General features: G+C 45.9%; 1 protein-coding gene and 3 long non-coding RNA genes across 5 annotated transcripts; 2 read left to right on the top strand and 2 right to left on the bottom strand.

The window, feature by feature from the left end:
* The first annotated feature begins 92,640 nt into the window (after positions 1 to 92,640).
* On the top strand, positions 92,641 to 97,857 carry LOC311581990. The gene is made up of 3 exons (XR_014773975.1): positions 92,641 to 93,039; positions 93,219 to 93,298; positions 96,966 to 97,857. It is a non-coding gene; the product is annotated as an uncharacterized lncRNA (long non-coding RNA).
* A 4,205-nt stretch (positions 97,858 to 102,062) lies between these two features.
* Positions 102,063 to 107,515, bottom strand: LOC311581992. The gene is made up of 3 exons (XR_014773977.1): positions 107,393 to 107,515; positions 103,431 to 103,519; positions 102,063 to 102,311 (listed from the first exon to the last, which is right to left on the bottom strand). It is a non-coding gene; the product is annotated as an uncharacterized lncRNA (long non-coding RNA).
* ONECUT1 (one cut homeobox 1) lies at positions 106,339 to 139,508 on the top strand. Of its 2 annotated transcripts, none has more exons than XM_084754574.1 (2): positions 106,339 to 107,732; positions 136,279 to 139,508. In XM_084754574.1, exons 1-2 carry the CDS (start codon positions 106,628 to 106,630, stop codon positions 136,569 to 136,571), a joined length of 1,398 nt encoding a protein of 465 aa, XP_084610700.1. In that variant the 5' UTR covers positions 106,339 to 106,627; the 3' UTR covers positions 136,572 to 139,508. The 2 variants fall into 2 exon arrangements, with proteins under 2 accessions (XP_084610700.1, XP_084610701.1); XM_084754575.1 differs by lacking the exon at positions 136,279 to 139,508 and adding an exon at positions 110,248 to 110,317.
* LOC311581993 lies at positions 131,340 to 136,547 on the bottom strand. The gene is made up of 3 exons (XR_014773978.1): positions 136,424 to 136,547; positions 134,429 to 134,527; positions 131,340 to 131,709 (listed from the first exon to the last, which is right to left on the bottom strand). It is a non-coding gene; the product is annotated as an uncharacterized lncRNA (long non-coding RNA).
* Positions 139,509 to 144,179: the final 4,671 nt, after the last annotated feature.

Raw genomic sequence — 144,179 nt, 5'->3', positions numbered from 1 at the left:
CTCTCAGTAGGGACAATAGATGTGGCTAACTCTCCCCCATCCCTGGGTTGTCCTTCATCCCTGACACGGAACAAAATCCAAGCCAGTGTGTCAGCTTTTTGGTCGGGGGAAGGGGGTAGACCACTCTAAACCACTCTTTAGATACCATCAATTTCTGTGTCCTGACTGCGGAAAACCGTTGTGTGAATCTGCACACTTCACCAGTTTAGCGTAGAGCATCAACCAACCTCCCTGGCAGTATCTCTCTATGCTTACTGAAGTGAGTCTGCGGTCCTCGGAGTGGCACGCTGGGGACCACCTGAGGTGCAGCTCCCCTTGCTCCTTATCAAAGGGCACATAGTTCTCATCCAAGGACTGTCATTAGAAGCCACTTGCAGACCCTGTGGATGCCAACAACACTGACAGGCAACAGCAAGGCAGGGGGAGGGTTTCACCACAGACACACAGTTTGTCTCTGAAATAAATGGAGAAAATGGTGTCGGGCTTGGGAATCTGCCTCCTTAATGCACTGAACGCTGACGTGCCTGTCTTTCAGCATTTCCTGAAAGGCCTGTGGAGCATCACTTGATAGACAAGCCTCCGTGTTGAGGTCCTTTTAGCTGTTTAAGCTTTCCTCTTCTAACAGGGGTCAAAGGGCATGAAAGATCCCCTCAGAAGGTTGGAGAAGGAATCATTAAAAGGAGGAGGAGGGGGTGAAAGGTCAGCTTCTTTCCCTAATGGGTACCTCCCTAAGGCCCAGGCACTGGCTTCCTCCAACCTGAGGTGACTTGATTAACACTTTCCTGAGAAGGATATAGGGGAAGCTGGCAAAGCCGTCATCCAGGATGTGTGTACAAAAACACACACAATAGATGCCTGGTTGTGCTAAGGGAATCCCATCGATGCCATAAACTCCAAATACCACTGAGTTTCAACAAGCCAGACAGAATAAATGGTTGGGCTCTGTATGTATTTTAAATCTGTTTCCAAGCTTACGTCCTTCAAAGATGTACTTACGCGGTTTAAGGACAGGTTTGGGAGCAAAATCCACCTTCGCATGCAGCGCAGACACAGGGGTAGTGGAGGCTCTCACAGATTTTTTTTAGTCAACAAGCAATAAACTGCATTTGCACCCACACACCTATCCCTCACACCCCATCTGGTAATGTTCCCACGTTTCCAAGAAAGAAATCAATAGCAATAATCTTTGAGGGGCTCATCGGTGTGTGGTTTATCACACTGCCATTTGAAGAGGGGGGAAAATGTCCCCTCCATACTTAAAGCAAAGATTGTTCTATATATATATTTACAAAGAAATTTCAAAATTATTATTGGGGGGAAAGAGGTTTGCAGGGAGGATTGGGCCAATTACAATATATATGAGAAAACAGATTCTAGCGGAGCCTAAATAGTAACAGTGCACAAGTGAAACGCTTCCAGTCCACCAGTTGCCACCATTTTCAGACTTTTTTTTTTAAAGATAGCTACAGATGCATGTTGAGGCAGCAGCTTCTCAGAGAGAGAAGATGTCCTGTGTCTGACACGCAGGGCAGGGAGAACACACCCATGGCCAGACTCTGAAATTTAGACCTGGTATTGTGCACACAAAGGAAGGAAGCATGACTCTTCGCTGCCGAGCTTATTTATTGCAGACCTTGTCTGGAATCCGCTATCGAAGGCACCTTCAACTTTCCAGTGATCAATGCCGGCGCCTCTGCAGCATAAAAGAGTGCCTATCGCACAAGCCACTGTCAGCACGGGAGAGCCAGCTGCCCACAAGCTTTGTAAAAAATGGACCACAGCCACGGATGCTCCCACCTAGAAATGTGCCTCCACCACCTCCATCCCTCCCTCTGAAGCGGTAGAGAGTGACATAGCATCTGCAAATTTGAATGTTACAGAGGTGGGGGGGTGTCAAAAGCATAGAACCTGATTTCTGTGAAAAAAGCAAACACTGACGGGTGGAGACACACCAGGAGGAAGGCTAATATAAAACAAAGGGGGGGGCAATCACATTTCTTCCCAGCAATGTCACAGATAAAAAGTTGCCTTTGTTTTTCTGTGCAAATAAACTTTGCTTCAGAAATGGTAGGGGTGGGATGGTATCCCATAAAAATAAGCTTTATCTGTGGTGGTGACAACTTGAGACAGGGTGTAGGGTAGACTCAGGGTAATAGGCATCTTTTCCATTATTTTTGTCAATATTTTTGTTATTTTGTGGAGAGATGGCTTGGGAAAGTCTAGACAAATGCTATTAAGAATGAGGGCTGGGAGAAAGGATAGAATCAGATTCTTTAGCAGCTCACATTGGGGAGCCTGTGCCACTGCACAGGGTAGGACAGAATTTCAAAGACACGGAGGTCTCTGTGCAAACACTGCAAACTGCCCTCAAGCTCTGGCCTGATGAGGGGAGTGAGCCACTAAATGGGGAGCTTGGGGAGCTTAGTCATGTGTGTGTGTGTGTGTGTGTGTGTGTGTGTGTGTGTGTGTGTGTGCCTCTGTGCATGTCTGTGTGTGTGTGTGTGTGTGTGTGTATGTGTGTGTGTTTGCTTGCAGTACATTCGTGTGGATAGGTTCACCTGTGGCATGTGTGTACATGTGTGTGTAGAGATTCAAGGATAACTTTAGGAGTCTGTCTTCATGAGCTTTCCACCATTGCTGTTTGCTTGTTTTGAGGCAGTGTCCTATTGGCCTGGAACTTTGCCCTGTGTACTAATGCCTGAGAGTGTCTAGGGTTTGCCTGTCTTTGCCTCCCGTCTCCCATCTGGGATTACAGGAATGTACCATTACAGCCAGCTTCCTACATAGGTTCTAGAGACCCAAACTCAGGCAAGCTAGTGCCTACTAACCGAGCCCAGCCCATGCTCAGCCTCTAAGAAATAGCAACAAGCCCTCGGGAGCTGCCAGTGCCTCCTGGACCATCACAGCCAACCACCAAAACCCATGAGGAGTGGGCCCATGAACCATAATCCTCAGTCCACATGAATGAGCTCCAAACTCTATTAGCTTAGCCTAACTGCCCTTGCCTGTAGACCTGGCTCTGTGCTTCGATATAGTAGACATCCAAATGTCTATTGGATAACTGAATGTATGAATAAAGATAAAAGGCTTTGTCCTGAAGTAGTGCCTAAAAAGTCACGGTAGAAATCTCCAGCCTCTGCGCTAGTTGCAGTCCGCCTGGCCCATCTCTTCTTTCCTAGACAGCCTCTCCTATCACCTCAGCCACGTTCAAGCTCATCACATCCAGCAAGGAGGCACTTTGGGATGGAATCACGAGAGGCTCTCCGTTGCTCCACTTTGCTTGGTTCCTCTGCAAAGCCTGGCCTTCCTGTCTCAGAGTTTAGAACAGCACTGCCACAGCTGTCCCTGCCGTAGACCCAAGACAGAGTGGGTCGTCTGATCTCACAGCTCACAGCTGTCCTTGAGTACAGTTCCACCCTCACCTTCAACCTCCCTTCGCACATAGCTGTTACCACTTCCCAAGATGCCATTCGAGTGGCAGCCCCTCCTCCCTTCAGCTGTTCCTCAGACATGATCCTCCCCAACCATGGACCATCTACAACCGGAACTCCAATTTAGACCTCCGAGATCAGTCCCTGTGAACAATACCACTTCCTGGCCACAGTGCATACTGGACCATGCACAGACACTGTCAATGAGAACTGAAACATGTCTGTATTTCAGAGGTTTGCACAAACACTACCTTATATGTTTCAGGAGCAAAGGTGGATGCTGTGGACGCTACAGGGACACCATGGTCCTGTTTCCCTTGCAAGGACACTGAGCTTCTTTCCAGTTGCTAATATCATAGTACCACTAACTGAGTAGTTACACTGAAGGGGGGGGTATTTGGGCTCACAATCTGGCCCAAGGTCAGGCAGCTACATCTGCTGGTGGCCTTCCTGCTGTGACAGTCCCAAGGCAAATACAGGAAGTACATGTAAACGGTGGCCTGCTTCCATTTTTTTTTTTTAGCAGACCTCTAGATTTTATTGTTAAGTCATTTCAGATTGACCCTGTTTGGGCACTTCCTGAAGGTAATCAGTGTATTTCTTAGGTGAACACACCCTTGAGGTAAAATCATTCACTTGCTTTCAAAGAGCAGCTGGGCTGCAGTACATGTGTGATAGGGGTCTCCTGGAGAGTTCGCAGCTTCAGGGCCTTATTGCTAGGGTTTGTGGCTCTTCTCACAAGCTCCACAAGGGGCCCTGTGCCCTGTGTCTATAACAACCATAAGGGGATCTGGTTTCTCCTGGCCTTCAGGCCACCACTTGGAGATCACTGAACCAGCTTCGGCTGCTCTTGACAGCCTGAGGTGGCCGCACACGCTCTTCCTGATCACCACAGGAGCTGTATTCCAGCCATCTTCAGTGGCTAATTCTCTTGACAACTTCCAGGCCAGCCAATGATCAGCTTTATGGTCCATACTGGAAAATGTCTGTGTAAATTCCTTTTCAAGCCAGACATCTCTCGGAGAGCAGACCTTTGCCAGACTCCAGGTTCCTGGTTTGAATGTCTCCTCCCTGCCTGGCAGCCCTGCTGGGGCAGAAGGCATCTGGGGCTCCCTGAGCACAGCCTGCCCTTGGTGTCCTTCAGAAGAAACTGCTTCCTTTCCTCCCTCCCTTCTTATAAAGCCACCAGGGTTCAATTCCAGAATTCTACTCCGTGACTTCATATACATTTAGTCACCACCTCCCAAACGCCCCACTTGTACACATCCTTGTCAAATTAAGTTCACACCCACTTAATACATTGAATGGAGATTAAATATCAGTATGAATTTCCTGAGGGCACAAATCATACTCAAACCACAGCAGAGACCATAATCAGCAGTCAGAGTTGGCAACAGCCCTGTCTGGACAGGTACATTTTCACACTCAACACAAAAGGTATCATCAGACACCTGAAATTGCAATACCTGAAAATGTGTGAAACTTACAGGAAAGCATGATGCAATACACACACACAAACACACACACACACACACACACGTGTGTATGCACAACAAAAAAAAATATAAATAAGTTCTGTCACTCGGGTAAACCTTCAAAGTCAGAACAACATAAACCACTCATTTTTGGATAAGCCATATAAGCCCCATCCTACTTCCTGAAGGACAGCTGTTACCCCAAGTTTCATCAGTAGAAGTAGTCCTGTTCCCTCAGAGAATATCCAACAATGTCTAGAGACATCTTTTTAGTTACACACTTTAATGGTGCTGCCATCCTCAACTGTGCAGCCACCTTTGTTGAGCCTCACACCTCCCCACAAATGCACAAAGAAAGACAGTGCATCTTCGGGAAAGCTACAGTTCAAGAAGGCTGTCTCTTTCCCTCTGAGCTGTGTTCTTCTTGTCCTCACCTCCATCTCCAGAGACAAAAAGGTGCTGACAAGTGTCCCTGAGTCCCTCTCATGTGCATACATGTGTGTGTGCAAGTGCATGTGCATGTGCTTGTGTGTGCATGCGTGCATGTGCGTGCGTGTGTGTGTGTGTGTGTGTGTGTGTGTGTGTGTGTGTGTGTTGCCCACCTTGTTTTCTTGACAAGTAATCTCTCACTGACCTGAGGTTCACCCATAAGGCTAAGCTGGCTGGCCAACAAGCCTCCAAATCCACCTGTCTCCATCTCTCTGGTGCTGAGGTTAGAGGTATGTACCACCACTCCCGGCGTCATATTTAGCATATGTTCCAGGGGTCAATTTAGGGGTTTATGCTTATAAGTCAAGGACTTTACCAACCATGAAATCTTCCCAGTCCACTACAGTCCCTTTCATTTTCACCAAAGTACCCAAAGCACTCTGCCAAGGGTCTTTGGTGCCTAGATAAGGAGAGGAGAGCCTCCGAAAAGGACCTGGGAAGGAAGAACAAAGCCCGGACTTTCTTTCTCGTGGCTGCAGGCCTCTGGTTCTGTGACAAGGCACTGGTAGTCACCTAGGAAAAGCCTATTTCCCTATTTGGACCTCTTTTGATACCCATAACCTTGCCTTCCTCCATTTCTCCTCACCGAGTCTTCTGGAAACAAGAAGCCATCGCCTTCAGGAAATGCCTTTCCCCTTTCTTCCTACCTATGTTCTTGTGATCTCCTTCAGTTCCTTCCTTCCTTCCTTCTAAACTTGAGAAGACACTACCACAAGATTCCTTCTCAAGTCTCTGGTGGGGTTGAAGACCAGATAGTTTACTTTTACAATTAAGCTTAGCTGTTTAGGAGTTAAGGTGTTTTTAGATCTAGATAGATGTTTTCAGTTGATAGAGATGAGATGTGATAGACATTGGTTTACATTCAGAATATTAGATGCACCAAGATAGGAAAGATGCTTTCTTCAAGGGTGCCAAATACATATAGCCAAAACACTATGAATGTAACAGTTATATAATATCTGATTGCTCCATGGTTCTTCTTGCTGTGTGTTGTTTATTTTATATGTGTGCAATAATATAAATGTATATATAAAAATATTTTTAAAAAGAAGACTCTCTCTGGAGGCCTGGCCTTCATCAATGCAAAAGTGTAAGGCATTAGAGAGCAGAGAGCAAGGGGTTTCTGCTCTGCCTAGTATGAGGCAGGGCGGGGGACACAGTGACCCACTCTGGAGAGCAATGACTCAAGCAGTTAGACAGCTTCCTACCTTCCTGTGCCTACTTCTATGAGCAGATGCTTATAGGAGAAGAAGGCCTACAAACTCAACCCAGGCAAAGCAAAACCAGATGGACAAATGGTGTTTAAGAAGAGAACGGACAGAAATTAGTCAAAGCTGGAAAACCCCCAACTAAATGCTCACTTAGTGCCTAACAATTCAAACAGTTCCATGCCAGCCACTCACAGCTTACTGTAAACAAATGGTGAGGATCCAAGATGGTGGCGAGCAGTGTGGACCATGTTTGGAAGCTCCAGTGAACAATTCAGGGAATTGCACAGATTTCTGAGCCAGGAACACCAAGGTTCCCACACCACGGCAGCAGGAGTGCTCCACAGTTCGGAGGGACCAGGGTGTGGAGGACCTGCATGCCCCTGCACATGGGAGGAGCGCAGATTTTCTCAGATCAGAGAAGCAGTGGCAGAGGCAGCAGCAGCACCAGTGGCACCAGTGGCACCAGCAGCACCAGCATCAGCAGCGGGAGTGGCTGAGGTTTGCAGCTCAGAGCCTTCTGGTGGAGGCGATTGGTGTGGTGGCTGGTGGGAGTTGCTGCGGGAGAGGGGACTCTGGACAGGATTTGGGTAGCATGGTGCCTTGAGACCCAAACTGGACTCAGCGGACAGTTCAGCCCCAGAGTCCTGGGTTCAGCTCAGTGCTCAGTGCCATGGAGATGCTGGCTCAGCTCAGCAAGCAATTCTGCCCAAGGCACTAGCTCAGCTCAGCCACAGCTCCCCTGCTGTGACACAGGCTGGGCGGGGCGCTCAGTTCCACCAGAAGCCACTGCTCAGCTCAGCGAGCAGTTCTGCCCGATACACTAGCTCAGCTCAGCGGGCAGTTCTGGGGCGCTGACGCAAGCTGAGGTAAGCACGCAGGTTCAGGCCAGAGGCCCTAGCTGGACTTGCCAGGCAGTTTGGACCCAGAGACTCTAACTGAGCTGTGCACACAGGCTCGGCGGCCCTAAGACTCTGGCTGGACTATCCACATGGTTTAGGCCCAGAGTACCAGGCTGAACTCAGCATGCAGTGTGGGTCCAGAGTCCCTGGCTGAGCTCAGTGCACAATTTTGCCCCGGAGACTCGGGTGGAGCTCGGCATGCAGTTTGGGACCAGAGTCCCTAATTGTGCTTGGCAGACAGATTGGGCGCAGAGACTCTAGCTGAACTTTTGGCGCAGTCCCGGCTCTAAGACTCTGGTTGGAAACAGTGTGCAGTTTGAATCCAGAATTCGTGGCTGAGCTTGGCGGACGGTTCTGGCCCTGAGTCAATAACTGACCACAGCACGCGTTTTGGGCCAAAAGCCCCTAGCTGAGCTTGGTGAGCAGTCCCAGCCCAAAAATTCTGGCTGGACCTTGTGTGCATTTTGGGCCCAGAATCCCTAGCTGAGCTTGGCAGATGGTTCAGGCCCTGAGAATCTAGCTGAGCTCGGCACGTGGTTCAGGCCCAGTGTCCCTGGCTGGAGTTGGCAGGGGATCCAGAAGGCTGAGGATACCTTGGCCTGACCCAACGCTCATTCAGAGACCCAGAACGATTGCAGAACCCACAGCACAGGGGAGCTGAGAATCACTGGCGGTGAGAGCCCAAAACAACAGGGCTAACCTCCTGCCATCCACACCAGTGAAGCATCAGAGCTTCCAGCCTACGGTAATCATGAGAAAACAAATGTATCTATAATCAGACTCCATCCATCCAACTCTGGAAGATACCCAACAAAAACAAAGACTGCAAGATGTCTAAAGGACAGCGTAAAAGCATACGCAAAAAAAAAAAAAAAAAAAAAACATGGTGTCTCCAGTTTCCAGCTATCCCAAAGAAAACAACCCAGAGAACTCAAACACAATGGAAATACAAGAAAATGACCTCAAATCCTTGGTAATGAGGATGATAATGAAGGAAACAAATAAAATTCATAATCAAATGCAGGAAAACGCAGAGAAACAGGTGAGAGACATAAAAGAAGCACATAGAGTGGAACTGGAAATTTTTCAGGAAAATGCAAACAACCAGATGAAATAAATAAATAAAACAGTTCAAACTCTGACGACCTATAAAAAGGCAATGGAAGAAACTGAGGAATATACAAACAATCAGATGAAAGAAATCAAAAAATCAGTTCAAGATCTGAAGATGAAAATGGATTCAAGGATAAACACACAGACAGAAGAAAAATGAGAACGTGAGACCTCAGAGAAGAAGGCAAGCAACACAAAGGTGAGCTTTTCTAACAGAATCCAAGAAATGAAAGAACGAATTTCAGGTCTAGAAGATACAATCACAGGTCTTGAAGCAACCATTAAAGAAAATGCCAAATCTGGAAAACTCCTGACACAAAACATCCAAGAAATTAAAGACACCATGAAAAGAAGAAAGCTGAGGATGATAGGCATTGAAGAAAGAGAAGATATCAGACTCCAAGGCCCAGAAAATATTCTCAACAAAATCATAGAAGAAAACTTCCCCAATCTAAAGAAAGAGATGCCTATAAACATACAAGAGGCCTACAGAACACCAAATAGAATTGACCAGAAAAGAAAAACTGTCCGTCACATAATAATCAAAACACAAAACATACAGAACAAAGAAAAATATCAAAAGCTGCAAGGGAAAAGGGCCAAATAACATTTAATGGCAAACCTATCAGAATTACACCGGACTTCTCAGCAGAGACCATCAAAGCCAGAAGGGCCTGGACAGAGATCCTGCAAACCCTAAGAGACCACAGATGCCAGGCCAGACTACTTTACCCAGCAAAACTATCAATAACCATTGATGGACAAAACAAAATATTCCATGACAAAAACAAATTCCAACAGTACCTATCCACAAATCCAGCTTTACAGAAGGTACTAGAAGGAAAACTCCATCCCAAAGGGTCAAAGTACAACCAAAACTACTCAGGAAATAGATAACTATACCATGGCAAAAACACAACTACACAAACACTGGACTGGAAACAACATCAAAATTAAGACTCTTAACAGTCACTGGTCATTAATATCTATCAACATCAATGGTCTCAATTCTCCAATAAAAAGACACGGACTAACTGAATGGGTGCATAAACAAGATCCAACATTCTTCTGCATTCAAGAAACACATATCTCACCCATAACGATAGGCATTACTTCAGGGTAAAAGGTTGGGAAAAAATATTCCAAGCAAATAATCACAAGAAGCAAGCAGGTGTAGCCATTTTAATATCGAACAAAATAGACTTTCAACCAAAATTAATCAAAAGGGATGAGGAAGAACACTTCATACTCATCAAAGGTAAAGTCAACCAAGATGACATCACAATTCTGAACATCTATGCTCCCAATACAAGGGCACCCACATTTGTAAAAGATCTACTAAAAAAGCTTAAACCACACATCAATCCCCACACAATAATAGTGGGCGACTTCAACACCTCACTCTCACTGAAGAATAAGTCATTGAAACAGAAACTAAGCCAAGAAATAACATCATTAACCAATGCCATGGGTCTAACAGATATCTATAGAATCTTTCACTCAAACAAGAACCTGCACCCCATGGAACCTTCTCCAAAATTGATCACATCGTAGGTCACAAAGCAAGCCTCAACAGATACAAGAGGATTGAAATAATACCTTGTATCCTATCAGATCACCATGCTCTTAGGCTGCAATTCAACATCAACAGAAATAACAAAAAGCCTACACATACGTGGAAACTAAACAACTCTCTGCTAAGTGACTCCTGGGTCAGGGAGGAAATAAAGAAAGAAATCAAGGACTTTCTGAAATTCAATGAAAATAAAGGAACAACATACCCAAATTTGTTGGATACATTGAAAGCAGTGCTAAGAGGAAAATTCATAGCACTAAGTGCCTTTAAAAAGAAATTGGAAACATCACACATAAGCATCTTCACGACACAACTGGAAGCCCTAGGAAAAAAAGAAGCAGAAACACCCAAAAGGAGTAGACTTCTGGAAATAATCAAACTCAGGGCTGAAATTAACAAATTAGAAACTAAGAAAACAGTCCAAAGAATCAACAAAACCAAGAGCTGGTTCCTTGAGAAAATCAGCAAGATAGACAGACCGTTAGCCAAACTAACTAAAAGGCAGAGAGACACTATGCAAATCAACAAAATCAGAAATGAAAAGGGAGACACAACAACATACATGGAAGAAATACAAAGAACCATAAGATCCTACTTTAAAGGCATATATGCCACAAAATTTGAAAACCTAAGGGAAATGAACTGTTTTCTTGATTGATGCCAGTTGCCAAAATTGAATCAAGATCAGATAAACAATTTAAATGGTTCTATTAATCCTATAGAAATAGAAGCAATCAATGATAGTCTCCCAACCAAAAAAAAAAAGCCCCGGGCCAGATGGTTTCAGTGCAGAATTCTACCAGACCTTCAAGGGCGAGCTAATACCGATACTCTTCAAGCTACTCCAAAAGATAGAAATGGATAGAACATTACCAAATTCATTCTATGAGGCCATAGTCACATTGATACCTTAACCTCACAAAGACTCAACAAAGAGAATTTCAGACCAATTTCTCTGATGAACATGCAAAAATACTAAATAAAATACTTGCAAAACGAATACAAGAACACATCAAAGATACCATTCATCATGACCAAGTAGGCTTCATTCCAGGCAAGCAGGGATGGTTTAATATATGGAAATCCATCAATGTAATCCACCATATAAACAAACTGAAAATAAAAAACCCACATCATCTCTTTAGATGCAGAGAAAGCATTTGATAAAATCCAACACCCATTCATGTTTAAAGTTTTAGAGAGATTGGAGATACAAGGCACTTTCCTCAACATAATAAAGGCTATATACAGCAATCCAATAGCCAAAATCAAAGTAAATGGTGAGATACATGAGGAAATTCCTCTAAAATCAGGAACAAGGCAAGGCTGCCCACTCTCTCCATATCTCTTCAATATAGTACTCAAAGTTCTAGCCAGAGCAATAAGACAACAAAAGGAGATCAAGGGTATCCAAATGGGAAAGGAGGAAGTCAAATTATCCCTATTTGCAGATGATATGATAATGTACATAAGTGACCCTCAAAATTCCACCAGAGAACTCCTACAGCTGATAAACACCTTCAGCAAATTGGCTGAATACAAAATTAACTCAAAAAAGTCTGTAGCCTTCCTATACATAAATGACAAGCTTGCAGAGGAAGAAATTAGGAAAACCAGACCCTTCACATTAGCCACAAGCAATATAAAATATTTAGGAGTTACTCTAACTAAGCAAGTGAAGGACTGGTTTGAAAAATATTTCAAAACTCTGAAGAAAGAGATTGAAAATGACATGAGAAGATGGAATGGTCTTCCTTGCTCACGGATTGGGAGAATTAACATAGTAAAAATGGCCATCCTACCAAAAGCAATCTACAGATTCAATGCAATCCCTATCAAAATACCTACACAATTTTTTAAAGACATTGAAAGTTCAATTCTGAACTTTATATGGAAAAACAAAAAACCCAGAATAGCTAAAACAATCTTGTACAATAAAAGGTGCTCTAGAGGAGTCTCCATACCTGATCTCAAACTGTACTAAAAAGCAATAGTAATTAAAACAGCATGGTACTGGCACAGCAACAGGCTGGTTGATCAGTGGAATAGAATTGAAGACCCAGATATGAATCCACACACATATGGTCATTTGATTTTTGACAAAGAAGCCAAATCCATTCAATGGAAAAAGGATAGCATCTTCAACAAATGGTTCTGGTCTAACTGGAGGTCTATGTGTAAAAAAATGCAACTGGACCCATATTTGTCACCTGGCACAAAACTCAAATCCAAGTGGATTAAAGACCTCAACATAAAACCAGAGACACTAAGTCACTTAGAATAAAAAGTGGAGAAGAGCCTGGAACATATTGGCACAGGAGACAACTTCCTGAACAGAACACCATCAGCCGAGGCTTTAATGTCAACAATTAATAAATGGGACCTCATGAGGCTGAGAAGCTTCTGTAAGGCAGGAGACACTGTCAAGAGAACAAAGCGACAGCCTACAGACTGGGAAAAGATCTTCACCAACCCTACATCTGACAAAGGTCTAATATCCAAAATATATAAAGAACTCAAGAAATTAAACACCACCAAACCAAATAACCCAATTGAGAAATGGGGCTTGGAACTAAACAGAGAATTCTCAACAGAGGAAGATCAAATGGCTGAGAAACACTTTTAAAAAGGCTCGTCATCAGAGAAATGCAAATCAAAATGACACTGAGATTCCATCTTACTCCCATCAGAATGGCTAAGATCAAAAATTCAAGTGACACCACATGCTGGCAAGGATGTGGAGAGAGAGGAACACTCCTTCATTGCTGGTGGGAATGCAAACTAGTATAGCCACTTTGGAAATCTATCTGGTGCTATCTCAGAAAACTGGGAATAGGGCTTCCTCAAGACCCAGCTATTCCACTCCTTGGAATATACCCAGAAGATGCTCCAGCACACAACAAGAAAATTTGCTCAACCATGTTCATAGCAGCCTATTCATAATAGCCAGAACATGGAAACAGCCTAAGTGTCCCTCAGTATAAGAATGGATAAAGAAACTGTGGTACATATACACTATGGAATACTACTCAGCTATTAAAAACAAGGAATTCCTGAAACTTGTGGACAAATGGATTGAGCTAGAAATGATCATAATGAGTGAGTTAACCCAGAAGCAGAAAGACTCAAATGGTATATACTCACTTATATCTGCATATTAGCCCAGGGGGTATGTCCCATGAAAGCCTTCACTTACCAGGAAACTGGGACAGAGGAGAGGACATCCTAATGGGACTCTAGATGAGAGAAGCATGGGAGAATAGCAAAGTAAAAAGATCCAGAGGGTCCTAGAAACCTACAAGTAGAACATTATGATAGGCAGATTTGGGCCCAGGGGTCCCGTTCAAACTAAGGCATCAGCCAAGGACAATACAGGCAGTAAACTTTAAACCCCTACCCAGACCTAGCCAATGGTCAGAACATTCTCCACAGTAGAGTGGAGAGTGGGATATGACTTTCTCACATACTCTGGTGCCTCATATTTGACCATGTCTCCTAAAGGGGGAGACCTGGTGGCACTCAGAGGAAGGACAGCAGGTTACCAAGAAGAGACTTGATACCCTATGAGCATATACAGGGGGAGGTAATCCCCCTCAGGAACAGTCATAGGGGAGGGGAATAAGGGGAAAATGGGAGGGAGGGAAGAATGGGAAGATACAAGGGATGGGATAACCATTGAGATATCACAAGAATAAATTAATAAAAGAAAAAAACAAATGGCACATCCAAGCAGAACAGCTAGTGGTTAACCCCAGAAGCTGTCATCCTCAACTTGCGTGGCTTGAAACTTTAATAGCAGCTGTCAGATTTGGGCATACACATTGTAAATGTTTCTTGGTTCCATCTCTCAGTTGCCCTCAGAGGTGAAATTACTACTGTCTTTAGCCTTGTTATTATATAAGTCTGGGAACCGACACCCAAAAGAGTTCAAACAGCTTCTCTAGCTTGTGGGTGGCTAAGACAAGATGTCAGCTCAGCCTGTGTTGAGTGAGGCTTTGACTCTTCTATGTGGCTGTAAGTTGGCCCTTATCCGGAAGCAATGAATGGAGCGTGTTCTGGTCAGAAACTGGTGTAGCAGGAGGATCAGGGCAGGCTTGAAGTCCTTTTTTCTTCATGTATACAACAGGCATGACAAAAGGACCCACTTCATAGTCACAGTGAGAAGTAAACTAAACAGTATGTCGAACACTGACCTCGCTGCCTGGCCCACAATAGGCTTCCTAAAAATGTTATTCTTCTCGCAAAGCCAGTGAGCCATGAAATCACGAATCACACCATTTTCTCCAGTTTCAACGTCTAGACAAGAGATCTGTCAAAAGGAAAAAGCAAGGAGCCAGAGTGAGGGCTCCGTGGCTAAGACCTCTTGCTGCTCAGAGGACCTAGGTTCAGTTCCCAGCATCCTCATCGGGTGGCTTACAACCACCTCTAACTCTAGCTCTATGGAATCTAACGCCCTCTTCTGGTCATTGCAGGCATTGCACATACAAGCACAGACACATAGGTACCTATAATTAAACTCTAAAATCTTTTTAAAGAAAGAACTACTATTTTAAAAATTAACTTAGATATTTAGAAAAGAGCACTCGAAATTCAAGACATCTACCCAGCATATAAACTAACATGTCGTGATAACTCTAACTCGATGATTCACTTATTTGCTTGGTTGGATATGAGGAGCTCTTGCCCTGTAGCCTAAGCTGACCCAGAACTCACAATCCCCCTGCCTCAGCATCTCTAGTGCTGGGATTACAGATGAAAACCAAGATGACTAGAAGAGCCTGTTTCATGGTCTTATGGCTTACCTCTCAAGTAGAATGTTGTCTGTGCTTTAGGAATTAAAAGGAGGGCTGATAATGACTCCACAAGTCTGAGCTAAATTTAAAAGTAGCATTGGAGACTTATGGTTTGAACATTATGTGAGTTTGGTCCTCAGCCAAACAGCCATTAAACCACAGAGTTTAACCAGGAGGATTTGTAGAGGTCATACAAGCCCTCTGCATCCAGAGGAACAAAAGCCCTCTCACTCCACTCAGCAGCTTGGCATCTACTGAGAAAAGAAACACGCTGTGGCTACATATTCTTTGCAAAGCATGCTAAAAAAAAAATAAAATAAACAGAAATTGTGCTCCGAAAAAAAAAACAGTCATTACAGATACCAATGAGCTTTACATATTCATTGTGAGGGGAAGGCATGTATGTGTGCACATAAAGCTAGAAGTTGTGTCAGGTGTCTTCCTTCATCACTCGCCCCCTTGTTTTTAGACACGGGGCCTCTCGCTGATCCTAGAGCTCACCATTTCATCTGGATTGGCCAGCCAAGGAGCCACGCACACACCCCAGGCCTGTGTTACAGAGGGGTATCACTCTACCCAGTTTTTATGTGCAGAGGGATCCAAACTGCGGTCCCTGTGCTCACCCATCAAGCACTTTATCCATGGAGCCACATCCCTAGGCCCTTGATACTCAATTTTTATATTTAACATAATCATATCCACATACATATTATATTGTCAAGGTTGGAAGAAAGAGGCAGGGGTGGCAAGAAGAGAGCCAAAGATACTAACAACTTTATTTCAGCAAGATTTTTGTGGTTTACAAAACACATTGGCATCATCTATTTATAACCTAAAGGAAGTTCTGCCATCACTCTGGCCTTCCAATATGGCCAAGCTATAAGGCCAATGCAGACGCCGTCTTCCAAAAATACCAATTTCCTCGATGCCCTACAGTTGACAAGGTCTCCAGTTCCCTAAAGAGCACACTGAGCCATTCTTTCTGCAGAAACTCGCAGTCTTACATTGTTAACAGCGACTGTTCTTTTACAACTTTCCAAGCTCTGGCGGCAATGACTACCTTTATCCCCTCAGTGAGAAATCGAAGCATGCCTAACATGGTTTTAGGCCTGTATTACATGATCAGTAAATAAGTGTTGAAGCTGTAACACAAATGAAGTAGTCTGCTCGTAGTCTGCTCAGCGTCAGCCTTGAAGATGATTCCCACCTTCCTCACCTGACCAATGAGCCTTCAGAGCCCCTGCACTTGATGGCTAAGCTCATAAGCAGCTATTATGGGATGTATCCCGTCCTGTTATCTTGTTCATTAGCCCACCCTAAGGAGCCTACCACCATCCCCCCCCAGTCTGAGGCTCCACTGTTCAGCTTTTTGCAAAGCCACTACTTGCATATCCCAGGGACAGTACAGTTGTCATGTGCTGTGCAAGTTAGACTGGGCCTTCCGGTGTACTCTGCCCTCAAACCAAAATAATCCCTTCCTGCTTTAAGTCGCTCCACTCAGGCATGTTGTCACAGCAACGAGACAATCACTCCTAATGCCCACAGGTGTGGATCCATGCTCCCTTCAGTACTAATATGTCACAATAAGCCTATTTGTACAATTAATAGACACTAATAGTAACAAGACAAGGGTCTTCCCATAACTCCAGTACTCTGCCTGCACAGCCCTGTCTGTAGACCGAGTCTTGCCAGTAGCATTTCTGATCCTGAGAAACATCAATAGGTGCTTCTTTGAGGCCCAAAAAGCATCCTTTTTTTTTTAACTTGGAAAGCACTTGCAGCAAGAAGCTTTCATGTCTGTGCTCAGCCTCACTCTGTCACTTAGGCAGATGCAAATTCTATTTATTTCCTTGTATATCCTCCTGCTGTCCACACTAATTCACTTATAAGAGCTGCAGTTTCTCAGGTTCTTAGTTTAATGGCGTAATTGTAAACGTCTTAACCCAACAGCACTCTGTTAAGCCACCTCGCGTCCTGAGTCTAATGATTTCCAAGTGCGCTCGTGTCCATCTGCTCTGAACACGGAATTCAGGTGCAGTGCTCCAGCTGTGACGTTAGACCAGCAGGGAGCCCCCAGGTTTTATAAATTTCATATTTTAACATGCATCATGGTCATTTGTTGCTACCTAAGTTGTAAATCTGATGATAAAAAAAATCATTTCATATCCAGATATCTCATTTAACAAAATAGAGACATGGGAATCAGTTAAGTGTGAAAATCAAACATCTCTGAGGCATTATTTGGTCTGGCATGCTAGTTATTATGCCCATTGCTATGACAAAATGCCTGAGACTCAAGGGAGGAAAGGGGTTACTTTGGTGCACAGTTCAAAAGGAACACACCATCATGGCAGGGGAGGCATGGGGGCAACACCCCATGACAGCAAGGAGGCTGTGACTGCTAGTCTGTCACAGCTCTGGATAGGAGGGTTAGACTAGAACAGGGACAAGACTATCCTTCAAAGCTTGCCTCTGAGAGGTCTGTGTCCTCCATGGAGGCTCCATATCCCACAGTTTCCACAACAACAGCAGCAGCTGGGGTTCTCTCCTCTCTCTCTGTCTCTCTCTGTCTCTCTGTCTCTCTCTGTCTCTCTCTCTCTGTCTCTCTCTGTCTCTGTCTCTTTCTGTCTCTGTGTCTCTGTCTCTGTCTCTCTCCCTCCGTCCGTCCCTCCCTTCCCCCCCCTCTCTCTCTCTCTCTTTCTCTCTCTCTCTTTCTTGAGGTTTCTCTATGTATCCCTGAAACTTGGTCTGTAGCCCAGGCTATCCTGGAACTGTTAGATGTTCATTTTGTTCAGGTTTTGTACAGGTCCTCCTTGGTAATCTAGCCTGGTCTTAAGCTCCCGGCACTCCTGCCTCTGCTCCTCCGGTGCTAGGACCACAGGTGTGTACACAGCACTTCTTATCTCTGCCTTGTTGAAAAATGAAGACTTTGGCTTAGCATTCACGAGGCCCAAGTACAGTATGCTGCAATCCCCTACCCCTAAAATGAAGGCTTTAAATGTAAGGCATGTCTTTTAAAACCCTGACAAGGAAAGGGAAAATGAGGTGGGAAAAGAAGGCTTTTTGTTGTACAGCTTGGAGCGTTAGAGGTGTGGCTCAATTGGTGGGGCTTTTGTCTGACATACACAATGCTCTGGATCCACAGCACCACATAAACAGGTGTGGCAACGTACACCTGGAATCCCAACATTGAAGGTGCTGAGACAGGAGGATCAAAATCTCAAGGTCATCCTTCACTATCCTGAGAGTTTGAGACCATCCTAATTTGGGATGCAAAATGGGAAGAAATTTGAGTATGAGTTTGAAGAGAAAGGGTCAACATTATAGAAAGATTGCCAGCACAAAGGGGAAAGAGTAAGACTGAGTTTTTAAGGAGAGAGAGGGCGAGCATACAGGAAACCCAGGGCTCATCTTCTGTAAGAAGAAAAGGGCTCCTCCCACAGCAGGAGAGGGGCAACAGAGATTTACATTTTGTTCTCTCTTTCTCACTACGATAGGGATTATCTGAGATCAACCCGCTGTAAAGTAGAGAAAAATCTGGCTTAACTAACTTTAGAAAATGTTTTTAATCCTGTGTCCCATTCCTCCCTCAATTCTGACAAATTCTGACAAGCAGAACTTGCAGCCTCCTTCAGCACCGTCCTCAGAGGGTCTTTACTGCATTGCTCATAATGAAATGATCCTGTTTTTAACACTTATTAAAGAGAAATTTGAAATCTGTGAATGTGCTTAATTGCTCCACTTTCAGGCCAGTTGTAAATAACTTTTACTTTAGTGGGAAGATTGCAGAGAGATGATTCAAACCAGTAGCCACCTCTTGATGGCTTCTAAAATCCATAAGCTTAATACCAGCATGACACAAGCTTCTCTGTCCCTGTCCTGAAAATGGCTCCCTTTGAAAGTGTATTTGCTTCCTTCCCATCAAACGCAAACTATTATTACTTGACCCCTTACAGTTCAACTCTACTGTCCTGACCTTCACCTAACGGTATGCAAAACTCTAGGGAACTCAATGGGGACCAGCAGTGAGAGAGGCAAGCCAAGGCCTCAGATTGTTTGCACAGTGACAGGTCAACACACGCACATGCCTTCAACTGTGGCATAATACAGTAAGGGGAGCACAAAGTGCTGAGGAGCCAAGGAGAGCAGCAAAGGCTGCCCCCCAAAAGAAGAGGAGGAAAGCCACAGCACCAGGCATGTCCCAGGCTTGAAGTATGAGGAATTACTTGTGACACCTGCTACTATACAGCCAGAACCCCTTCTCTGTTTTCCACGGGCATCTGTTGCACTCTGTTGACCTCGCCTCACTTTCCATCCATACTTCTGACCACACTGCTTCCATCTCTGCATACTGCTCTTTTTGGTAGCAGCATTAGGGGTCAAACCCAGAGCCTTAGATTTGTTGAGAAAGCACACTACCACTGAGCCATCCTGCATGTCCTTTGTTTTGAAACTGGGACACCCTAAGTTTCCCACGTTGGCCGTGAACTGGTATGCAGACCAGGCAGGCTACAAGATTGTACTCTTTCCCCTTCTGCCTCCCAAATAGCTAGGATTACAAGCCTGACGCTCTCATGACTCTCAATTAGCAAGTCTGACAATTATGGGAGCCCAGCCCTCTTCTTGTGTCCTTCTCTTGCACAGAACATTGCTGCTGATGGTTGCACCATCACCCACAACTCAACATTCTCAGAATCAGCCTCACTTTTCTGGGAGTAGAAGGGATCCCGGCTTCCCTAGGCAAATATGCCTTCTAAAGCCACTGAAGCCCACAAGACTTTCCTTTCCCAAATATGTCACCAGCATCTGTCCCTTGAGCCTGTAGGGTCTACTACCCCACCACTTTCACTGATTCACATTGTTCCAGTTAGATTAAAAGGGTTTGAGGTGGCGAGAATTGTCTGTTGCTTCTCTACAGAAGTTTCTCACTTCTCCTTGACTGACCATATTCCCTGATACTTGCCATAAGAGCTCCCCCTTTGACCATGCCTTGCTCATGACAGAAATCACCAGTCAAATGCCAAATTCACATTTGATTCTTAATCTTTTTCAACACAGCTTTTCAGCCAACAACATCCAATCAGATGAAAATGGCTTTGAGTTTAAAATCCGTCTACCTAATACCTGAATAAAGGCATGCTTGTGCTTTAATCCATTTCTGTCAATTGATTGAATTTTGGCTTTCTTAGCAAGATAACCACAAAAATTCTTAAAACAATTTTATAGTAAGTATGAGCAATTAGCACTAAGTAAGGGCTATATAGAAGAGAGTTTGAAGTTTCGTCAATAAAATATTCTAAATTTGAGCATATGCTGAAGATGTAGTAAGCTAAAAAGAACATTCTCACCACTCTTAAAATGAAAATAAAAAGATAATATTTAATCATTTGAATCATAATTTTTTCTATTATAAAAATCAAATTATATTATTGTACGTAATTAGAATCATAATTGTTCTGGAATCCCTGAGTCTGCTGAAGGATACAAAGCAAATGAGCAATCTGAAATCTCTGGAAAAACAGGTGCTGCCAAGAAGGAGAGCATGACACTGGTTCACCTGACAGACATGGAGCACCCACAAACTGTGAAAAAAAATCTGCCTAAAATCTTAACCAATTGCTAAACGGTGAGTGGAGGCACATGTGCAATGCAAGGACCGTGCAAGCCTACAAGAAGGCAAATCCAGACCCTTTGAGGACTCTAAAGATGTCCCTGATGGTTTCTAATTTGGAGGGCTTATGAGGGATGATTGGATCATAGGGCCTTTAGCTTCATCAATGGTTTCATCCATTGATAAATTCATAGCTGAATTGATCCTAACAAGGTGGAGCCTCAGGCTGGTACGAGGGCTCAGTGGGTAAAGGTACTTGCTGGCAAGACTGAGGATCCAAGTTTGATCCCTGAGACTCAGGATACAGGAGAGAACGGGCTCCCGCAAGTCACCATCTGCCCTCACACAAAAGAATTTAAATTTTAAAAAAGAAGATGGAGCCTGTTGGAGGAAGTAGGACACAGAGGACCAGCCTCTGAAAGGTAGAATTGTCCTAAGGCCATTCTTCATTTGCTGTCTGCTTCCTGATCATCAGGAGGCCAGCAGCTCTGCTCCCATAATGCTCCTCTTCACCACGTCACTCTGCCTTATCACAGACCCAGAAACACAGAAGCAAGTAACCTATGAAACAGTGAACTCAGTGAAATTCATTCCCTTAGAGGACCATCTCAGGCACTGTGTTACAGCAATGAAAAGCTAATTAAGATTCATTCGCATGTGTTCCAGGGTTTCCACTGAGTGTTCTACAGGGGGTAGATGAGAGACAAGAAAAAACACATTCTCTATGGTGTAGACCTGAAAACAAGAAAATGCTCCACCTATAAGAGCATGAGACTCAACTCTGAGCCTTCTTTTGTGCCAGTAAAACAGAAACATAAGACTATAGGAGGAGGACATGCTGTAAAGTGAATACATTAAATTTTTTCATTTAAAAAAACTGTTAGAGGAAAATTGACTGTATACAGGTAAAGACCCACTGCAGCTAGAAAAAAAAGAAAGAAAGAATAAGTGATATATATATATGTAAGTATATACATACATATATACATATATATGATATATATGCATATACACCATATATTTTATATATATATACATATATATATATATATATATATATATATATATATATATATATATGAGATAGTGGTAAGAAACACCCTATAACCAGCCCTTAGATGTGTCTACATTGAAAGGGATTTAGGCATCTCAGAAATTGATCAGTGTTCAGGCACGATCAAGGCCCTGGTTCAGTTCCCCAGTATTCCAAGAAGGAATAAAGACAGGAGAGAGGAAGGAATGGAGGGAAAGAGAGAAAGTTGGTCCAGCAAGAGGGCTCACCAGGTAAAGATGCTTGTCAGGGAGGCTAGCATCCTGAATTTGACCCTTAGAACACCCTTGAAGGAGAAGACAACCACACAGTCATGCTGAGGTACATGCACCCACACAGTTATAGACACACGGCATACACATGCATGCACTCAAATGTGCACACACACACACATATACATACATATATAAATGCAGTAACATATTTTTAGAAAAGAGTCAAACATGACAACAGAGGGCATTCTCCATTCCACATCCCAAATGCCAGGCTAACAAAGATTAAGTTGAAAGAAAGAGCAGAGAGCAAAAGCATCTAGAGAGAAGGCCTCAGAAGTCTTGGCTCCCCTAAAATCATAAAGCCAAGGATAGGACAAAAACATGGGAAACCGCTATGGTGAGTGTAATCATAGCAACAACGAAACTCCCCTAATGTGTAGCAATTATAACTACACACAAACACACACACAAACATGAAGTCTAGGAAAAATTAATGAATCCATTTTAGCCATTCATATATTTACCTTAGACCTCTGTAAAGATGTCTGGCTTTTAATCACAAATTATGAGACATGAGGCTGAAGAGAGAACAGTTAAAAGCATTGGCTGCTCTTGTAGAGGCCCCAGGTTCAATTCCCAGCATCCACATGGCAACTCACAGCTGGCTGTAATCCCAGCTCGGGAAAGTCTGATATCCTCTTCTGGCCTCTGCCCGTATTTGCATTCCACATGCACATTCCCACACACAGAAACACAAATAAACACAATTTAAAAATAAAATATTTAATTATGAAATATATAAATAAAAAAATAAGCCAGGTGTGGTGGTGAACACCTTGAATTCCAGCCCTCAGGGAGCAGAGGGAAGAAAAGACTGGTCTACAGAGCAATCTCCAGGACAACCAGGACTACACGGAGAAACCACGTCTTGGAAAAAGGAAGAAAGAAAATATGAAAACACACACACACACACTTAATTAATTAATTAATTAATTAGTCAACCTGATTCAGATGTGACCCAGATGTTGGAAATTTTTTAATAACTATGTTCAATATGCTAAAGGTTCAAATGTGAAAGGTGGAAAGTGTGCTTGAACACAACAGGAAGAGTTCTACCAGGCAACTTGCAGCTCCACGAGGCTGAGACAGAATTGCAAGTTGGAGGCCAACCCGGTGTACACAAGTTCTAAGCCAGCTGAAATGTAGAGAGGAACTCCATCTACATCAGGAAATACGAAACTAATGAGAGAGACAGAGGGGGGAGAGTGAGATTATGATACAGGACATCTACAAAAGCTCCCCAGCACGTCACAATCGAGGACAGCGATTCTGTGCTAGCCTTGCAAAGTGAGAACCAAGCAAGGGTACCAGATCTCACCACTCAGAGTCAGCATCATTCCGGAGACTTTGTAAGGGGAAAAAAAGGATATATATACATTTCAATAGGAAGAAATAAAGATTCCAGTATACAACATAACTGTCATTGTAAAAAATAAAAAATAATTTTAAAAAGTCCCTAAGAACCTACTAGACAACTGGGTTCCTTCCAGGTTTGGGCAATTACAGATCTCCTGAACACAGGTAAGCAAGGAGTCTAACTTTGTCCGTATGCTGGCTGCTTGTAACAACATTCCCAGCAAAAGCACCCTAAGGAAGGACGGCTTCGCTTTGGCTCATAGTTTAAGGATTACAGCTTATCCTTGGATGAAGACATGGCAGCGGAAGCACGGGGCAGCTGCTCACATTGCAGCATTGCAACACTGCAACCAGAACCAGGAAGCACAAAAATGGACAGGAGGAGAGGGAACGATGACGTCAAACCTAAAATCCCGCCCCCAGAGACCCACTTCCTCCAGTAACGCTCCACCTCTTAAAGGATCCTCAACCTTCCAAAACTGTGCTTCCTGATGGGATCCACGTGTTCAAAGCGTGTCGGGGAGTATCTCATACTCAAACGACAATACTTGGACCAGATGTTAAGAGAACACTTGGTTTCCTTGCATTCCCCAAAACGAATCCTATTTCGTCGCCATCTATCTGGATATATGCACACGTACATGCATATACTTTGTTTGGGATTTTATTTGTTCTGTGTTTGGGTTTGTTTTTTTCAACACAGTCTTACCAACGTCTCCTCTGCAGCACCTGTGCCAAATTTTCATTGCTGAGGAGCCTGAAAACCATAGTCAAACGCACCAAAGGGTTCAACATTACTTCATTTATCGATAAGATCAAAGTACGTGTTCATGAAAAGCAAAGCAGTACGCCCAAACTCTCCCCCTTTTCCTAAGGGGAAAGAGAATAAAGAGGGTAAGAAGTAGAGAGAAAGGACTTTGATGTATGCGGCTGCTTTAACATGTCCCTATAGACTGACCATTTAGCCACTAGGGAATCTAAAAACTGCATACTAGCCAAAAAGCTTGTTCTGTGTGGCACCTGATAGACACCCACATTTCTAAGATTCCTAGATGTGGGGTCTGTTCTGGGGGCCAATAGGCCATGTGCTATGATCACTACGTGTGAAAACAATGTGTTCTTTCTACTCTATAACTTAAGCACAACTACCGAATGCCTAGAAAAATTTTAAAGTAGCCCAAGTCTCATCACCTGCTTCATTGATTGGAGGAACAGCCAAATCTCTCACAGGCAATGGAACATTGTGTTTATCTTATCTGAACTCTGAGCCATGATTTTCTGATTCTTGGGATTCACTGGGAGGTCTAAGACTTTAAGGAGCTACAAAATTCATGCGCAATATGAATTCTCATTACTTGAACGGTTTATTGAGGCCCCACAAGCAAATAGCCCTCAGAACATGACTGATGCTATCCCAACACTGAGGAGATTGCAATCTAAGTAGGCTGCATTCATACAGACAAAAGGGCACACAATGGTGTAATGGCTAACTGTGAACAACAATTTAATTAAATTACTAATTCAATATCTTCTGAATGTACGAGCATTGTGTGGCAAATATCCGAATATAGTTTAGTAGACTCACTAGATACAAGGGGCTCAGTTTATGTCATACAAAAATCCACCTGTTAAACAGAATGCCTTGTGAGTGTTCAATAAAAGACAAAGCAGAACTTCCAACAGAGCAGGAAAGGGAGGCATGGTGTAGACCGTGAGACTAGTAGAGGCCCCCTTTTAAACAACATTTTGAAGATGAAAATTGTTGATAGCTTTTAGATGTGTGCATACACATGAGCGGAACTGCTCCGGAAGAGCGTGCTCAGCAGATAATAAGAAGCAGGAAGGTCCTTCTGCAGACTGGAGAGCAGGTGGAGACGGACACAGCACAGATGGCCACAAAGGGAGGGCGATTCTGAGTGTTTTGTCCCTGAGATGGGACCACTTCTGTCACACAGACCAGCTGAGGGTGCCAAACTGTTAGAGGTCATGAAAATGGACAGACGTAGCCCTTCCCACAGAGCTTTACCCACAGCAACCACATGGAGTCCATCACAGCAGAGAGAAAAAGATGGAGACTACCCACACCAGCTAGGGGTTGCTAAGTCAGTGTTTTCAAATTCTTTTTTCAGCCTCAGAGTACAAATATGCAAACAAACCCAGTACTTACCGTGGTTTGATTTATGGTTTTCCCAGCTTTTACAACGGTGTAGACAGGGCATGCAGCAGTATCTTTATAGAACATTGGCAGACTTTCTTTGCACTTATAAGGAAACAATAATGTCTATTGTGTTTACACTTTATTATCAACCACCTGCTGCTGACTTGAGGAACAGAATGCAGGAGAGTGTGAGTGGGTTACATGCCACCACTGTGTCACTTTAGATAAAGGATAAAGGACTATGGTTGGTCCTGGAGCCTGTCCCCTGCAGATTCAGAGGAGTGCCTGCATCCTGTTGCTAAGCTGTGATGTTCTGTAGGTCTGATGTATTAAACACATTTTCAGATTATGATGTTTTCACCTCATAATGGATTGGTCACAACAAAACCTCATTGTGAGTCAAGGAGTTTCCAGGTAGGAATATTTGACACATTGAGTCCCCTCCTCCAACCTCAGCAGGGGCTCATGACAAGGTTCTGTTGGTCTTAGAGGGACCCTAAAGCAAATGTAAAACCACAGATGTTACTCAAAAGAGATGACCCTTCTCTCCAATTTTAAAAATTAAAAAGGAACAGTTCTGAGCGGATGGTCAGAAGAAGAAAATGACATGAAGTTCATTAGCTTGGAGTTATCTCAGGAGGAGATGGGGACGGGGCATGTGGGGGGGTATATGATAAAAATGCATATGGTCATACATAAAATAAAGACTAAAGGATGCTCGAAAGCAAGAAGAATCCAAGGGTGCTTGGAGAAAAGAAAAGAAATCTTGCATAAGATCAGAGAGAATGCAAAAATCCATCGAAGCCACTCAGCTTGATCTACAATGGCAAATACCCTAAAAACAAACACACATAACCCAGGTTTATCCACCCAGTGAGCCCCTGTTCATTCTTCTTATTAAATTCTTCAACTTCAAATTAATAAAAAAAAATCTCAAAAAAAATCTTCAAACTCAAACTTAGAAGAGTGAAAGGGGCTGTGTGTTTGAAGTACATCAATGCCCCCACCACTCATGTACGCTAGATTTAAATAGTTTACCTCGCATGATTACATGATTTTAAAGAAGTAAAATTCTGCAGGTACAGTTGAAAAGCCCGTATTCCTTCCGAATTCAACTCATCTTCCTGTTTTTTGCAGTGGAGGATATTGTTCTATAGTCTTCTTTATGTAACTTTATCATTCAGGGGTTTTTTTTTCTGTATTTGTCTCTGTGTGTCGTGTATATACAACACAGCCTTTTTTCCCTGCATTTGTGTCTGTGTGTGGCATGTGCACTGTATGTGGGCATGTTCACATATGTACAATCACATGAGGCTGTGCTGGTGCACGGACATGAGTACATGTAGAAGCCATGTCTCTGAGCTCTCTGTCCAGCCATCATATCTAAATCAGCGAGGCCTGGGAGCAGTGAGAGACCCTGCCTCAAAACATAAGGTGGGATGTGATCGAGGAAGATGACCAGTATAAACGCTGGCCTCATGCAGAAGCGCGTGCACACACACACACACACACACACACACACACACACACACACACACACACACACACACACACACCATGCCCTGCCCGTGTATTCCTTCTGACAATTCCCTCAAGTTCAAGCCTGCCCTGGCAGTGGATGTTGTATCCCTCTGGGATTTGGCACAATATTTTCTTCTTCTGATGGAAATGTGTGCTGTCTGGTCCCTATAGTTTAATTTAGAACAATTAAGGTTCAGAGTACATGAGCTGGCAAGGCACATTACAAACAATGGCTGCAGAACAAACTGCAAATCAATCCACAGTAAATCACCCTGAAAATCCCCGCCTGCTCCACGGAGCCGCAGAGCCAGCCTGAGCCAGGCCTTTCTCCTCAGCCTTCTGTCCTCACCCCAGTGGGCAGGCCTCCGATGCTCAGGTTTGTAATGATTTTGTACTGCGTTTATTCTTCAGGGCATAAAACTTTACAGCCTTTGTCTGGGGGTCCATGTGAGGAGGAAAAGATGCTGAGGCAATGAGATCCAGCTCAGAATCCATTTCCCAACCCTAACTCATATCAACACACTATGGAAACTAGTCAACACACGTGGACAGCATATCAAATGGGAAACCTTTCTTCTTTCATCTGTCATCTTATTAGACACCTAAAGGACCTCTCTTTTCTCCCTGTGTGTGTATTCACCCCACAAAGCTACTACGTGGTGTGCTCAGGACGAGCTGCCCATTCTGTGGTCCAATTCACAAATAGCCTGTGGGCCCTCTTCAGCAACTTTGTTCACTGTTTCCATGGAGGAGCACCAGGTCAGTGGCTGGTCCAGCTTCTCTGGGTCTGGGTAGAAGCCAAACTCTGCTGGAGCAGGCATGTTTCTATTTCATATTTCACCTGGCAATTCCAGGATTAGGGGGAACCCAAGAAGACAATGATATACGTGTGACACTCTTGAAATATTACGTAGGAAATCACAGCATAGAAAGAAGTAGAACCAATCTCAGTGTTTATCAAGAGAATGGATAAATAATAGGCAAGGAAAGCCTGTGGGAGAAACCACACCACCCCGGAAAATAAAGCATTTGAGCTGGATCTAAATTTAGAATGAAACTATAGGGTATATTGAATATGATGAACCTGTTTTGGTGACATATGCAAGTCAGGACGTGTGTGCTTATTGTCGTTGTCATTGTTTTTGTTGTTTTTAATCAGGAAAATTAGATAACAAAGTCTTAGCAACGTTTATCTGGAGGGCTGAAGCTCAAGAGACAGTTTCCTTGTTCGCTGATTCAGTATTGTTTGTTTATAAAGGGTCTCGATGCTGCTGAAGCTAACCTTGAGCTCATTACGTAGCCCAGGAAATTTCAAGTTTGGGGTCCTTCTGCCCCAGCTTTTTGAGTTCTGGGATTACTAGCATATGCCACCACACACAGTTCTAATTTCTTACAAGAAACATATATTCCCTTATTACTTTTTTAATTATGTCTATGGGGTCAGGCATTCCCATGGGAATACACGTGTCTGCAGAGGCCAGGGGTGTAGGATCCCCTGGTTCTGCATTACAGGGAGTGGTGAGCCACTCAACAGGGATGTTGGGACTTGAACTCAGTTCTTCTGCAAGAACAGAAAATACTCTTAAACAGAGTCACCTCTCTGGCGCCTTATGTTATTTTATAATCTGAAAGTGTATACATACATAAGTAACATACGGTAAATAATTGATATGACATATACAATATACAGTACAACATGCTATAAACAGTGGGATTCTCTCCTGCTTTTACCTCATTTCTCTATCCATCCGTCCACTTAAGCCTGTTTCTGTCCTAGGTCCTGATAATGTGAAAACAAGCCCTCATCGAGCAACTGATCCAGGAAACGCCACTCCTTCCTTAGCAGCCGCCCGAAAGCTTGTACTGGCTTCCTAACCAAGCAACAGAAATAATTCAAGTAGCAGTATAGATCAAGTTCTTTCTCTTGCCCCCAAGCTTTGCTCTTACAGATGGATGCCTCTTACACAGGCACCCTGTGACTTTACAGCTGATCTCTTGGGAGCCCTCCAGCCTGTATCTCCTCAAGTGTTCTTAACTCTATTAGGAAAAACCAGTATCGCTAACATTTAGTACTTAGTGCTTGCCAGACACTGCACCAAATTCTTTACCTGTATTTTTCATGCCATCTTCATGTTCCCTTAAGTGAGCAGACATCTTTCTTTTTCTTTCAGATATGATGGCGGAGACCTGCCAAGGTCACACAGGCCACACATGGCAAAGTGAAGGTCACATACAGTCCAGGTGTCCAGACCCTCGGGGTAGTTTTGACATCTAACAGGCACTTGCAACAGAAGCCTCTAGAATAGCAAACGGTATTCAGAACATTTGCAGTGCTCGAGAGTTGGCTCAGCAGTTAAAAGAACTTGCTGCTCTTTCAGAGGACCCAGCACTCACATAGCAGTTCACACCTGTCTGTAACTCCAGTCCCAAGGGATCTGACTTCCTTTTCTGGCCTCCTCAGGCACAAAACATGCATATGTTACACAGCCATACATGTGAGCAAAACACCCATACACATAAAATAAAAATAAACTTAAACACACACACACACACACACACACACACACTAAGCTGTCAACCTCTAAAAGGAAACTGATGAAGCCAGGAAAAAAAACACACAATTATGAGATTTGGGAAGTCCATGCCAGTGGCCTGTCAACCCCATGATTTATGGAAAGCATTAATGAAGTATAAGCAATTCCAGGTAGGTCATTCAATCAAGCTGTTGATGGTGAGTTTTCACTGTTTGGAAACTGGGTGGCTACTGAGTAGAATACTGATTCCTTGTGGGAGAAAACTTCAGATTGAATTATGTGGTAATTATGAGTTCCAGAAGGAGACTTGCATACAAGTGTGCCTATGCTGAGCATGTGTGTTACTGTGCACACCCAAGCTGCAGCTAAAGAATTGGACACATAAGACCATCCCACCACAGTGTCATGTCACCAGTGATGTATAGAAACCAGAGAAATAGGCAATGCCTACACGACCTGCCTCTCAGCCCTTCCACACTTAGCCTCTTCCTGCATTTGCATCTGATGAACAATCTTTTGACACCTAGAATATTCTAGAATACGTGATAACAAAAGTACTACAAGGTGTGGTCAGGGACTGTAATTCCAGCAAGGGACTCCACATAGAATGTCACAAACATGGTCTTTTTAGAATGTCACCCATTCTTAAGAATCCTGAGGCAGGCCAATGGACAGAAACACTTTATTGGTGATGGTGTTCTTATATCAGTCAGGGATATGCAGAGCAGATGGCAGCCCTTCATTCATCCCAGCTTGGTGCCTGGCTTGGTGGCCAAAGATGTCCTATGCCTAGGACTCATAAAAATCAAATCGCATCAAATCTAGGCAGCACAGTGCAGGAGGAGGAAGTCAGACAGAGACCTTCATGCTACCCACATACCTGCCCTCCAGCACATGGCATAGGTGGACCATAGACACCACTTGCCACTATGACACACAGAACAAATGGAGACTATCACCCAGGGGCCCAGCAGCCTGCAGCGGGAGCCACCACAAAGTGCAAGTGTGTGGTGGTCAGATGGGAGAAAAAGAGAAGTGGAGCAGGCTTGAGCCTTATGAAGAGAGGTGGAACTGGAGACTCGAGCATGGAGAGGGGTAGCCTCTTGTGAGTGGCCAGCCCTGCCACCTGGGGCCATGGTGAGGTCCCAGCCAATGGCGATAGAGCAGCCTCAAGGGTCAATGTTGATAGCCTGTCCATGGATCATATTACTTGGTAGAGAATATGGGGATGTCCCTGGTCAGGGCATCCTCCTGGGACCACATGGATGTCCAGGGGCTGTGCAGAAGTGGTCCTGCCCCTCACTGGATGTGCAGCTCTGGAGAGCTGGCTCCATCTCTCACTGGCAGCAGCAGCACTCGGGAGAGCAGCTTTGCACCTCACCCAGGTAGCACAGTAGAACTAGCCCTGGTGGTGAGGGTGGGGGTGAGCCAGCCCCGAGGACATGAGTGTGGGATAGCTGACCCCAACACTCATCTGCCAGGGGATGGCATGGGTGCAGAGGTGATGCCACCCTCCTTTGCTCCCCTGGCTACCTTTGGCACCTCTGGCAGTTGAGAAAGCTGCCCACAAGGTCATGAGCTCAGGAGAATTGTCCCTGCCCCTTGCCAGCTGTGCCACTCAGGAGAGCAGTTCCTAGACCTCATCTGGACAGTACAGCAGAGCTAATGCTGGTGGCAGGGACCCAGATGATCCAGACCTGAAGGTGGGAGTGTGGGAGAGCTGGTCCTGCCTCTTGTCTACCATGAAGTGGCATGGTATAGGGGTAATGCCTCCCCTGTCTTTGCCACGTGGGGCAGTTGGGAGAACTGGCCCTGAGGTCATGAGAGTGGGTGAGCTATCTCTGCCCCTCGCTGTCTGCAGCATTCAGCAGAGTGAGCCCTGTACCTCATCTGGGTAGAACAAAAGAGCTGGACCTGATGGCAAAGACATGGTGAGCTAGAGAGCTGGTCCAGCCCCTTACACACGGCAGCACTTGGGAAACTGGGCCCCAAACCTTGACTTGGCAGCACTGCGAAGATGGCTCTGGAGGCTTGGGTGCTGGTGAGTTGGCCCTGAGGGCATGAGAGCAGGAGAGCTAACCCAGCCAACTGCCAAAGGCAGCACTGAGTGACCTAGCCAGGGTAGTGTTGGAGAGCTTGCTCTTGTGGTAGGAAACAAGGGATAGCCAGCAGGCTGATCAGCTAAACTGTCACCCAGGCCCAGATCCAGTGCTCTAAATTGGCCCAACTCAAAAATCTATATCATCTGCCAATGATTGGGACAAGTGAAAGGGCCATACCTGTTGTTCCAAAGCTGCAGGATCTCCAGGACACAGGACAAGGATAACTGAGAGGAGTCCCTATGATGATCCAATATTGATGGTGTCACAGAAGACAGGGACCTCAAACCAGGCCAATGATTCACTGGGACAAACATGTGCAAAAGTGAAGATTGTGGACAGAGAGATATACTGTGGGACATATTGTGACACACTACAGCTTCCATGATCAGATTCTTTTAATGCTTTGGGTTTGTTGTTGTTGTTGGTGGTGGTGGTGGTGGTGGTGGTGGGTGTGTGTGTGTGTGTGTGTGTGTGTGTGTGTGTGTGTGTGTGTGTGTGTGTTTGTTGTTTGCGGGGAGGTTGCAAGGGTGAAAGGTGATTATGAGGAGGTGGGGAAATGAGCAGGACTGGGGTGCATGATGTGACACTCAGGAAGGACCAATAAAAAGTTTTTTAAAACATCATGAAAGACTGCCTACTTATTCTCAGAATAAATATTGGGTAAAATTCAACAGTGAATCCATCTAGCCCTTCATTTTTCTTTGTTGGAGGATGTTTTAATTGTGGATTCAGTCACATTACCTGTTCCTGGACTACTCAGATTTCTTATAAACTGTTGGATTATTTTTAAATCCTCTTTTTGCTCAAAGGTGCTCTTTGGTATCTTTTGTGAACCCATATGAATTTCACAACTCTTTTCTAGTTTTATAAAAAAAAATTTGTAGGAATTTTAATGAGAATTAATACTGTAGCTATAGATTATTGCTATTAATACAGCCATTTTCACTTAGGCTAATTCTTCAATGTGCAAGGCTTCTTTGTGTGTGCATGTGCATACGCACATGTGTACATCGCATTCAAGCATGTGAATGTGGCTCACAGCATATGCACATGTGTACATAAGCATTCAAGCATGTGAATGTGGCTCACAGCATACGCACATGTGCACATAAGCATTCATGCATGTGAATGTGGCTCACAGCATATGCATGCTACGGTGAGTGTGGATGTGGAGACAGGTGCTTGCCTTCGCGGTTCTCCTTGTTTGAGACAGGGTCTCTGTTGTTCTGTTTTCCAAAGAAAATCCCCGGGCAGCAGGCACGTGGGCTTCTGGAGATCCTCTGGCCTCTGCCTCTTGTCCTCCCCTACAGGACCACTGGGGTTAGCAGACACTAACGCTACGTGTCCAGCTTTTACATGGGCTCTAGAAATTCGGACTTGGTCCTCATACACGCTTGACAAGCTCTTTTATTTGCCAGCCCATTTCCTTAGTGTCTTCAGAATCTTGGCTGTGGATGTTTTAAGTCCGAAATGCTTTGTTGAACATGTAGGTGGAAAGAGTGAGGTACAATAAACTTAAGTGCTGAAGATTTGGGGTCACTCTCAGAGATAGAGATGCAAAATTGGGGATACCCTATTACACATAAGATCAAAATCCATGGACAAAACGACTGGGGAGAGAACACAAAGACCAGAGAAACAAATTTGACAGCATCCCCAGGATATGCCAGGATTTATTCTGCAACAGCAAAGTATTGAGTGCAAGTCAGGACACCAGTGTGGGCAGTGCAGATTTAAAGAGATCAGCAGGGATATGGTGGTGCATTTCTTTAATCCCAATATTTGCTAGGCAGAGGCAGGCAGATCTCTGTGGGTCTGAGTCTAACCTGGTCTACACAGTGAGTCCCAGGCCATCCATGGCTCCAGAGACCCTGAAGAAAAGAAAAATCATTCATTAGAAACAACCTTGGCGCCCATTTATTGTCCTGAGGTGATGTACAGGGAGTTGAGAGTGAATACCTAACACCCAACAATGGACTCAGACAAGAAACAGGAAAAGTCTGGTTGGATGGTGGATTACACAATGGACTTACCTCAGGGAATGGGGCCTTTGACAAGTAAAGTAGACTCAACTATCACAAATGCCCCCAAGCCAAACCCTTCACTGGATGTTCCAGGGAAGGTGCAGAAGTGTGGAGGGCCAATCTCAGGTCTTCAAGTAAATTGCAGCCCTGTGGACTTGAAGAGAGAGTGCCAGGATGCTGGATGTCTTGATGCTGAGGAGTGAGCAAGCCTTGCTCTATGCTCTCGCCTTCCTGGAACTCTGATGACTGTGAACAGGAGGCAGAGTTTCCGGTGTGTTCCAATCTTGGAAGTGTTCATCAGAGAAAAGCCCATCTCCACCATCTGCTTCTGATACCCAGTGCTATGGCAATCAGAGCTTCTGACAGAATAAACAGGCCAGGCATGGTTGCTGCTATTGCTTGATTTGGCACCTTCTAGAGCCCAATGGTCTTAGGGAAAGTGTCACTTTAAGGAACATTGGCTATGCTCTTGACTCTTCTGACCTGTAAAGAGGTTCTGCTTTGGGTTTTTAAGAGTGAGTGAGCTAGAGGCTCACAGAAACTGAAGCAATAAACACGGACCCTTACAGGCCTGACCTAGGTCTTCTGCATATACTGTGTGGCTCAGTGTTCTTATGGGACTCCCAACAGTGGAAGTGGTGTCTCTGACTAGTTTGTCTGTGCTCAGGACCCCTTTCCTCCTACTGGGTTACCACATCCAGCTGTGTTATGAGGGTTTGTGCCCAGTCTTATTGTAGCCTTGTTATGCCATCCCTAGGAGGCCTTCTTCTTCTTCTTCTTCTTCTTCTTCTTCTTCTTCTTCTTCTTCTTCTTCTTCTTCTTCTTCTTCTTCTTTATTTTAAGGGAAACAGAGGAGGAGTTGATCTGAGGGAGGGAGGAGGTGAGAAGAAGAACTGAGCAGTGTAGAGGAAGAGAACACTGGTTGAGATGTAATGCATGAGAGAAAGAATAAAAGTTTAAAAAGAAAGAGTTGATGAGCACTGTCATCTTGGGCACTGTAGCATTAACATAGGACACAGCCCTCTGTCATTTCCTTCCCAAGTCTTTTACCCAGGCAGGTGTCACTTCTCTGATGATCAAGGATGCACCACAGGTTTCACTGTCAATCAAACTCTCCGGGAGATGTGTAACTTACCACCTGTCTCTGGCATACAGGGAGCAAAGCATTTAGACTCAGACACAAGCCTAAACTCTAGCCCATTCATTAAGAGCCTTGTGTTCTGGATTCCAGTTTCACTGGTAATTAATTGATTCGTGTTGGACATAGTTTTATGAGCCTTGGGTTCCTCAACTCCTCTTCAGAAGAAAAGCCCAAGTGCCTATGAAAGGTTAAGAGGATGAGAGACACACCCAGATCTAGAGGAAACAGGTAAGGCAGATTCCCTAGAGGGCATCAGTCTTAGATGTGGCCAGGGGCGAAATGATGCTGCTCTCTCCATATAGGAGGAAGCATCAGAGAAGACCCATGAGGGCACCAAGTGAAAACCAGGCTACCCAAGACTTTTAGATTGTGGTAAGAGCTGTGATCAGGATCCAAAGTTCCGTGGCTGAACATAGAAAGATAAATCAGGGTGGGAGAAATTATCATTCTCCAACCTGGAAACCACGGCCACTGTCTCCCATGGCCATCCATGTACATAGATGTAAGAAAGCAGGCTGGGGGATGCTTGGAAGGAAGGCTGCAGACCAAGGAGGAGGCTCTGGAGACTGGAGAAGCAGAAGAGATACAGAGACTTAAAATGACGAGCACTTGGTGGTGAACGGAGAGAAAGGTCAAGATGACTCCTGGAGTTTTGGCTTAGCCTTCCCGGTAAGTAGTTCTGGCATAAACTAAAACAGTAACCATTTTAAAAATCCCAGTTAAGGTTAGATAGATGGCTGCTAGACTAAGATCCGTAGAGCCTGCCTTCATCCTCCAGCATCCGCGTCAGACAGCGCACATCTACCTGTAAGTCCAGTTCCGGGGAAACTGAAGACCGCTTCTGGCTTCCACAAGTAACTGCACACATGTGACCTATACTCACACAGATGTGCGTATGCACAAAAAAATGAAAATAAAACATTTTTAGAAATATTTTGGATTGGTTTTTGTGTTTCTAGGGGTGAAATTTTAAATAAGTATGGTAGTCACTAGATACATAATAACAAGGATCTAAATTAAAGATGAAATAACAAACTCAAAAATCAATTTTTTAGACATATTTAATCAATGCCAGGACTTTCACAGATTCCCAAAAGCCCTTCCCCTCTCCCCAAGGCTATCAAAGAAGAAAAGACCAGAAGACTTCCCTAGACCACGCCAGGCCACACATTGGTCCCTAGAAACGGGCTGACATTGATGAACGGAACAGCTGCCTACATCAAAAACACTTAAACTCTGGCAGTTGCACAGTCTTGCTACTGAGAAGTTGGATCCTGCAACCACAAAAGATTTTCTCTCGAATGGAAAAACTGCCATTCCCTGTAGAGAGATGCTGGGGTGCAGAAACCTACACGGGACAGAGGCAGGACCTAAGAGCACCCAAGAGCTACCTTGCCCACTCACTGTACTCTGGCCTCATTTTACAAATATGAAAAACAAGACACTTAGGAGATAAATAACTATGGGGAAAGCTTCTGGAGGAGGGAGGGCCAGTTTTCTTTAATGGCCTCTGGTAGGTGGACCATGGTCTTTCTGATGGATGGCCCCATGACCAGGAGTCTACAGGCGAGAGCAATCAGAGTCACTGGCTGTGTTGATCAGTGTAGAGTGAGAAAATATCCCTGTCGTACTGTCCTGTAGGCAAACCAGTGGGTCACTTTCTTGACTCATGTGGAGGAGCCCAGCCCGCTGGAGCTGATCCTCTCTTGCAGGCAGGTAGCCCTGGGGTGTGTGAAGAAAGATGCTGAGTAAGCCAGGAGAGAAAATGAGCAAGCCGCGTTCCTCCGTGGCCGCTTTCTCAGCTCTTACCTCCAGGTTCCCGCTGGAGTGCGTGCCTGACTGCCCTTCACCAGAACTGTAGGCTGCAAAACGGGGTAAACCCTTTTCTCCCCATGTCGCTTTAGGTGGTGGTATCTACCACAAAAACAGAAACCAAACTAAGGCAATGGATTATTCACTGTTTTTACAAGAGGACACGAAGCTGAGGCATAGGGGATGAATGTGGACATATAAAGATGTAAGTTTTTATTTTGAATTGTGTGTGTGCCCATGTGTGTATGTGGTGTGGTATGCACACATGAGTACAGGTGCCCGAGGAGGCCCAAAGAGGGCATCAGATCCCTGGGACTGGTGTGACAGAGACCCTTGAGACCTGCGTGACATGGGTTCTGGAAACCAGACTTGGATTCTATGAAAAAGCAGTATGTGTTCTTAGCCACTGAGCCATCTTGTTTTTCTGAAACTGAGTCTCAACCACTATAGCCTCTGCTGTGTCTCTCACTGGCATGGGGTTCACCTATTAGACTACATTGGATGGGCAGCAAGTCCTGGGGTCTGATTCCACTTCTCCATGCTGGCATTATAGGCATGATAAGTTTGCGGGGTTGAACTCAGTCAGTCCTTGCACTTGTAATTAGGTAGCATTACACCTAAGTTCCATTGTTTTATTAATGATGCATCATAATATTATTGTGCTGTTCTCTATGCCTCAAAACTTAAATTTCAATGACTGCAAAACACTTAGTTTATATGGCAAAGTTACCTAGCCCTCCCCAAATTCATGGAAGTGGTTTATACAGATGGAAACAGTTAAAAGCATTTGAAGTAGGGGATGGAGAGATTGTTCAGAGGTTAAGAGTACTTCCTGCCCTTACAGTGGACTGGAGTTCAGTTTCTAGCATCCACATAAGGTGGGACACAACCACCTGTAACTCCAGCTCCCAGGGATCTGACACCATCTTCTGGACACACACACACACACACACACACACACACACACACACACACACACTATTAAAAAAATAAAAATAAATTTAATAGAAACACACTCAGAGCGGTTGGAATAATGCAATTTACCTTTCATCAGAATTTATATGGTGCTATAAGTGTAAATTAAGTTGATAAACTATATGTACTCCAGTATCCCAGGCAGGGCCTTAAAGGAAGCAAAGAACCTGAAGTTTGTGCAAAACGCAAACCAGAATAGCAACTTCAAGGCTTAGAAAATCCCAGTTAATCTTTTCCTTTGCACCTCTCTTTTATTAAGCTTTTTAAAAGCGGACTCCAGGCAGAATGGCCATAAAGACTCCAGGCCCACTCGGGTGCATCAGTGGTATCTACTACCAGAAGTTCTGTTTTCATCCTGATAACCAGATAGCAAAGCGCCTCAAACACGCAGGGCTGCTCCTGATAGAGATCTGAGCACTCCTAGGTCTCTCTGAACTAAAGCTACGACCCTGGCGAGCCAGGGCCATTGTTCCCAGCGGAACACAATCTTTCTGATCCCATGTGGGGAAGCCCGGCAGAAAGAGGCCCAAGTCAAACACACTGTGTGCTCTTGCCCTCTGTTCAAATCAAATCCTGATTGCTTCTTGAGCCTCTGCACCTCCTCTGACTTTATGGTGACAGACCATCTGATAGAAGCGAATTCTTCTACGGATCTTTAGAGTCTACCTTTGGAAAGCTCAAACGTGGTTTGTTCGGTTTTTTGACTTTTGTGTGTGTGTGTTTGTTTTGTTTTGTTTTTTTAATTTCCACAACTCTGATTGAATTTGTAAAGCTGTATGTGTCAGCTGTACAACCAAGCCCTTTGCCTGGTCTTTGAATAAACTAATGTCTGCGTTTATGTCAACCTTTATTTTTGGCTTTTTGCCTCATCCTTTTTTTTAATTTATTAATTTATTCTTGTTACATCTCAATGGTTATCCCATCCCTTGTATCCTCCCATTCTTCCCTCCCTCCCATTTCCCCCTTACTCCCCTCCCCTATGACTATTCCTGAGGGGGATTTCCTCCTCCTGTATATGCTCATAGGGTATCAAGTCTCTTCTTGGTAACCTGCTATCCTTCCTGATGCACAGTTTGTATTTGTTGAACGAGTGGATGAATCCAGAAGTCTGGAAAAAGCTTAAATGAATAGACTTGCTATTAACCCTGCCACTTAACTGAGGGTAATTGTGGATTTGAATTTGTTTTATAAATAGAAATGCCGGACTTGGGTGAAGGCTGAGTTAGTAAACTGTTTGTTGTGCAAACACAAGGACCTGACTTCAATATCCAAAACCCATGTAAAGTAAATTATAAGCAAAGGCACATGCTTATAATTCCAGTGCTGGGCAGGTAGACACAGGAGGATCCCAAGAGTTTGCTGGTCAGCCAGTCTACTGAATCTCTGAGCTCCGGGTTCCGTGAGAGATCCTGTCTCAAAAATAAAGATGGAGTGTGATAAAAAGAAGAGACCACACATCAGTCTCAGCTTCAATATGTGTTCGAGTGCACACACATTAACATGTGCACACACATACACCACACATAACACACACATATGGAGATGGTCATATCGGCTATCTATATGCTTTGTGAGTTGCCAAAACTGATTTGCGTTCAGTGAGATAAATAGAACACGCTGCTTGCAAGTGTATTAGACTGAGGTGACAACACTGAGGGTTAGAAGAAAACTCGGTTATTTCCTTATTGTGTTTTTTATGCTCTCACAGGTGTGAGCTCAGTATGGGAGACAACAGTGCCTCGACACAGCTGATGTCAGATAAGGTGCTCTCACTCTTTCTTCCATGTGCTGCTGTCACCTTCCAGTCACAACTAGGATCAAAGCAGAAGCCACCTTCTTGAAGTAGTGAAGAAAACTTCCCAAGGGGAAATTAATACCACCAATTCCGTTGGCACAGGGAAATGTTGTGGGTCCATGGATGTAGACTTGGGAAGGGAAGAAAAATATAAATTACATCTGAATCTGGTCATTTCCTGCCTGGCCTTTGCTGGTAGGTGGGACAGAGAGGAATGTGATAGACCAGGCACACTGTACCGACCTCATCTTTTCTGCCTGTCCCCACAGCAGCCTTCAGTTTATTGTGGGGTTTCCAGACTTTAAAACCCTGTGTCTGAAAAACAAGAAACAAACAAACAAAAAAAAAAACCAGCTCCCTAGAAAGCTGTCAAGCCATAATCTGAAGCCAGAACTGCCCATGCCCAGAGCCTGCTCCTGTCACTCTTGACACCCAGCCTCATGGAACTGCCTGGGCTTAAAGTGACTGGTAGGTGGGGCAAGCAGCTCAGAGGGTTCATTGCTGTGCACTCGTGAGGATCTGAGTTGAATTCTTAGAAGCTGGGTGTGGTGGTACACGCCTGTAGTCTTCAAGCTGGGTGTGGTGGTACACGCCTGTAGTCCCCAAGCTGGGTGTGGTGGTACATGCCTGTAACCCCAGTGCTGGGAGTGGTGGTACACACCTGTAGGCCCAGTGTTGGATGTGGTGGTACACGCCTGTAGCCCAGTGCTGGATGTGGTGGTACACACCTGTAGCCCAGTGCTGGATGTGGTGGTACACACCTGTAGCCCAGTGCTGGATGTGGTGGTACACACCTGTAGCCCCAGCGCTGGATGTGGTGGTACACACCTGTAGCCCCAGTGCTGGATGTGGTGGTACACACCTGTAGCCCCAGTGCTGGATGTGGTGGTACACACCTGTAGGCCCAGTGCTAGGGGTGGACACAGGGAAATCCTTGAAGTTCATTGCCTGCCAGCCATGACTGAACTGAGGAATTAATTCCAGGTCTACTGAGAGACCTTGTCTCAAAAAATAAAAATGGAGAGTAATCAAGGAAAGACTTAACTCAGATGCACACATGTGCATGCACTCTCATACCACACCCATACTTTACAAATACAACACACACACACACACACACACACACACACACACACACACACACACACACATACTTTATTACCTAATAATAAAACTATAACCTACATGTGGAGGTCAGAGAACATGAGAGTCAGTTCTCTCCTTCCACCACGTGGACCTGGGGATCAGAATCAGGTCACCTGGCTCCACAGCAAGCGCCTTTACCTACTGAGCCTTATCGCTGGCCCTAAAAATAATTTTCATTGGAAAAAAATAGTAAAATAAAGTGGCTAATGAGCCAGGCACACAGACAGAAGCTGAGCATCTACTCCCATCCGAAGCCTCTGATCTATAGCTCTCTACTTTCTTCTATTCCCTTGGCCATCCCAGGGATGACGTGCAGACATGCCTGTGTGGGTGAAGAGAAGCCAGCCTCACTGCATCCTGGCTCTGTAGCCCAGCAAAGCAGCGGGCATCCATGGCAGGGCAGCATCTGGCTGCCCAACCACTTCCCTAAACACAGTCCTGAACTTCCCCTGAGCTCCAGTCTTAGTGAGATATTCTGTATCGCCCAGTCATGGTGGAAAAGAGGGCTCAAAGGTTTGCTCTTTCCCAGTGTGGCCTCAGCACAGCACATGCAGTCGCTAACTCCTGTTCATCCCATCCCAATTCAGAATTGCCTGACAAGGAGTGCATAGGGCCATTTGTTTATTTACTCCTATTCCTAATACATAAAACAGAGCTTACTCTTTTTTTTTCTGTTCTGTCCTTCACAATGAATGGGAGATAATTTCCCCTTCTCCCCCATTCAAATGCAAGAGGGGGATGATAACCTGGGTGCCCACCCCCACCCCAAAAGCGCCATTCATGAAGAATCATCCTTTCCTGAGCCCTTTCACATTACAATACATTTAAAACACTCAGATAGAGAACAGACCTGGAGACAGACAAAGCACTGATATTTTGGAGTCAGTATGAGTCACAAACATTTGGATGCATTTCTTTTCTTTTCTTTTCTTTTCTTTAACAAGATGTCTTTTATGTGAATAGTGAAAAAATGTTTATAGTAACAAAAGGCAGAGAGGAGCATAAGGGAAAAACTGGAAATCTTGTTTGTGTCCATAGGTGAATTGCTGCTGGGAGGGGGGGAGGCTGCAATTTGACTTTGTACAAAAAAGGCCACTGACCAGAAGGTCAAGCCATTTCCATTTCAAAGACACTATCAAAAGGCCAAGAGGCAGTTCACCCAGCAGCCCTTTAGCCAACAATATTTTCCTCATCTCTCACTTATGATATATATTTTCAATGCCGAAACAGTTAAGAAAGAAGTTCCCCGGTTCATTTTCCCAGGAACACAAGTGGCTTGTGTGAGGTTGTAGGGACACACGTTAGTTCACAGAATTAGGAGAGTTTTACGTAATGAGGACCCACTCGAGGCCGCTGTTCAGAGGTTTTGCAGCAAGGTGACAAACCACAAGTGAACCCAGAAGAGCCAGGAAGCCAAGCTCCACATCACAAATTACAAACTACAGCTCGGTGCATCTGCAAGAGGACAGCTTTACAAACAAACACCTCACTGATTCGCCCAGAGCCTCTTGCAGAAACAACATAGGAAAGCACAGCACACGGGAATTTGAGATTTGTGCGGCTGGATCTCTGAACTGTTAGATCTCACTCAGAGCTATTAGCCAGAGCCAGTCTTAGCCAACCCCTTCTTGTCATGAGCCTGTCGGGGTGCAATGCGGCACAAGAAGAAGGTGAACTGGGGGATCTTGGGAGATGGCCCAGTCAGCAGTGTGAGTCACAGCACACAGACATGAAGATCTGAGCTCCCAACCCCAGAAGCCACCAGAGTGGTGGCTCATGCCTGAATTCCCGCACTGAGGAGAGAAGCCAAAGACCGGGTGTTGGCTGGCTGAATAAGAAGAGAGCTCCAGGTTCAGTTAAAAGGCCCTATCACAACAAAGCAATGTGCAGAACGGCTAAGAAAAACACCTAAACCTCATAAAGTCAACCTCTGTCTTTTACATGCACACAATCACACATCCACCACATACACACACACTTAAGTACACACACACACACACACACACACACACACACACACACACACACAAGGTGCATACAAAGACCAACTGGAACACAGATGGGCCGTCGTCAAGCCCGTCACTCATCCTCAGTGTCCTCTGTGCTCTTTGAGATGAGCAGGCCTCTGGTCACCACTAAATACACTAATTAATGGAGATGGGATGGTAGCAGCGCTGCCCTCTCACCAGCCTACTGAGGGAAATCAGGGTGGGTTGTGTCATGTGATCAGACCCACCAATGCAAAACAGACTCTGAGGACAAGCTTCCTGGCAGCAGCACCAAAAATCGGATCCAGGGAAGCCTCCTTTATCCACTGGTCCCAGGAATGAAGGTCAGGTGCTGCTGCGCAGGTGCAGATGTATGGGGGGGGGGGGGGTGTGACACAAACAGCCAGGATTAAGGGAACAACATCCAAGGAACAAAAAAATGATCACCTGAAATGAGTGTTCAGCAGGCACCGATTATGGCAAGAGGAGGAGGGTAGCCAGTGAGATGTTGAGTGGTCGGCAAAGCCAGACATTCAGGGTCCTAATGCTCCTGGGAGCCGTCTTTAAGAAGCCTTCATTTTGCCTTCTTTAACCCTTTTCTCTGTAAAATGATACAAATGGCTTCTCAGTCTCTCCTTTTACCCCCACAGCAGCAGGGGACTGGATTGACCCCTCCCGGATGACCAGTCATTAAAGGCTCAGAGCAGCAATGGAAATCACGCAGAGGTCAAGGTAGGGGGCAGTCTCTTTGCTGCTTTGGCCATGCTTCTGAGAGGCAGGAGGTGGAGGAGAGATGCATTTATACAGCACGGCTGCTCTGTTTTGAAAATGTGTTAGACTCCGAAGGAAAACTCATTTACGTCCTCATATGCCAGCAGTTTTGAGTCATGTCACAAAAACCTGATGTAATTACATTTTTTTTTATTTTTTATTAATTTATTCTTGTTACATCTCAATGGTTATCCCAGCCCTTGTATCCTCCCATTCTTCCCTCCCTCCCATTTTCCCCTTACTCCCCTCCCCTATGACTGTTCCTGAGGGGGATTTCCTCCCCCTGTATATGCTCATAGGGTATCAAGTCTCTTCTTGGTAACCTGCTGTCCTTCCTCTGAGTGCCACCAGATTTTCTTATTTTCTTACTGCAACTTTAAAGGGGCCTTATGTAAATCAGCAACCATGCTTACAGAACCAAAAGATGTCTCACTTCGTCTTCATTTACGTCTTTCCAAAGATGTTCTGTCTGTCTCCAGTGCTTAAGAGAAATGTCTGTGGCCCGGGAGAGAAATAGAGGGAAAAGGAAGAGGAAGAAATGGAAATGGAAGAGGAAACAGAGGAAGGAAAGGAGGATGAGACAGACGCTGGATTATCTGATCCTTAGTCCCACTGCCCAGAACTACAGCAGGACTGCTTATAGGGCGAGGAATCCCTCAGAGAAAACGGCAAACCCCTCTCGGGTTTGAGATGGCACCAGGAAGCGGGTTGTCAAATGGTAAAATCTGTAGCATTTTCTCTGGACTCCACTGGTAAATTAGGCAGGTGTTTTTCCAACTCCAGGTGAGGCTGTGAGACAGAGTTCTGGGAGTTGGGGGGGGGGGGTCACTGGTTCAAAGTCTAGGCTCACAGGAAAAGAGCAAAAAGAAAGAGGTGAAGATGTGGACGAAAGTGAAACAGAGCTGTGCTCAGACAGAGGGGCTACAAGAAACACAATGGGATTGCAGAAAGCAGGGCGGGTCGCCACCTGTCCAGAGTGAGCCTGACCAGGCACCAGCTGGACGGAAAGTGAGTCTAGCCTGGATTAACAAATTGGAGTGGTGTCCTAGCCTGGCTAGTTCCCTGTAACTCCAAGCCCTCTGGAACCTCAATCCATACAAAAATCAACAACAGTTTTCTTCCTTTGAGACTCGGCCAGTCAGCACTGGCGGGATGATGGCAAGCTGACAAGATGGGATAAGTCAGCTGCGGTGAAAAGTATGCTGGTCGGTCCCCAGTCTCAACTGCGGAGAATGTTCTGTCCCTTGGCTAGATCTGGGTAGGGATTTGATGATGGCTGCACGTTTTGTCCTTCGTTGGTGCCTTAGATCAAGCAGAACCCCTGGGCTCAGATCCACCCATCATAATGTTCCTCTTGTAGGTTTCTAGGACCCTCTGGATCCACCTACTTCCCTATCCCCTATATTTTTCTCACCTAGAGTCTCAATAGGATGTCCTCACCTCTATCCCATTTTCCTGGTAGGTGAAGACTTTCATGGGACCTGCCTCTTGGGCTAATGTCCAGATATAAGTGAGTATATACCATATGAGTCTTTCTACTTCTGGGTTAGCTCACTCATTATGATCATTTCTAGTTCAATCCATTTGTCCACAAATTTTGGGAATTCCTTGTTTTTAATAGCTGAGTATTAAGTGGAGACTGGGGACTGACTTTCACAGGATCTCTGGTGCCCCATATTTGGCCATGTCCCTTTGTTGGGGAGGCCCAATGGCACTCGGAGGAAGGATAGCGGACTACCAAGAAGAGACTTGATACCCTAGCACCATATTCAGGGGGAGGAGGTTCCCCCTCAGTCACAGTCATAGGGAAGGGGGATTGGGGTGAAAGTGGGAGGGAGGGAGGAATGGGAGGATGCATGGTCTGGGATAGAAAATGAGATGTAATATAAATTATTTTATTTTTCAGTAAAAAATGTGTTTAAAAATTAAAAATAAAAAAAGAAAAAAGAAAAGAAAAGTATGTTAGTCTCAGCCTGGAGCCCGTGAGGAATGGACCGACAGCTATCGACTCCCCACTATGTACCTGTGGCACAGCAGATGCTATATGTACATTGCCTATGTCATCCTCCAGCAGCCCTAGAAACTGGTATGATAATCCTCATTTTACACCTGAGGAAACTAAGGCTTGGGGGATTAATTTATGCCAAGTGGCATGCCTGTTATGGCAGAATCAAACAACCCACTGCTTTGTGTTCCTTCTGATAGACTAGGCAGGTTGGTGTCGACGGTTGCTTGTCAACTTGAGTCATTTTAGAAACACTTTTCTGGGCGCATCTGTGCATGCATGTCCAGAGAGATCTAGCTGAGAGATGAAGACTCGCCCTGAGCGTGGTGGGTGCCCTCCCTGCGGCCTGGAGTCCAGGACTAAATGGAAGAAGAGAGCAAGCTGGGTGGCAGGGTCATCTCTCTCTGCTACCCGATTGTGGACTCAGGGTGACCAGCCAACTCCTACATCCTAAATCAGGATCCTAAAGATACCCTTTCCCCCACGAAGTTGCTTTTGTTAGATATTTCATCATGGAAATTAGAAATGTAGCTAATATATAATGTTGGTAAACCTTTGGCCAAACTCAAAATGCCATGCAAATATTAGCACAGCATGAGTGTACAAACAATATTCTCACATTAGCAAGTATTTGGGTCTACAAGTCTTTGTATGAAATAGCCACGTGAATTAGTATCATCGATGTTTCTCTCCCTGAAGCAAACATCTGTACCTTACGCAATTCCCCTGTGGGTCCCATCATCACCATGCCATTAAATGCGGTCCCCAGATGAGGTATGAGCATGCTGGTCAAAATGGATATTCACAGCCTGAGAGCACTTTATGATTATCAAGGGACAAAAAATGAATTAAAATCACACCCTGCTAAGTGCCACAGAAGTATTTTCAAATTAGCCTCATCGCCGCTGCCTCCCCGGTCCCTGGCATGTGGGTTGTACCTGCTGACACGTCCCTCAGGAGAACTAATATGTTCAAATGGGACCCGAGACAGATTATTAGAGTTTATTTCCCATACCAGTGACAACAGAAACAGACCAGCTATGTCAACGGGCTAAAGTGCTGTGGGCTTTCTTCCTGTCTTAATGAAATGTGTGCCTTTTCAGAGGGCCATTTTTATGATTTATAAATTCCTAGCAATGCTGGGAGAATGAAGAGGTGAGGGAAAGACCCAGAGCACAAAACATAAGGAAGAGCTCATTCCTAGTCCACGGAGCCAGCAACCCTGTCCTTGCGTCTACTCGAGATGGGTGCTTCTAAAATTTTGCACTCTTGGCATCTTGCTTGCCTTCTCCTAACCCAGGTCCCAAATCTCCCAGACTATCATAGAGGAGGAGAGCATGAGTCTATTGGAAAAGAGCGGCTATCCCCAGAGAGTATGAGAGAAGCTTCCACCAGCCTCGAGATATATATTTCTAAACTACGAGGCAAAAGAAATCAATACATGAGAGCGAGGTGGCGTGATTGGCCTAGCATCTGGACGCCATGATATATATGCGCTACTGCTTAGAGCCTCACCCTTCCCTCTTCCCAAGATGTCACATATAGGGAGTGACTGAAGACCTGAGGGAATGCGTGTGGGTTGACATAGGCATGGCCTTTAGACTCACAGCAAATGGCAAAGCCTTCCCCAGGCAAGGGAGATGGCAACGCCTTCCCTCTGCGGCCATGTCTGGATGTTGGCAGTGTTAGCAGAAGATGTACACCATAGCTTTCACTCCTTGTATGTTTATGGCTTTAAGACTACTCCACTACAGAGACTGCTCCTACCAGGATTAGCTACACCTGCCTCCTTATTCACCTGTGTAGAATAATGTACCTCCATGTCATCTGTATATAACAGCTCTACCTCCTTTTCTAATCTGTGCATAATAGCCCCACCTCCTTGTTGAGCTGTATTCAATACCCCTTCGTCCCTGATCAGCTGTTCATAACAAATATCCTAAGCATCCTCAGTGCTGAGGCTTCTCCATCAGAGAGCCCAGACCACCAATTCCAACTTTTTCTGTGTACTCATGTGTCTGTCTTTTCTTCTCTCCCTTGACACCCTAGAGTGTCAATCCCTGAAGCCAGGCAAAGACACAGCAGTTAAAGGAGATCGGGACAAGCCTCTGTGTCTCCCTGTGTGCATGCTCCAGTGTGCTTCAAAAGCAGGTACGAGGCCAAGGCAAAGGCTTTCCAGCCCACCCAGCTTCCTTACGTTGTCAACCTAGCCAGGAGGCGGCTGTGCGCCTTTAACCCCAGCACTTGGGGGCTGGATCTCTGAGTCTGAGGCCAGCCTGGTCTACAGAGTGAATTCCAGGATAGCTGACAGGGTACACAAAGGAACCTTGTCTTGACAAACACAAAGACAAAATGAATGCTCAACCTGAGGCAACATCAAGCCATGGGTAAGATGTATTGTGCAACCAAACATGCTTCGTGAGCTTGGGAGAGGTCCAGACAGGGATCCAGATTAGTGAGGAACCTTTACTAGGCACGCATGTAGATCCAGTTACCCTGGCTCTGAAACTGAAGGGAGCAAAGGTAATAAATGTTTCAGTGTTCAGATGACCCATGCTGCTTTTATTAAAATGGGTGAATGCATAGAATGCAATCAGTAAGTCAAGCGAGGCCTGAGTGCCCCGGATAAGGTGAATCAATGTGTCTAAACCAGAGCGTGACCTCTGGAGGGCCTGATAATGACGGGATCTATGGGTAGCTCTGTAACAGGGTGAAGGCAGGGCTCTGCTGCATCCCAGGAGCACTGTGTGTTCAGAAGCAGATTCCCTCTTCCACTTGCCAAGTGGTGAGATTGTAAATCTACCTCACTCATGCCCAAAGCAATGGTTCCTGTGAGATGGAATAAGACAGAAACTGAGATAGAAACACACACACACACACACACACACACACACACACACACACACACACACACACACACACACCAGCCTACTGGAGCCAAAAAATGGAGGTGACAAAGGCCAATTCCTCATACAGAAGCTTTCTGTAGACACACAAACTCCCAAGCAGATGGCTTGCCGGTCCCCTTTCTATAATGCTTTACCTAGAAATGCTGACAAGACGTGGCCCATTCTCCTGTTAGCACCCACGGCTTACAAACAGGATCTGTCTTCTCCAGTACTCACAAGAGGAATCAACCAGGCATCACCTACTGTGTGGCTCCAGCTTCCTCTCCTCATCTGGAAAAAGGCAACTAAAGCCTTGGGGCCAGGGCTCACCTGGCACGCATAAAGCCCTGACTTAGGTTCCCAGCGTCGTATACACCAGGCATGGTGCTTCACACCTATCATCTCAGCACTGAGGAAGTGGAGCTAGGAAGATCAGAAGTTCAAAGCCATCCTAAACCCATTAACATAGCAAGTCCCAGGCCAGTCAGAGTCTCTATCTAAAGAAAGAGGTGGGGGGTATTTGACCACTTCCCCTTGGAGGGGAGGCCTGGTGTTGTCACTCAGAGGAAGAATAAGCAGACTACCAAGATGAGACGTCATAGCCTATGACCATAAAGTGGGGGAGGAGGTCCTCCTCAGTCATAGACCTAGGGGAGGGGAATAGGGTGAAAGCGGGGGGGGGGGGGGGCAGGGGGGAGAAGAACAGGAAGATACAAGTGATGGGATAACAATTGAGATGTAATCTGAATGAATTAATTAAATTAAAAATAGAAAGAAATTACCAAAAAAAGAAAGAAAGGGATGGGTGAAGGATAGGGAGAGGAGGGATCGAAAAAAGGAAAGATGAAAGGAAAAAGCGGTTAAGCCCAGTACAAGGTTTGATTTTCAGAAAATATTAGCTGCCTTCACAGTGTTAGTATAGAGATTTTTCTTAGTTATAGGAATCCTAGAAACACACCCAGCCCAAAGCCTAGCCTGTGAAAAACAAATCCGTTCTTCCTGCTCCTCCCCCACACCCCACCTCCACAACATTCACACAAACACGTTCTTTCTCATCTGGTCCAAATGCGTTAAAACAGGGGTAATTTTTCTCCCTTCTCTAAAGGTTAAAAGATTGCTAGGATCTAAACGCTCCTGGATATTTTATCACAAGTGCTCAGGCGGGCAGAAGCGAGGCCCTGGAATGAAAAACCAAAGAGGACACAGGAAGGGAGCCTTTGAGAAAAAGAAATGAAAGGCCAATTTCATCTATCCAGATAGATGGAGCAGGAGCCCCACCCTCCGAAAGCCTTTTTGTCCTCCCACTCAACTTGTTAAGTGCCATAACATGGATAGCAGATTTGGAAACGAATCTTGGGTTCTCCTCCAAGGATCAGGGAGCCCTGCTTGGAAGGAGCAAAAGTATGTAAGAGCCAGAGGAAGGGGCGGGAGTGCTGTGGAACGCTGTCCTCCAAACACACAAAGCTCTTGCACTCTTGAAATCACAGCAGGTGTAATTTCCTGCACAAAACCTTAACAGGGCTGGGCCTATCAACATTACATCACAGATGGAGGAGGGGACTCAAGAGACCTGCCATTCCAGAGAAACAGTTGGCGTTTAATGGTCAGTAGAAAAGGATGAGGCATTTTCTTCAGTGGTACAGACACCTGTAAGTTGCCCATGCTCCTGTAAATAACTTCTCACCCTTGCGCACGTGCACACACACACACACAAACACACACACACACACACACACACACACACACACACACATACACACACACACACACACACACACACACACACAAGGGGTGGGCGTGAGCACAGAGAGAGAAGAAATAAGTTGGATGACAATGAATCAACCACATGGTAGGAGAAGACATGAATAAAGAGCTTTATGACCACCATATACAGGCAGAAGTTTTAAAAACATATTTTAACTCTCATGATTTAAGTCACACCTGGCTGCATTTTCATCTCCAGCATGCATGTTTGTTTAGTAAAAAGAATCAAGGATATATTGCAGCAAGTTTCGTTATGTAAATAAGTTTAACCAGCCAGAATCTCAAAGTCCACAAAAAGTCACTGTGATGCAAACAGACTAATACATCTGACCCAAAAAATATTCTGATGACAACCCAAATTGGCTACCTGGCGTCACGGTGCAGGAAAAGCAGTTCCCCTGCCACCAGGAGGTTAAGTCCTACTGAACAGTGTCTCTGCTTGTTTCTAGACCACACAACCCACACGAGAGCCTTGGGTATCTGCACATTTTTCTAAGATTAATCAAACTAAGATTTTTAACAAACAAACTTAACAGATAATTTGTCACATTGCTATTTTGTCTGTTTGAATTCTGGAGAAGGTGGAAAAGCAGCTTCAGGAAGCAGATCTGTGGCTGCCTGGATGACAGAAAAGCATTGACCAAAGGAGAAAACAGGAGACCTTTTAGGGAAATGAAGCTACTAAGTATCTTAACATGAGGGTTCGTCCAACCATTGTCACTTCAAACTGTCGTCTTTTATTGCTTGAAAAGTATACTTCAACAAAGCCCTCTCTAAGGGCTTACCAGCTTTGTACACCAGAGCAGGATAGCTTAAGCATGTCAGGGGGAACGCTGCTGCTACAGAGAAGTCGTAGGTCTGCCAAAAGAGCTGCCAATGGAGCACTTCATCAGAGCATGTCAACATTTCTCAGAATAAATCACCATCTATCGACTGTCCAAGGTGGAGCTGTGTAATATTTAATGTGCCCAGCACGTGGGTTCCCACACACATCCCTACAGGAGCCTTAGTTAACCCATGAGAAGTTAAAGACAAGCAGGTGGGCATCCCAGGGCCGTCCATCAGAAGAACAAGACAAGAAGTAAGTCTCCACAGCCCAAATATGTGGTATCATCAGAGCTGTTTTTTGTTGTTACATGATTTATATAATATATTTTGATTATGTTTTCCCCTGCAATTCTTCTTATGCAGTTCAAGATAAATGAAATAAGCAAACACATCACCAGTATGCTTAACAGAGCCTAGGCGGGGCCTTCCTGCCTATGCCTGTACATTAGGTAGGGCTATTGCTGTGATGAAACACCATGACCAAAAGCAACTTGAGGAGCAAAGAGTTTAACTTGGCTTGTGCTTCCACATCCATACTACATCACTGAAGGAAATTAGACCAGGAGCTCAAACAGCACACAAACCTGGAGAGAGTAGCCGATGTAGAGGCCATGGAGGGGTACTGCCTCCTGTCTCGCCACCTCTGGCTTGCTCAGCCTGCTTTCTTATAGAACCCAGGACCACCATCCTAGGCATGGTGCCACCCGCAATGGTCTGGGCCCTCGCCCGTCAATCATTAATTAAGAAAACCCTACAGGCTTGCCTAGAGCCCAATCTTAGGGAGGCATCTTCTGAACTGAGGTTCTCTCCTCTCAAATGACTTTAGCTTGTGTCAAGTTGACATAAAACTGTCCAGCACAGCCTCTTCAATCCATGTGTAATTTTGTTATTGACTCATTTATTGAAAGCCACAAGATCAATGAGTAGACATTCAGGTTTTATTTTGTTTTATTTTACTTGACATTACATTTTTAAAGTGTGTGTGTGTGTGTGTGTGTGTGTGTGTGTGTGTGTGTGTGTGTGTGTGTGTGTGCATGCATGCATTCATGAGATTGAGAGAGAGAGAGAGAGAGAGAGAGAGAGAGAGAGAGAGAGAGAGAGGGAGAGGGAGAGGGGGAGAGAGGGAGAGAGGGAGAGAGAGAGAGTACAACTTACAGGAGTTAGTTCTTTCCTTTCATGTGGGTCGCAGAGACTAAACTCAAGTCATTACAGCTATTGGCAAGCACCCTCACCCACTAAGCCACCACATCAGCCCTAAGATTTAGACTTTAAAGTAGCACCCATCTCAGAGCCTGTTCCTTAGAGGCAGGCATGTTGCTGTGTTAACTCCGTATGACCAGTGCCTAGAGCGAAAGTCAAAACCCACCGCCTGTGCATTAGATTTTATAAATAAAATGTCGTCAGAACACGCCCGGGCCCTTCATTTAGGTATGATCCCTGGCTGCTTTGATTGACTTTGGCACAGCTGAGCAGAGAATGTAACACCAGACGGGTGGCACAGGAAGTCTGAAATAGTTGTTACCTGGCAAATGATTATTGTCTTATAGGCCACTGCCTAGCACCTGGTAGGGAGGCAAACGGTTTCTGACGGGATGGCTGCCATAGAGAGCCGTGTTTTCTGAGGGATGAGTTAGAGAGCAGAACTAGCCTCACATCCTACAGCAGTTGCTGAGTGTGGCATCCTCAAGCACCCTACATCCCAGCCCTTCTACTGACTCTTTCAAGCACTAAGTGGCGTAGAAGCTGTTCTCCTCCTTAAGGGACCATTTTCTGAGGCAGATAACCTTCTCTCCGCACCACAAACAACTCAAAAGGCATCACTTCTCCCTTAGGTACCACCACGTCGCACAACTTGAATGCAGTGTTTGTGGAGCTAGCAGGTCAAGTGCTCTCAGAGAAAAGGTGCTACAGTGGGGAGTGTGTGGCTTCTGTCCCTGGGTGAAGGGAGGGCGGGAGTGTGGAGCCGCAGGAGGGCCATGGCTATGAGGCCTCAAGGGACACCACACTTTCCCAGGGGACTTCTTCCTCAGCAGTTTTAGAGACACTCTCAGCAGAGCAGTTGTGAAAGGCTCCTGAAGCTGTGCTCCGTCCTCTGTTCAAACGCCGCAGACGAATTTTTCTGATCTTGATATAGGATGCAGGTTCCTTCAGAAAAGGATTCTGCCAGTATCCTGGGGAGCTATTTTGTAAAGGTTTGCAGGTTGCTCAGCCCCCGGCTAAGCCTCTGTCGACAGCTCCACTGCTGGATATAAAATCACTAGAAAAGTCCACACTAGGAAACTTGACAGGAACGTGATTGTTTATTCCTTCTTGTAGAGCAAACTGGAAATTACTTCCCTCTGTGACTAGGGAATCTACTATCAGAAGAATTAGAGCCCTTGAGCCTTGAGTTTGTTTTGTTTTTCCAGTTTTTGGGTTTTTTGTTTTGTTTTGGTTTGGTTTGGTTTGGTTTGGTTTTTTTGTTTTGTTTTTTGTTATTGTAAAGGCTGATGACTGTCCTGTCTCCCTCTGTCTCTCTGTCTCTGTCTCTCTGTCACTCTCTGTGTGTCTCTGTCTCTGTCTCTCTCTGTCTCTCTCTGTCTCTGTCTCTGTCTGTCTCTCTCTCTTTCTCTCTCCTTTCATATTCTGACACCTTGAAGGAGAGATATAAGAAGGGTGAACTGAACCCCTTTAAATTATTTCAAAAGCAATTTGGGAAGAAGGAGGGTCCTCTAACAATTTTGCCCTAGCCTTCTGGAATATTCTCAAAGGCAACAAGGGAAAGCTGCTCGGAGGGCTTTGGTATCTGAGCCTGAAGATTTGAGGGCATAGCTCTACCCTGAAGCACGCGCGCGCGCACACACACACACACACACACACACACACACACACACACACACACAGAGGAGAGAGAGACAGAGACAGAGAGAGCCTGCGTAGTGATGGAAAGGCAGTCTCCTGTGGAAGCCGCACTAGGGGCTGAGTGTGAAAGCACCAATGGTGTAAATATGGCATATTCCCAGAGAGGGCACCGTGTTGGAGGTATGACCCTCACCACAACGATGTTAAGATGTGGTGGAAACTTCCAGAGGTGGAGCAGTTAGGTGACGAGGGCACCTCCATCAGAAGGGATTAAGTAGTTCTCATGAGACTAGTTACTCCCCATGAGTGTGTATAAAAAATAAAAAGCAAGACCGGCCTCTGGGCTCCCTCCTAGTCTCATGTCTCACCATGTGGCTTTTCTCCCTCCCAGCACACTGCAGCTTTCACGCTGCAGTACAAGGCAGCTCTCCCCAGAGCCCAAAGGATGTAAACCTATGGAATGCTTAGGAATACCAATATCCTAATGTCAAGGCTCGCCAAGGGCTCCCCATCCTATCCCAGGCCTTGGAAGGACCTAACACAACAGTTTTTACCCTTGATCCTCTATCTTCTCTTTCAATTTTCAATTTTCTCCTAGGTACTTTAATGACTAATTTTTATTTTTAACTATGTGTTCATGGCCATGTGGGGTGGAGCAGGAAATGTACACATGTGCAGACATCTTCAGAGCTCGGAAGAAGGAATTAGAGCCTCTGGAGCTGGAATTGCAGGCAGCTGTGGGCCGCCTGGTTTGGGTACTGGGAATTGAATTCAAATCCTCTGCAAGCAGCACTTGCTCTTAACAGCAGAATCATCTCTCTGAGCGCACCCCCCTCTGCCTCTCTCCCTCCCTTCCCCCTCCCTCCCCCCTACAAATTATATTGGTACTTAGTAGGTCCTCAAAATTTTGTTCATATTTTTTATTTTTATAATCTCTTTATAGTTAGCACATTGGGTTGCTTCATGTTTAATCCCTTTCTTCCTTGAATAGCAGAACAGTCAAAGCAGTTGGTAAAAATAAATCTTAGAAATACATATCCTTGGAAACACAGCTAGCCATGCCTTCATCTGGGCCAGGGGTGGGTGTTTCTTAAAAGTCAGGCAAACATCTCAGGGCAAAGCCACAGATTCGTAGAAAATTCCTCAGAGTTGTAGGTGTTTGAGGTGAGAAGCAGCTCTGAGGTCCTGCTCCTATAGCCCTTCTCTGGGAAGGGGAGAAGAGAAAGTGGCTGGGTCCAGGACACTGAGGTATTCTCTTCCCAAAAATCCCGAGTGCCCGCCTTTTTCTAGTTAACTTCAGCCTTCATAATTGGCCTGAGAAGGTTAAGCCACTCTTGGAGATGCCCCCCAAGTCCTTCTATTCTCTTCTAAAAAGCCATTTGGAATCCCAAGAGGAACCCCTCCAGCATGGCTAGCTGACATGGCGTCTCTGATGTCCCACCTGCTCCCTTCCCCACAATAAAGCTGCACTAGCCCTGTGTTTACCACCCTAGAACTTGTGAGTGACCCCAGGAAACACAGACGTCACTTTTGCCCATGCCCTCAGGTCCTTATACTCCAGGCTCCCAAAACAGTGTGCTGCCTTGGCAGAGGTCCAGTAGCTAATAGGGATGGCCGTGCTGTGTCTTATGAGCTAATTTAGATTTACCTGACCAAGGGTCCCATAAAACGCATTTTGAAGGTGGAGACTGTTAATCACCACTGGATGGTTTGCCCTTGTTCGGTGGCTGGTGGGGGAGCAGGGGGGACAGGTTTCTAGTTTTCAGAAATAACCCATGCTTCCTCACCAAATAGGGATGAAATGTGGGAAAGGACAGGGGCGGGGGGTGGGGGGGGGAGCGATGGATGGTGAGAGTCAACCCACAGGAACTAAATAGGGTTATAATTAGTTTGTATGTTTCCAAGTGTCATCTTTCACCGTCCTCCTCAGAGACAGCCACAATGAGCTCAGGATCCTTTGTGCCTCTTAGAGAAGGACAACAGAGCTCCTTGGGGTGTTGGGGGAAGAGCTGCATGCAAGTTGACTCCTAGGAGCAAGGAGCCAAGACTCACTGTGGGGCTGAGGGGCACCCCACACAATGACCCCCGGAACAGACACTGTTGGTAGAAAGCAGCTCCCCACAGCTATTACAGATGGCCTAGCTGCCCGTTCTAATTAGAGGGGCTTGTCAGCGTCCCGCACTAATCCCCAGCTGAGGGGGCTAAGTGTCTTCGCCACTTCACTCCCCAGCCTCAAAAACCATAGCCTAGAGTGACTGGTCCCCCACGCATTTTCGCTCTGATTTACTCTAGCTGCAACCATGTTCTGCGTTCATCTCAGAGGTGTGTTTGAGCAGAGCTGTCTTGTATTAAAGAATTCCCTGGCTCTCTTATTGCTGAGATATTTATCATTTTACAAAAGAGTTCTCCCTGAGCAGGCTCTTTGGTGAGTGTTAAGTTTGCTTCTTTCACTGTTGTATATGCTGTTTTCTCTCACACTGATTCTTGACCTCACTGAAAGCAGGTTCTGAGTAAGCAGGACTTTATTCCTGGTCTTGCTTTCTTTTGTTTTGATTTGGTTTTTTGTCTTGGTTTTTGACACCTTAGACTGTCACCTTGGGTGTTAATTCATTTAAGATTGTGTTTTCAAGAACCTCGACCCAAATTTTACCCTGCCTAAAAGATATGTGGGGATAAAGACGGAGCAGAGATTGAGGGAATGTCCAAACCAGTGCCAGGTCCAACCTGAGACCCACCCCACGGGAGACAGCCAACCCCTGACATGATTAATGACAGTCTGCTGCACTAATGCTTGCAGATGGAAGCCTGGCACAGCTGTCCCCTGAGAGGCTTCACCCAGCAATGGATCAAATCAGGTGCTGAGACTCACAGCCAAACATTGGGCAAAGCCTAGGGAGTTTTGTGGGGAAATGAGGGGAAGGATAGAAGGACCTGGAGGTGACAGGAACTCCACAAGAAGCCCAAGAGATCCAACTAACCAGGGCCCTGAGGGGCTTATGGAGACAGAAGCACCAGCCAAAGACCATACATAGACTGGACCTAGGACAGATGTAGGCAATGGGCAGTTCGGGCTTCATGTGGGTCCCTTAGTAAGGCCAGAGGGGCCGTCTCTGACATGGACTCTGGTGGGGCTGCCTTGCCAGGCTGCAGCAGAAGAGGATGCACTCAGTCCCGATGCAACTTGAGGAACTGGGGTGGGTTGGTAGGGGAGTCTCCCCTTCTCTGAGGAACAGGGGAGTGGGGTAGGGTAAGAGAGAAGGAGGGTGGGACTGGGAGAAGAGGGAGAGGATGTAAAGTGAATAAATAAATTTTTACCTTACATAATAAAAGACTGTTCTAAGAATGTATCCAAAGCATCCTTTCCTAGTATCCATTAACTCATAAAACACTTTCAGACTGTCCTTTGTGTGCCATTGTCTGTCTTGCTATGTAGACTAGATGTATGAAGTGTAACTGGGTGTCTAGAATTCTGAGCCAGGAGAACATGATAAAAGGCAGGAATAAGCCCGAGGATCACACACACACACACACACACACACACACACACACACACACACACACACGTGATAGCACTCTTTCCCTCTCAGGAAGCCCTTCTCCCTCCAGCCTCCATCAGCAGGCAAGCTCCAGGGAGAAAGGGGCAGCCCTATTGTCTTGAGACAATGCCCTAGGTAAGTTGTCAAATGTCAGGTTTCTCTTGCACAGTGTGCAGATGACCAAAGCTGCTGTCTGGCACCTACACTAGTGGTTTTGTGAGATGAAGGAAGTCACAGAAGGACCAACCAAACAAAGCCCATATTGAGTACGTTTAGGGATTCATGTAAAATTAACAGCAAAATTCTTGAGATGAATTTGCGTATCAAACAACAAAAGATAATTATAATCAAATTCAGTCACCCTAGCCCACAAAGCCATATATACACTTCTCAAGGAGTTTAAAATTATTTTTAACTTTGTATTACACCATTTCACATATATATACATACACACACACACACACACACACACACACACATATATATATATATATATATATGTATCACAGGGAATCATAATCGTGATAAACCTCATGTAGCCACAACCCAGCATCAACACTATCAGCTCATAGAAAGCTTTTTCATCTATCTTCCCCATGCTCTACCCACCCACTCCACCGTCTAAAGTTAAATTCAAGAGGTGTCCTGTGTGCATGAATGTGTGTGTGTGTGTGTGTATGTGTGTGTGCGCGCGCGCATGTGTGTTAAGTGTTCATGTGGAAAATGTGCATGTGTGTGCAGATGCATGTGCACAAGGAGACCAGGGGTCAATTTCAGTTATCGTCTTTGATAGCCTCTCACCTGATTATTTGGACACGTGGTCACTCACTGAGCCTGGAGCTCATCAATCCAGCTGTGCTGTTTGGCTATGAGCTCCAGAGATCCATGACTCTGCCCTACTATTGGGTTACGCACGTGAACAATGTCTGGCCTCTACGTGGGTGCTGGTGTCCTATCCCAGATTGCTCATGCTTACACAGCAGTCAGTCATCTTATTGACTGGGCTATGTACCCCCAGTTCAGATGATATTAAGGTATTTAACCTGGTATATTTCCTGCTTAGGGGGTCCACTCTAGAATAGATTCCACCCCAACTCAGAGCATTGGTCCACCCCTCGTACATCCTCATAAGCCTTCAAGATGGACTCAAAACTCATGTCCTCCCAGTGTTGTCTGCAAAACATATTCTAAATCCTACCAGAAGCCTGCCCATTCAGGGGAATGTACCATGTATTTCAAGTAATAGCAATATTCAAAGGATGCTAAGGTACTGAAGGGCTGCCCTGTCATGGGGTCACGTGAGCAAGCACATCACAGTCGGTCAACAATACCGAGGACTCTATAATCAAAAAGTCAGAAACAAGGAAGCATCATCCCTCACAGAAAACAACCTAACCTCCTCAAAAACAGAAGCAGGGGGAGTTAGAGAAATGGCCCAGCAGTTAAGAACACCTGCTGCTCTTGCAGAGGACCTGGGTTCAGTCTCAGCACCCCATGGAGACTCACAATCGGCCTGTAACTCCAACTCCAAAGGAACGCCCCTTCTGATCTCTATTGGCACTGCATTCATGTGCACACACATGCACACACAATTAAGAATAATAAAAAATTAATAATAAATCTTTTTTAAAAGAACGAAGAAAGCATACAAAATATCTGTAAGCCCTAGAAAGCTGCTGGGGTTCCACTCAGGGAGACAGATCTCTGTAAGTTTGAGGCTAGCCTGGTCTATAAACTGAGTCCAGAACAACCAAGGCTACACAGAGAAACCCTGTCTCAAAAAACCAAAGGGGGGGAAGGGCAGAAAGAAAAGAACTATTGTGTGCTATTGCTGCACTCAGATGATCTGCCCAAACAGCAAGAAAAATCAAGAAGACACCCAACAACAGATCGAAACAGATGCTGAGACTCACAGCCAATCTTGGATGGAGCACAAAGAGCCTTCTGGAAGAGTGGGAAGAAGGATAGAAGGACCCAGAAGGAACAGGAGCTCCACGCAAAGACCAATAGAGCCAACTAACCTGGGCCCAAGGGAGCTTGTGGGGACTGAAACACCAGCCAAAGACCATGAATAGACTGGTCCTAGCCCCCCTACACATATGTACCAGATGGGCAGATTAGTCTTCATGTGCATCTCCCAGTAAGAGGAACAGGAACTGTCCCTAACAAAGACTTTCTTGTGTGCTTTTGCATCCCTTCCTTCTGGTGGGGTTCCCTTGTCAGGCCACTGTGGTAGAGGATGCGCTCAGTCCTGATATGACTTGACATGCTGGCATGGGTAGGTGGGGGGCACCCCTTTTCTGAGGGGTAGAGGAAGAGGATTCAGGGAAGAAGGAGAGAGGGCAGGGCCAGGAGGAGAGAACAGAGGGGGCTACAGTTGAAATGTAAAGTGACTAAATAAATTCACTTTAAAAATCAAAGGAGACTCTCCACTGGGAGCCGACCAAATTTGATTAACAAGATGAGTCTATCTGTACTAAACTTCTAATCTTCCCAGCCAAGCAATGGTCCAGCCAGCTAGCCATGAGCAAATACACATTTTTAGAAGGCCTCCAAGAAGCACACGTCAGAGGGAAGGTGCACCCACAGGACAGCTCTGTCAGAAAGAAGAGCAACAGCTAAAAATCTGGATATCCTCTCCTTAATCAGCCTTTGTCCTTTGTCAGTCACCACCTGCACCATAAGACCAGCCATACTGGGAAGCGGGCCTTGTCAGCAACGTCTACTGCATCTACGCACCGCAGAAGTCACCCAAGCCGGCCTGTGGCTGACAGATGTGGATAGACAGATATGGAAAGATGATTTGTCCTGGACTCCCGCCGTCGTTTTTTTCCCTGCTAACACACCAATCCCATATCCGAGGTGGCGGGAGGCGGCGGCACTACGTCACACTGATGCTGGCAGTTTAATTCAGCGACAGCTGTTAGTGTCGACTCTCCGGCACTACTGCTATTGCTGTTCAGTGTTTCTGCTGCCAGAGGAAACAGCTTCACAGTTGACTGAAAGAGAGGTTGCCTGGTCTACACGGTAACAGGAATCATGGAGGGGCCTTGGGAGGGAACGGGGAGAGAATAAATACAGTGTAAGGGGCGTCTCTAGAACTTTCCTTACATTTTTTTTTCAGATGAGGATCCCATAGCTTTGTTGAGGAAAATGGCAGACAACTGTATTGAATGCTTCGCTGAATTAGAAGCTATTGAGTGTCCAGCGTTGCAGAGGTGCCCTCCCTGGTGAGCCACGCTTACCCTCATGTGTTACTCTGGCCTCTCGGTATATCACCCAATGAGTCAATCCTCCTTTCCAAGCTCCATGCTTGGGGTAGAAACATGGCTTAGCTCTGTATGCAAGGATGTTTCAACTTTCTTGGGGGGGTCTCTGCATTCTGCATCCCTCCCCTTACCCACACCACCACAGGAAGGGTAAGCAGGCATGTGGTGCAGACAAGGAGGACCTTTGTTCGAAAGCTATTAGTTTGAAATTTGCATAGCAAGTGTTGGAGATATGACTAAACAGTTAAGAACACATGCTGCCCTTCCAGGGGACCCAAATTTGGATCCAAGCTCCCGAGTCTGATGGCTGACAACCCAAAGCTTACAAGACTCAAGATGTTCAGAAAGTTTCAAGACTCAGGAGGCCTCTCTCCAAAACCATATAAACAATGAGGCATTTCTCAGGGTGAGCTCCAGGGATACAGAGTTTGGGAGTCATCACACACGCATGTTTGGGTGGGCTTGACAGGGATGCAGCTGACCCGTGCTCCTCTAAGTAACCTTCACCCGCGTTAGTAACCCCAGTGAACTCATTGGTTCACAGCTTGACTTGGCTGGGATCATTTCCACAAGCGGCCCAAGTGGAGTGTGCCCAGGAAAAGTTGGTTCCCCTGGAACTGGGGTGACAGAAGTTACAGGCCACCATGTGGGTGCTAGAAACTGAACCCAGGACCTCTGCAAGAGCAGCAAGTGCTCTTAACCACTGAGGCATCTCTCCAGCCTTCCCCCCCCCCCACCCCCCGCTGTTTTTTTTAAGTTCCTAACAGTTATGATAGTTATAGTGCATAGTGAAGTACTGACAAGTGACAAAACGCAGTGTTCTGATTTGCTTTAAAATATTCTGAGAATGCAAAAAAAAATATTCTGAGAATGCAACTATTTAAAACAATGACATTCACAGGTAAATGGATGGACCTAGAAAAAAATCATTTTGGGTGGAGTAAAAAGACAAATATGAAATGTATTATGTACGGGTGTTGGGGTTCAAGCCTTCAACAGCCATGCTACCATCCATACAGGGAGAGAGGGTAGAGGCAAGGAACTCCTAAGGGAGGGGAAATCGAATTTAAAGTTATGGAGAGATGATAGAGTTGGGGCAAGATTGGAATGTGAGGACAAAATAGAGATGGGAAGGGAAGAAGGGGGTAAAAAAGGGAATACAGGGAGGGACAGGTAACACTATTGGCTACTTGAGGGGACATGTGGAAAGAAGTCAAAATGGAAGCACCAAATCACCAAGGAGACGAAGTTCCAACTGGATATCTTGCCGCCAAGTGAAAAGTTCCATGCCAAGAATGAGTTACATCTGACTGAACTGTTGGCCAAAGGGGCTCCATGGAACCACCCCCAAAAGCTAAAGCTATTGGTTGCTCTCCACAAATAGATGATCAGAATATACTGTATGAAAAAAAAAGTTTAACTGTACATTTTTTTAAAACACTCTGAGAGTGCTATGCTATGCTATTTTTTTTTAATTTAAAAATAATCTACTCCAGGAAAATTGGAAGTTGATTTAAAAAAATGACTGGCAAATATTGGTAGCTATTAAACTTAATGGATATATGGGAGACTAATTAATTACTATCCTGATTTTGTGCATGTTGGACAATATTCATTTTAAATATACTTAAAAGAAAATTATACTAAACAAGACAAATACTAACCCAGGACTAGTCAGGATAAAATTTCAGTCTCTTCATATTCTATATGAGTATTTCTGGGAGGGGCACCTTGCCCTAGGCCACTGATCTTACCCCTAACCTTCTCCTCAGGGAAGATGTAAGACGGGACAAGTAGAATCTGCCTGTGTTGTACAGACAACATTACATGTGTGTGCTTTACCTCCACATTACCATCCTCCTCTGTTGGCAATGAAATGGAACAGTTCTCAGTATGTGGTCCAAATCCAAGTATTTTGTGAAAGCTTTAAAAGTAAGTTTTTAATCCATATGCATCTCATGCCTGACACTCAACCATCACCCTGTTCACTCACACATAGTGTTTTGGATCATCAATCCATGGGCTGGAGAAACGGATCAGTGGGTAGACAGTTGGCACACAAGTATGGGAGGACTGGGGTTCATATCTTCGGCGTCCATGTAAAAGTTGGGCGTGCATGGCAAATCTCCTGTAATTCCACTGGCCAGAAAACATGGCAGAGGATCCCCAAACAGGCTGGCTAGTGAGACTAGATGTGCTGACAAGCTCTGAGCTCATGTGAGAAACCCTACCTCAATGAATAACATGAAGAACAATTGAAGAAAATTCTCATCATCAAATACTGGCCTTTACACACACATACACACACACACACACACACACACACACACACACACACACACACACACACGATATATACATAGATACATAGAAGGATTGATTGATTGATTGATTGATTGAGATAGATGATAGATAGATAGATAGATAGATAGATAGATAGATAGATAGATAGATAGATAGATAAGAGAGAGAAGAACACATACACACAGGCACACACACCTACCTATGTACCCACATGCTCATATGAAAACATGAATTCACATACTACACACAGACACATACATACGCAAGCAAAAGCAACACTCTAATGCTGTCCTGGAGCTCAGCTTGTCTACACCTTAATCAGAGGAGAAAGCTGCTACCGGATCCAAGTGGAAGCTTGCCTGCAGCTGCATGCAGACTGTGGCTTGGCTAACTGGGCCTCTTCCCTTGTAAACTCTCTCAAGGGACTTGAGTACGTTTGGTTTTCATAATTGAAGAAGTTGAGTCTCTGTGGGAACATTTGAAATAATTTTGGACTTGAGTCTGTTTGCTATTGAAATCTTCATGTAATTGCCTATAACAGAGACTAAGAGGACAGTCACAGGTCTCTCTACCCAATGACATGATGAAACAGATTAGAAACAGTGGAGGGGACATGGGAAGAAAACAGCCTATACGACCTTGGCAACAAAATAATTTTCAACGCCAAAAGTTTGCCTCTGCCCTGCCCCCATTTTCTCCTTCCCAACTATGTCCTTTTATTGTGAGCAAGTCACTAACCTGACTATCGTACTGTGGCCAATGTCACTATAACAGAAGCAGAAAGAGAAGAACCCTCTCTGTGCCAAGGTTTAGACCCCCAAGCATAAGCATGGAGCTATAAAGTCAAAGGCTGGAGTTCAAACTCCTAGTATTATTTGCAGTTTGGAATCGTCAGGTTTGCAAAGGAACACACATACAGCCTCTAGCTGTCCGATGCAGACCCTGTGTAGGCAGGAGTTGATGCATGGGCACCGATCACATTGCCTCTTTTTTTTTTTTTTTTTTGCCTCTCCCACAACACTCTGCGCTTCACAGGAGATCCACAGGCAACTGATAGATTGAAGCAGAATGTTGTTTGCAGCTATTTGGTGCCAGTCACAGATACCCAAGCTCCCCCCCAACTGCCATCCCTCTGGGAATTCACCCCTTTCAAAACTATATCAAAAGGCAATGGATGTGTAGCCTTAACGTTTCAAATGTGTCGATACTTCTAATCTGATGGGGGAACGATGTTTTAATCCCATTGCACCTTTCAGTCTACGATATCATAGTAGACAGAAGTGGAGATTATAACTTTACTCAAGAGATATCTCTCCCAGTCTTGTTCCATTAGTCACAATGAGGCGCCATCTTTAAAGACGTTACTCTCTCGCTGGGGAGAGAGAACTGGTGATGAGTGACTGACTTCCACAATTGGCTTAGGGAATCAGAGTCATTCATTAGATCGAAGAAAAATGATATCAAGAAAAGAATATATTGGCACAAAATATCTCTCTAGGCTCATTTTTTTCCCTTTTCCTTGAGTTAAAACTATATCACCCTTTCTGAAAATAAGTCACATGACAGGCTTGGATGCTCAGATGGCTTCTATGAATCTGTAAGATTCATTATACAAGTCATTGATGGAGTAACTGGTCATGAAAAAACTGTCCGCACATACTGTAGCTTAGTTATTGTCTTATTGAGACCTAAATCAGAGAGAAGTGGTTTTGGAAGCAAAGCAATATTGAACTAATAGAAACTAAAACAGTGTGGATAAAATAACCGGAGCTGAAGAGATGGCTCCACAGTAATGAGCGTGTGCTGCTCTTGCAGAGAACCCTAGTTCAGGTCCCATATCAGGAGGCTCGCAACTGCCTGAAACTCCAGCTCCATGAGGTCTGACACCAAAATACACATGTGAACACAGAAGTGCATGCACACACATGCGTGCACGCACACGCATACACACACGCGTGCGCGCATGCATGCATTCATGCATGCAAATAAATAAAAATAAAGTTTTAAACCAAAGAAATTCCGGTCCCAGCACTTAGGAGACAGAAGCACGCAGATCTCTGTGAGTTTGAGAACAGCCTGTTCTACCTCAGAGTTTCAAGACAGCTAGTTCTACATTGTGAGACTCTATCTCAATAGATGATAGATAGATAGATAGATAGATAGATAGATAGATAGATAGATGACAGATAAATAGCTAATTGATTGATTGATAGATGACAGATAATTGATAGATTAATGGATGGATGGATATATAGACAGATGATTGATAGATATAGATAGATAGATAGATAGATAGATAGATAGATAGATAGATAGATAACACAGATGTTTTTAAATAACCAAGGGCCTGGGAGAGCTGAATTAAGTTCACAACTAAACCAGCAGAGGCACTAACAATCACTTCCTTCTATTTGCACCGCACTCCTCAGTGTTGTGAATCCTGTCGCGGGTCGCCTTCTCTAATTTTTAAGCAACCTTGAGTGAGGTGCATGCTTACTGAGGAACCAAGCCTGGTGTAAGTAAAATGATGAGGCCCCCAGCCCTGGTAAGTGGCAGAGCTGAGCAGAGCATCCCAGGCTCTTTCCTTCTGATTTAAGGCAATGTTGTTTCTGCCTCCCACATCAGCACCCCGCACTCCACACCCTGCGTGTCTTTGCCAAGCTTTGATTGCACACGCTATCTTCACAGACACTTGACCAGCAGCAGCCTAGAAGAGCAACAGCAATTCCAAGCCTGGGGAGGCAGCTCAGTCAGTAAAGGGCGCGCTGAGCGAACATGAGGACCGCAGATAGGCTCCCCTGCACCCGCATAAAAGCAGGAGTTGGCTCTACAAACCAAGAGCTGGGAAGGCAGATCGCTGGGGCTCACTGGCTGACAGCCTAGTCTAACAAGTTCAGAGTGAAAAATTCTGTCTCAGAAAAACAAGGTGGACAGCTCCAGCCCAGCTCACATGCAGCCACATGTATGTTTTACAACACACACACACACACACACACACACACACACACACATTCAAACACAAGCATTTTTTTAAAACTACTATTTCCACAGGAAAGCTAGTAGGAATTTCATAAACTGTTCTCTCAAGTCACCCAAACTGACTCCCAGCACAATGACATCCCTTCACACCAACTAGGATTGCTCAGCCAGAGGGGGAAGGGGCTGAGATGCCCATCTGGTTCTCTCTGTGGCTTCGCTGCGAAAGCACCAGGTCTGGCATGGGTCCTTGGCGTCTCTCCACACACCAAATCACCCTGAGTCCTTTTATGTGCATCAAGGCACTGAGAAGAGGGATTTCAAGCCAGGCTCTCAGCAAGCACGATAAACTGACTGGCCTCCCCCGGGAGAGCCGCACAACACGCATGCTCCGCATGCCCTCTGTGAAGAACAGACAGAGATAACCCCAGGGTGTGCGGGAGAACCACTTTGGGGAAAGTATTCCCGCAGCGATGGACTTACGCTGGCTAATTGGTTCCAGAAGCAGCGCAGGCAGCACGCGCAGGTAGGACTGCGCCTCCCATATCGACTGATGCAGTCACTTGTTGGGAACCTGTGTTCATTATCTGTGTGTAAAGTGACATTAGAGGAGAGACGTCAGGCCCCGCGCGGGATGACTGCGCTCCACACCTGACTGGAGGGAGGTGTGTTATGTAAATGCGCTGCCCAGGGTAATCGAGTTACTGAAGTGGATGTGTTGAACGGATCTGAGCAGGTGCCACCAGAGAATGAGAGATCAGAGGGCGCTGACATGTGAAAGACAGGTAGAATGGGGCCCTCGGCTTCTTGAGACCTGATTTCCACATCTCACTCTAATTACCAAGAACTAAAAGGTTTTTTCGCCTCCACTGCGCACCAAGCCGTGGTGGCTGGAGCTGAGGTGAGCAGCGAGATGCACAGGCATAGAGGAGGAGAGGAAAGGAGCCAGCTCCTTTTGAAAATGTACCTTGGTTTGTTCTGTGACTGCAGTTGCCCACTGGCTAGTAAACCATGGGCACTTAAAAGATTCAAAAGCATTTTTTTAAAAAACAAGCTCAGCGGTGCTTCCCGGGATGTGGCTGAGCATAAACAGCAAAGGGGATCTATCTGTAACTCCATAATAGAGCACTTGCCCAGAGTGTGCAAATGCCAAAGACCCATCACAGCTCTGCAAGGCAAAACAAACAAAACAGAAGAGACAAAAACCTCTAATCCCCATACCAAAAGCCCAGGAGGCTCTGGGCGCAGAAGAAAACCTGGGTAGCCCCTGACTTATGCGTAGGTCAAGCAAGTAGCCGCTCTCTTTCACATCACTGTCATGGGGAGTCACTTGCTCCCCATCACAGGGCCATGGAGAGTTACCCTGTCCTCACCCCATTCCTGACTTCATGAAGGTGCCCCCTTCTTTCCTCCTGGGGCTTGTTAGATTTCTGAGCCACCTTAAAGAGACAGGAGGCAGGAAAGAAAAGTGTCTGACCTCAGAAGACCAAGACTGTTTATTTGAAACACCCAGGGGCAGACACCGTGAAAATGGAGAATCTGCCCAAAGAGGAAAGAGACACTTAGGGTTTGTATATGGAGCCTGGAGAATGCAACTCTTGGGACTCCATGCAAGCCTGCAGTTTCTCCGTCCTGGAGTTGTTTGTCCAGACAAGGCCTTAGAATCTGCCTTGTCCGAGCCATCAGGATGTGGGTCACAGTGAGCCCCTGAGTTTGGCAATGGCAGTAAAGGGGAAAGGGCAGAGTTTCCACATAGAGCCTGGGTCAGGATGTAGCAGAGATTGTTCAAGGTTTATTCTAACAGCCACTACCCAAGGCCACTGTCCTTAAGATCCTCCTATCCTCTTCTCTTTCCAGTGAGGCGATGACATTTACACAGAAGCATTTTCTGTCCCCACCTGTATCCCTACCCACTCTCTAGGACCCACGGACCACTCCCATTTCTCCCACATTATCCCGAGAATCCCAAAGACCTTCCTGGGTGCTCCAACACCATCTCACGAGGTACTTCCTTAAGTCCGCCAATTCCCTGTCTCCTGCCAAATCTGTGCTGGTGCTGTGTAACCACCTGAAATGTGAAGTTCCGGGTCCCAAACACAAGTAGACTATGGGGTTGGGTCTATGCCCTTCACTGTGATCCTCCAAACATACTACATCCTAGGATAACATAGCTTCAGACTCCCCAGATGCCAGCTCGCTTTACTGGAGCCCAGCCACATGGCATCCAAAACCCCAGGCATTGGGCATTCCTTCCCCCCCCCCCAAGTTCATCCTCTCCCAATCTCACCCTCACATCCAATCACCAATCACTCACCATACTGACTTTTCTTTTCATTAAACACACACATTACTCCCTGAGCTTCACCCAGCAGGTTTTCTGTAGAGCCTACAGTTTTCAGCAACCAATATGTCCTCCCTTCTACCCATGGGTACTTTTCACCCAGCAGGCAGGCGGCAGATCAACAAGGTTCCATCCTCCCCTCACAGAGCTAGCCTGCATCAGTGGCAGTGGTGGGCAGCCCTCCATGGAGAGTAACCGCCCTGAGGGTTTGCATCTATCTCTAACCCTGGAACCAGCAGCACAGCATTTTACATAAAGTCGGTGTTCAACAAGCATTTGTTGGACTGAGGCTTTCAGGACAGCAACTCCCAGAACTGGTGAGTTTCACAGGCAAGATCAGAAGCCCGGTGAGGGAGCAGCTCTGTGGGGTGCACAGGGGCACTGTCCTCACCACCAGCAGGAATCAGGAGGCCCCAGCTTGTAGAACACACAGTGGGGAGGGAGACAGTCAAAACAAAAGGGCAATCCCCAATTCAGGACCGAACCCCCAGGGCTCACCGTAGCCTTCAACCTTTGTCATATTTCACTCACAGAGCTCAGAGAAATTGGAATTACCAACCATTATAAACTGCACATGCCAGCCCTTCATCGACAGAGACGGAGGTCCACAGAGGTGGAATGGCTTTCCCAAGGACACATGGCGACAAGGTCAGATCTGAAACCCAGGTCTCGGAGTTGCTAATGTTATAGCCTTCTCTCCCTCATCTTTTTTATATTAAAACAACATCAAAGTATGGGGAAGAAGAATGACTCTGAGGAAAGGGAAACAACAAAGGAAGCTTTATTCATACATCTTCCTGGTTTTCTTTTTTTTTTTTTTTTTTTAACGATCTCCCAGTAGATGCTTCTGTAAATACCTTTGTTTACAAGGGACAAGAACGTGTGGTGATGTATCCAGATATAGAATGCCAGGATAATTCTGCCACAAACGGCATCCTTGTCCTCCTTACTGGGACCTGGCAGGATGAGCCAGACGCACAGGAGGTGGGTTTATAACATCAGTGTTGGTAGCACTAGTCTTGGCCCTCCTGGTTTTCCCCTCAGGTTTATTGTCAAAAGCACAACACTACAAATTGATAACCAGGACAACTAAAGGATGCTAATTACAGGAGAAATACCCTTCCTCCAGGGAAGAGCTCCCCCAATTGCTTATCCAATACCAAGTGGTAGCCCTGAAATCATATGCATACAAATAACATATGGACGAAGCAGGTCGTATATTTAGGAATATGTATGTTACACAAAGCAAAGAACAAGAGGCTGTGATTTGAAAGTGGGCAAAGGCAGATACATGGAAAGGGTTGCAGAGAGGCGAGGGAAGGGGAGAATGATGTAATTGTATTTTAATTTCAAAAAAAAAAGGTGAAAAGCAAAATGAAATGAAATGGGACCATAGCATTTAGAGTGTGTTTCCAAGGCCTAGGCTGCAGGGCCTTAGGCAGCCCACTCCGTCCTCTGGCCCTGGGTTATATCCTTGTACTCTGCAAAACCAGGCTGACACCCATGTGACCTGACAGCTGTGGACAGGCGATGCCCACAGCTGCATGTGAATGGCCTCAGTGATCAATTTGAACATGAAGCTCACAATTTATAGGAAGGGAGATGGCCTCAGACCTTTCTTGTTCAGCTTACGAGAGTGATTTGCTGAGATTTGGGGGGAGGGGCGGAATTCTGAGATGTATTTCTTTTTAATTGTGTATATGGCTATGTCTGTGCGTCCGTGTGTGAGTATGTCCAAGCAAATGCAGATGCCTGAAAATACCAGAGATTTCAGAGATTTCAAGCAGCTATGAGCCACCTCATAACTTTGTGTTGGGAACCAAACTCAGGTACCCTGCCAGAACAGTGTGTGCTCATAACCACTGAGCCATGGCCTCAGCCCACGACATGTTCTCAAATTCTCCAGATTCTCGTCCATGACCTAGAAAGGGTCTGGAGGCTTTGTCCTCAATGTCGCTAATATAAGTCATGTAAAGAGATGAGAAGGGTCTGGGGCAATAGCTCAGCCTGTAAAGCCCTTGCCTCGTAAGCATAAGGACCAGAGTTCAAGCCACAGCACCCATGTAAAAAGCCAGGCCTGGTAGCACATGAGCTTGTAATCCAAGGACTGGAGCTCTTTGAAGAGGAAGAGCCTTGAGCTTGGTAGCCAGCCAGCCCAGCCTGTCAGTGAGCCCTAGGTCACAATGAGCATCCTTGTCTCAGAAATGAAATGGACAGTGCCTAAAGAATAACACTGAAGGCTGACCTCTGGCTTCTACATGCACGAACATTCATGCACATGCATACACACATACACTGACAGAGCAGCTGTTAAGATGCTCGGAACACCTAAGGTGGACCCATCAGCTGACTCTCAAGGCCCGGCTCCCTCCACCTTGCATCAGCTAACAGCAGGTCATTCCCGCTAGCATGCATGAGAAGCTCACAGCCCCACCTGTCTTGAATTCCTGCTAAATTAGTCTCAGAACCAACTATTGCTGTACAGGAGACAGGTGTGGGTGAACTGAAGTTCACGTAAAAGCAAGCATGCAATCCACAGTGCTGGACCTTTTATAGACACGTGATTAGTTTTCCTCAGCAGATGCTTGTTTTTGCAATGAAAAGTTAAGACTCAAAGTTAGATTCAAAGACATTTAAACGTAAGCCCAGTGTGCAGCATAATGTGCAGCTGTTGTTCAGATCCAGCTTGACACAAAATACCTTCGAAGGACATTTTGGAAATTATCTAAACAGTGGGAAAGTGTTGAGTACTGGATAATACTGGGAAATTACTATTATTCTTTTTACATTTTCACATAAATATATACCATATGTCTAACATATTCCACCCACACCCCCTACTCTTTCCCTCCCTACCCACTCCCCTCCGTTCCTGCTGCCCTCCGGTCCGCTCCTCTCCCTCCCCTTCTACCTCTCCCTCCCCCCTCCCCCTTTCCCTTCCTTTCCTATTACCCACTTTGTTCCTCTAGACAGTTTCACTTCTACTTCTCTCTCTCTCTCTCTCTCTCTCTCTCTCTCTCTCTCTCTCTCTCTTCTCTCTCTCTCTCTCTCACACACACACACACACACACACGTTTACAAATGCACAGAAAGTCTAGAAAAGACAGACACGGAATAAGTTGTCTTTCTAAGTGGCTTCATTCAGCTGATAATGACATCTCCAGTTTTATCCGTTTTCCTGCAACGGCATGACTTCCTTCTTCTTTAAAGCTGAAAAAAAAATCCCGTTGACTTTATATACCACATCTCTTTCTTATTTATTTACTCTTTTCTTTTTTAAATTTTGAGACAGGGTCTCATCAGGCACCCCTGGCTGGCCTGGAACTTGCTGGAACAGGCTGACCTGAAGCTTACAGAGATCCACCAGCCTTCGTCTTCCAAGTGCTGGAGTTAACGTTGTGATTCTCTGGCTTCTCTTTAATTTGATGTGTGGCAAAGACATTTTAACATATAGAAAAACACTTGTCTTCTGGTAGAGGTGTGTTTTAAGTAGACACAGATAAGTGTGCATGACTGAGTTTTGCTTTGTGTTATTATGTTATAAAAGGCAGATAACGGCAAAACTTTGACAACTGCTGAGAATGAAGGATAAGTTTTAGTATAATTGTTTTATTTTTATATTATGCTTTAAGTTTTCTTTATGAGAATATTTAAGAAGAGGGAAAAATACAACCCCAGGTGACCCGTGTGCACCTTCAAGTCTGCCTCTCTGGGGAGAGCTCCAATATGGGAGTGACAAGGAAGCAGAGGCCAATGGCATTTTAGAGACAGCACAGCAGTTGGATGTGTCTGCCCCCAAGAGTGCTCAGGAGGAGGTCACAGAAGGAATCAGGCTCACAGTGATCTTCTGCCCTTGGCCAACGGGATGCCTTCCCCATGCCAGTCCTGACTCTACCCTCACTCTCACGGCGATGGCTCCTGAAGTTATGGCATCAAACCCTCTGTGGAAAGTTGGATTAGAATTCAGGGCTTATTTTCTGGGACTCACCACCCACTGAAACAGCTTGTGCCAAACAAAAGTGGTGGCTTACCCACCTGGGCTCCCCAGCAGGCAACTTGAAATATTTGACAGGCTTTGAAAATAGCCACTCACTCACTCACTCAGGGCAAGAAACTATTTATTAGGGAATCATAGAGGGGAAAGTATCAATTTAACTCTCAGTGTTGTGTGTATTTCTCCCCCGAGGGCAAGGAGAGGTCCTTTTTTTTTTTTTAATCATTCTGAGATGGGAGAAATATAGTCTAGTGTTTTAGAATTCAGTCACTGTGAATTCCATCAATACATTTTGTGCTAATTATCTTGCCTTCTCACTTCCTAACGGGGAAGCTCTAGGAACTGTGAGAGAATCCAAATAACAAAGAAAACCAAGTGCTGCTCATCCATCATAGGTACTGATACTAAAGGCAGGTTAATGAACTTGGCTTGCAAAATTTCCATTTACTTTATTTTGAATATGAAGAATTTTATTTTCCTTCATATTCTTTGCCCTTTGAAAGTTTCTAACACATTGGATGTTTTTTTAAATCTCCTTTTGCAAGTACATGACGGAGCATAGAAGCATTGTCTCTATTCCGCTTCAGGAGCCAATGTGCGCAGAGACTCAGTGACATCTCCAATCAGCCTAGTCGATGGTAGCCGCGTGCCGGAGGGTGCCACCCCACAGTTATTTTTCTTCTGCGAATTGATGGCACTCTGTATCTCGGTTGAAATGAGTGTGTTTGACTGTTCTGTTGGAGTGTATTATCCTAAATGGGTTGTCAGTCAGAGTGTCCTCATTAGGAATGCAGAAGCCCAAGCTCATCAGGGAAGAGATTTAAAATGGCTAATGATGCCAGGAGGCTGCCAAGCCTTATTCACAAGAAAGATGAGCTCCCTGATATCCCAAGATTCCACACTTCCTTTCCCCTCTCCTGCTCTTTCCCAGGCCCTTTCTGCTTCCTGGCCTCTTCGGTAGGCTCCCCTCTTCTATCTCCACCCTCTTTTCCAAGACTCCATGCAACACACTCACACACGTGCACACACATGTACACATGCATGAACACACATGTGCTACTTTGCTCTTCAGCTTGACGTCCCAATTGCCAAGCTGTCTTCTCATGCCTACATCTCCGTGTCCACCACGTGCTCGAGGGTCAGCCATGCCCACAGGTCACAGTCTTTGTGTCTCCTTTCCACTCCTCCCCATCGGCGTCTTTAGCCCCTGTCAGGCCTTGTTCAAACCTTCCCCTTACAGAAGGAGTTTTTTTTATTGTTTTTTTAAATTAATATATTCTTGTTACATCTCAATCGTTATCCCATCCCTTGTATCCTCCCATTCTTCCCTCCCTCCCATTTTCCCCTTACTCCCCTCCCCTATGACTGTTCCTGAGGGGGATTACCTCCCCCTGTATATGCTCATAGGGTTTTTACAGCTTTAAGTAGAACTAGCCTCTCCCTCGGAGGCTCAAGTCTTGATTCTTCTCACAGCTTCCCTAGCGAAGACGCCCAGCCTATCATTTTGCACACAGAGCCCTGCTGTGTCTGTATTCACTTCCCACATAGCACCTACCCTGTGGCAGTTGCGCCGTATGTGTCAGAGTTACAGTGAGACACAATGCAGCCATTCAAAACCAAAGACCTGTAAAACTACGGACAAGATCTAACACTAAGCAAAACGCAATGGCAGAATAAAATATAAACTACTCTCCCATTTATATGAAATAAAATCAGATATGGATAGAGCTATATAAAGATATAAATGGGGAGGCAGAGTTCTGATAAATCTCTCAGAGGTGCACAATAAAACTCTGACAACACTGGCTGCTACCGAGGGGGTGGCAGGCCCACGGGTCAGTGGTGGAATGGAGACTTTTACTGTTTGAATTTTATTGCCTTCTGCATATATTACCACATTACCCATTCAAAGATAACAATTCAATCGAAAGTAATAAAATAAATGTTTGATTTTAATTGAAGCTGAGCTGAACAACCCTGAAATTAATAATGGAACTGGTAGAGTCGTCAGCTTGCCCAGGAGTTCAGCATTCAGAGAATTTTATTTCTCTAATTATGTGGAGATCCAGTGCCAAGTCTAATTCATTAGTTTTAATAACGGTGATAACAATTAATATGCTTATAACATTAATAAATCAGAAACAACTTCTTATATCGAGAAATGTTATCCAATTATGTTAAAATTTCTATCAGAAATTTTATCCAATTACCTGAAAATTCTCTACATTTATAAACTCAGTTCCTGACTGCCTGGGCTCTTCAGTGTTTTTGGTTTTGTTTTGCCTTGCTTTGGGGCTCTTTGTGTCAGTTTTGGGCCCTGTGTAATTTATCATTAAAGAATGCAGTCACTTTAGTGAGCATGCCCCCCATATCTCTCGGTCCAGAGCCGGTAGAGCTGTCTGGGGAGGCTTAGAGGGTACAGCCTCCAGGGAGAAGTATGCCACTGGGGCGGGGGGCAGGCTTTCAGTGTTTGTGGCTTCACCACATGTCTTGACAGTTCACTTTCTCTGCTTTGCGCTTTCGTTTGAAGATGTGAGCTCTCAGCTTCCCGGTCCACACCTGCCACTTGCTGCCATGCCTACCCATCACTATGGCCTTGTATCCCTCTAGAACGGTGACAGATAAGCTCTTCCATAATTGCCTTGGTCCTTGGTGTTGCCTTGGTGTTTCATTATCGCAGCAGAAAAGTAACTGATACAGATAGTGCTTCCAAAAGTTGGAGCGTTTGCAGTACATGTTATTAACAGGTACCTACTGTTGAGGGAATCCTTGCTGGAAGTACGTACCTAGAAGGAACAAAAACTGTCCTTAGAGGTTATGACGTAGCCTGGAGACCCCCTCCCCATGAAGAATTGGAACTTGGTGCTTGCAGCTAAGAGGGTCCTGTTAGTGTTGTCTATCCACATAAGATCTACTCTATACTCATGTATTTCCCACTATATGAGTTAAGAATCAATCTATCTACCATGCAGACAGAGGATATTATGGTGTCCTCTCCAGCTACTCCTGTGTCCTTTCTCTTCCTTCTTGGTCCATCAGTAAGCACAGTCTCTGAACTTCAAAGGAAGATTAGGGGGAGAAGGAAAAGAACCCCCTTCCCTATGTGCTGTGCATGTACTCGCTCGGTGCCTTCCTCCCCATTAGACGAGGAGACCTTGTCCTGGGCACCAAGATCTCATTGCTCTAATCATTATCTCAGCCCCTGGACCTACAGATGTTACCCCTGGCTGTTAAATTATCCTGCCTTCTGTAAGATCTCTTTTTAAAGAGCCACCTATGATGTATGAGAAGCTCTCAAGCTCCGCCCCTGTGGAACAGTGGGGGAAGAATGGAGGCTCATGAGGCAGAGCAGATCCTGCGGGACACTAATGAAGGGCAGGACCAGTGCAGAAGGAGCACCACTTATTATTAACACATTAGCCCAGCAGGGCAGTGTGCCAGAGCTCAGAAGCCACAGTCTAGCGTACTGGCTCAGCTACGGAAGCTCTGCAAACTCATGGGTAAAAGGACACCTGTACTCCAATACCTGCGCCCCAGCTGTGTCCCCCAAAAGCACCATTTTATAACAAATTCTCATGCACTGCTAGTTACAGCAATAACCTTATGTATCACTGAAAAACGTGGATGCAACTGTTTGTAACTCTCCATAACTAATGTTGACATTATAGAATGTATGATTAAAAGGGCTGCTCCAGGGTTGATGGTGAGGCAATGGGCTAGTGAACCTTCAAGGATTGTCCCAGGATATGGCAAGTGGCTAATCCGCCATTGCACTTGATGATTAAATACAATATATTATATATATTATAAATATATTTTATTTATTTATAAATACAAATATACCATTTTTTCTTCAGCATATAAGAGAAAAAGGACCATTTGCTGTTACTAGAAATATAGGTATCATCCAGATTTTCCCTGTTACATATAATATAAATATGTTTCTCCATATATAATGCAAATATATTTGCATTATACTTGTATACTTGTTACATATTAATATAACTATATTTATACTTCATATAAATTATGTTATAATTTTATATTAATCTATTATAAATATATTTGTTTTATATAATACAAATATAAGCCAGGTGGTGGTGGTGCATACCTTTAATCCCAGCTCTCAGGAGGCAGAGACAGGCAGTTCTCTGAGTTCAAGGCCAGACTGGTCTATGAGTTAGTTACAGGACCTACACAGAGGAACCCTGTCTCAAAAAACCAATATATATATATATATTCATTCTTATCTCCAAGGGAATGAAGGATCCCATCTCTTTAAAATAAAGTTTTAGGAGTGGTAGTGTGGCTCAAATGGCAGAGCGTTTGTTTATCATTCACAAAGCTCTGGGTTTGATTCGCAACACTATAAACTGGTAGGGCACGCCTGTGGTACTAGAGCTTGGAAAACAGAGGCAGAGGATCAGAAATCCAAAGGCGCATTTGGCTTCATAGAGAGTTCGAGGCTAGCCTGAATTTCATGACGCTGTGTCTCCATGGGGGTGGGGGGGGGGGTGGGGGGGCCCTCTTACCTGCAAAAAGCAAGTGCGAGCTTTTGCTCAGAAAAATCGGGGATCAGCTATGCTGACTGACGGGGAAGAAGGGACCCCTGAGCAGCTAGCTCTAATTCTCCACCGATGCTTGGTCCTGCCTTTCTTAGTCAGGCTCCCTGGGAAGGAGCAGAGGGAACAGATGCGCTCACTAGGGGCTTTGTTCTATTCCAGATCGTGAGGGTTCTCTTTAGCCAGCCGCCTCTCCCTGTCCTCCCGTGTGCTCCAAGTGGCTTATAGGAAGCGTTTAGAACTATGCCCCGGAGGATGCAAAACAACCACTAGAAATGCTGCTCCAGCCCCGGGTTGCAACTGGGCATTGCTGCTTGGTGAGAATATTAGAACATCCTTTCGAAGAATCGCTTGGCAGCAGCCACAGCCAGCGCTCTGGAACCAACCCTTCAAAGCCAAGCCAAGAAAGGCATCCAAAATGTGTGGAAGGCTTTCTCGTCAATTGCCTTTGAATTCTCAGTTGTAACAGGGAAAATCTGGGTGACACCTACATTTCTAGCAGCATCAAATGGTCTTTTATGTCTTACATGCTGGAGTATTATACAGCCATTAAGATGTTTATAAAGAGCATGTAACAAAGTAGAATACTAAGGTTTGGATTATAAATCAAACCTGGTTAGTGGTTCATTTAACTATAAAAATATATGCATAAAATCATTACTTAAATTTCACTAGGAGAAATACAAATAAAAATTATAATGAGAAATCATTTCATAGCATCAACAGAATTTGAGGTCTGAAAATATCGTGTGTTGGTAAATTTCTGGAATAGTGGGGCCTAGAACCATAATTTAGCATTATCTGATAATACTGAAGAATTTCTTTTCCTAATAGGTTCCCAAAGAAATACTTTATAAATATATAAAGAGACAACCGCAGAAGTTTTTAGTTTGTAATGCTGAACCACAAAGCGTATTGATGTACTCAATGATTAATTTTTATTAATTAAAAAAAAGATGGCTGACTGGTGGCCATTCAAAGGAATACTACACAGCAATAAAAAATGACAAAATAGAGCCATAGCAACATGGCTAAATCTCACTAACATAACATTGAGTATTATGTGTAAATTGCAGGAAAATAGGCATATAAACCATGAAAGTAAGCAAAGAAATGCCTTACAATACTTAGTAATCAACATGCAGTACTTAATAATAGAATTAAGAATGAAAGCACTGCCTGCATGTATCCCTTTGAGGGAGCTTAGGAGGCAAAGCAAGAACACTTAGAGTTTCAGAAACACACAAGCATTTTACTTCTTAAGCCGAACACTGGGTACCTGGACGCTGGCTGTCTTGTTCCCTACACCTCTTGGTGTATCTTCAGTGTTCCATCCTGACTCAAAATACACAGCAAACAAATGCATGGAAAATAACTAGCTGTATCTAACAGCGTGCTGTCTGCCTCTTGACAGTGATGGAGAGAAATTTCTCTCTTTCCACATTTAGCATGAACAACTGTTTTTCGTTATTATCCCTATTTACAGATAAGCAGGAGCTCAGCAGAACTATGAGCTATGAAGGCCATGGCCAAAGGGAGGACAAAAGTCCCTCCCTTTTTCTTTATTTTTCTTTTATTTTTGAGATTATGAATACATCACTTTTCCCTTTCCGTTTCCTCCCTCCAGATACTCCCATATACCTCTCCTTTCTCTCTTTCAAAACCAGAGGCTCTTTTCCATAGGTTGTTACATGAATAGATGCATCTGCACCCCTCTATCTACTTCTCCCCCTCTCTGAGTTTCCTGGTTGCTTGAAGTTCTTTGTGTGGAGTTGAGAGCTCACGGTCTTTCCCAGCGAACTCTGTTATGCCTATAGGTGCTGTCCTTACTTAGCTCATGTTTAGGCAAGAGTGTTGGTGAGGCTTTATTCACCCTGACTGGTGAGTCCTTTTCCTCTCTGAAGAATCTTCTGTGGGTTTGGAGCCCCTTGGGGGAATCTCCAGAAGTTTCCGAGAGCTCACTTCCTTCAGCCAATCGTGACAAAGGTCTGCACCATACAAATCTTGCCAAGGTCCATCACATCTGCATCCACCCCAGCCCCAAGTACAAGCCTGGTTTAGTGTGTACCCAGCTGTGTCCAGTCTTTCCAAAACTCCTCAGCCTGGCCCTGCCTTGAGATGGAGACCAATGAACCACTGCACACAGGATTCTCCCCCACAGTACCCTGAAATGGATGCCAAGAGGGAAGAAAGGCACACAGGCAGTTCCAACCCACACCACATCCCTCCTTAGGATTAGTTGCCTTCTTTGGTCACTTTCCACCTTTTTTTTCCTTAGACAAGGTCTAGGGCAATGGTTTCCCACCTTCCTAATGCTATGACCCTTTAATACAGTTCCTGAGGTCGTTGTAACCCTCAAGCATAAAATCACGTTCTTTGCTACTTCATAACTGTAATGTTGCTACTGTTATAAATTGTAATGCAAATATCTGTGTTCTCCTATGGTATTAGGTGACCCCTGTGATAGGGCCATTCGAGCCTCCAGGGGTCATGACCCACATTGTGAGAACCACTGGTCTAAGTGAACCCGGAGCTAGCTGGTTGAGGTACTCTGCCTGGTACCTTTGAGCGTGGAGGTGAGGAGATGTCATCAGTGCACCAAAGCATCTAATTTGTGTTATGTGACCAAACATGATAACATAGGACTTTTCTGTCTCCTCCCTATCAAAGGGAACACTAACAGCTCCCCAATATTTCACTTTCTCCCCATTCTAAAAGAATAAAGATTGGGTTACGCAATAAAGATCTGGACAGTGAGGCAGGATAGTAGGGCTGTGGCAACAAAGAAAGTTTGCACTAAACCTTGGCACAAGCAGCCTAGAAAGTAGAGATCTTGAGGGAGAAAGCAGGTAGAAGAAATGCTACAAAGGCTCTCTGTACAGTCTTTGTGAATCCCTCAACGTACTGAGAACTACAAGGTTTTGAGCTATCAGAACTGATGGTCACTTGAGTGTGTTTACTTTTGCCAAATTCTAAGCGACCCCCTGGGTGCGTGTCTGTAAGAACCTTGTCAGAAGTGGATTCAAATTCAAACAGGCTGAGTTCTGGGCAAGGGTTCCTACCAATGAAAACTTCCCACCTGGCAGAGCATACGCACCTCCCCTGGTCCACAGCGCACTCTGCCAGACGATCCACATGCTGAAAGCACCCAGGCACACTGTCAAAGACGACGGGTGTTACTTGTTTGAATTTTTATTTCTCTTCTACAGGAAAGAAATTCTAGGAAATAGTTGACGCCCGCAAGTTCTATTGTTCCTCATACCACCATGAGTATGTATGTTTGTGGGATTAAATTCATCAACCTAGGTATCAAGCCACAGGTACATGTGCGTTTCTAATAAATTGTTCTTACTCGAGTCCAAGCAGTGAAGAAAGCAAGCGCTAAAACAATACGCGGCTCAGCTAAGAGGTAAAGATGGGTTTTACTGATTTTGTACTCAATTGCCAAGTGCTACAAGAACAATAGACAATAAAAACAGGAATACAATGTGTTTAGATCAGGAAAATCTGTGCTACAATATGGAAAAAACTGTCTACAACTTTTTCCCACCAGGAAATTAAGTACTATGTTGGGAGAAGGGCCGACATGTTCAAATTCCCCGCCTCGTTTATAACTGCAAGCCCTGGGATTCCATACTGAAGATTTGCAAAGACCCAGACGTGCCTGTGGAGGGCAATTTTCACAGTTTGTTTGCTATGCTTTTTGGACTGTGTAGAGTGAAAGAACCTCTTAAAACATGTCTTAGTTCCTTCCTCTGTCATTGTGATAAAAAATCCTGACAGGAGCAACTTAAGAAGGGAAGGTTTGTCTTAAGTCACGGAAGGATGATTGGGGCAGGGACTAGAAGCAGCGCATCATGTAGTCTGTCCCATTGCATAGGCAGCCAGGAAGGAGATAGCAGTGCATGCTCCCTCTAATTCAGGACCCCTGTGAAGAGGATGGCACCGCCCACAGTGGGCAAGTCTTTCCACCTCAGTTAACCTAGAGAAGACAATCATCTCTTACATGATTCTAGATTCTGTCAACTTGAATACAAGGTCAACACACAAAGGCAACCGCGTGTGTATACAGTCAAAACTAATACGCTTACGGAAACTGAAATTTAAAACAGAAAGCCATTTACAACCACTTCAAATAAAGTGTTCATACACAGTCTTAAATTTGTACAGAGTCTGTAGGCAGAGAACAAGAGTGCTGGCAAAGATTTGGAAAGTAGAGAGAAACGCTGTGTTCATACATTGGAAGATTCAGTGAAGGTGCCAGTTCTTCTTAAATTTGGTACAATGATTTAATGAAATTCCTATGCAAATCCCAACAAGATTTCTTTTTCATTCTGTAAAGGATGGTGTTCAGTGGAAGTGGTATTATGTGGGGTGTGTGTGTGTGTGTGTGTGTGTGTGTGTATGTGTGTTTGGTGAGTATAGGCATGGTATGATGTGTGTGGGTGTGGTGTTATGTGGGTGTGGTGTGTGTGTGTTTGGTGAGTGTAGGTCTGGTGTGGTGTGTGTATTATGTGTATGTGGTGGATGTGGTGCGTGTGTGTATGTATGTGCATATGTCTGTGGCTCATGTGCTTTTGGGTGTACAGGTGAAAGTGCCGATGTGCACTTCAGGCTGGAAGAATATGTCAGGTGGCCTGCTTCATCACTCTCTGCCTTATTCCCTTGAGCTAGGGTCTTCAGAATGCCCCAGCAATCCTCCTGTCTCGGGGCCCACAGTGTTGTTTCAAGTTTCAGGCATATGTGCCACGCCTGGGTTTTTGTGTAGGGCCTTTGATTTGAACTCAGGTCCTCATGCTTGTGCCGTGAATGCTTTTTCTATCAGGGATACCTCCTTGTACCCATGTGTATGCATTTCTATTGTGGGCATATCATACAGATAAGCAGCGCTGGGCTAAAGTGGGCCTGTATCCAGGGAAAGACATCCACCAACCCATAGCATCCTTTTTAGACTTTGCTTAAGTGAGCATAAAGAGCAATCTCTCCTCACCAAAGCATATTCCCCTTGTTTTCACAGTACAGGCCCCTCTCTCCTGTAACAGTATGATCAAATTGGCATATTAGAGCCTTCAACAAACCCCTTAAAACAACAAACAAATCCATTTAAATACAGTGACTTCCTTTGACAAAATACATTGGATAGAGCCTGCCACACAATGGTTTCATGATTCAATACACCCATGCCGTTTGTTTCACAGCATTAAGTTGACCCTAGAGAGCTTCTCCATCTGCTGGTATATCTCTTAAGAAGAAATTAAGATGAATAAAAGGTCTCTCTCAACTGGAAAACAAAGTAGGGACTATTTCTTCTCCCCACCATGACCTTTCTATTTCTTCTCCTTTCCCGAAGCCTTGGCTCACTATCCACCTGGCCGCTTAAGCCAAATGTGTCATGTTTATCTTCTGAACTTACTTCCACCTTGATCCAAACCAACCTCCTTCATCTAAAATTGTATGCTTTGAACTTTCTCAAACCCAGTTTATAAAAAGAAAATCTAGTTTATTTGGGGGTTCCTTAATGCTTACACCTCCCTTTCAACCCACCTACCCTACACAGGAGAAAAGAGGTTAGTGGGAACAGGAGTAGACCTTTTTACACTCAGTTCCTTAGAACAGTTCCACTGGCACAGTCGGCAGGATTTCAGCAGACCCATTAAACAGCAAACCAGCTATTCAGCAAAGGTGACTGCAACCACAGTAGCTGGAACCCAGAGCAGCAGCTGGAACCTCGAAGCATTCTCTGGAGCAGTTCTCTCTAGGAGCATCTCAAAGAGGAGTGATGAATAGCCAAACAATAAGAAGCAGTGCCAAGGGCTGGCGAGATGGCTCAGAGCTTAAGAGCACTGGCTGCTCTTCCAAAGGTCATGAGATCAATTCCCAGCAACCACATGGTGGCTCACAACCATCTATAATGAGATCTGGTGCCCTCTTCTGGTGTGCAGTCATTACATGCAGACAGAACACTGTATACATAATAAATAAATAAATATTTTTTAAAAAGAAGGAGAAGAAGAAGAAGAAGACGCAATGCCAAAACCAAAAAAGTCAAGGCTCTTGTTGGGTGTGTGGGTGTGTGTGAAACCTCTCAAAGTTCATACTAGGAGGTTTGTCAGTTGGCAAAGATCATGCCCCCGCAAGAGGTGGTTCCTCTTCTAGTGGACAAACATCAACTGTTCCCCTGTTTCCAGCAGAAACACTACACACCCTCACACAAGTCTGTTTCACACCCAACACTTCGGATCAAAACAAAAACATATTTACATCCACCACAGAGCTTCCTAATAACTCCTTGATTCCCCCACTATTTGGTGACCAGAAAGCAACCAAAACATAAATTAAGGCCTGGTGAGATTGCTCAGTGGGTTAAGGTGCTTGTCAAACCTAAGATCAATTCCCAGAATTCTCATGGCAGAAAAAGAAAGCTGATTCCTGCAGCTTGTCCTCTGCCTGCCACTCCTGCACAGTGCTCTCTCGCTCTCTGAGAATGACCTTTAACTTCTGACCTTCTCGCTTCTATCTTCCTATGCTGAGATCACAGATAAAGCATCACTGCATTGGTATATGCAGTGCTGGGACCAAATCCAAGGTGTCAGACATACATGCTAGGCAAGCACTCTGCCAACGGAGGGGCATCCTCCACCGAGCTTCCCACCAAATGGATGACACATGAGTCTCTGTCCTGGCCAACAAGACCCTGTGCAGTAGAGCCCTTTCCTAACTCTTCCTTTCTGTCTAGGCCACTGTAGTCTCCACTATTTGGGCTTTGAGTAACAAACTAGTCCGTCTTAACAGACACATGCATTGATTTTGAACAAATATATCTCTACTTTGTTGAGGTCAGCAGATGGCAGACACATATAAGCACACCACCCACCAGTCACCTGCCCTTTTTACTCACAGCTATTATTTCTAGTCCCATATTTGCTCCCCATAGTGAAAGTACAAAACAAGCAGGCGGTGGCTTCATCCTTCTTTGACAACTGAAATGCATAAAGTAATGCTGGCACATGGGACATCTGTATCCGCTTCACCTCAAATGTAAAGTCAACGTCAATGGAGTCCCCGGCCGTAATTCATCCTACAGAGCAGTATTAAGTCTGCATTGGATTATGGTTTGTTCTGCAGAAGTCTTAACAACTGGAATGCTACATGTCTTACATTTGTTTTTATTAAATTTTTAAGTATTTTAAATGTCTGTATCATCCAGTATCTCTGAACACTGCAATATTGTTCCAAGTCAAGGTTATATCCATGGGAGGAAATTGGATTTGTATTGTCATTATGGTAAAGAAGCTTTTGAAACACATCAGCCATTCATGTCACAAAGTGGGCCATCATTAATTTTCTAATGTCAAATACCTAGTTAGGGATCTTTGACATTTCAAACAAAACTAAGAACTCAGAAAAACAAATGAACTATTTCTACCAATATGGCTCAAATTCTATTTTTGCTTGAATGCTAAAGACAATTTTTCGGGTAGAGAGAAAGACAAAGTCTCATGTAGCTCAGGCTAGTCTTGAACTCAAGATGAGTCCATAGCTGAGGATGACCTTGAACTCCTGACCCTCCTGCCTTTGCTACCCAAGTGCAGGTATTACAGTCATGAGCCACAAGGCCAGGCTGAAGACTGAGGCCCAGAATTTGTGCATGCTAGGCACACACTCTACCAACATCCAAAGTATAACTTTTAAAAGAGGGGTTTTTTTCTTCACTGTATTTGTTTGTTAGTAATCACAATTTTCCAAAATAACAACAACAACAACAATAATAATAATAATATAACAACAGCACTAATAACAGTAGGGACTTAGATTACACATAGATGCTAAAAATACTAACTGCTGTGCCTGGTATGGTGGCACACACCTTTAATCCCAGCACTCTCGAGGCAGAGGCAGGTGGATCGCTGTGAGTTCGAGGTCAACCTGGTCTACAAAGTGAGTCCAGGACAGCCAAGACTACACAGAGAAACTCTGTCTCTAAAAAAAAAAAATCTAACTGCTTGAATTCAACAAGAAACCACTAAGCTCCTATGGCTTCCAGAAAAGAGTTCTCTATCAAAACTAATTAATACTCAAGACACGTATGATCAGGGCCAAACTCAGTGCTCTACCTGCCAACCCCCATCCTCACCCCCGACTCCTGAGAACCTAAGTTCCCAAGAGCTATGCTTCACTGTCCACAGAAGTCCCTGGCGTTTTACTCTTGTCCTATTGAAAAGAACCAAGTTTATGAGACAAATTTAAGTCATACGTGTTACATTTTGGCTTCTGGCTTAAATAACTGGATGCTTACCTAGCTCTAATCAAGTTGTCTGTCTCTTTATATGACTCACTCTGCTTCTATTCTGTTTCTAGACTATAATTCCAGCTGGAGTTTTGAGTTTCTAGAGCACAAAGGGGAAGGAACCCATATTTAAAGGGATAAAGCTGGTGTTTTCATGTAATTCAATAGTTTACTTTAGCAGCACAACTTCATTTTAAATCAAGGAGAGGCCACAAGATGGTGTCAATACAAAGTATGACTGGCACCACTCAGCACCAGTCAGCAATGACAGCTGAGTGCTCTGGAACAGAACTAGGAACAAGAGGAAGAGATGCAGGAACACAGTTCTCTGCGTGTTTAGGGATTTTACTGCTTATATCAATAAATCTGAAATGTAGGGTGTTAATCACAACGCGGAGAAAAATGATGCCAAATGTTTCAAGAGAGAAAAGGATAAAGGAATCAAACTCAAGGTCAAGAGACAATCATACTGCTGTGCCTTTTGGACGGGGTCGTTCAGGATGACCTTTCTACTCACCAGGTCCTGTTCTTTCAGTGGGGTCTCTATCACTCTAAACCTCCCCTGGGTGCAGGCCCTCATCAGCCTGGATAAGCAGAGGTTTTTTTGCTATGGTTTTGAAATGAAGAGCATCACCCAGAACAACCTGCACGAACACTCTCCCTTAGTAAACACCTTTGTTGTCTCCTCTGCTGTCATGAAGTAAACTTTGTGGATAGTGTAACTTATGGACACATGTATCTCGTGGGAGTCCAAAATGGACCGCAACAACAAAATCAGCCTCTTGTTTAAAAATGTGTACTCCTTGATGCAAGTAGTCAGGTGGGAGGGCCCTAAAGACCTACTGGAGTGTTTGGGAAGTTGCAAAGATCAAAGGTAAATAAACCTCATTTTAAAAAAAAAAAAAGCATGAGAAAACTCAGAGTTATTTCTAATGAGAAACCAATTGAGGGGAAAGTGACACAGAATAAAAAATTTAGAGATTTTCATATTGACAACCAACAGATTCTGGGAGAGATGGAGGCACAGTATTCAGGTGTGCGCCCACTGCTGAGCACAACAGGGTCCCATAGATAGTTTCAAACCCGTGGTCACACAGACGCCATGGTTAAACTCAGTGGGATGCAGAAGAAACAAGACTGACAAATACAGGAAAGAGACTTACAGGGAAGAAGAGGAGCTAACAGGAGTGAGAGGCGGATAAAAAGTAATGGAATTGTATTTAATGTTGTATTATAATACTGTATTATTATTAACCATTCTGTGCATATGTGAAGTCATCGAAGGACAAAATTAAAGGTCATGTAAGTAGCAAGAAATCATATATTCTTATGTGTGGTGAAATAAAAAAGGGAACCAACCAATATGCCCCGTGTATTAGTTATTTGTCTCACTGCTGACAAAAGTAACTTAAGGGAAAGGGATTTCATCTCCGCTTATAATTCAAGGCTACACTTCGGCAGGGAAAGCCACAGTGGCAGAAGCGGCAAGTGCTGGCACTCAGCTCACTGTCTCTGTGCTCAGGCCAAGACCTTGGTTCATGGGCTGGTGCACCCACACTTAGAGTGGGCTTCCCCACCTCAGTTAACCTAACCTAGACACACACACACACACACACACACACACACACACACACACACACACACACACAGACTGGTCTCCTAGGTGACTCTAATCCTGTTAAGTTGACGCTCAATGTTGACCGCCACACATAAGCAAACAAATTGCAGTTGATCCAAGTGAAGAAAGCGAGGACCTGTGATCAGATGATCTGAAATGCCAACATACCCTGCGAGGGGGGCCAGGTTTGGAGTGTATTTCAGAGCCTGCACAGGTGGCTTCCCTGGGGGAAACACTCAGCTGTTTGTAGCACCTCGCCAGCCCTCCTCAGGGTTCCTGGAGCCAGCTCGAGCTGCCAGGACATGGCTGTCCACACCAAACATGGCTGTCCACACCAAACATGGCTGTCCACACCAAACAAGTAAACGTTCAAGGAAGAACAAAAGCCAGTGGATCTCTGAGTCCAAGACCACCCTGTTCAGTTAATGAGTTCCAGGCCAGCCAGCGCTATAGTGAAACCCTGTCTCAAAAATAAATAAATAAATAAATAAATAAATAAATAAATAACAGAATGATCCTACTTAACCAAATTTAGTACTATCATTCTTCTGTGGTTAGCTTTTCTTAAAATGGTGAGACCTAGGGACTGCAAACACGGCCCAATTGTTAAAAACACATGTTACTCTTGCAGAGAACCCACATGGAGGTTCACATTTGTCTGTAACTCCGGGTCCAGGGAATCTAACACTGTCTTCTGGCCTCAGTGGGCACTACACACATGTGGTACACATACATACATACATACATACATACATACATACATACATACATACATTCATACATACATACATACATACATGCAAATAAACACAGATAACATAAAATAAATCTTTTTAATGGAAATGTTGAAAATCCCATTCACGGATTAAGGTGCTGTATATAAAAGGTGTATATAGGGCCAAGGATATAACTTAGTTGGTGGAGTGGTTGCCCTAGAATGCTTGAGTACCGCTGTTAGGTCTCCCATAGTATATAAAACTGGGTTTGGAGGCACAGGGCTATAATCCCAGTGATCTTGAGGTGCAATGGGAAGATCAGGAGTTCAAGGTCGTCCCTGACTACGTAGCAAACCCAATACAAGCCTAAGCCACCAAGGGCTCCGCTTTTTAAAGGAACAGACAGAAGTGAATCTGCTGAGACCAGACGCCACCATCTTCACTTCACGTCTCCTGACTGCTCTCTGCACCAGGCAGTCGTTAGTGCCTCCCCATGGGCCTTTCTCTCTGGGACTTCCCTGATACAACCAAAGAAACCAAAACGGGAAATGTGACTTGGCCCCCCAAAATCAAAAATATGTGATTTTTCTAGAATATTCACTCCATGTAAACAAATATCTGCTATGTCAGCACTGATACACATATTACGATTGCAAATGCTTATTTCTGGGCTGCTATTTTGCAAGTCCAATCAATCAATTCTCTTTGGTATCAAATTCTTTGAGAGATGCTCTGTATGGGATGGCTTCCCAATGTTTTGAGCACTCCTGATCTGAGGGTTCCATCCGCTTGTCCCCTTAGGTCAGGAGTGGTACCTCCAGGTTCTCCTGTCAGTCTCAGACCATCCAGGGAGTTTCTAGTTTCTTGAGTCCTCGATTCTGACCTCATTTCCGGTCCCTAGGAAATTTGATGTCACTTCTGGAATCTTCCTAAGCCACTCAGGAGCTGTGTATACGGATATTTCAGTGGCCGGAAGCTTTCAAATGTCTACATTCTAGTAGCCGCTTTTGTGCTGCCTAGCAGCGAGTTCAAGCCTCCTGATTTCTCCTTGCTTCACATCACAGAAGCAAAGGGCGGGTGAACCAGTCACCATTTGGGACTGTAAGGTGCTTCTGGGGAGGCCTGTGAGAACGTGTTAGAAGCAGTGGGAACAGATGTGAAGAGAAATTGAGGCCTCGTGAATTTGGGGTAATAATAATTTAGGTAATTTACAGATTAACCCATTGTCTACCACGTGCCAGGCAAGTTACTCTTCCCCTCAGTCTTTATCTTTAACACTGTGGCCCAGACATTTAATTGTCTGTATTTTTTAAGATTTATTTTTAGGGGGGCTGGAGAGATGGCTCAGTGGTTAAGAGCACTGTCTGCTCTTCGAAAGGACCCAGGTTCAATTCCCGGCACCCATATGGCAGCTCACAACTGTCTGTAACTCCAAGATCTGACACCTTCACACCAATGCACATAAATTTAAAAATTAAATAAAATTGTTTTTAAAAGATTTGTTTTTATGTTACGTGCCTGTGTGGATGTATGTCACATGAGGGCCGGTGCCAATGGAGGCCAGAAGAAGGGAACAGGATCCCCTGGAGCTAGAGTTAAAGGTCATTGTGGGTTGTCCAACAAGGGTCCTGGGAACTGAACTCGAGTCATCTGGAAGATCAGCAAGATGTCGTAACCACGGAGCCATCTCCCCAGCCCTAACCATCTCTATTTTAAAGGAGAAAACGGAGGATCTCAGGGAAGCGACTAACGGAAGAGCCCCACTGCTAATGAGCGACACTGGAGCTCAACTTGGATCCTTTGGGGTTCAGATTTCTTCTTAATATCACTCTCCGCTGGAAAGACTTCTCCATGCTGGCAGGTTTGTCAAATGGTCTGTGATTTACTTTAGCATGTACCTTATAAACTGTATACAGGGATTAGTGCTTAAGAGCACTTGCTGCTCTGGTAAAGGATGAGGGCTCATTCCTAACACCTGCATGGTGGCTTACAAACATACATGAATCCAATCCTTGGATCCAACAATGGGCACCATGCTCATGTATGGTACGCATCCATACCTATAGTCAAAAACATAACTCATATATGTATATATTATATTAACATATTACCCATATATGATTCATAAATAAATAAGTAAAAATTAAAATGCACACAGTCTTATTCTAGTATAACCTCCAATGATTATCTTGCCTTAAAAATAGAATGGAAAGATTTGCCCTGTTCTTAAAATAGACCCCGGCAAAAATGAGACAAGGCAGAATTTGTACAGAGTTGACATTGTCCCCAGGATCCTCTACAAGCAGGAGTAAACCTCTGCCTGGTGACAGGTATTTAGCACCTCTCTACTTTGGGGCTAGACAGAGCCTTTTTACTGAGGAAGATGCTAAGGCGGCATCAGGCTATTAATGGGAAAAGCATTTACTTTAGATTACCAAGACTGTAAAAGTAGATCGGAGGCCCTCTATGACTGGCTATTAGAGATGTTAATTAAATATTTATAATATCTAAATTAGCATAGTGAAAGCTCAATTCATCAATTTGTTCTGGTCTGTTTGCAAGGGGGAAAAGAGATAACTCCAAATGTCCCTGAAGAAAGATGCTATGTGGGTCAATCGGAAGATGACTGAACGCTTGATTATGATTGTGGTAAACTTTTTATTTTGATTTTATTTAAAGGTACTTGTTGCAGCACCTTACCTTAAATCATTGACCACAGTCAATATACTAGAGCACCATGCATTATTCATTGTTACCTAATGAAAAATTTGCTAAGGTACTTCCATGATGAATGCCTGATTGATTAATTGATTGCTTGATAGTTACTTCCAAAAAGTAGGGGCTAGATTTCATGTGGGGAACCAGGCCCTAGAGGCATCTTCTGTTGCTAGCCTGGCTGCTGAAGGACCTAGATATTACTATATCTCACAACGAACCCTGTTAACAGAGCTTTTTTGGCTTTGTGGCTAGAAATTGAAAGGAATAAATGGATCTTCCACTGAATCTGCTAAGTAAGTGACCATGTCTCCCTTGTCCTACGTGGGGGAACCAGTGTAAATATCCTAATGCCCAAGGTTCCCGGATGACTAATGTGTTTTAGTCTTATGATTTGTAGCAATTATATCCATTATCTCATCTTTAATAAATAGAATTTGTTTATTTTTATGTGCCCTTTTGTGTATGCGCATGTGAGTGTAGGTGACCAAAGAAGCCAGTAGGGGGCGTCAGATTCACCTGGAATGGTAGTTAATCAAAAGTTGTGAGCCTTGAGTATTCTGAAAGAGCAGCAAGTGTTTTTCAGTGTGAGCTAACTCTTTAGCCCCTCTTTATCTCATTTAATTATGGGGAAATCTAGATCAAGAAAGGCAACTGACATATTTTTAAGTATAAAGGAAACTGGCTACACAAGAGACCCCTTCAGCAGAAGGAGCTGTTTAGCTAGGTGAAGCTCATCTCCACTCATCCATTTATGGGTAAGCACCATTCTAAAGGAAGTCTGCAATTTTTATACACATGCATGAATGCATACACACACACAGACACACACATACACACACGCACACCTCTCACACACACACTGGTCTGACAGGTCAACGGTCATTTAATAAATATCTCCCTTTCTCAAAACAAAACCTGTAGAAAAAAAAAAGTAAGAAAGTAAGAAAGACCCTTCAATTAGTCTGCTGTAGTGAATGTCTCTCTTCTAGGTATGTCGCTTGCACTTCCTGCGGATTAGTGAGCAGATCTCTTTATAGGACTACATCTGTCTCTCTCTCCCACAATCTGTCCTACCCTAGGGGGAGGGCTGGCGGGAAAGGGTTAAAGGTTCTCTGGTCGAAATAGCCCAACAGAAGGGGCCCCGGCCCAGAGCTGAAATCTAAGTCTAATGACCGCTGCCCTTCACCTCGCTGCTGTCCACAGGCCGGACCTGTGGCCCGGTGGGGGCCCGGGACCAGGACAGGACACAATGTTCCTCGTTTAACATTTGAACTTCTCCTATCCGAGGCAGCAGGCCGTTTTGTCCTGGGGTCGCTGACCCTCGCTCCCCCATCAGCTGCCCTGAAACCTTAATTGAATGACAGATGGTCATTTTCGGGGGCGCCAGAAGCTGTGCCGGCCAGTGGTGGGGCTCAGGCCGGGGCAGCCTTGCTTGGGCTCTGCCTGCCGGGGGTGGTTGGCCAAGGCGGCTGGCGGCCTACAGGGCCTGGGGGGCTCGGGGTGGGTCACAGTGGCTGCACACACTGCCCTGCCCTGCTCCCGGCTCCTAGAGGAGGCCGCAGCCTAGGGGATGCGGGGGGGGGGGGGGAAGGCCGGGGGGGGGCCGCTTCACCGAGTCCTAGGGCCTCTGTCTGCCTACCAAGCAGAAGGTTCCTTGCAGCCCAGTACTGTATGGGCACTTGGCTCTCCATTTCTAGGCCAAAGGCTGGCGCCCTAGGTTTTCTGTAGATAGCATCTGGCACCTGTGCACCCCAGACTCAGCTTCTTGGTCAGGCCTACCTGACCACTCGGGGGTGGGGGGACCGGGTCTGCAGAAAGGCTTGCTCTACTGCTACTGAACTTCCCTCAAGATTTGCCTTTCACACACAGAAGCCACGTGATCCTGGCAAGTCCCAGGTTGGACTCCTCGTGTGCTGCCACCACCACCCTATTGTGGAGAGCGCTTAGGACTCCCTGCTATTACAGAAATATGTAGGTAGATAGACTATGGGATAGACAGGCAGACAGGCAGGCTGACAGACAGACAGACAGACAGACAGACAGACAGACAGACCAAAGACTCCTGGAGGCACACGACCCAACCCCGAGGCCTCTGCCGCCCGCCTGCATCCCAGTGTCCTATTTCTTTAAAATAAAAGCAGCGAGCCCTACAATTACTGGGATTACAGTGAGCGAGTATTGATCTGCAGCCTGCATTGTAGGATAAAGCAGACCCGCGGAGGAGGCAGACACCACCACCCCTCCACCTCCTGGTCCTGCAAAGCTCTAGAAAAAAAATATATAATATATGCATCTAATATATGTGTGTATGTGTTTCTAGATGTTTGGTTTCAGACCTACCATTAACACCTTCAGGGAAAAGAAAGAAAGAAAGGCCCAGCCGCCACACCTCCCTGAGGTACCCTGGGGACTCCCAGGACTGAGCCAGCCAGACAACCACCGTCAGCCTCTTTTTTTTTTTAACGCTTTTTTTTAATTACTAGGGAAAATATACACATAAGCAAAAAAAAAAAATTCTCCCGACAGGCGCGAGCGGGGGTGGGGTGGTGAGCAGGCCAGCGAAGGCGGTAACGCAAGCCTAATGCACAGATAGCTGACATCAACTTCCGTCAGGCGGCTCCAGGAGATCGAACCTTTCGATTGTAACTGGGACAATTTGCATAGTGATTCCCTTTCAGAGCTTTCTCGGGTCCATAACAAGCGCAGGCAGCTATTCAAATGCAAGTTGCGTCCCCAAATGCGCCGCTGGCCTGAGCAAAAGGACCCGCTCCCGCACGGGGCGAGCCGAGAGCGGCGCTGGGGTTCTGGGTCACCTCTTTTCTCCGGGCTTCTCCCTGGCTCTCCCATTCCTGAATTAGCTGTTTATTTACGGCTACAAACGTATGTGTGCCAGCGAGCCAGCGCGCAAGGGAGGGAACTGATCTTTACCCGGACTCAAAGCTGGAGCCGAGGAAGTGCAGGGGATTTGGGGTTCTGAAAGGGACTCGGAGCGTGTGTGCTGAGTGGGAGCCTGTGGGCTTCCTGGCCCGCTTCGCTAAGCCTCGCGACCTTGCAGGAATCTTCAAGCCTGAGATCGGCCCGAGCCCGGGCTTTGGAGAAAGTGGTGGCCGCTATGTCCTGGTCTTTAAAATGAACGCAAAGAAAGGTACCTGCGACGCGCTCTGGTTACTTTTTCCGGTTCTGCACCAGGAGGACTGGGGGTGATTTATAGGAGAGGGATGGGATTGGGGACTTATAATTGAGCCCTTCGCCTCCTGGTTTCTCATTCGAAATTATGCCTCATTTGAAATTACGCAAATTGACTCGGGTTTCTCTCGTTCCTAGGAGGCAAAGCTGAAACCTTGTCGCGTGTCAGAAGCAACCTGCCGTGAAATCTACTAATGAGCACCGACTCGCCCTTCGCGGTAAGCCAGCCTCTCAGGTCCAAGCGGCCTTAGACCGAGAAGGGGGAGTCAGCGCGGCCAGGTGCTTCAGGGTGTGCCTCGGGGGTCCTCTGCTGAGCTCGTGGCCACGCATATAGCGTGGGAGCCAAGGGCGGAGGGCAGAGCCCGCGTCATGCCCGGGAAGCGGAAAGGGGGAGCCCCCCTCCCGGCCTGCCTGCCAGCCACCGTGGGTAACAGGTCCTCCCCGAGAGTTTAAAAGCAGCAAATGAGAGAGGAGAGCTGGCCTCGAAGCGGGGTGTAAACGCGGGTGGCGGGCACGCGAGCGCGCGGCTGAGCTTTGCGCGCGGTTCTCCTCCCGAGCAGCGCGCCGCGGCCCCGCGCACCTGCTTTGTGCGTTTAATACAAACGGAACGGGCGGGATCCACTCTTTCTCGTAACCTCCCTACTGGAATCTGTCTGTTCTTCCCCGTGTTTGGTTGACATTTCTATATCGCCCAGGTTACTCAGTTGTCCCCAGGAATCTCACCCAACTCTTCTAAAGACAATACCAGCCACTCACCTTGAGATTCTAAATGTTGTGGTATAACCATCTCGTTTTCGTAAGCGGTGGCTAAATTGTGTTGTTTGCCTTTTGAGTGCTGCGCAGGGTAGGTTATTTATACCTGCAGACATAGCCGAACACACTTTCAAATATTTTTCTCATATTCAGTGCTGAGAGCAGGCAGGCAGCTTCGTGGTGTCTGCTTTATGCAGAACTCACGGAGTATTTTTTTGTTCGGTTTTTTGTTTTAGTATCTTTGAAAAACGTAGACTTGTTATCTGTTCTTTTCATAACAGATTCTTTGGCAACCAAAACAGTTAAAGTGTGTTTGAGAATGAACGGAGAAAAAGGAGACAGGTTGGGACAAATAAATCCAACATAAATTGAACACAGCAAATGAAATTATGAAAAAGATATGAGCAATTAATATTTGTGGGGGGAATGAGGTTTAAAAACTGAGATTTCTAGACTTAACTCACAACACAAAATAAAACGAAAGCAGAAGAATTAAATACGTTGCATTGCCCTTAAATGTGTAACCGAAGACGATGGGCCTGCCCCGAGCCATCTTGGTCAAGTGTGCACTCAGAGGCTGTCAAAAGACAGATTCACTTTGAGACACTTTCATACATTTTCAGTAAGCTACAACCAATTAGGGAGCCTTTGGTTCTGGCGGGAAACTATTTTAATTTTATCTCTGCCTTTAGGGGAGAAGAAAGCCCGGGCAGTTAAGTTATTACTGGTTCCTGTGGAGTTAATTTAATGCAAATAGTCTTCTTCCCTGTCAGCGCAGCAGAAAGTAGAAGCCCCCGGGGTCAGGAAGGGCTGGTCAAACGGCGTGGAAGCCTCTTGGCTCTGGACTTAGACCCTGAAGTAGCATTGGGCTGGTTGCTTCTCTCCCTCTCCTAAAACTGTAATTCAAGATGTAAGTAAAAGTGTTTTCATTTTTTTTATTGATCCCACTAACATCTTTCATTATCCAGCATGTAGCCACAGCAAATTATTGCTCATTTGATACCCAGAATTCTATTGACCATGGCTTTCGTCGGAGAGAGAATTCTAACTACTGGCTGCTCTAGGCTCAGAGCTGAGGTTGGAAACAAGAAAATCCAGCCCTGAGCGGCAGGAATTGATGGGAATGTGCTGGTGACATGAAGGCACATGGGCATGCATAGAAACCTGTTTTTTTACTCAGCCTGCTTTGCCCCAATTCAGGGGGGAAAAAAAGGTCAATCCCTTTGGAATAGATTTTCTTCCTTGGGAGGTTGGATATTTGTTTGGCAAGTTCTTTCCTGCTCTGGCCAGGAAGAGGAAGAAAATGAGACAAAGGAAGATTGGTCCTCAAGGCTTTGGGTCAAAACTACCCCAAAAGTGGGACTGCTTGAAGAACCATTAAACTTAAACCACGCCTCCTCAACAAAAGATTTTGATTTTTTTTCTCCTGCTCCACAAATAGCATTTCTTAAATTTCAACCTCCTCTAAGTCTTTCAAGGCTCTACAGCATCACAGTGGCCACAGTGCAGTGAGCACTCTGAGAACGGAGAACGGCAGTTGGCACCCAGTCTCCATGGCAAGAACCACAGCTTACAGTGTTCAACTGGGTGAAGAAAGAGCCTGTGTCCAGAAAATACCTGATCTTTGACCCTGGAACTCACAGCTCCAGGTTGCTGGAGAAAGGTTGGCCCCAAACTAAGGCTGGAGAGGAGGGCCCTGAAGGATACTGGGAAAGGCCAGGTGAGTTCCTCAGGTTGAGGAGTTTGCCTTCCAGTTACAAGGAGCTGATGCTGCACCCAAGCAGGAGACCCAAAGCCTCGCCCTGCCAAAGGCTGCCTGGCCATCTCCTTCCTGGGCTGGTGGGGCACCTACACCTCACCTCCACACTGCCTCCGTCTGGGTGAAAGTCACCTTGTCACCTCGACTCAAAAAGAAAACAAGCCCAGCTGGATCAGACCACAGATTCTGCAAGATGTCCAAGGAACAAGCAATTGGGGGCCTTCTTCAGCCCTGACACCTGGAGAGCCCGTGGAAGAGATGTCTGGAAGGGGGTTCGTTTCTGCAAGTACTAGGAGCCAGCCCCTCTAGGCTGGTTTCCAGGAGAGCAACAAGAACAACAAAAAGAAGCAATTAAAGATTTTCTAAATGAATCCCAGCATGTGCCACCTGGCTCCAAAAATTGAAGGTGCATTTAAGGGCGCTAAGGGACCTGGCTGGGCAGTTTCTCTCCCCTAATGATACTGGTAAACATGTGTGAAGCCACGGTCAGGGAGCCACATTGTTCCAGGCAGTGAAAACGTATGAGTAGGCACTGCAAAGAACGTACACGGCGTGGAGCATTGGGAGAAATAGAGAAACTGCGGTGGATTCGGACACTTAACTTGAAAATGACGAAAGTGTGGAGAGAGATGCATTCTGGGCTCTTTTGTTCTTCTTTTTAATGTGGTTTTAAAGCAAACAAATCCTGGTTGTTGATATAATCACAGTGTGTCCAATGTAGTATATTCCTCAAGTATACTCACGGCCACGTTTAAAAAAAAATCTAGCCTTGGCTGGTGTGGAAATGAACAAACAAACATTTTGCTGATTCCAGCACAAGCTCTGAAAGGCAAATAAAAAGCACACATTGGGGGCGGGGACAGCTGACTTCAAGCAGTTCTTCCTATATGGGTGGCTGGCTGAGTTCTGGGGCTGTGGAGTCCAGAAAAGAGAAAGTAGATCACCCTGAACTGAGAGTCACCTTGGGGAAACAAGACTTGAGACCTGGGTTTGAGGTCATGTTGGGGTCACTGAGCATTTCTTTGGAGCACGGCATAGCTGAGAACTTCTCAGATGGACTCCCTTGCTTCCAACTGGAAACTGGGAAATTTCTTCCCCTGGTGCGCATAGCAGCAATCACGTCCTGAGTTAGGTGTCCTCACCTCTCACAGTGTCACAGTCAGGGGGGCCTCTCCCTTCCCCCCACCCCCACTCCCGCTTTGCCAGGCAAATGAAACAAAAAGAACTCAATAGTAAATTATTTTGTTCAGCCTTCTGTCTTTTTATGAAAATAAAAGCCAACACTTTGTCATTTTTAATCGCATAAGCAGACAATAAATCTAATTTCGATATTGATTTTTTTCTAGAATCAAGTGATTTTTTTTCTTTTGCAGTCTGTTGTGTTTCCTTTCTGAAATACTCATTGCTTGTGGACCCTGTGGTGATGAGGCCGTGGATCCAGTTCTTGTGTGTGGGAGGAGGAGCATGCTCCTCTGAAACACGAACTTCATCGTGGACTTCAAAAGAGATGTTTCTCGGTAGCAGGAAGTTTGGGTTTGGTCTAACTATCCGGAGATTGGTTTCAACTTACGTCCTGAAATAGAGCTAAGGCTCAACAGGGTACTTTAGTGGTTATAGCCTCTGAGATTCATTATTATTTTCCCCATTCAATTACTAAAATAAAGCAAAATACAAAACGATCACGGAGAAGCCTTGAGGATGTCAGGAGGTCCGCAGGACACTGCGAAGCCCTAGAAACTCTTCCCAGAGGATGAACACCCCCAGGCCTCAACCAGATGAACCTTGGCGGTAGCCAAACCCTATCTGGGAAGCTTCACGCGGGTCCGGCAGCAGCAGCCAGGAACCGCTCAAGCGCAGGTGGACCCTTAGCTCACCTGGCCCTCCTTCTTCAAAAACAGGATTCCTTGGTGTTGGTACCAAAGTTAACTGGGCCCTTTTTCTATGAAAGTCTAGGGGGGAGGGGGTGCCGTAGTCTGTAGCAGGTCACAGAAGAGGGAGAGGAGCGAAGAAAGCTATAAGCAACGAAAGGGGGCTGGAGGTGACAGGAAGCGAAGGAAGGATGGCGGTGGCAAGGAAGAAAATTGAAGAGATGGTTGTAAGGAATGAGAAGGGTGAAGGGATGGCGGCGTTGGGAAGGAAGTGGGGAGTGCAGGAAGTGAGGGGAATATCTTAAGAGACCAAACAGACAAAAATACAAAATCACCACTATTAAAGAAAAAAAAGTGGTCGAACCACTCCCCCAGCACCGGACGCCCTCTCTTCCTTTTAGGCGCGCCAGTCCCCACTTCCCACTCTAACCCAAAACACTTAAGCTAGGACGTGCCAGAACCGCCGCCAGACCTGCCTGCCCGCAGCGACCTTTTTCCGCGTGCCTGTCAGGGTCACCATGACCTCTGCACCCCACCCCAGCCCCAGAGGCCTGAGGGAGGGGGAAGGGGGACCGGGCGGCTGAGAGCCTTGCAGAGGGGGAGGGGACCACGGGCTTGCGACTGTCCCTCGGCTCTGACCTTTCCTGCAGTCCCGCAGGGTCAGGATGTAACCTTTCGCATCCCGGCTGCACACGTCCTCACCTCACAGGGCCACAGGGGTCGATGCTGGGACTGGCAGCCTCAGTGGCTACAAAGGACCCGAAGTGGGTGAAGACCCCAGCCTGCCTGCTCTGCAAGCCTAGAGCTCCCAGAACCGCAGATCAGGCACAGGCCGAAATCCAGTTAACCCGGCGTGTAGTGAGGGTGGGTGAGGTGCGGGGCCTGAGCTCCCTGCGGGGTCTCGAAGAGTCTTCCTATCCTTAGACCCAGGGCCAGCTGCGCACTACAGCCGTGTCCAGCGGGCCCTGAGCCCCCACGAGGCCTCAGAGTTTGACCCGGGTTCGGAGACTAGTGCCAAGCCAACCCCAGGAAAAACCCAGGCTAAAAGTCCTGGCCGCAGAGGTGCGGCCTCCGGTGCTGACAGCGGGAGTCCGCCTAGGCCTCCGGTTCCCTTCCACCCATTTCCAGAATCTTCTGTCTTCTGCGCCTCCAGAGGGCTCTCCCAGCGGGGAAACGGGCAGAGGAGCTGCACACCGGACACTGAGGCTGCTGTATCGTACCCGGCCCCTCAGCTCTCCAGGGCTTGGGGTTTTCGCGGTCTCCCCAGCTGGAGCCAGGGCCGCCAGAAGCCTAGAGCGTTAGGTTCAAATGCATCAAGGTTTCGAAGCCATTTATCCGGGTTTCATAAATAATTTTCTTCTTACACTTAAGCCCGATTCCTGCCCCCTTCCAGTTTTTATTGCGGGGTTTCAGTGACTAAAAAGTTTCCAAGGCGGTGGGCGGCTGTTCCCCTTTTTCCATCATTAATGTCATTACTATGAACTATCAATAACCTTGTCGTTGGGAGCCGAGTTTCACGGTATTGATCCACGCAGCTATTCATCTCTGCCATGCAAGACACGGAATAATTTTCGCATTACAGTAGCTTGGATTTGCTTTTAATTCATATTTAAAGCTGCAACCGGCTCAGTGGAGCGCTCTGTGAAAGACTAGAGGCGCCTAATTAATAATAAGTCAGAAACGAAGGAAGGCACCGGTGAATAAATAATTAATACAGACATCTATGTCTCTTTGAATATTGCTCCTTTAAAAATTTAGACTTACCAGGACCATACTGTAAGTCTGCCATTTATATTGCAGAGATGATTTAAGAAAGCTATTTTTTCCCTTGAAATACAATAATGAATTATTTATGGTGTTTTGCAAACCTAAGTTTCTTCATTAGCCGCCCTCTCTAGTTTGTTTCTTCCAGGTGGAAAACATCAGGTTGTTTGTTTGTTTGTCTGTTTGTTTTAAACACCGGTTTTTTTTTTAAAGAATAATTACAATAAATTCCCAGCAAGAACCACCAGCCAAAGTAAATTCAGGATAGCTAGGACAGGCACAAAAAAAAATATGAGAAGATATGAGGTATGGAGTCCCCTACTCTGGGAAGATGCTGGAATCTGCCACATAGAGTTTTGTTCAGGAGAGAAAACGCAGTCCTGAATATTGTCCAGTGACCCAGAATTTTCTGGTGCCCAATGGGACAGGTTTATTAAGAGAATTCAAGGACCTGAAATGGTCCCGGAAGAGAGGTGGCTAGGGCTTAGCAGGTCATCAGTGCCTCTCCATGTACACATCCACGATAAAAGGGTGGGGAGGAATGAAATTTTAAAGCCCGGCTACTGAAAAGTTAGGGTTGCCTTTCACAGTAGTCAGGAGCTACCGGTAGCCTCAGAGATTAACAAAATTCAAGGCGGTAGGAGTTATTGAAAAATCTGAGGAGGCTTTTGTGTGAGATGGACTAAGATTTGTTTGCAATGTTGTTAGCGATATTGATTTTTTGTTACTTGGATTAATGTATGTTAAACAGGAAAATACGGGCATTAGTCAAGTACATTATAATCATCTATTGTTGAGAGGAAGGTTTCTCAGGTGATGTCGGGAACCCGGGTGTCAGGCAGTTCCAACGAGGTGGGAATTCTCTGGAGTATTTGGGGCATCTGGAACTAAAGAAGCCAGCAAAGTGGGGCCCTGCAGCTTCAGCCCCCCCACCCACCCACACACACACACACACCCTCTCCTTTTAGACTTAGTGTTTAACAAAATCTCAACCCACGTGTACAATAACCATCACTGCAGGTCTCCCTACCCCCCTAAAGTATTAAAGGAAGGAAATGGGGGGGGGCAAGTGTTTAGATCTTGGGAAGTTTCTCACCTGCATGTCCATATTCCCACAATCCCACTTCTACTATGTCTCTTACCCCACAGGCCATCCATTCAAGAGCCTGGGACCTCACCTCAGGCGTGGGGACTCCAGTAGTAAAGCATTAGTGCATCCACGCAGCTACACATACACTTTCACACATACACACACACACACACACACACACACACACACACAAGATCTGTAAAATGCTCAGGGGTAGGGCACAGGAGTCTGGAGACCCTCCAGACCTACTCATAGACCGTGGGATGGGCTAGGTACACAAAAGCCTGCATCTGATAGACAGCTCCCTGCACCCGTGGGTCATCTTCTGGGAACACCCTACTTCACAGGCAGGTGACAATGGAATGAGGACCAAAGCTTTGCCATCTCCCTTTTTATATCAGCCCACCATGTACACACACACACACACAGAGAGAGAGAGAGAGAGAGAGAGAGAGAGAGAGAGAGAGAGAGAGAGAGAACCCCAAGTGTTTGAGTTTATGGGGCAAGACCCCTAATGCCTGCAACACCCCCACCCTGACCCCGCCAAGGCAAGATCTTTTCCCTGACTCCATAGAAACTAGATGAGATGTCAAACACAAGACTCCTTGAGCCTTAGGTTCTGAAAGGCGCATACGGACCAAGGTCTGAAGGTTGGGATGAATTGAGGGACTCTGGTCCACTCCACAATCTTATGACTGGATGACCCGGATGGCGCTCAGGCTAAAGGGCCTGCGCAGAGTCTGAGGACAGACCGATAAGGTGGCTGATTTGTGAAAGACAGCCAGTACAGAAGCGGGGAGAAAAGGGTGTAGTGTGGGAAGTGAAGGATGAAGAGAAAGATGAGTCACCCCTTGGAGAAAGCAGGAGCCAAACCAGGCAGAGCAGACCGAGGAGGGACGCGCAGGCAACAGGGCAGGCCTTCAGAACACCTGCGTTTTATTTTTAAATCTTCTAGGTGTCTGCGGGTCAAATAAAGACAAGGGCAGTAACGATTATTCTGTTAAATCTATGGTACTTGACTGCGCAAACACTAATTGATTAGACACCAAAATGATTTGTTTAAAGAGTTTTCCTCCTTCCCAAGTGCAGCTGTTCTGTGCCTGCGTCTGCGTTGCCTGGCGACCGTAGAGTTCGCCAAGTGGGCGTGCGTCAGGCCGGGCTTAGGCTAAATTGGGCTGGCCCAAGCCCTGAGCATCTGAAGCTCCTGGCTGGGCTGTGGCTGGTGATTTCTGCTTTCTAATTATCACCAAAGTGAGAGAATAATATTGTACTAGAGGGCACCACTGGTACACCTGGCCTTCCGTCCACGCCTCTGAGCTTTTCTTACTTTGGATCGCTTCGAATTGCATCAACACTCAGGCCATCATCACTCTCATCTCTTCCTTTCCAGTCTCCAGCTTTGGCACTCTATACCATCAGAAAGCCACTGCCAATCTATCACAGACCTCCAAAACATAAAAATCTAGAAAACTCACTGGCTCCCTCACAATCTTGGTCAGGGTTCCTCATCCATTAATATAAAATTATGACCAAAAGAGAAACCCCCTCGGAAGGTCAGACCACAGAAGACCAATTTGTCGGGAGTTAGGCTAACCTGTGCAGTGCCAGGCCCTGTCACTCGCCTAATCCTCTCCCCGCCCCCCCCCCTCTCTCTCTCTCTCTCTCTCTCTCTCTCTCTCTCTCTCTCTTTCCCCCTCTCCCTCTCCCTCCCTCCCTTCTTCCCTCCCTCCCTCCCTTCCTCTCCCTCTCCCTTTGTCCCACAGCCACTGTGATACCCCCTGGCTGGCGTTCTTGGTTTGAAGACTTGCAGAGCTCTTGCCAAAGTAGACGGTCCCTAGACAGTTTCAACTCAGAAGAATCCGTTGGTAGCTCATCCAGGGTCCTGGGAGAGCAAGCGGTTTCCTTCTTTGCCCAGGAAGTAACCAGAGATGCTTTCCGTGTGGTCAGTTTTCAGACCGCCACCGCCACCGAGGGGGCTCCAAGCAGTTCCTGGAACTCTATGATATGATAGGTCAGGTAGGAAGAAACTGAGCGCCCTTCTGCAGGCATCTTCTTTGGGGATGTGGAGGGGGTGGGATAAAAGATGAAAGAATGGGTGGTACAAAAATGCTGGGTATAAAATCATTTTCATGTGCAAAACAATTTTTAGGAAGGAAAGTGGGTAACTGAACAGAAGAATTAAAACTATATAGATTCTAAATACAGATAGATGCAAAGCCTGAAAGGGGGTGTTAGAAGCCTTGGGTCCCACTTCCGCCACAGGAATGAGAAGTCACATCGCATGACACTGGAACTTAACTTATCTTAATTGTTTTCAACACTACATCATCAGACCACTTTTCTCTGAAGTGTTTGCCTATTTTAAGCCAACAGCGACTTTCTGAATAAGTTCCTCCGGAGATGGAAAGACTCCAGAGAAAGACAGTGGAACCTTGCAGGAAGCATCTGGAATCAAATCTTTCATCCCCCATTTATCGAGGGTTCTGCTGTCACCAGATGCCATCCTCATGTCCCTCCCTGGGAGCTTCATTCTAGATTCTGCAAGCCTCAGAAATGCTGGTGGGAGTCAAAAGCTGTAGCCAAGGGCCTCTTGCCTTGAAGCCCTGCACAGAAACATTTTCCAAACCCCAGGACTGCCAGCCACCAAACAGGGACTGAGCACCTCATGGCCCAAAGAGCCTAAAAGCATTTCTTTTGAATGGTCCATATGTTACATCTCTATTGCTCACAAAGACAACTAAGCCATTAACTCTGAATCGCACTGTTCTTTGAGAGCCTTGTGTGGCCTTTTCACCAAGTGTGATGGTGTTGCCTTGGGAACTGTAGCCTACCTAGCAGAGGACACATTTCATCTACCCACCCACCATCCTAGGCACCTAAGCCACTTACAAAAATAAACATCAGTGACAGAGCCTTTGCCTAGCTCAGGGCCCTAGGTTCAATCCCCAGTCACACCAGAGCTGGTTTCCAACTGTGACTGAGCCTTTAGCCCTGTTTTTTTTAAACATGTACTCTAATATAATTTTTAACATTAATTTTTTTTTCTTTAACTCTCCTTCAATTGCTTAGAACTGAAGCCGTTAATATAACCCCTTCCATCTGTTTCACACACTTACCTATCCAATTTCAAGGAATTCTTCCATAGACTCTAATGCTTTCTTCCACTGTAGTACATCTAAGGGCTGCAAGCTTTGTGCTGGGCACTCTGAGGAGAAAAGAAGACAAGACACAACAGGTAAAGCCAGTCCCCCAGCATTTGACAATCACTCAGAGACCAGATAAAAAAGGTCCTTTCTATCCAAAAACACCTTGCTTCTGACTCACCAACTACAGTAAAACAGTGCTTCAGTGCAAATAAAACGTGTAAAGTGGAGGAGGAGGAGGGAGGAGGGAGGAGGAGGAAGAGAAAGGAGAAGAAGAAGGAGGAGGGAGGAGGAGGAAGGAGGAAGAGGAAGGAGGAGGAGGAAAGAGGAAGAGGTAGGAGGATGAGGAGAAGGATGAGGAGAAGGAGAAGGAGGAGGGAGGAGAGAGATTTGTAAACCAAGTCCTGCTATTCAAGACTGTGGTTGTAAGGAGGTGGGGGTGTCAAACACTGGGGTGTGCAAAGCCAAAAGATACTTCCACAGCTTTCCTTCTCCTTTGGGAACCAAAGGTGAAATAAGCCATTTGACAAAGTCCCTAGCAACTTGGGCAGAGTTGAGCTCCCTTGACCCCGCCCCTCTTCAGGTCTGCTTCAGGGGCTCAGCCAGGCATCACCAAGAAGGAGGACTTCCAAGATCAAGTCTCTAGTTAACTGGAGGAGGAGAACACCATGAACAATTTGTGTACTAATTTCTTTCGTTTTTTTTTTTTTTAAGGGGACTGTCTTTCTCTAAGAAGAGATAGACATAAGGGCAGGTCAATCATTTCAAGAGGATTAAAATATGGTGGCAGAAACAGATGACCCGAGATTGCTTCAACCCATCCTTGGGTTAAAGAGAGGCAAGAACTCCATGCTAAAGAGAAGGAGTTTAAAGGGGAAGAAAAGAAAGAAAGATGCATTTAGCTTCCAAAGCTGATTCACTAGATAGAAAATATTTTATGCTTGAATATATCTGACGAGATGATAAAGAAATAAATTAGTGTAATTTTTTTTCTAGGCCAATGTATTTTTCCCTCAATGACTTTTTTTTTTGAGGGGGAGTAACATTCTAGATTCCTAAATGATCATGACCAAGTGGACAGGAAATAGGATTCACAGAGTTATTTGGGTAGGATGGAGGCATTCCTGATGATGAGACCCGGTAGAATTAGTCTTCTAAGAAGCCTTAGTGTACCCACTGACCTTGACTGACCTGGCGTGATCATGTGCTGGCGGTGGCAGCGACCTGGGGCTAAGAGATGAGCCTGTTTATGCCTTAGCTGATGGGATTTCAGCTCCAGGATTGACCATGACAATTTTTTTTTTTCTCTCCTAGACACCACCACCACGACTCAGTCCTAGGCAATCTGAAAGCCGTTATAGGGAAACACAGGCGGTGGGCTCTGTGTTTGGCGCAGAGAGGCCTCACAGACTTTGTTCAGTAACTGAACCCTGAAAGCCCGGCTCTGAGGCTATCCTTATTGTGAACACCGCTAGCCCCGGGCTGAGGCTCGGCGCTGACCCGGCCGTAACTGCCAAGCGCCTGACAATGGGCACATCTGTCCTTTCTCCAAGGGATAAAAGCACCTAAGCAGACAAGGCTCTGCCTTTTGTTACGGACTTTTTTCTTTCTTTCTTTTGTAAATAAAAGAAAGCCGCGGCATGTGGCGGCCGGGTGTGTGTCCCACACTGGGGGCCTCCCCACGCGTCCCCACCAGGCTGAAGGCCCGGGTTCAATTCCGGATTGTAGCGTGACTGTGACAGGGGCGCAATTATGCCCAAAGCTGAATTGATTTTCAAATCTGGAGGCTTCTTGCAGGGACGCTAGGAAGAGGCAAGCGTCCCTGCGGGCCAAGCTGAGACCTGCGCGGCCGCGTGCACTCTGCCTGCATGGGTACTTCGACGCAGCAGCAGTCTCTACGCGCTTTTCTAGAAAGGCTACGGAGTTACTGAAAGACCAGCCCCGCCGGTGTTAACCAGGATACGCGTTGAGGCACTCTCTCCTGTCTTCCTCACGGTCCCCGAAGCAGAGCTAACCAAAGTGGAGAGCCGCCTTAGTTGAGAGCACAGTGAAAGATCTCCTCTGATGTCTGGGACATTGAGGAGTGGCCTCAATCCCAACTCAAGGCTCTGAGTCGCACGGATCGAGGAGTACCTGGAAAGATCATGGGAGCCAGTTCAACAGCGGCCACGCAGACCTAGCCCTTCAAGGTATACACCTCCCAAGGCCCGGTAGGCCAAGCCTTTAAGGATGGGGAATGATCTGGCCTCCAGTGACCCTCCAGGGAATAAAGCTCAACGGGCGAGTGGGCGAGTGGGTGAAGGCCTCGGCATAGTCCCCAGCTCACCGCGGGTAACCTGCACCTGGAAACAGCAACTCAGACCCCCCACCCCCACCCCCACCCCCAGAGAATCTGGCTCTCTAACCTAGCTAGCCTACGGTGACAGAAACTAGGCAAGAAAAGCCAGCTGGGAAGAGAGAGGAAGGAAGTGAGGAAGACCTGGCGGGGGGGGGGGTAGTGAAGCAAGTCTCCGAGGGCTGTGGCGGAGGCTCCAGGTCGCGCTCTGTGAGCGTCCGATGCACGTGCGCATCTCTCCCGGGCCTGTCCGCTGCCCCGGAGAAAGCTGCTCCCCCACCCCCTCCCACCCCCCCACCCCGATTCATTTGTACTGGGACGTCACGGAGCCGGTGCGCTGGGACAGAAGAGGAGGGGCCTGGCAGCGCGCATGCGCGCTGCGCCCGGCGGGCGTGAGGGCGGGCAGCAGCAGCGGCGGCGGCTACCGAATCGCGGCCACAGTCTGCAACAGTAACCGAGCCATGGCTCGAGCTGGCGGGCGGCGCGGGCAGGCAGCAGCCGCGACAGGCGCACGGGCCGCGTCAAGGGAGCCGGGGGCAACACAATTCTAAGAAGGAGAGGGGCGAGAGGGGGCCGGGCTGGGCAGGCTAGGGGCACCGCGCTCCCAACAGCGCGGATCCTTTTTGGAAATTAATATTAAAAAAAAAAAAAAGCAGAGGGGAAGGTGGGAGCAAGAGAGAAGGCGAGACACACACAGAGCGAGAGACACAGATCCCGACAGTGAAAGGAAGAAAGGCCACAGTCACCGGCAGCCGATGTAAAGACTGGACTCAGTGCGCCCCTCGCCGCCTCTGCCCGGCCACATCGATGTTGCAGCCCGCTCGCCCTCATCACGATGAACGCGCAGCTGACCATGGAGGCGATCGGCGAGCTGCACGGGGTGAGCCATGAGCCGGTGCCCGCCCCTGCCGACCTGCTGGGCGGCAGCCCTCACGCACGCAGCTCCGTAGGGCACCGCGGCAGCCACCTGCCTCCCGCGCACCCGCGTTCCATGGGCATGGCCTCCCTGCTGGACGGCGGCAGCGGAGGCAGCGATTACCACCACCACCACCGCGCCCCTGAACACAGCTTGGCTGGCCCCCTGCACCCCACCATGACCATGGCCTGTGAAACTCCCCCAGGTATGAGCATGCCCACCACCTACACCACCTTAACCCCTCTGCAGCCGCTGCCGCCCATCTCCACCGTGTCTGACAAGTTCCCTCACCATCATCACCACCACCATCACCACCACCACCCACACCACCACCAGCGCCTGGCGGGCAACGTGAGCGGTAGTTTCACACTTATGCGAGATGAGCGCGGGCTGGCCTCCATGAATAACCTCTATACCCCCTACCACAAGGACGTTGCTGGCATGGGCCAAAGCCTCTCGCCCCTCTCTGGCTCCGGTCTGGGCAGCATTCACAACTCCCAGCAAGGGCTCCCCCACTATGCTCACCCCGGCGCGGCTATGCCCACCGACAAGATGCTCACCCCAAATGGCTTTGAAGCCCACCACCCTGCCATGCTCGGTCGCCACGGGGAGCAGCACCTCACGCCCACCTCGGCCGGCATGGTGCCCATCAATGGCCTTCCTCCGCACCATCCCCATGCCCACCTGAATGCCCAGGGCCACGGACAGCTCTTGGGCACAGCCCGGGAGCCCAACCCTTCGGTGACCGGCGCTCAGGTCAGCAATGGAAGTAATTCAGGGCAGATGGAAGAGATCAATACCAAAGAGGTGGCGCAGCGTATCACCACCGAGCTCAAACGTTACAGCATCCCACAGGCCATCTTCGCGCAGAGGGTGCTCTGCCGTTCCCAGGGGACCCTTTCGGACCTGCTGCGAAACCCCAAGCCCTGGAGCAAACTCAAGTCCGGTCGGGAGACCTTCCGGAGGATGTGGAAGTGGCTGCAGGAGCCAGAGTTCCAGCGCATGTCAGCGCTCCGCTTAGCAGGTGAGCCGATGGGCGCGTGGGCGAGATAAGGGACCGAAGGTGGGAGGGAATGAGAAAAGGCTGGGCGCGCTTCGTCCCGCTCCGCCTCCCCTTGCTTCAAGAGAGGTGTCCCTAGACCTTGAAGAGCCAGCTCAGGTAGCTAACCTCCTCTTCCAGGGGCTCAGAGCTTCTAGGGGACTGTGAGAAGCTTCGAAGACCCGAACAAGGGGGCCTCGGCGACTACGGGGCTGCATTTGTGCTCAGGGACAGAACTGAGCGGCAGGTCGAGAGATTCATGAAACCTGGCGGAAGACTGGGTGGGTGGTTCTCAGCTGTACACAGCGAGTTTAAAAGGGGGACGAAGCATGCCTAGAACAGGCTCTCGTTGCTCAAGGCACACACTCCGCACCGGGCAGGCGCCGCTCAAGCTGCCGGTCAATATTTGGCTGAGCTGGCTGCGGCGACCACTCTAGCCCTGTTTTATTGGCGCCGCGCGTCCGGGGAACCGCACTTCAATAGGGTGTGTACACTGATTCTAAACCTGCAGGCGATGTGTGCATGTGCATGGCGAGCTGCTTTGGAAGGGTTATCACACATGCGCTAAGCGTGTAAGTAGCTCTGGAAAGGATAGGGACAGAAGCGGGACAGTGGTCAGGTCCCCATGACGCTCCCGGTTGAGCTTAGGGACTACAGCTGACAACTCGCTTTTTCGTCGTCCTGATATTTTTCAGCCAAGTCTCTGTGCTACTGGGTGGAAATGCGTAAATGTCCTTCAAATCAGCAAGCCTGTGTCCCAGTTCAAACCCCCCTAGTACGCTGTTTGATTTCTGAGCACTGAAAGCCTCAGCTGCCAAGTGCAGGCACCAGGCCTGGCTCCTGATGTGGGCCGAGAGACCTAGTGGACAGCTGAGCCCAGCTGGAACCGCCCCGAGGATTCAGGCACACTCGGCGGCGGCGGCGACCCTTGAAGACGCGCGAAGAGGGCAGTCTAAGGACAGACTGTGTTCAGGAGACCTGGGCAGAGGTTGCTGCCGTTGATTGACTCCGGTGGCCATGTCCCTCCCACCCCCGCCTCCCCCCCCCCCCCGCCCCAAGCCACACACAGCCTCATCTGAGCCCCGTGCCCAGGTCTGACTGAGTCTTGGTGAAGAGAAAGGTAAACGCTGGAGTGAGGGTTTGTTAATTAACTGATCGGTCTCCATTAATTCGTCCCTAGAGAATGAGAGACAGTCAATCCGCTCTGAGGCTCTGAGCCGAGAGCACTGAGCCGTTTCACAGACTAAAATCAAAGCTTGAGGCCGAACCACCCTGCCCCCATCCGGTGCCTGCCAATGAGAAGCCGGGGAAAGGCAGGTGTGAACTAGCCTCGGATCTTACCCCGCAAAGGCTAGTGTTCCCCGCCTCTGGAATCCAGAGGCCTTTGGTTATCGACGCCACATTGCTTCAGCCTCAGACCGCCCAGAATTTCCAGCTTGTCCTGTGCTATAAAGTTCTCAAGGCAGGCTCTGGTGCCCAGAGATCTGGTGAGGCAAAGGACAGGACACCTGGCTGGACCCAACGCCACTCCTAAGCCTCATAGTTCCACTATGTAGAGTTGGAGCCACGGGACAGCTGATCTTGCTGCTCTCCTGACTGCTCCACCCCTCACTTGAAGCCAGCGCTGCCGACCTTCTAGGCAGGGTAGTGCTCTGAGACTATCCAGTGTGGGGCACGGAAATGGGGAGAAAAATCATTCTCCATCGTGAAAGTCACCTTCCACTACTTGGTGAAGACACTCCAGACATCAGTCACACACACACACAGAGAGAGAGAGAGAGAGAGAGAGAGAGAGAGAGAGAGAGAGAGAGAAAGAGAGAGAGAGAGAGAGACAGAGACAGAGAGAGACAGAGAGACAGAGAGACAGAGAGAGAGAGAGAGAGAGAGAGAGAGAGAGAGAGAGAGAGAGAGAGAGAGAGTCTTCCTGAAGGACAAGCTGATAGGTCTTGTACCAAGATGATTGCCAAGTCCTGGAAATCTAACCTCTATACTGTGCGAGGCCCTCTGACCTCCAGATTTAAAAAAAAAAAAAAACTGAGCCAGGGATAAGAGGATGCTTGGTGCTGGGGAGCCCTGTGAATGAAGACCAAGTTCTAGAACATGCACACCAAAGGCATCATCAAAGCTGTGTCTGAACACCTAGGTCCAAGTGGCTAGTTCTGTTATACTTGGCTCCAGGAATGTGATGTTTCCTAGAATATGTGGAAAATCAGGGCGAGGGTGGGGTGGGGGCTCCAGTAGACGTAAAATCCAAGGCCACTGGGTGTCCTGAGACAGAGCAGAGCGCTGCCTCTTTCATTTTTTCCCCTTTAACATAAAGGTGTGAGAAGGATTGGACCTAAGTCTGGGTGGGGGTGGGGGAGGCTGGGGGAGGGCTGGGGGAGGAGTGCATACTAGGAGCCCAGAGCCATCCCACTCTGGCAGGAAAAGTCACAGCCTATTTATTTTCAAGTCACTTAAGAACAACCAGCCCTGCTCATTGATTTCTCTCTTTCTTAAGAGAAGCGTGTTTCTGGTCCTTGAAATGGTGTCTAGCTGGCCTCAGTGGTGGAGTCTGAGGACTGACAGCCTCATGCTTTCGGCGAGGCGACAGCAGGAACTTAGTACCTGCTCCCCAGCTCCAGCCACTAAGGTTTTGCTAGCGGTTACACTAAAAAGTACGCATGCACCTTTTCTCAACTCCCTTATGAGGTCCAGCTGAAGCGGGGGTGGGGGTGGGGGCTTAGTGGAAGGGTGGTTTCTCCACTTCCCTGTCGGTGCCCTGTGTTCCACACAGCTTGTTTGGAGGGTCAAACACCCTTCTGCACGTGGCAGTATTGTTTGGAGAGGCGCCTTCTGGTGTATAAATTACAAGCGCTGGTGAAAGACTGGAGGAAATTCTCACCAAATTAACTACCTTTAAAAAAAATCAATATATGTTGCCTCGATGTAATGCTTGCTGCTGCTCATTAAAACGCAGCGTGACCAGATGCACGGCCGCTTCTGGTCCCGAGTGGGGTGGGAAGGCTAAGCTGGGGGCCCCGCCTCTGACGTGGGCGTCTATCAAGACAGGAGGAGATTAGCTTCCAATTAAATATTCCAGAAGGCTTTCGGGCGGGGGCGGGGGGGGGGAGGCCCTAGATGGGAGCTGGCAGCACAGAAAGAAACTACAAGAGACACCCACCAGTGAGCGCAGCTCTAACACTGTACACCCAGGGGGTGGTGGCAGCTCGGTTCTTCAACCCAGGCAAGGCTGTGTGGCTGGCCAAGAAGAGTCAGCCGACCGGGGCACGCAGACCCTGCGGGAGGGAGGTGAGGAGCTGGCCAGAGCCCTGCCTGAAGATAGCCTGCCCTGCAGCAACCGGTACTTGGCCCCCTTGCAGTCGGGTATTTACCCCTGAGTGCTTAGAGGAAAGTCTAAACCGGGTGGGGTGAGGGGCGGGGGGGGGGGGTGAGGGGCGGGAGAGCTCCTACCTGGAAGTGGCCCTGAGAAAGTCTTGCCCAACCCAACCTGGGCCATGTTTGCTGTGAGTGGCCTTGCAGCCGGGTTGATTGATAACTGGCTCTGCACACGTCCGTCCATTTGCTTTTGTGTTAATATTTATCCCGACTGGTGACATTTCAAGTGTCCGGTGCTGCCCTGGCAGCGAAAGCCAGGCAGGAGTACTAGGCTGGGCCCTAGGAACCGCATTTGTTCAACCCCTAAAAAATTCTAGGTGGAGAGAGGGGCCAGGACTGGGCATAAGAGATGCCAGGGCTGGAAGGGTTCCTGGGTTTCCGAGTGGGAGGAGAAAGCGGAGCCGCCACACGGATTTCCTGACGCCCTGCGCTGTGGTTCTCCTGTGGTGCAGCTGCTCCTAGCCCGCTACAGCTTGAACAAAGGGCCGGCAGGGCGCGACCGACCGTGTCCGCCGGTAGGGGCTGGGGTCAAGGCCTGGAAAGGCTTTCTCCTCGCTCGGCTACGGGTTAACTCGTTATCAGGAGGCAACCGAGAGTCCCAGAGCCTCCGGGGATGAATGGTGGGGGTGAACTGGGGCAGTCGTGTACGAACAACAACAACAACAACAACAACAACAACAGCAACACACACACACACACACACACACACACACACACACACACACACACCGGATGTAAAGTCAAAAAGACTTAGGGACAGTCACCAGAAGGCTCTGAGAGGTTATCTTTCTCACAGACTCTATCCCCTCGGTGAGCTAATAGTTACCTTTGTGTATTTTTCGTTGGGGGAACCGACATGCCAGGAAGAGAGAAAGTGCAGTGAGGTTGAGAGTTGTGCCTGTGGTGATAATTAGCGATTGTAGTTTTTGTAGAGGGCTAAGCCTGCTTAGACCTGGTGGCTGTGATGTGGTGACTTTGTAGGCGGCACTGAGAGAACACCCACCAGAAACAAACCCCATGGCATCTTCGGAAGGTGCCCACCTATCTCTGTCTCCCCAAAATGTAGCCTGGAGATCATTGGATAATCCTGTGTGTCATTTCCAGTGTATGTCCAGGGGCCAGGGTACTGGGTCACTCCAGAGCCAGCCGCTTACACCTGACAGAGAGGACATTATCGATAGGTATGCCATCCCAAGCAGGCAACGTGACTATCTTCGAAGCTTTCTGCCCTTTGCGAGCCCGGGCAGAAGCAGAAATGAACGGGCTTCGCTCCCGGACTTCGGAACCTAGATTTGCTTTGCTGCAGCTGGGGTGGCTAAGCGGAGAACGCTGCGTGCTCCCCCTAGTGGCCGCCTAGCGGGAGACAGGGGATAGATGTGCCGGCCGAGGCTTTGTTTTTAGAACCTCCTTGTCCTAAAGGTTTTCTAAGCAGCAATATGAAGAAGGTGTGGAGGAGGAAGACGATGCCTAAGAAAAGCCTCAAGGGCGATACGATTTCCTTCCTTACCAATTACATCCAGAATTCTAACCTGCCCAGAAAAGGTGAATGTTTCGATCCTATGCCCGACTTATGGTCTCTGACGTTTTGGTTTTTGCCTGAGAGGAGCGATGAGTTGCAGAGGTGACCCTGGTGGTCTGAAGTCAGAGTGTGGGGCCAGAATGGTCTGCACAGATTAACAATTCCTTTGTTTTACTTGCTTCCCAGAAAACTGGCCTGAGTGAGTCAGAAGGCAACCCCCAGGCAGTAAGCTTGAAAGCCTTTGTTTTCCCCTCCCGTGGGGTAAGTGAAAGGGCTGTGGGAGCCTGCAGGCATGGAACCGGGGCCCAGAGTCAGGACCCTGGACAGAGCCCCACCACTTGGCGCAGCCTAAAAAGCAGCTCTCTAAAATGCAGCTTAGGATGCTTACAGGATCCCGTGCTACAGCAAAGAAACATTAATAGCTAATATTCCGAAGTTTGTGAGGGAGGAAGGTCTCTCCAGGAATAAACACTGGCCCTGTTGGGTCGTCGAAAAGATCAAAACCGTCGTCGTCAAAGATCGGGTGTTGATTGGTTTGTTCCTACGTGGCATGGCACGTGCACACCAGCATATAAAATTGGAATTTTCGTCCCCGTGGGTGTGACAGGAGTTGGATCATTAAGCTAAAACGTTCAATTCAGTCCCTTTGATCCGTGCTGGGGAAAATCTATAGTCATCTCTAATCTACGAGGTCTTTAAGGAGGTTGTTACACTAGCTGTTTGATGTCATCATCTTCCACATCCGTGGCAAATTCAGCTAATCAAACCGCTGGTCCCCAAAGTTCTCCCGAGCAACAGTTCTTACAGGGCATACCAGTAAAATCCATTCTTGGTTTCCTTGTAAAGAAGAGGAAATATTCAACTCTAACGGCTGTAGGTAATTTAGAAGGAGGTTCCCAGGTGTCTCGCTCCTCAGCTATTGTGGGTAGTGTCGGCCATGTCCTTGAAGTGATAATGCTCAGAGGTCTCCAGTCAGCTACATATAATGGGGCATTTCAACATGTGTTCGTTCTTGTAACTCAACCCCAGTGAATTGAAGGTGAAACACCTAGCTTCATTTCAGACCCTGTTTAAATGCTAAGACTTGCACATTTTGACAGAAACGAATGGCCTCCAACCTAGGGTAGCTACAGAAAGATCTTATGAAGTTATGCTTGTTATATAGAATCCATTTTTATTCTTTGAAAAAAGATCAGCCCGTATGCATCACAGCTCATTTTCTGTGTGCTGACATTTGAATAAGATGAGTGGACATCTTCAGAAGACAACCATGCTATTCCTACACGAAAAATATCAGCCTCACAGCCCATTAAGGAGGAAAATCTTGTTTCTAATGTAAGTGAGTTTAGTACACAATCATACATTCCTATCTCACCCATTTTACAGGGTTTAAAAAAAAAACAAGTATATTCACTCTGATAAAGCTTACTTTCTTGCTAAGGTGACAGGTCACCAGGCCAGCCATACGACAATCTATTTAACACAAACATACAAATATGTATCAGAGTCTTACTGTTCTATCATCCACACATGTTTATCCCTAAAGACGTTAAAATGGAACAAATAGCTTCTGCAACATTTCTGTTCACTTAATGTGTCAATCTAATAAAAGAACAGCTTGGCAGAGCTCAAGTCTAGAGGACAATTCACTGGGTTTGTCATACTAGTGAATAAGGAGAGATTTTAAGTTGGTTCTTCACGTTGTGTGTATTGCATGCTGTGGTAGACGTCCCCCACTTAATACTCCTCGCCTGCGCCGATGGCTAATAAGTCTCACTCCAATGGAAAATCACTTAGAGACTTAAACAACTAATGTCTGGCTGCAACCCCAGATATTCCAATCTAATTGAACGGGGTGTGGCCCAGGCTCCCAGGTGATCTTAATGTGCATACGGGCCTGGGGGCCTATGTGATGTGCGGTAGTTACCTTGGCTTTCTAGGCTGTTTTCTGCAGTGGGGTTAATTTGCCTCTGGCTACTCCACTGGAAGATACTGATGCCCTGGACTCAGTTTTCCCAAATTTAAAGGCCCTGGCCAAGCATATCCTCCACTAACGGCTTCTGTTGTTATTTCCAGATCCCAGTCAATGCACCCAGAATATGGAGTTCACTGCCTTAAGCATCCATTTAACAAGTTCTCTGCCTCATAAAGCTCTTGAAATCGCAGAGTAAACATTTTAATCTCAGGCTCTCAAGGAAAGTTTTTGAAACAATTCTTCCTTCTCAAATATACAAGCATGATCTCTTTTAACTGCTCTGCTCCAAAGAGACAGCCAGAGTGGTAACAGACATGAAGCCCACATCTCTCTATCCACTGTTTCGCTTAAACAATTATTGATAGGGAAGGCCCATCTCATTAGATGTGCTCTGTGGGTAAGCCTGGCCCTCTGGGACCCACGCCTTGGGAAGGCTCAAAGGCCCAAGGCCACCCGTGCTTCCAAGGGTGATGTTCTCATATGCCTTTGGCTCTGCTCTTCCAAAATTTGCTTGCTACTGATAGTTTAGGACTCTGTACACACACACACACACACACACACACACACACACACAGAGAGAGAGAGAGAGAGAGAGAGAGAGAGAGAGGGAGGGAGGGAGGAAGAGAGAGAGAAAGAGAGAGGGGGTGGCGGGGGGAGTGAAAACTGACAAAAGCTCTACATGTATGTTGGTAATTGTCTGAGAGCAGTGCCTGCCACCCTTCATTCTTTGTATACGTCATGGAGTAAAGAGAAAGGGCAGTTTCTGCAATCAATCCTTACTTTTAACATCTGATGCTGGTTTCATGGTCCCAAAGAGAGATTGTCAGAAGAACACAACAAACCTCGTGTTTTCATTTTCTTTTCCTCTTGCCTTCTTGAACACAGGCATTGGGAGGGGAGGCGGGGAGATTAAATACGCAAGCGTGCGAAGCATGCCACCTAGCGGGGCAGGTTAAACATACAGCGTGCGAAGCGCGCCACCTAGTGACCGTGTATCTCACCGCAGGCGCCTTGAGTGGGTGAGCGGCTACTGTGCTTCCAGTATTGATGGAGTCACAAAAATCGTTCATTAAGGCAATTTAATCTTTGCTATTAAATGTCCTTTCAATTCATTTGGGGTAATTAAGATGCAGTTAAAGTGATTAAATTCTAATTACTTATGCTAGAGAAAGACATATTTGTCACGCTAATGCTGTTAGACGAAGGACCCAGAAAGAAAGTTAACGTTTACTTCAAATGATGCAGCTGGAAAAATCAGTTCCTCTTTTCATCATTAATCTGGCGCGCTGGGTGATTATGTAATGGCACTACAAGCTCATTAAATAGGAGAAGTGCTGATTAACATGACTGCCAGGAGGAAAACTTGAACAAGAAGTAATTCAGTACAGTATAGTCGGCATTCTTGGGCAAAATCACTAGGTGTTCTCTCCCTCCAAAGCCCTCACCCCAAAGTAATAAAAACCTGGTAAGCCTTATCCTCAGATTGAACAAGACATGGACACAGAAGGCTTTTGTATTCTTACCAGAGACGTTGTTAAATGTAAACATAAAAATAAATAAATTAATTAATTTTTTAAAAACCCAGGGTCTTATATATTCCAGGCTGGTTTTGAACTTGGTGACCTTGAGCTTCTGATCCTCCTGCCTCCACTCCCTGAGTTCTGGGGTATGCCACCATGCCCTATGTATGTAATGCTGGGGATCAAGTTCAGAGTGCTCAAGCATTTGAGGACAAACTCAGTTCTGTCTCCAGCCCTGAGGAAATATTTCAGATAGAGAATGGCTCTTTGGAGTAGAGATGAAAGAGTGGAGAGACAGGATTCCCAAGGCAGACATAAGCCAGCATTTCCCCTGTAGCTGTGGGAGCCACTTCCCGCACACAGACTCTGCCTGTCGCTAAGCGTCCCTTGCTCGGTTTGATCCTTTTTCCTGTAGTGAGTGGGTCAGAGTCCTCTGCATGGTCAATTACTACACTCGCTCGGAGAGCACTAAGTGTCTCTGCTACAAACTGGTCTCTTTTCAATTAGTTTTCCATGTCCCAGTGTAAAATAGTCTTACGTTTTCGAGAATTTCACTGGGGCTTTCCTACCATAATCTCATGGTCTTCAGTGCTTTAGGATAGCTTAATTATGAGTGTTCATAAAAGAGAGGCAAATTGAAACAATGTAGTGAATTTGAAGTTTTCTTTATACACACACACACACACACACACACACACACACACACACACACACCTCACATTTTACTGGGGAAGTGATCCAAGCATAAGAATCATCAATGAGATAATTGGGGGATTATTTTCCTCAAGAGACCTGTGTCTTTTAGTGTAGTTAAATTTGCATATTGAAACCATAATTGAGGAGGTTGTCTCTGCCTCCTGTTCATCACATTGACTATTACTCCTGTGAACACACCATAAGCAAAGGAGTGAACGCTATCCAATTCATCAGCCAGCTAAGTTAAACAGCTACCTTTAAAAATAAATCAATTACCTGAATATTTAAGGTCATTATGAAACACATCATGCTGTCTTTTTAAATATAATATTTTATTAATTCTATGATAAATTCATATATGACATCATTCTGTCTTAAATGACTAGGAGTGGGCAACTCTAGATTAAGAATCAAGTGCCCTAGAGAAAGGTTCATGCAGTAATTAGCTCTTAGACCTTGTCAAGTAATTTAACCTTTCTGAGCCTCCACCTCCTTAAACGTAAAATGAAGGATTTGGCCTTCAGGTCCCTTCCAGGTTTCCTTCTACCATTGATCTCCTGCTAGCATGACTGTGTAACCATGGCAAAGCCCAGTGGGCACCTTCCTCTTCTGTATCCATTGAGTGTCCTGTCCACCTATATTAGGATTAGACAAGATATGGAGTGCTCAGCTCAGTCTGGATGGCAATGCTCAGGCTCGCCTCTCCAGTCAGGTGGTCAGGAAGTAACGGCCCATGCAGCTGGCAACGTAGCCTCCTGCCACAGAAGTGCTGCCTGTAGGGTTCCACTTCCTGTGTTCCAGAAGCCAGTGACACAAGCTGAGAGGGACAGAACGGGTTATCACGGACACATAGACACTACCTATGCACTACTGTGGGAGCACAAGTTTGCATCTTGGCTATAAAAATTTGTCATCGTCGTATAACCATGGATCCACACGTGTCTAGAAATTCTACTCTTTTGTATAATTCTAAACTCACAGCATTCCTGGAAATGTGAAAAGACTGTTACTGGAAACTTTATTCCGAAGAGCAAAGAAAAACTAGATAGCCCAAATGTATGAGTCAGAATGTTCACATAGAAGGCAAAATTCAAAAGTAAGCAAGGCCAAACAAGTATGTTTAGAGATGTATGGCTACACCATGCAAACTCTTCTTTTAAAACACTGATGGGGCTGGGCAGTGGTGGCCTTTAATCCCAACACTCAGGAGACAGAGGTAGGTGGATCTCTGAGTTCGAGGCCAGCCTGGTCTACAGAGCAAATTCCAGGACAGCCAGGACTACACAGAGAAAATCATGAGTTCAAGACCAGCTGGGGTTACATAGAAAGGACTCAGAAGGTAATTAAAATAAATAGATGATAGATAGATTAGATAGAAGATAGATAGATGGATGGGTAGGTGCTTAGGTAGAAAGTGGATTGAAGACAGTAGGTGGATGGATAGACAGACAGACAATAGAAGATAGATGGTAGATAGAAAACGGCAGATAAATGATAGATGGTGGGGGGGCGGGGGGAGTGGGCACAGCTCAGCAGTGGTGGAGTGCTTCGAGTCTAAGCAAGCCCTTGGTTGTATCCCCAGCATCACACAAAGAAAAAGCATGAATTCCCTGTGTCTTTATACAGTTGTTGTGTTCAAATTCTCCTGCTGTGTGGGGGGTGAGTTTAAGAGTTCGTTTTGTCACCTTTTCAGACCTTATACATATGATACATAGTCTTTTTTTGACAACATTAAATATTCAATAGTTTAAACATTGGGGAGGAAGGTGATGGTTTGGAGAGGTTGTTGTTTGTTTAAGGTTGTTTTGTTTTGTTGGGTCTGGTTCCCTAACCCACTTTTATTCAAATAAACCCTGAGCATTCTGTATTGTCATTTTAGCATGACTTGGTCCTTACCAGATACCAGCCTTGTCAGGGAACAGTAGTCAGCTGTGGAAAGAGTATGAGGAGAGACAGAAGGTCCGGTGCAGTCCACTCAGGACTGACCCAAAGGGCTGACCTGCACAGGTGTCCAGGACCTAGGTCTAGTAGAGGGAAACAACACTCTGTTCATTTGTTTCTTCCGGGAGCCCAATGTGCGATGCAGGAAGAAGTCCAGGTGCAGCAAAAGAGTGCTTCTAAAGATCTAGGGAACCAGACAGGCTTACGTCTGAACTCAGGGCAGCAGGAACAAAATGCATGCAACCCTGGCTAAAATCCCTCTGTTTCCGACTCACTCTGCACTCAAGGCTAGCCTCGAACCTCTGGCCTTCCTGTCCTCACCTACCCAATAGCTGGGACTATAGGCAAGAGCTGCCTATACCTTTTGTTCTCTGAAGCTGTCTTGGTTCTGAACTTCTCTCTTCCCCCAGCTCAGCAACATCTTCCCACCAGCAACAAAAGCATCTGCCAGGCTCTGGTTTCAGTGATGGAGAGAAAAGCCACTATGCATGTCACATTCCTCCAGGAGAGAAAAATCAAATTGGCGCAAAGAGGAGGAGAGGACATGCTTTGGGAGATTCCCGGGTGCAGCTTGGTGTAGTGGTGCATTACCTGCAACCCCTGTAGTCTAGGGCTGAGACAAGAGGGTCAGGAAGGAGTTGAAGGCCAGCCGAGCTACCTACGTCCCTGGGTTTTCAAAAGCTAGTGCTGGGAATTTAATAGAGACTGGTCCATAGCCTTGTTCAGTGTGCACAGGGTATGTATACAAAAATCTCTAACTTCTTTTCATCTCTTTCAATTCTGAAGTTCACTCAAGATTTCAAGACATTCCCCCCATAAGAATGGCTAATTCTGGGTACACACTCTTCCAACTTGAAAGCCATCTTGATTCAGTGCATCCTTTCTTCTCTGAGTGAGGTTCAGAGACCAGCAGCATCAGCCCCACCTGGGAACTCTGAGATCAGCCCTGACTTCCTGCATCTAAATCTGTATTCTCACAGCATCCCCCAGGAGGTTCCTATTCGGGTAAAGTCTGAGAAGGACTAGAGCCAATCCTTCAGCATGTTCCTAGTCCTTCATTTGTCCAAGCGCTGGGTGCCTGGGGACTCTCACGCACCAGGCACTGGGCTAAGCACATGGACACAAAAGAGGAACCTTAAAAGTACTGATGGGAGACTTTGTGTGTGTGCAGGCTAAGGGCCTCGGGCAGCAGCGCCTAAAGGCAGCTGTGGCCAGTTGTGAAATAATGATTGGTTTTGTGCTCTTGAAAGCATGCTGGCATGGGAGTGAGTAGACAGACAACTAAATAGTGGCTTAGATGCTCTGCAAATGTGACTGGGGGTTTGGGGTAAAGTTGAAAGATACTTTTAAAATAAAATGGATCAGGCGTCCTGGGAGTGGGTCTGGTGTGGACTAACCCCTGTGACTCGGCCTTGGGAAGCTGGGCACGTGGGTAAACCTTTACCCATGGAGCAACTGTTATGGTGTGGTAGTCAGTCCTCCCCTGCCCCCAGCCCCACCCCCCACCCCAGCCAATTATTGCCGCCAAGGACACTGGATCCCTAAAGAATCAATGTGAGGGGTCAAACCCACTCATCCCTGTTGTTAGAGAAACAGAAGTAATCCCAAGAACAGGGGACCAATCTGTCAGCCAAGACTATGAGAAAAGGCACTAAGCGCAGGCCGGTGGGGGGGGGGGCTGGGGGCGGGGGCTGGGGGCGGGGGCAAGTGTTGGTGCAACTTGGTCCGACTGTTAGTCAGCCTGTACTGGGAACAGCACACTGAACACCAGTGTCATTTCACCAGAAAGAGAATCCTCCTTTTTTTTAATCTGGTGGTCTTAGTTTGCTTGCTATTGCTGTGATAAAATACTGACCAAAACCAAACTGGGGGCCAGGCACGGTGATGCCCACACCTTTAATCCCAGCACCCAGGAGGCAGAGGCAGCCAGATCTCTGTGAGTTCCAGGCCAGCCCGGCTTATATAATAAACAACTTGGGGGAGAAAATGGTTTATCTTACCTTACAGCTTAGAGTCCATCATGAAGGAACGTCAAGGTAGGAATTAGAGGCAGAAACTGAAATAGAGACCATGGCGGAGTGCTGCTTACTGCTTACCACAGATAGATTGCTTGGCCTGCTTTCTCACAGAACCTAGGACCACCTGGCCAGGGGTGCTCACACTAGGCTGGAAAATCAAGAGAATTTCCTATAGATTTGCCTACAGGCTGATCTCACAGAGAAATTTTCTCTACTGCTATTCTTCTTCCCAGATGCCCTAGCTTGAGTCTAGAGCAAAACTGCCCATTACACTAATTGTTTGCACAGTTGTCTCATGAGCCCCAACCTGAAAGAAGAATCATTTCCAAAGCAATAATTATTTATTTCTAATATATGCCATATAACCATAATTTTTTAAAGTTAAACAATAAGTAGGCATATGGTTTTCTTCCCAATCCCTTCTCCTGTTAATGTTTGTCAATATACTTTTGCATGTTTTCAAGTACTCTATACTAAATATAATAATACAGGATTTTAAATTTCAGTATTATTTTCCCTTCAGGAATAGGTTGGAAGGATATTCACACACAAAAAGGGTTGTTTATGTGTACAGGGATGGGGAGTACTTCTGAAACCTGGTTAGCCAGGGGGAGCTTCTAGGACCCAGTTCTTGTGTGCTCTCCACGATAACATGCGGCTTTTAAAGCATGTGACTCTCTCTCTCTATGTCTCTCTGTCTCTCTGTCTCTGTCTGTCTCTGTCTCTCTTTCTCTCCCTGTCTTTCTCTGTCTCCCTCGTCTCTGTCTGTCTCTGTCTCTGTCTCTGTCTCTCTGTGTCTCTGTGTCTCTGTCTCTGTCTCTCTGTGTCTCTGTGTCTCTGTGTCTCTGTCTCTGTCTCTCTCTCTCTCTCTGTGTGTGTGTGTGTGTGTGAGAGAGAGAGAGAGAGAGAGAGAGAGAGAGAGAGAGAGAGAGAGACAGACAGACAGACAGACAGACAGACAGACAGACAGACAGACAGAGACAGAGATAGAGACACAGAGAGACAGAGAGAGAGACACAGAGAGGGACACAGAGACACAGAGAGAGACAGAAAAAGAGAGACAGAGACAGAAAGAAGAGAGAAGGGTAGATGGTCTTCTTTGTAAATAATGAAAGGCTTTTTCATCTCCCAATCTGTAAATTACTAGGGAAAATGGAGACTGCTTCTTGCTTTAATTCTTTTGGCTGACAGCTGCCTCTCTAGAAATGCTTATTTCCACATTGGGCAGTGTGCCAGTGAGGCAGGCTGAGTGACAACGCAGAGAAGCAGTACAGGGTGGCCATGCTCAAGGGAGTTGGAAAGTGGTCCCAACATCAACGGAGATTCCTTTACTCAAAGTCATCTTTGAAAAGCGATTTGGGGGCTGAAGAGATGGCTCACAGGTTAAGAGAGCCCACTGCTCTTGCAGAGAGGAGTTGAACTTCCAGCACTCAGTTGACCAGCACTCAGGTCAACTGACTGACAGCCACCTGTAACTCAAGCGCCAGGGACTCTAATGCCTTCATACCGGCCTCCGTAGGCACTGCATCCACATGCACATACATGCACACATACACACAGAGGCACATAAGAACACATATAATTAAAAATAAAAATTAATACATATAACTAAAAATAAATTTTTTGAATGAAAATGTTTTGTATTATGGTGAAGTATGAGAAAACACATACAAAATAACAGAGGTCATAATACTCCCTAAGAACTCCACCATTACTCTTTCCCAAACTATTACGAGTAGCATGCATTCATTCATTCATTCATTCATTCAATATCCATGTAGAGATAGGACACTCATAATCCTCAAGACAGCAGATGAAGCACACACTATGCCTTTGCTCCCAGAGCACTCAACGCCAGAAAACATTTATGAATCTTCTGTTTTATAGTTGTGCTATAATTTATTTAATCAATCTCCTATTTTTAGACACTTACACTGGTCTATAAACTGCTCAGGGAAATAAAGTTTTATGGCTTTATATTTTAGAAGTATCATAACTCACATGCCTGCTCCAATAAGCATTCCTATCCTTGAATATTTCACTGTGTTCCGGGATTTCGCTCGATCTTGCTGTTATCGAATGACACAGCAGCCTGCAGCGCGTTACACATGAAGCTTTAACCAGAGATTTGGTACCCACATAGAAACTTTAGAAAATACAAAATTATAACAAGGAAATAGAACAAAACTGTTCATTATTCTATATCCAAATACTAAATAACTAAATACTGTTTTATTTCCTTCTCGATTGAAAAAAAAACCCTATAATATTGGTAATTCCTTGCGAATTTTATACACTGCGTTTTGATCATATTCACACACTTCTCCCTAGCTCTTCCCAGACTCCCCTCCCCCTCCTTACTCTCCCAGCTTCATGGTCTCTATTAGAAACATCAGCCCACTAAGTCCAGTTTATGCTACCCACGTATTCATGGGTGTAAAGCCACCAGGGACCCCACACTTAAGGAAAACTGACTCTCCCTCTGCTAGAAGCCATTAACAATTAACAGCTCCTCAGTTAAGGGTGGGGGCTCGCAAACCCCTTCACACTCAGGCTGGGATGCTCACTGGTTGATCTTGTGTAGGTCTTACCTCGGTAGGCACCGCTGCCATGGGCTCATGAATGCAGAGTTCCTGTTGGGTCCAAAAGATGCTGTTTTTGCTCCAGTCCTCCCCGACCTCTGCATCCCATGTTTTTTAATGGCACACACACACACACACACACACACACACACACACACACAAAACAGTGGGCACTTGCCACAAGCCTGATGACCTGAGTTCAATCTCCTGGACCTTCACAGTGGGAAGAGAGAACCAGCTTCCCCAAGCTGTCCTCTGACCTCCACTTGCACACGTACACGCACACACATACAAACGTGCAGTAAGTGAACGAACAAACAAATGCAATAAAAATAAAGGTGCCTAAATAAGAAATACTCCAAGATTTTTATTTTATTACAAAATCAAGCTGATAGAGTATTTACCATCAAGCATGCTCCACGTCCTTAAACACCGTTCAGAAGCACAGAAACTGTTTACGTTTCCATTTGGAACTCATTTCAATCTATAAAAATATGCAAAGATAAACAGAACCAAGGCCCCCAGGGTGCCCTCCTCAGCTGTGGGCACTGGCCACTGGTCAGCGTCCTGTTTTCTTCACGTTTGCTCTCTTCCCGTGTGAGTTTATTTTCCTTGAAGGAAGGCTACATTCATCATGGTCCCTCTCACCTCAAAATGCTTGAGTATTTTCCTGAGCATAGGGATAACCTCTTGCATGGCCACTGCTCCGCTTGGTCAGGTGGCTCAGCGGTGGCCTTAGAGCATGGCTCTCCAGCACAGAACTCTGTCTCGATTTTGCTGCCGCAGCTCTTTTGTTTCTCTTACTATGGAACATTCCTCTTCTGTCTTCCTCTGTCTTTGACAAAGCTGGCAGGTTTGAAGAACGCAGTTGTCTTTTGATTTTTTTTTTAATTTATTTTATTACATTCATTCGTTCGTTCATTTGTTTATAGATGTATGTGCTTGTGTGTGTGTACGCGCACGGGTATGTGGGTGTGGGGTGTGTGTGTGTGTGTATGTGTGTGTGTGTGTGTGTGTGTGTGTGTGTGTGTGTGTGTGTGTGTGTCAGCATGCCAGGGCACCTATGTGGAGATCAGAGGACAATACACAGAAGATGGGTCTCTCCTTCCACCATGGCGGTAACGGAAATGGAACTCTGGTCAGGTTACCCTTGTGTTCAACCCCCTTAGAATTCGCTTGTTCTCCTGTGTGTGCTTTTGTTGTTACCTCGTCTTTCCATTGAGCTTCTGCTCTCTTACCCAGAAAGCGGCCTGGGTGGCAGTGTGCCTTCTCTGAGGACCACATCTGGAGGCCCCCAACTGTCGGTTCCTCACTTACCTGGTGAGTGTGTTTTGTTTACCCAAAGTGTTGTCTGATTGCTGCACTGTGTAGTCACTGGACATGCCCTCCCCTCCTTCCAATTGAAAAGTAATCCATGGGATGCACTTTAAGAGAGTGCAAATATTCTACTTCTCCTTAACCCGCCCCCCCAACCTATTTAGCGTCTGTTGATCTTTGTTTGGTCTGACTTTCTACCCTCTGCATTTTGCACGCGGGACAGGCAGTCCCTAGCCTTCTCTCTCCCTCTCTCTCTCTCTTTCTCACCCATTTACTATTGGCATGGACTCACGCATTTTATCAACAATTTACAACATGTTACTTGCTTTTAAGTATCTCTGGTGCTCCTGTTGTCCCCAACTTGGCAGATGGGAGCCCCTTCTATGCCCTGTGACATGTTTTCACTATTTTTGAAAACTCTGCAGCATAAAAAGATATTCCAAGTTCATCTGGTACCCTCCGTGCCCCAAGCCTTGGGTTTATCCCCTCTTTGATGGGCCATGGCTTATGCTGGTGGACAAGGCATTAGAGACTGAGAAGAGCTGGGCATGCGCTATTAGCACGGCTTTGTTTCTCCACTCTCTCAGATAGAGCTGGCAAGTATCTACACAGAGATTACACACAGATACACAGACACATTCATACTTATACAACATATGTACACGCTTAGGGTTTACATTTGTGTTACATTCATTTATTTTATGTGTGTATGTTTGTACTCTTGAACACATGTATGTGTATAGTTGTGTAGAGGTCAGAGGACAGCTTATAGTTATCAGTTCTCTCTTTCCACCATGTGGGTCCTGGGGATGAGACTAAGGTTTTCAGGCTTGATGGAAAACTCTTTTATTCTTTGAGCCATCTTCCTGGCTGTGTGTGTGTGTGTGTGTGTGTGTGTGTATAAAATCACAAGTTCATACCAATCACTGTACCCACACAATTGTGAAATATTCCTGAGAGGGTCTTTTTTTTTTTTTTTTTGCCTGTCTCCATGCCCTATTTGTATATTCTTAAGTCTATGGTCAGAAGCCTCTCTCTATATGTCTCTGTCTGTGTGTCTGTGTGTCTCTGTCTCTGTCTGTCTGTCTGTCTGTCTGTCTGTCTGTCTGTCTCTCTCTCTCTCTCTCTCTCTCTCTCTCTCTCTCTCTCTCACACACACACACACACACACACACACACACACACATTTGCTCAGTCCCATAGCACATCTGGAAACAAACCTGCTTAACCACTTTTGATAGGAATAACTCCCTGGTCTTCTTTGAAACATATGTGCCTGCGTCACTGGGGGGCGTCTTAGAAACCCCTTGGAATCAGAAGCATGGAGATAGATCCTCATCATCCATGTCTGAACAAGCTCCAGAGTGATTGTAACATATGCCAAACCTCGAGACACGGCTCACGATTGTAATGTAGGCTCCTCCTGTTCACCTGGTGCCAACCTAGTAGATGATAGGCACACCAAACTTCTCTTCATCCCCTGGTCCTAAAATATATACCTCCCGAAAAGCTGCTTTCCAGTCTCCCTGCTCTCTCTCCTCCTTAGGATCTTGGCAAGATGGGGAGGCTCCATTAGTTAGCTCTGAGAAGCTTCAGAGCCAGAGGCTAGACTGTTGGTCAGATGTACAGCACGTTGTCAGCATGCTGAACTTGCATTCAGTTCCCAGTACCACAAGCCAGCACAGCTCCCAGCCTCGGATCTGAGCATCCCAACTTCCATCATCAGAAGCGCCTGATCCAGGGTAGCGTTCTTAACCTCAGGCCCCATCTTTATCTGCTCAGGAAGGATCTTCACATGACCCAAGTCTAAAAAGCGCTGGCCTAGAGCATCTCAGCTTTGGGTATGTGCCTGGATCACCTGGGGCCTCTGTGTGCATTGCACGTCTAGAGTTGGCTCCTGGGTACCAGCTTTTGGTGCTTCTTAGTTGGTTCCAATGTCTAGCCACCACTAAGGGCTCCTGGAGGTTCTTCTAGCCTTTCTCCCTGATGAGTGCAGGATGTCCTGGAGCCCAGGAGCTCCATGTTGAAGTATGACACCGTTACCTATGGAGGTAAGGAACCAATAGCCATAGGAACACAAATGGCAAAGTGTTCAGTGACATGCAGTTGCCAGAAAAGAAGCAAAATGACAGCTTTACTTGTTCCTAGTACATTAACCATGTGATCCATTCACATGGAGCCTGAATTTCCCCAAGACTCCTTTCCGGGGACCATCTCATACATTTATTGTTATGGTTTCCACTAAAAAGGAGGTAGGTATGTGCTGTGCATAAATCCATAAATTCTTGGGATAAAGATATACCTAGGTTTGTTCTCTGGCATGCGTAAACTGGACACAGTAATTCCAGCACCTGGGGAGTGAGTAGGGGCAGGAGGATCAGAAGTTCAAGTCATTCTCAGAAACATAGCAGGCCTGAGGCCAGACTGAGCTACACCAGACCCTGACTTAGGAGGGGGGGAAAATCCAATTATATTCTTCTCTACGTTTAATTAGGGATATATTGATGAGTTACACTCCAGACTTAGGAAGGAAGGTCACAGTGCACCTTCCCCTTCAGGGGTGCAGAGTCTCCACTTGCACACCAATCGTCCATAAGAGGTGTGGTCACTCTGTTCGCAGCTCACTTCAGGGTCTCCGGGCGACTTCATCCTCCTGTGCCTTCTGCTTCTCCATCCTTCCAGCTTGTTCCCTGCTGGGCCCTGAACCACCATCTAATTCAGGGTGTCACAACTTCATTCACCAAGGACTCAGCTGACTTCCTTTTCCTTTCCTTTGCTCTTTAGATTTATTTATCTTATTATTTTACCTGTATGAGTGTTTTGCCTGCACGTGTGCGATTGCACCATATGTGTGTGTGTGGTGCCTGCAGAGGCCAGCAGTGAGTGTCAAATCCACCGGGAAGAAGTTACAGAGAGTTGTAAGTCATGGCGAGGGTACCGGAAGTCAAACCCAGGGCTGCTCCAAGAGCAAGAAGTGCTCTTAAGCACTGGACCAACCCTCCAGCCCCGCACTGATGTCTAATGTCACGTTAGAAATAGCCCCTCAGTAGTGTTTACTTGTTTCAAGAGTAATTGTCCAGGAAAAGTATTTTTGAAATTTGATATCAAATTTTATCTTTAGTGTTACTACTTTCTACGTTAGTTTTGCTGTGATCTGGCCTTCTTCTTCTTCTTCTTCTTCTTCTTCTTCTTCTTCTTCTTCTTCTTCTTCTTTTCTTCTTCTTTTCTTCTTCTTTTCTTCTTCTTCTTCTTCTTCTTCTTCTTCTTCTTCTTCTTCTTCTTCTTTTTCTTCTTCACCATGCAAGAGATTGTCTCCACGCTAGTGGGAGAGATTGGTGGGGAGTTAACTAAATTGGGGAGGAGTTCTGTCATCACAGGAAACAGCAGTTTTCCCTGGGACAGAGAAGGTGCAGAGAAAGGAAGATGCTGGAATTTGGCCTTAGCTATCTAAGGAATTCTTTGTATGCAAAGAAGGAAAAAAATGGCCTTCTGGATGGAGGGAATAGCTTGGGTAAAGAAGGTATTTGGTGTGCTTAGGCGCAACTTGTGAGCGGCATGGTGGGAGTGATGGGTCGTGGGAGGGCAGTGGGGAGAATTGACGTAGACCAGTTGATTTCATATTATCAAGATCCCTGAGTAATGAGATAGAACAGACATTGAGCTTTCTTCTTGGGCTTCAGAAGGTTCATTTTTAGTAAATAATTATAGAAATTTATGGTAAAGCTATATAGCTATCTTTCCAGAAATCCAAACAAGGCAAGCTTCACTCGAAACTAACTATAGGAACTTATTTCAATGTATATTTTTGCCTATGCGTATGTGTACAAGACTGTGCACATCCACAGTATACTCGGAGGTCAGAGAAAGACATCAGGAGTCCTGCACTTTATTCCTTTGAGACAGGCTCTCACTGAACCTGAGGCTGGCCTGGCAACCCAGTAAGCTCCAGCACTTCTCCTGACCCCACAGCATTGGAGCGGCAGGCACATGCAGCCATAGTCATCTTTTTTTTTACTTTATTAATTTATTCTTGTTACATCTCAATGGTTATCCCATCCCTTGTATCCTCCCATTCCTCCCTCCCTCCCATTTTCCCCTTACTCCCCTCCCCTATGACTGTGACTGAGAGGGACTTCCTCCCCCTTTATATGCTCATAGGGTATCAAGTCTCTTCTTGGTAACCTGCTATCCTTCCTCTGAGTGCCACCAGGTCTCTCCATCCAGGGGACGTGGTCAAATATGAAGCACCAGAATACGTGTGAAAGTCATACCCCACTCTCCACTCAACTGTGGAGACTGGGACAGAGGGGAGGACATCCTATTGGGACTCTAGATGAGAGAAGCATGGGAGAATAGCAAAAGAGAAGGATCCAGAGAGTCCTAGAAACCTACAAGAAGAACATCAAGATAGGCAGATTTGGGCCCAGGGGTCCCGCTCAAACTATGGCCCTAGCCAAGGACAATACAGGCCGTAAACTTCAAACCCCTACCCAGATCTAGCCAAAGGACAGGACATTCTCCATACTCATCTTTTTAAGTGAGTTCTGGGGATCCAGACCCAGGACCCCATGCTTGTAGAGCGAGAGCGCTTACCTGCTGAGTCGTCTCCCTGGCCTGGAAGCTGAGGTTTTTATAGTTCTGGGTTTTTTATTATAATTTTTAGTTGTTGTGAATATAGCTATTAATTATAAAAAGTGGATCAATAAATTTTACAATTCACAATAGACCTACACGAGCTAAAATGCAAACTAAGCATGTAGTTCATCAGGCCAGCTATATTTCGTGACTGGCTTGTAGAGCAAACATCATAGCGGTGGGACCATGCCTATTATTGGGCTTTCGATGATTGAAGGGGTTTTTAAATATTTTTAAATTGTGTGTGTGTGTGTGTGTGTGTGTGTGTGTGTGTGTGTGTGTGTGTAGGTATGTGTACATGATGCCCTCAGCTCCCAATCTCTTCTTTTCCATGCGGAGGCTAAACGGCCTTCTCTTCATAGTCTGCCCCACGTCAAGCTTCTCTCTGCCTACAGGACTAAGGACGGATACTGAGGTTGCGTTATAAGAACAGTGAGACAAACCAGGGCATATGGAACAGAGGGGCTGCCCAGCTGAGAGATGACCACACCCCCACTTCTAGAAGAATCCATTTCCTTTGTGGGTTAGGGGAAAGGGTTGAGACAGGATCTTGTAATGTAACCCTGGCTTGCCTCCCTCAACCGTCCCCATAACTCAGCGTCCTAAGTGCTGGAACTCCAGGCTTGTGCCACCAGGCCCAGCTGGTGTCTGTCCATCTTACACAGAGGCTGACAGCCTTTGACAGGGTCTGCCTTGCCTGCCAGGCCCTGAAGTCACAGTGGTTGCTGGCATGGTCAAGCCATGAAGCTGCTTTCATTTTACCCCTTGAAGAACGTGGCCCAGGTCGGCAGAAGCATTTGGTTAGCTCTGCAGGAGAACCCAAGCTTCTGGCAGTGTGATGTTTTCCCCATGACATGACCTCCAAGGTCCCTTTCGATTTACAGCACATGTACACTGAAAAAGACCTTCTCTGCAGCCACAACCTGTGCGAAGCAGCCAGCCCTGAGGGAAATATCCTAGGACCAGCCAGTGCCTTCAAACAGCTGTTCTATACCCATAATCCCAAAGTAAAGGCTCAGCTCCAGAAAGCAAGCACACAATATGTCCATGTAAACACATGTATGTGTGCACATATATTTTAAGATTTTTTTTTAAAAAATTAGATTTACGTGTATGTCTTTGTGTAGGTATACGTGTGTGCAGTTGCCTGCAGCAGCCAGAAGGGGGTGACAGATGGCTCAGAGCTGAACTTAGAGGTGTGAGCCTTCTAACCTGGGCTCTGGGAATCAGACTCCGGTCCTCTACAAGTGCAGTACCTGCCCTGAGCTGCTGAGTCATCTCTCCAGACTCTGTTTGTTTTTAATGGTTCGGAGGTCTAAGGAGGACACAGTGTTGAACTGTTTCTGGAGTCTGTGGTGCATGTCATTGCTTTAAGCTCTTCTAGTGGGTGATTCGAGCCATTGTGAGAAGCGAGAATTTGTTTTACCACCTTCATCTGGGTGAGGTTGAACCCAGACTGCTGATTGCGGCACCACTGCTTGTTTACTTTGTTGTTGCTATTGTTACTTGTTCACTGGTGGGAGGCAGGATCTCCCCTTGTAGGCCAGTGTTGCCTGGAACGGAGTACAGGTGTGAACCTGGAGTACAGGTGTGAACCACACAGTCCTGGGCTTATTTGCTCCTTTTCGTAAACCACAAAAGAGTCTGGGGATGTAGTCAGTAGATAGAGGGCTTGTCTACCGTTCATGAAACCAAGGTCAGTCCTCAGAACCAGATAAACGGCATATGGTGGCATTTATGCCCTTAACCTCAGAACCAGATAAACGAGACGTGGTGGCACTTATGCCTTAAGCCCCACACATGAGAGGTAGAAGTTCTCAGATCCTCAATCTCAGTTACACACCTAGTGCCAAGGCAGCCTGAGAAATTAAATCCTGCCCCAAACAAACAGACAATAATAATAAAGAATGAAAGTCCCTGAAGGTCATAGGCGGTACAGTGGAAGTCAGTGGAGTAGCTGCACGCTGAGGACAGAGAGACGGATTGCCTTGGCTATTGTTTAATTAGGGTCACAGCAGACTTTGGAAGCCAGAGGAAGCATTCCAACCCTGAACGGTAGTTTCTCGGAGTCCTCAGAGGCCTTGCAATGCTGTCTGCTCAGCTAAAGAGGTCTCCAGGATCCATCAAGTTCATGACAAAATAACTTCAGTCAGCAAAGACAGGACCGTAGTGTCTGACTGGCATACTGACTTAAGGAGAAAGGAAAGGTTGGTAAATTAATGTGAAAAAATAAAACCAACAGCAACAACTTACAGTGATGGGGATTGAACTCAAGGCTTGGTGCTTGCCGTGGAGCTACATCTCCAGCCCCTGGCTTCTGTAATCCTTCCTAGGAGCCCATGGTTTTAATCACATCTATGCATATGATCTTCTTTAAAATCCTGGGAAACAAGAAGCACACTGTAACTGAGGATATTAAGCTCAAACATGATAAGGAACCTGCACAGAGTTATGTGTCTTTAGTGGCCCCAGAACTATCCATTGTGTATCTTCTGAGTCCAGCTTTATGGAACAGGTATTCCAAGTCGTTCTGGCTTCGCAAATGTCCCCCAGACCATAATACCCAGCCCACCCATTCCCAAAGAGATTCCTGGATACACTTTTGGACAAGTCTGTGAACACTTTAGAATTATTTTATCTTTTTATTATTATGTTTTTAAACATCATGATCACCAGGAGGTGATGGTGTATGCCTTTATCCCAGCACAGATGGATCTCTGTGAGTTCAAGGCCAGCCTAGTCTACAAAGAGTCCAGGTCAGCCAAGGCTACACAGAGAAACCCTGTCTCTAAATAAATAAATAAATACATACATACATACATACATACATACATACATACATACATCATGATCTAAAGCAACTCTATGATTGATTGATTGATTATTTATACAATATTCTGCCTGCATGGGTGCCAGCAGGCCTGAAGAGGGCACCAGATCATACCAGATCTCATTATAGATGGTTGTGAGCCACCATGTAGTTGCTGGGAATTGAGCTCAGGACCTTTGGAAGAGCAGCCAGTGCTCTTAACCTCTGAGCCGTCTCTCCAGGCCCCAACTTATTTTATTTTTGATTTGTATGTATGCAGCATGTGTGTCTTGTGCAGGTATGCACACTTGAGTACAGTGCCTACAGAGGACATAAGAGAGTGTCAGATCACCTGGAGATGGATTTAGAGGCAGCTATGAGCTCCCTGACTTCAGTGCTTGGAGCTAAACTCCCAGCCCCTTCAAAAGCAGCAAGAGCTTTTAGCTGCTGAGCCATCTCTCCAGCTCCACCAGTCAACACTTTCAATGCTGGAAGGAGCTTTGGGTCACTAAGGAAGGAAAATGGACAAGGTGATGTTCAAGACTTGGCTCAGAGCTGATTCTAGAGTGTCACTACACACCATGTTTATAGAGTGGGTTCCAGGATAAAGATTCTTAGAATCTTTGATATTGGAGCACTGTTTGTTCATTGGTTTATTTTTAAGCTGCATATATCTTGGTCATGTAGTTCTATAATATGGAAATTTTTCACTGGCAGGAATATAGTTGTGCTTGCATATTCCAGCAACGTCAAGCATCTATGAACAGTTCTTCCTGCTCACTCTCCGTTCCCTGCAGTGATCCCATTGTAGGTCAGAGACAGCTCACAGACCAGCTTGAGGGCAGCCAGACACACATTAAGAAACACCCTGCCAAGGGAAACAGGCCCTAAAATTCCCTGCAGAAGCCTTTCCTGATAGCAGGAAAACATTCCCACGTTTCAGGCTGGGGGTGTCTGAGTTAAACACCTGCATTTGATCAGTTACCGGTTCCAAACTGACTTGCCCACACCCTGAAGACTCACAGTTTTGAAAACACACTTGTCTCTGCTTTGCACCTTGTACGCAAAGCAAGACCCCAGACATTAGGCTTCTGCCCTTCCCCCACCACCACCACCCCCCACTCCCCACCCCCACCTCGAGCTCCCAATCCTCCTGCCTCCACTTCCTCCTGAGTGCTGTCATTACAGATGTGTTGCGCCTGCACCTGGTTCTTTGCTCCCCCTCTCCCTGATGTGCACGACCCTTCATGTCTAATTCTGTGTCCTGCACAGTCCTCACTACAAGTGACCATGCCCTTGCACATTAAAGCTGCCTATCTGGCTGAGGTAATTTTGCCACAGATTCCTGAAAGCATGCTGGCTTGCCTCCTTCCTGGAGGGGACTCATCCTGGAGCTTCATGTATCTGCAGTATCCCCCCCAAATCTATTTCTGCCTCCCTCCCATCCTCAATATATATCTTGTTTGTGCCTTTGTGTGTGAGTCCTTCCCAGCGCTGCAGGGTCCCCAGGCCTCCTGCTCCTTGCTCGTGTGCCCCTCCCCAAGCTCCCACACGCTTGTGTGGAAACTCATGCCTCCAGCTGAAGCCTTCCCATCTTGGCCTGGGTCATCTCCGTATCCCATAGAGATCCCGAGGCATTTCTCTCAGACATATGGTCTCTCGACGATTCTAACAGTTGTAATCCTATAGAAGCTTCCAGAAGCATGGCTTTGTTTTTGCAGGCTGTTCCTTTTCTCCTCATGACTCTCACTGAACTTGTCTGTTCTCTCTTCTCTTGACACCATGGCCTTCATATTTGGCAACCCTAACTGAAGGCATTACTTTTTAACTCTAGTTTATTTGGGGTTCCTTAATGCCTCTACCTCCCTCTCAACTCCCTGACCCTAGGTAGGAGAGAAAGCAGCTTAGAAGGGACAGGGGACTTAGACATTTTTCGACTTCATTCTGGCTGGTTAGGGTCGTCAGATTCTTTGAGAAAACACCAATTTCAGTCACTAGGATATCTAGCAGTCCAGCAACAGGAAATGGCAAACGGCAGCAGGACAAACAAGCAGCCTTCTTCCTCCTCCATCGGTCTCTTCTCAAAGCCTTTTCTTGTCTCTGGACTCTGACATTAATACCTTCGTAGAGTCCTCAGAATCAAACTATCTGCAGCTGGCATAGACCACAGCCTGCACGAGGCAATTATCAGCTGTGGGTAAACCAAGGCAGTCTCATATCCCACACTTGGAATTAAAACAAAAAAATATTTACATAACTGAGTTTTCAAAGAAACCGAACTTCTACTACACCTGACATCTGCAGAGTTCTCTCCAGGTGTCGACACACACGCTTACAAGTACCATCTCCAATAGCTCCTCTTCCAGCCTGCATTTTTTTCCCAGGACACCCTAGGGGAATAAAAAAGACCCTGTTCCAACAGAGTTTCACCACCAAGTTTTCAGACCCTGAAGCATCTACAACATTTGAGGCCTTGACCAGCAAATATATGGACCTCTATTTATTTCTCCGATATGAGTATTGTATGATTTATGAATAGACATGTGCCACCACAAAGGATTTGGGGTTGAGTGGATTTGAGAAACAGATGTGAAACATGAATCTTGAGGAAGAGGCTATTTAGTAAGGTTTCTCTAAGTGCCCTTGGCTCGTACACACCTCCCTCCCCTTCAAAGACTCCTGTGGAAGAGAGTCTCACTGCTCTGATACCACTTGAAAGACGCTGGTTGCAGATAGTTTCTGTCCACAGAATCTTGCCGTGTACCCAGGACCTGCTTAAAGTCCTTCAGTTGTACTCCCTGGTTAGCTGGAAAATGGACATCTCTTTGCATAGATTTCCCTTAGCTCTGCCTTTTGAATGATAGATAAGTAGAGCCTTCGCCCAATACTGTTATTTACTTTTCCATAAGCATGCGTTGTATAATTTATCATCGAGAGCCCTAATGACTTCCAAGGCTGTATTTCTAGCTCAGACCTCTCCCCTGAGCTCCAGGCTCCATACATCCTGCTGTCTTCTGGACAACCAGCTATCGGAGATCTTTAGCAGAATGCCCAGCCAGCACTTCCAATGCACTTTGTCCTATATATAAGTAGTTACACCCTCATAAAAATCCTTCTCCCGTGTGACACCATCTAACCAGGAACCTGGAAGTATTCCAAACTCTGTCTACCCAGGTCCTCAGGCCACCTACTGTGTTCCACCTCCTGAGAAGCTTTCTCACTTCTCAGCTGCCGCTGTCTGACTCTGGGTCTTCCCTACAGACTGCCAAATGGTGTTTAATTTCTGCCTTTGCCTTCAGTCGGGGTTTCTGGGAGACAGGGTGCCAGAGAGTTGCATGCTGGCAGGCAGTAGAGTGTGTTCCAGAGAACAGTGTGGAGTTAGCAGAGTGTGATGGAGTCACACACACAAGCCACACACAGACACACAGATAGAGAAATACAATTTTAAGAATTAAAAAGAAAAAACCCTAAAGTTCACATTAGGAGCTATGGGAATGGATCAGAGGTTGAGAGCACTGACTGGTCTTCCAGAGGCCCTGAGTTTGGTTCCCAGAAGCCATGTCAATGGTTCACAAGCATCTGTAACTCCAGGTCCAGGGGGTCAGACTTCCTCTTCTTGCCACCACTGGCACCTGCATCCATGTGCACACACCCACATACATATAACTTTTTAAGAATCAAATTTCCTGGGCTAGAGAGGTGGCTCAGAGGGTAAGAGCACCATCTGCTCTTCCAAAGGTCCTGAGTTCAATTCCCAGCAATCACATGGTGGCTCATAACCATCTATAATGAGATCTGGTGCCCTCTTCTGGCATGCAGGTGTATATGCAGGCAGAACATTGTATAAATAATAAGTAAATAAATCTTTTTTTAAAAAAAGAATTAAATTTCCCTTTAGAAGAAAAATCTCAGACCTACCAGTTCATTTAGCCAGAGGCCTGACCAAGCTACCTGACCTACCTAAGATAGAGTGTACAAAATTTCACCTGTGTTTCTGCTGTCTGTGCTTTCACTACACTTCCTCCCAGCCATCTTTGGTGCTTTGGTCAGGGGTCAGCAGACAGAAAGAAGGCTATGAGGAATGGCGGACCAATCCCCTCAAAGGAAATTTGTTCTAAACATCTTCCATATTTCTTTGCAGCCTGCAAAAGGAAAGAGCAGGAACACGGCAAGGACAGAGGCAACACCCCCAAAAAGCCCAGGCTGGTTTTCACAGACGTCCAACGTCGAACTCTACATGCAATATTTAAGGAAAATAAGCGTCCGTCCAAAGAATTACAAATCACCATTTCCCAGCAGCTGGGGTTGGAGCTGAGCACTGTCAGCAACTTCTTCATGAACGCGAGGAGGAGGAGCCTGGACAAGTGGCAGGATGAGGGCAGCTCCAATTCAGGCAACTCGTCATCTTCATCAAGCACCTGTACCAAAGCATGAAGGAAGAACCACAGACTAGAACCTCGGTGGAAAAGCTTTAAATTTAATAAAAAAAAAAAGTTTTTAAAGACCAGGACCTCAAGATAGCAGGTTTATACTTAGAAATATTTGAAGAAAAAAAAAGTGGTATTTATAGTCCAAAGAAACCAAAGACTGAAGCTCACCTGCATTCTGACTTTGTTCAGAGACACACACTTCAGCGGGGCAAGACTCAGCATGAAAAAGAATGATGGGGAAAACGTCGGATCTCACACCTTCACCCCTGAGCCTCCCTGTGCTTGGCTGCTCAGTGGCTCGAAGCACAGTCATGTTTGAGCCATTGAGTGGACATGTTTTAACATCAGACATTCTCACCAGTTCCACCACACCACAAAGGTGTATAGTGTCTCAATATCACGTATGGCTGTGCGTGTGTGTGCACATACACACACAGCTACACACACCACCACCACCACCAGTGGTTAGGGACCCGGGCAGGGATGGTCTTCAGGAAGGGTTATGCCATAGGAGTGTGACCAACATGGTGTGAGGTTTCTAAATTCATTGGATTTGAGGTGTGAGTTCTCTCATCTAGCCTAGCGTTTGAACCTGCCAGGCCTACGACCTCAATGCAGATTCAAACCCAGCAAAGAAAATTTGAATGGCGCCTAAACCAGTGCACTCTCTTTGTTTGTTAAGAAATGTTCAGATATTTTTTAAAAAGTGAAACAAGAGCCCATCCATTAAAAAAAAATCACCTAGGTACCAAAGAACACACAATATTATAGTGCAGGTATTTTATTGCAATGATTTTAATAACCAAAGCTATTTTTACACAAGATACTATGTAAAGTTATACGTAGGAACTGGTCTAGCCGTAGTCCACATGCCACGTAGATTCAGGATGATTGGCTATTGCCTCTTGAAGCATGGCAAATATGAGTTTTCAGAACTGGCAAGGAAGAGTATGTAGCTTCAGGGAAGCAGTGACCACCATAGCAGGAAGGTCGACGTGATGCACGTGGGATCCAGAAATATCACGCATGCAAAGAAAAGACATAATGCGTACGTAGTCCACTCATAGCCAAGACAATGTGAGGACCCTTCAGAGTAGGTCTCCATACAAACACTGGAAAACTAAGCTTCACGGGGCAGAGAGCTAAATTAGAAAAACCGTCCAAAGTGATCACCTTAAGCAAGGGATCTCCTTCTTTTAAAAACAAAAACAAAACTTAGACTAATTTCGCTCCAATTTACTTTATGCACCTGGCACCAAATATCTTTTTTTTTAATCCTTCCCAAACACTAATGAAGCAAGCAGACTAATACTAATCACAATTAGTTATCCCGTATTTTATAAGCATCCTAAAAAAGTGGTTTAACTGATTTATTGCCAATTTCAGATGTTTTACAGTGTAGACACTAGGAAATGAGCAGGTGCCACTGAGAAATGGCAGAAGAATAGAACTGGAAAAAAAAAGCCAGAGTTCCAGTCTCACACAAGACTTTTCATTCTCTCAGAATTTAAAAACTCGTTTTACAATGCAGAGCCTCCAAAGCATGTTACAGTCATTCTTGCTGTGAACGAAGCTGGAAATTTTATCCCGTGGCTTCTACTCCCTGACAGGGCCAGATTAAAAATGAGACCTGAGCTTCCTAATCAAAGCTTTAAATGTTGACTTTCCCCAAGTCATTTAGCTGGGGGCTGCACAGACCAAGGCAGGAAAAGAAAAGAGAGTTCTAGAAATCATTTGACCACCCCCCCCACCCCCGCCACACACACACACACCCGAAGTGTGTCTGAACTCCGTTGAACTACAAGCGATGTGACTGGGTACCTGCTGCCCAGGGAAGTCAAGAGTGAGGCTCCTCATCTTCCATCACACCTATATAGGAGCAGAACACTGAAAGCTGTCCTTGATGGTAGGCTGTCCACTGAGAGTCACTATGATGCCAAATGAAAACGATTCAAAATTTATAACACAAAAAAAATCTCAGTCCTTGGGGTCAAGTCTCAGGACCCCGACAGAGGAACCTAAGGCGACCAGGGAACCATCCGTCTCTTTCCTGTTAGCTGGCGGTTGAGTGAAGGAAACCAGCCTATGCCTTGACATGTTTTGTCTTTTCAAAAGTTCACTCAAAATTACAACTTAAAAAGTTTCTAAACATGGCACAATTCTAATCCAACCATGAAGAGCCAGCAAACCTCCACCCTTTGAGATTTGCTGTAGTTTTCAGTAGTGTAAAGAAAAAGGAAAAACAGAAATCTATTTTCTCTCTTCATAGTGGAGGGGGGAGTACAGATGCATTTATAACGTAAGAGGGAGGGTAGCCTTATCTACTTCAAATAAGGGAATTAAAAATTCAGGGGAAGCCCAGCTGTGTCTACACACACAGCAGTACCAAGTTTCAGTACTCCAAGAAAAGAAGAAAAAAAATTGGATTAGTTAACTGTCTTGACTTTGCTTTTACCATGTTCCTTTCATAATTAACCCAACTACATTTTTGCATTTTCTTTCAAGCCGATCATTTTGGTAATGTAAAGGCACAGTCTTCAAAAAAAAATATGACTGCATTTAAAAAAAATCCCACCGTGATGGTTTTCTAAGAAATAACCAGTTACCCTACTTGCTGACACCAAAGATAATTTTATACCAGCATTAAATTTGCACCCATTACACAATTTCAGGGCCTAGAGATATATTTTCTCATAAACAGAGGCACAAGTCAGAGCCTGAAAAGCAATTTTCTTACTTGACCGAGCGTACGCCAACCTTTTGCTTCTTAGAAACCATTGCAGATAGACTCAGCTTTTCAGAAGCAATATATTCCCACACTCTGTAAGAGCAACTCCGTCTTTGCTTTGGAATCAGTCTTCAGAGAACTTGCTTCCATTCCTGTTTAGGCAGCACGAACCACTGGCTCCCCTCACGCTTTGCAGAGCAGAGCACCTGCCACTTGTCATTTCCCGGCCCTCTTGCATCACGCGCGCGCGCACACACACACACACACACACACACACACACACACACCTTTTTTTTTTTTTAAGAGTGGCTTTGGCCATAAGTTATTCGGGTCCTCAAATAAGCTGGAAGCGTTTGCTGAAAGCCATCCAGGAAGTTTGGAGTCTGGAGACTGTAAAATTCAGATTTCACTAACTGTCCAGCTAGAAGAGTTCTGGACTAAGCACGCCCCTCTCCCCCGTCACTGGGCGCCTTGGGAATTGGTTCCAAAGACCAAAGAGAATGGATGGGAAGACCCACAGATTCTGACAGAACTTAACATTCACCATGCCCCTCAGCCCCCTCAGTATAAAAACATCATTATTTTTTCCAGAACAACATAAAAATTCTTGCTATATTTGGACCCATCCCACTCCCACTGCTATCCCCAGGTGAAGAACCTTCTTTGCAGGTTAAATGCAACTTTGCTATACCAAAGAGTCTAAGGACATTTTTCCCTGTGCTCTGTCCTCCCTCCTTTGTACATACAGGATGAAACTATGCATTCAGCAAACAAAGAGAAAGCACTTCTCCTTTTTTTCTATCTAGTTGTTTAGGGTGCATTCAAATACCAGAGGCTGTTGGGGGGATGCACTTGGCCTTCTGGGTTATATCTGTAGTGTGGGTTTGCTTTACAGTGCATCTGGTAACTACTTCCCAAATAGTGTGGACAAAGAAGCAGAAGGTAAGAAGTAGCTACTTCCATGTGTTTAAAAACAAAAACGAAAACAAAAACAAAAAAACAAAAAAACAAAAAAAAAAAAGGAAAAAAGAGAAAAAAGAAAAAAAGTGTAAAGATCTACTATTTATAGTGTGAACCAAAGACGCTACCTCACTCAATTTCCATTGGTGATTTTAATCACGTTGATATACCAAAGAATACCAAAGATGTTTTCATGCGCGGCCATGGTCTGCAGAGGGAACTCCACCCTTCCCCTCCCCCACTGCTCCCTCTTCACTCAGTGTGTAAAGCTGTCTTCATTCTTAATAACAATACGACAACAACATTAGGAACACCTACTCTTATTACCGCTACTTGTTGTAAATCTCTAGGCAAACACATTGCAAAGTTTGTAAACTCCTAGGACGAGTGCCTTGCTTGAACCAAAGTGTTAAACCGCTGTTAACCTCTCTCTCCTTATACTCTTTGAATACCTCAGCCTCTTAGAAAGGCCACTAATGGAAAAAAAAAAAAAGGAATAATTATTCACCGTGGTGCTTTTTCTGCGCAACCATGCAATGAAACTTTCTTTTATACCAAAGGATGACTTCCCCCACCCCTAATTCTTGCTGATAAACCAAAGCTCCTCCTCTTTCCTCTGAGGTCCTCCCAACCCTTCATGGAGTCCCTTTCCCAGGCAGGCCGTGTGTCACTTTTACCAATTCCTCCAAATACCTCATAGTAATAAAGTTTTAGGGTTATGTTGTATAGAGAGTCTATGTGATAAGGCAGAACCTACTAGTTTGTTAATTGTTAAGGTTACTTTAAAGGACAAAAAAAAAACCCCAACTTTATAATTCTTATTTATTTTGTAGCTGTGTGTTTGGGTGTTCCCTTCCTTCCTTCCTCCTTTGGTTTGGGGTTTGTTTTCTTGGCTGAATTGCTCAGTTGCTCAAGGAAGAGTTAATTTTTGGGAATGTTCCCCATGTGGGTTAAAAGTTAAAGGTTGTGTAAAAAAGCAAGAATGGAATTAGAAATGTTTTTCATTTTGATGGTTACTTATGAAGGTTTTTGTGTTTTGTAGAAAATTTGTTTCTACAGGGTAAAAAGAAATTATATATATATATATATATATATATACCTTTTTTGTGAAACTGGTTCCTATTTTTCTCTATAATGTGCTGTGATCTGCTTTAATTTAATTACATTTTATATGAACTTATTTAATCACTTTGTTAATTTATGACTGTGTAGTTTTTACAGTGTATATAGTACAATTGAAATGGCCCAAACTCTATGTTACAATCTCTTTTGTTCTTGATGCTAAGCTGGAGGTCAGAGCTTCTCTAGCCTTCCGGGTGTTATCTTTGGTTTGTTCTTGGTGAGCACGTGAGTGCTCTGAACACTGCCAGCTCCCCCTCAAAATCTTGTACATGCCAAATGAGTGTACCAAGGTAGAAAGACAGAAGGCATTACCTGTGATTTCCCTTTAACTTATTTTTTTTTTTAAGGAAAAAAAAAACATTACTTTGCAGGTAAGACCTGAAATGTCCAAGGGTTTAACACCTTTCCCAGTGTCCCACAGCACCTGTGTGTGGGGGTACTTTGTTCCACCACTGCGTTTGTTTGTTTGTTCGTTTGTTTTTAACTATACAAGCGTGGGTATGAGAAGTCAAAGTACAAAACCCCAAAGAGCCAAGCTAACTTGAATCCGGAAACCCTCTCAGCTGCCCTTGTTTCTGGACTTCCAGGCAGAAGGCAGCCTTTCCAAAGAAGTCTTCGAGAGAAGGGAAGGACTGGGAGCCGACCACGCCCCAGCAGCCCAGGCAAGAGGCTAAACAAATTCACTTAGCTCAAGGATAGCCCTAATTTAAGAAATGCGATTAAGATCACCACACCCCTGCTCCCCAGGGCCGCCCCATCCTTGCCTTCCGGCTTGTACCTTACCCAAACAGGAAGACTCTAATGGTTCCACAGAGGAAGAATGCGTGCCCGCGTCCTCTCACTGGCCACCTCACAGATTAGAGCCCCGGCCAGGCCCCTTAGCCTTGGCAGGTCTGGTCCTTGAGCAGCACACACAGAACCCTCAAGGACCAGGGCCTCCCTTACAAAAGCCTCCATTCTGTCAGCTTCCCCGACCTAAATTGCATAGACACATTGATGCTCGCACCGTTCCTCTCAGCACACGCATTTGGCCTTTTCTTTTGCAGGCATTTTTGGAGTGGGCAAGGAGAGGGGAGGGTGTAGGTTTCGGGTCAAGAGGAACATTTTTATACTGACCATGTATGTGAATAGGGTGATAGGTCCGCTCTGAGCCCACCCCACCCCACCCCTCCAGGTGGGTGGGGGAGGCTCCTGCTCTGTGAGTGAGAGTCAAGAAGCTAAGGAAAGGCTCTAAGAGAAAGGGGACTTAGGATTGGCAGTGAAACTCAAAGCAGAATTAGCCTCACAAGGTCACATTTTTACTTCTGTGTTAGTGTTGATTTTTTTTTGTTTGTTTTGTTTTAGTATGTTCTGCATTTATTACATAATCACTGTGGGCTCATTTTAAATTTGCCATCTGAACCAACTGACAATTGAAAAGTACTAATAATAAACTTTAAAACACTGCCTTCTATTTGTTTTGCTAGCTGTCGTCATATCTCCCCGCCCCCCTCCCCCCCCCCCCCCCCCCGCCCTGTGCTGTCCTGTCAGTACCAGGCCAGGCCATCTCTCACTCACTAATATCTGTCCTTTTTCCCCCTTTTCTGTTTTCAGCACACTTTTGACCTGACCTATTGTAAGAGTGTGACTCAGTTTCCCTGTTCAAGTTAGCTTGATGGTTTATTATATAAGGAGGGTGCCTAAGACAATCATCAGGTAAAAAAATTAAATAAAAGATCAGTAGAATAGAAAATCTTCCAAGGGCAGGGGGAGTTCTTCCTTAGCAATGAATAAAAAAATTCAACAGAAAGGGTAAAATCATGATAGTTAACTACACACCTAACCAAGAGGGGCTTAGAAGATTTCTGATAAAAGACAAATGTTACTGTCCTTTTCTTTGTCAATTAGAAAATGGTGGTAGTTTCTACACTGCATCAACACGTCAGATGAAATGATTATTGTACCCAGTTGCGGTCATTTGCTGATATGATACCTCGTCTGTCTTTCTCTCTGTTGATGCTTCTTCTGTATTTTTCGTGCATAGCGACAACACGTGTCATGTGTTAGGCATTCTTCCGGATTTGTACTGCGTTAAGGTTTCTTTCTTTCCTCTTCTTTTTTTTTTTTAATTTTAATTTTAATTTTTAGCTTCAATACTGTTCTCACTTTTAAGCCGTGCAATATCATCTGCTGTGTTTGCTAAAGAAAAGATAAAAGAAAAAAAAAAAGCAAGTGGTGATGTCATCACGCTCCCAGTGTTACAATGTTTCCGCATTTGTGTAGTCACCGAAATGTAGTGAATAAAATGTTGGATTTTCCAGCACTTTAAATTTAGGTACTCCTTGCCTTCTTTCGTTCTATTCCACTTGCAGTGCTGAGTGAGCACTCGGTGGATTTCTCTGGAAAAAGGGTGAAGGTGAGAGGACAGCTTGCCTGAGAACGCAAGCCAGTGCTGTGCTTAAAGAAAGAGCAAAAGAGGACTGGAGAGACGGCGCAGAGGTTAAGAGCACTGGTTGCTCTTCCAGAAGCCCTGAGTTCAATTCCTAGCAATCTGATGCCCTCTTTTGGCCTGCAAACATACGTGCAAGCAGAATGCTGTATGAATAATAATAATAATTATTATTATTATTATTATTATTATTATTATTAAAACAAAAATTTTAATGTATTTTTATTAATAACCCACCAAGTCCAGTTTGTGTGGGGCCACTCACTGGGGCATGGCCAACCTGGCAAAGGCCAAACCTTGAAGGAAACTGACTCTTCTTCCCAGCAGCCCTCAGCTGACCAGAGTTCCCCAGCTGGGGGTGGGGCTTGTGAGAC

This window comes from Acomys minous (genome assembly GCF_964271855.1).
Source record: "Acomys minous genome assembly, chromosome: 13".
NCBI classification, from domain to species: domain Eukaryota; kingdom Metazoa; phylum Chordata; class Mammalia; order Rodentia; family Muridae; genus Acomys; species Acomys minous.
This window is presented reverse-complemented; position numbering and strand designations above follow the sequence as displayed.

What these genes read in the sequence shown, in the direction of transcription:
- ONECUT1 (XM_084754574.1), top strand. Translation starts at nt 106,628, where the DNA reads ATGAACGCGCAGCTGACCATGGAGGCGATCGGCGAGCTGCACGGGGTG. An exon ending in GTCAGCGCTCCGCTTAGCAG is followed by an intron (nt 107,733 to 136,278) that starts GTGAGCCGATGG and finishes ATTTCTTTGCAG; the next exon opens with CCTGCAAAAGGAAAGAGCAG.